The sequence below is a fragment of the Lycorma delicatula genome, chromosome 4 (assembly GCF_047948215.1).
Source record: "Lycorma delicatula isolate Av1 chromosome 4, ASM4794821v1, whole genome shotgun sequence".
Taxonomy (NCBI): domain Eukaryota; kingdom Metazoa; phylum Arthropoda; class Insecta; order Hemiptera; family Fulgoridae; genus Lycorma; species Lycorma delicatula.
Genome location: NC_134458.1, coordinates 149,939,601 through 150,071,558, shown reverse-complemented (window position 1 = coordinate 150,071,558; position 131,958 = coordinate 149,939,601). Strand labels below are relative to the sequence as shown.

Sequence of the window (131,958 nt, the reverse complement as noted above, 5' to 3'; positions counted from 1 at the left end):
CATTTTGGGTGAAGCCCAACTTGTACTTTTACATTTTCAGCAGTGGATTTTTCTATTATTTACATTTCAGGAAGATGCTTGTCAACTGAGTGTTGCAGTTGAAACACTGTTGGTCAATTGATAATCATATGTCCCGTGAGGTTCCTTACACAAAGAATGAGAATCTTCCAAAGGGCAGTTTGCAATTCTATTATCATTTACTTTTCCAGTTGCGAAAAAGCCTTTCTTCTTCAATAAACTTAACAATTTATATGAACTATAAAAAATCTATTAAGTGCTCTGCTTTCCAGGATTGTCTACAATGTGCAATAAATTTTTAACACAACTGAAGCACCTAATCCAAGGTTAGAATCTACTTTTGCTCATTGATTTCCTTACGATTATTGATTGCTGTTGAAGTTGCAAAACACAACATTAATTTTTTTTCTGTCTAGATATAGACATAATGTCAGTTATTTTTACATGGATTTGAATACTATATCGTGGATACTGGTGTTCTTTGGTGGGTGGGTTTCAATTAACCACACATCTCAGGAATGGTCGAACTGAGACTGTACAAGACTACACTTCATTTACATGCATACATATTATCTTTATTATCTTTATTCATCTTCTGAAGTATTACTGAATGATAATTACTGGAGGCTAAACAGGAAAAAGAAAGATATAGACATAATAAATAATTGATAAGATAAGTTTGCATAGAAAAACTATCGCTATTTCTGTGTACATAATAATCAGTTTAATTAATATTGTTCATTGGAGTTTATTCTTATATAAATTATTTGTAGGTCATCTCAGATGAAGCAGAAAATTATTATATTTATTGAACAATAACATAAAATACTTATTACCAACAAAAAGGTTTTTGCTTTTATTTGATAATATGCAAGATTATTATTAAAACAGGCGATTTAAAAACAATAAACAAATATTATTTCATGTAATAATAATAATGCAAGACAAATTATGTTATGTTATCGCAACTTCAGCTATATATGGGTTAATGAGTTCCCTTTTAGCTTTTCTTGCCTCATTTGGATGTGTAGAGTATATGGTATTTGTATTTATAAATTTGCTGCTTAGGATTTATTTTTACTAGTTTAAATGGATGTGCTTAGAAGTAACACTGTCAATAAATGCCCAATTATATATTTTTTCCATGTAATATAAATTATTAATGGTGAGTTTTTGCTCTGTAATTACTGCTTTCTTTAGAGTGATTTCCTCTCCAGTTATTGAACAATGGTGTTTACATACACACACACAGACACACATACGGTTGGTTCAGAAGTCAATTGGTGTAAGTCAGAAAAAACCCAAAATTGGCTTATATATTACATGGTGTTGAAAAATATTTATTTTAGAGGTACATCCTGATCCCCTAGGGGAAGACACCCTCTAATCATCCCTTCTGTACCTAGACCTGATGGACTTTACCAGAGGTAAACAGAGTGACCTCACGCCACACCTGAAGATGGTATGCGATCTTCAGCCTCGCTATCACCAGAGAGAAGATCATCGAGTAGTCTTCTTAAAATTCCGGTGATATCTGAAATCGCCCTGCCAGGTCGAGAGAGTAGACAGAAGAATGTTCTTTCTACATTTATGTCCTAGAACCCTGTACATGACTCCTCGGGGATCCTTGTTAACCTGGTTGTCCACAAAGGAATGCCAAGAGGTCGTCTGGACTTTATGAAAGTAGCTGGATCTCCAATCCCTGTATTCGCCGATAAGAACTGTTCGCCGCTCAGATCACCCTTACATTGAGAGGTCGTCTGTAAACATCAGACAGCATTCTTCATATTAGATAACTCCATATTCCACCAAGAAGCCAACCTGTCTCAACCAGAACTGCGGGGAATCGAGTACTCAGTGACATACATAAAAGTTGCTGTTAACCTTTCCACCAGGTCCTCTAGACCAATTGTGCCCAGACCCTGATCTGAAACAAGTCTGGCTGACAAAAATCTACAAACTTTCCAATCCACATGCCTGTGCAGAATCCGACCCCACTCAACCGGAACGTTATATCAGTAACAATCATGCAAACCGCTAATGTTCTTATGAACAATTAATGAATGATCCCTTGAGCAATCGTCAACCACTCTCCAGTTGCAAACATTGGTAGGAATACACCTACCAATGATAACATCAATATTCGTTCCACCAAACAACCAACGCCCATTCACAAAACCTGCATACCCGTGTAGGTGAGCAATTCACCAGGCTCATTAAAAACCTGCATACCATGTTGGGCTATAAGCCCCCAACTAACTTACCACTAACATCGGTGAAACCACTATGCCACAAATGTGACTTAGCGTTGACTTCCACACTAGTGAGCATTGGAATTGGACTAGAAAATCTGAGGATCCTATTCCAGACCTCAAGATGACCATCAGCAGGGATAGTACTGCAAATAAGAACTGTCAACATAAAGATGCAAGTCCGAAATATCCAAACAAATGACAACATGATGCTCATTAGAGAACTGTTGAAAAAAACAACCTAACTCTCTTCTGCACAAAACAGTGGACATACTATTAGAACCATGAAAAACTTTTAACCAAACAAGATAAAACCGGCAGATCATCAGAAACAATGTAGGGATGTTGCAATAAAACAACATCCAAATTCCTAGGAAGAGCAACCTTACCTGAACAATGTGAGCATCCTGTACGTTCAACTGACCAAAACTAACCATGTAAACCTATCAAATTACAGAATATGTTGACTTTTTTTTTTCTCTTCAGTCATTTGACTGGTTTGATGCAGCTCTCCAAGATTCCCTATCTAGTGCTAGTCGTTTCATTTCAGTATACCCTCTACATCCTACATCCCTAACAATTTGTTTTACATATTCCAAACGTGGCCTGCCTACACAATTTTTCCCTTCTACCTGTCCTTCCAATATTAAAGCGACTATTCCAGGATGCCATAGTATGTGGCCTATGTCTGTCTCTTCTTTTAACTATATTTTTCCAAATGCTTCTTTCTTCATCTATTTGCCGCAATACCTCTTCATTTGTCACTTTATCCACCCATCTGATTTTTAGCATTCTCCTATAACACCACATTTCAGAAGCTTCTAATCTTTTCTTCTCAGATACTCCGATTTTCCAAGTTTCACTTCCGTATAAAGCGACACTCCAAACATACACTTTCAAAAATCTTTTCCTGACATTTAAATTAATTTTTGATGTAAACAATTTATATTTCTTACTGAAGACTCGTTTAGCTTGTGCTATTCGGTATTTTATATCGCTCCTGCTTCGTCCATCTTTAGTAATTCTACTTCCCAAATAACAAAATTCTTCTACCTCCATAATCTTTTCTCCTCCTATTTTCACATTCAGTGGTCCATCTTTGTTATTTCTACTACATTTCATTACTTTTGTTTTGTTCTTGTTTATTTTCATGCGATAGTTCTTGCATAGGACTTCATCTATGCCGTTCATTGTTTCTTCTAAATCCTTTTTACTCTCGGCTAGAATTACTATATCATCAGCAAATCGTAGAATCTTTATCTTTTCACCTTGTACTGTTACTCCGAATCTAAATTGTTCTTTAACATCATTAACTGCTAGTTCCATGTAAAGATTAAAAAGTAACGGAGATAGGGAACATCCTTGTCGGACTCCCTTTCTTATTACGGCTTCTTTCTTATGTTCTTCAATTTTTACTGTTGCTGTTTGGTTCCTGTACATGTTAGCAATTGTTCTTCTATCTCTGTATTTGAACCCTAATTTTTTTTAAATGCTGAACATTTTATTCCAGTGTACGTTATCAAATGCCTTTTCTAGGTCTATAAACGCCAAGTATGTTGGTTTGTTTTTCTTTAATCTTCCTTCTACTATTAATCTGAGGCCTAAAATTGCTTCCCTTGTCCCTATACTTTTCCCGAAACCAAATTGGTCTTCTCCTAACACTTCCTCCACTCTCCTCTCAATTCTTCTGTATAGAATTCTAGTTAAGATTTTTGATGCATGACTAGTTAAACTAATTGTTCTGTATTCATCACATTTATCTGCCGATAGTTCCTTTTACTTTCTTCATCACTAGCATTCTTATATTTTCTACGTTCATCCATCAACTGCAATATATCGTCTGAAACCCAAGGTTTTCTACTAGTTCTCTTTATTCCGCATAAGTTTGCTTCTGCTGATTTAAGAATTTCCTTTTTAACATTCTCCCATTCTTCTTCTACATTTTCTACCTTATCTTTTTTACTCAGACCTCTTGCGATGTCCTCCTCAAAAATCTTCTTTACCTCCTCTTCCTCAAGCTTCTCTAAATTCCACCGATTCATCTGACACCTTTTCTTCAGGTTTTTAAACCACAATCTACATTTCATTATCACCAAATTATGGTCGCTATCAATGTCTGCTCCATGGTAAATTTTGCAGTCAACGAGTTGATTTCTAAATCTTTGCTTAACCATGATATAATCTACCTGATACCTTGCAGTATCGCCTGGCTTTTTCCAAGTGTATATGCTTCTATTATGATTTTTAAATTGGGTGTTGGCAATTACTAAATTATACTTCGTGCAAAATTCTATAAGTCGGTCCCCTCTTTCATTCCTTTTGCCCAGCCCATATTCACCCACTATATTTCCTTCCTTGCCTTTTCCAATGCTTTCATTCCAATCTCCAACTATTATTAAATTTTCATCTCCTTTTACGTGTTTAATTGCTTCACCAATCTCTTCGTATACACACTCTACCTCATCATCATCATGGGTGCTTGTAGGCATATAGACGTTAACAATTGTTGTCGGTTTAGGTTTTGATTTTATCCTTGTTACAATGATTCTATCGCTATGCGTCTTGAAATACTCCACTCTCCTCCCTATCTTTTTGTTCATCACGAAACCTACTCCTGCCTGCCCATTATTTTACGCTGAGTTAATTACTCTAAAATTACCTGACCAAAAATCGCCTTCCTCTTCCCACCGAACCTCACTAATTCCTACTATATCCACATTCACCCTATCCATTTCCCTTTTTAAATTTTCTAGCCTACCAACCTTATTTAAGCTTCTAACATTCCACGCTCCGACTCGTAGAATGTTATTTTTTAGTTTTCTGGTGACCCCTTCCTTAGTAGTCCCCACCCGGAGATCCGAACGGGGGACTATTTTACCTCTGGAATATTTTACCAAGGAAGGTGCCTCCATTTTTGTTAAATGAAAATGCAGAGAGCTACATTTTCTTGGAAAAAAAACAGCTGTAGTTTTCCATTGCTTTGAGTTGCGCAGTACTCAGAGGACTGAGTGATGTTGATATGGCCGTTTAAGTCATTGTGACTCACGCCCCTAACAACTACTGAAAGAGCTGCTGCCCTCTTTCAGGAATCATTCCTTAGTCTGGCTCTCAACAGATACCTTTCCGATATGGTTGCACCTTCGGTCCAGCTACTCTGTATCCCTGAGCACTCAAGCCCCCTCACCAACGGCAAGGTCTCATGATTCATAGAGGAGATTCATTAGATTAACAATAGAAAAATAGAATAACATTAGAAAAAGTAGCAACTCTTTTTTTTTTTAATTATTCACCATAGCTAACCATTAAATACATTGAAAAAATACTTGAAACAATTTATAAAACCTCCTAAATATTCAGAAACATTTTGTACAGTCTCCACAAAGTTGGGGAATATGGAAACTGACTCCCAAGATAACGAGTAAAATATTTCAAGTGATATAAATTTTTTCCATTAAGTTGGTTTTTAATGATATGTGCTGTAAATAATATGGATGTTTATAGAAAGGCTTCAGAACCAATTTAAGAGACTAAGTCATCCAAAAGTAGTCGCACCAAAATTTCTTGGAATATGATACTAATTAACTTGTTACTGACCAGAATATTTAGGAAATGAAACTGTTGGAAAAGCAGTTATACTCCTTTTCCAATCTAAAATCATTTCTTCACCTTGAACATCAAAATAATAATAAAGCTATTAAGTGATAAGTGCTCTGTGGTAATGGTTTAAAAATTTTGTGGCTTACATAAAATTGCTGGTTATTATTAACTTTAGTAAAATGTACATTCATTTCCGTAGACTAATTTTATTTAATGGAGATTTTGTTTTTCAAACTCAAAATTGTGTTTATTATTAATTTCTGATTGAGTTATAATTCTAAAATATTATTTTTTTTATTTCTGTTTATTAATAACAATTATATACAAAGTGTGTATGTATATATATACTTTTTTATCTCTGTTTTAGCTAATTGCTTGTTGGAAAACAGGTGAAAGCTGCTTTTAATTCTCATAATGGTTGTTTTTATAACTGTTGTATCACAACTGTTTATAAATCTAATATATAAATGCAAAGTTTGTGGTGGAGTCTTCCTGTCCGTTTGCAACAGTATCATGCGAGAACCAACCAACTGATTGCTTTAAAATTTTCAGGATATGTTTTGTATTATCTCAAGGAAGGTTTTAAGCCATAGATCAATCCTTGGGAGTGAAGTTGTGAATTTTTTCTCATCAGAAGTGTATATATATCAGTTACTGCTATTATGTCTTTTGTCATTTAGTTTTTTTGTCAGATGTTTGTAAAGTCTGCCTACTTTAACAGTTATGTATAAGTATTATTCTCACAACCATGACAATAACAAACAATAGGGTTCCAGGGGGTCGGAGCCCCCTGGCTAGATGTAAAGGTAAAGTGAAGTAAGCCCTGACTGGCTAGTTTATACATAAATGTGAATGTGTAGTAAACTCATGACTAAATATTTTGAATCATTTTCTAAGTGAATGTTTAAAAAGGAAGTACTTCACTTGTATTCTACAATCCTGCCTGTTTTTGTGTATATTTTTTAATCAGTCTGAAAACAACTTATTCTAATGAGCCTTTTCATAACACATTTTAACAGAAATATGTACCTTTGTTTCACATTAGCTTTTGTCTTATGTAAAAAATAGTTACTTAATTACCAATGATGTATAGCTTATATAAGTATTCAGATTATTGAATTTGCACTATTTTTACTCTATAATATATACTTAATCATATAGCTGCTATTCTCTGTACAATATTTTATTTTTATATATTTATACATTATTTCAGTATTATTTTTTTTTGTCTTAAGTCACTTGACTGTTTTGATGCAGCTCTCCAAGATTCCCTATCTAGTGCCAGTCATTTCATTTCAGTATATCCCCTACATCCCTAACAATTTGTTTTATATATTCCAAACATTGCCTGCCTGCACAATATTTCCCATCTACCTGTCCCCCTAATATCAAAGATTATTCTGGGATGCCTTAAGATGTGGCCTATAAGTTTGCCTTTCAGTATTATAAAAATAGTAATCTTCCAATAAAATATGTGCTTATAGTAATTATGAAAATAAAAATGGAAAAATAGGAAAACAGTGGGATTGTACTTTGCTTGCTAAGTACATGTGTGGCAAGAAACTTATACACGTTTGCATGCATACACTCAGATAGATATATTAGCAATTTTAATGCATTATGACCAGTTAGTTATCTATTGCCTATGATGCATTTCATTATCAAAGTATAATAACCATTTATTGTATGGCTGCTGAGCAGGAGAGTGGTCTTTAAAGAGTAAAATTACATATAGAAGTGCTCATAATTTACTTGCTGTTATAGTTTTTTCAGTAAGGAAGTAAAATTTATTACTGTATGACCTATTAATAGAAAATTATATTTAATAGAGATAAAATATCATTTAAAATGTCATAGATTTGTTAAAAGCTTAAGGTATTTGACAAATTTGGTATTGTTATGGACATGTGTGTATGGCAATCTGAAACAGAAAGTACAGGATTGATTTTAGCAAGTCAACTTGTAGTGGGTGGTGATAGTGTTTATGTATTATTAGGAGGGATTTAGAAGCCTGATTTAAACCAGTAAGCAACACAGCTCCTGCATAGATCCATAGGAAGAGCTGGTTTTATTGAACCATGTTCCTAATGTGCAGGAATCCACAACATTGGATTGCATATATCCAGTGAGTGTTCAGCCAGAACTCAACAATATAACTATAATTAATATAAGAAAGGGAAAATTCAACAATAGAAGATCCATGAAAAAAACCAAGGAGTGCTTTAAGATCTCCTCCAGGTAGTGGGCTCCTAGTAGCTGTCCACAATTGCTCTCAGATTAAGTTATTTTACCGGATTGAGAGCAGCATGTGATTAGTGAATTTGCATTGACCTGTCAAATATATGCTGCAAAAAATTTGTAAATAGTAAAAATCTACACGAGAACAGATTCAGAAAAATGTGCTCTCTCTTCATTATTCTTGGTTATTGATATCTGACTGAATTATAAATTATTCAATTGCTTTTCTTATCGAGAAGAAATTAGGCTGTGTGAGAACTGTTGAAGAGAGAGAATAGAGATTTATGATACTTTAAAAGTAAAAATTGGAAAGTTATAATCAACATATTTAGGCAGGGTATGTATATAGTCATATGCGAATGACTGAACAAAAGGATTAAAAAAGTCTATTGTGCAGTTATACAAGATATGTTTAGCCCATTTATCACATTAATTAGTAGACATTATTAAAACTTTTTTTTTCCAATTTCTATTCTTTTATATACCAATTAATCTGCAAAATTTATTATAAATGTTCTCTTTTTGTTTTAGTTAAAATAATTTTTATAACAAATGCAATAATTTTATGATATGGACTGACTGACATTACAGCTTATGTAAATATTAATTTATTTATATAAATATGTTAGTTTTTTATTGATTTTAACGTATTAGTTGCTATTATAGGTCTAGAATTTAAAAAAAAAATTATTTCTGAAAATTGTGTATTTATGCAAAAATTGAAAAAAAGTTAAAACTTTTGAGATGTAATGGTTAAGATTGTTGATGACTTTTCAGATGTTTAAAATAAAGAGCTTTTGAAAGTAGGTGATGGAAGAATTTTTTTTATAATCGCAGTAGAAAAAAGAAATTGCACACACGTTATGCCATTTGTGCTAATTTACTATTTTGATACAGGGAAATTTTGGAAAGTAAAGAATAAGGGAAGAATATCTTGGATGGCATTAATAAATGAAGTTTGAAATGAAAGAAAATTTGAAGTTTTTTTTTATTTCTTTACCATTAGATTTAACTTAGTCAAGTATGTTACTTGCTGAAACTAATCTGGTAAAGCACTAAATGTAAGTGATATCCAGTTCTACAAAGGAAACTTTCAGTCAATTAACCATATGGGCTTATTATTTAATAAACATTATTCTCAAAGAAACAAAACCCTAATGCCTGTATACTTAAGATACTTTACATGTATGACAATTCGCTAAACCTGTCATGTGTCTTTTTATGACTGGTATTATAAGGAGCAAATAGCACTCCTTTCCATGGGAAACAGCATTGTTTACATCAATTGCACAAAGGTTATCTATAATGAGATATTGAACATTACAGAAAAAACATATTTTGTATATTGTTTACTTAATATTTTAACTAAAATATATTACGGGTTGTTGATTAATGAAGATGTCTAAGTTGTCAGTACAATTTCAGATTCATTAACTGTTTTATAATTTACAGTATCTTTTCAGCAATGTTACTGGTTAAATAGTTACAGAATCTGAACAATAAGAATATGTGGTTGATTTTGCTATTAAAAAAATCCTGATCATAAGGTCAGTTTATTGACTTGTCATTGTTTTCAGTAAAATCAATGCAAGTTTTTCCTTTTCATTGAAGATATAGTTTGTTTTTTTTATTTTAAGTAACCCATATTCCCCTTGTTTATATTTGACAATCCCACTGAAGCAGAAATTAGTTGAAAAAAATCCTCTAACTTCATATCAATTTTTTCAGTGAATATGTTAAGCAAAAGCAGATTTTTATATGATTTTGTACTTATGAAAAAAAAAAAATACAGTGATATTGGTGAACTCAAATTTGTGTTAAATATTTATTTAATCATTATGACATTATTACTTTAAGATTTAAAATTACTTTAAACATAGAATGATTTAACTAGTAAAATATGAAACTCATATTTTAATATAAATTTCAAATCACATATATTATTGTAATAAATTTTACATAATAAGTCTGTATTATTACATAAAACTTTAAAATTGTTGCACATAGATTAGATTATTTTGGGCAGTTTGAAATTTTTTTTAAGATTAGCTGTAAATTACTCGAACAGTAAGAACATAAAACAGATAGGTTGAAAAACGTTATAGGGTTGTTGACATTTTTATTCCCTCCCTGTGCTTTGATAAGATTAAAAACTGTACCCACTCTAATTTTGCCTAATTAGAGTTAAGCTTACTGTTTATTGAACTGCTTTAATTATATTGTTTTATGAAATAAACACTTATCAATGACAATTGTTTACTTGGCATGAATTATCTGTTTATTTATTATTCTAGTGATTATGGCTTTTGGATTTAGAACTGTCTAGTTGTTTACCTCCCCTTTTGATGGCAATCGACTGAACCAAAAGTGTCCAAAAATCTAATTTTTTGGATTTTGGACTTTTTCTTAACTGCAGTAATAAGTTCTCATTAAGAGCTTTTCAACGATATGTCATAAATGGTACTTATTTTCATTGGTTCCATTGTTATAGCCAAATTAAATTAATTAAATGTTTGGATCTTACAAGGGGAAGGCACATCGGTTCGAATAAAACTTCATTTCTCTTCTTTTTACTTTAAATATATTGATTTATTAATAATTATTAACCTCTGATTTTAAAAGTTTTTATGATAAATATCAGAAGTTATTAATGAAATAAAATTTTATGTACTATTCATTTAAAAAAAGTATGTATATGTAATTTAATAGGCGTACAAGGAAGACATATGGTGTCCAGATCAGATTTTTTAACTAGCATGAATAGTACATTTGGCTCAGTGGTCTGTAATAAGCCTGGCATGAGATGTTATTATCTTCTTGGCCAGTCCTCCACAACTGTTAAATTATTTATTAAATTTGGCATCTGCAGGCTGACACCTTTTTTAAATTATTTATAAAAACTAATTTTGTTAAATGTTTCTGGTTGAAAGCAGAAACACTACCATTCTGTCACAGAGGTTGATGAATAACATTCACAGATAAATTTTGCAGCACTGTGAAATCAAATCAGATAATTATTACTAGTCACTTTTAAATCTATTCTTAATTTTTTATTTAAAAGATTGAATCTATTCATGTCCATTGAAAACCAAACTGGCTTGCTTACATATGGACTGGAGTATATGCTTGTATTATTTTGTGGCTGATATGGTTAGACTTATTAAGTATTAACTTCATATATATATATCTGTAAAAATGTAATATTAAAGTAGTAAAATGTTAATATTACAGTATCTTTTTCAACTATCTTCCTTCATGACATTGCTCTCTACTGTCCTACCCATTATTAATTCTATTTGTACCATATTCCTGCAAATTAGATCTTTAAAAAAATAATTAATTTATTAAAATCGTTTAATCTCTAAACAAATTTTTTATTTGTTTTTGTTGACATTTGACAGGTTTGATGTATTTTTCAATCTCGTTCTGGATTGTACTAATTTCCCACTTTCTTGTGAACTGGAACATTTGTTTCCCAACTTCTGTCTTCACTTAACTCACAGAAGGCCACTTCTTACTTTATGCAATGCGAGATAGAATTTTCATACTATCAAAATGATTTACTGAAATATTATAATTATTTAAATAATCTCTTTTCTCTGAAATCACTAAATCTGTCCTGTTTTTTTATATCTTTCCTATTAATTCTATGTAAGACTGAACTGTCCTCATCATTGGCCGCTCTTCTGTATGCTCCTTCAGTCTTCTTACCTTAATTCCTTCGACTTGTGATAAGTATTATGGGAATTTTGTCAGCCAACCCACTTGCATTATTAGTAACACCATCTACGATGTTACTCTTTCTTGTAACCTGCAGAGCAGCCACTTTATTTAGGTTGTTTGAGATGCTAATTTTGCCTGTGGAACTTGCTAGTAATTCTTTACTTTCCCAAGCGGAGATGCACAAAAATCAACTTAACAAGCTGTCAAGGTAAAACCTGATTTTTACTCCAAAACATATCATTTCTATTTACTTTGTTCATGATTCTGTAATTTTACTACCTATATAAAGTCATCATTTCAAATCTTGTCTTAATATTTATTACCTCATTTTGTTTCTATCAAAATTATTATAGACTGAAGTTTTGAATAAACTTCATTTTAGTCTTAAATCCTTTCTGTAATAAAAGTTCCCGTTTGTTATGTACAATTATTATTCAATTTCACTTTTTTTCCTGCCAGTTATTTTTAGATATTTGAAAAAAAAAATTATTTTTTTATTGTTATGGCAATAACAATATCCTCTTACGAATTGTAATCCCCTTATAAATATGTTTATTTTACTCCATTCACCACAAATACTTTTTTTTATTTCAATCAAAATCTCTAGAATTGTTTGAATGTTATTATGCATATGTTATTATACAAAACATAATGCATAATATGCATTATGTTTTGTGTGTGATGATACAAATTTTAAAGAAGAGAGATTTTTTAATAACATTGCTATCCAGAGAATAAAACAATTTTGTTTTATTTGTTTGTGTAACAAATATTTTGTTTCCTTAAAACAAACAAATATGTTTAGTTTCCTTAAAAATTGCTTTATACAAATGTATACATGTAAACTACTAGGTATTTAAAACAATAACAAATCACTGATAAGCATCAAAAGAACATAGTTGAAAATTAATCACAATTCAGAAGTGAATAAGAGTGGAAACAATTTCTCAGTAGGCATATAGATCATATATTACAACAATAGTTTTCACCTGTGAACTAATAAGTAAGTATTCCTTTCTGCTTAGTGTGGCCACTGACAGCCATAAACTAATTGTATTTTAATAACACTGATAATATTTATTGATAACATCTGATAATATTTATTGATAACATCTGATAATATTAATTACATCTCATTTATTGTATGTATAAAAGTGGTTATAGTTTATTTAAACATTAAATACTTATTTAATGGATTAATATATATTTTTTACAAATTTTTTTTCATTTTATTTCTTTATTGAAATAATTTTTATAAAACTTCAACTAGGTAATATAAATAATGAAATTAATTCTTGATCTAATTTAATATATTAGAAACAAAGACTGGTTTTTTTAAAAAAAAACAATGATTATCTTTAAAAATATGATTTCATCATAATTTCATATGTAAATCTAATAAAAACAAAACATTTTGGGATTGAGCGACATAAAAGTACAGTTTCTTCCCCATAAAAAACGATGGTGCATGGGTTTGTTTGTTTTTTATATGCGCTCACATTTTTATTTAGCTACTATTGGCACAGAGCGGACCAATGGTGGCGCACCAGGCAGCTGAGTGCAGCACACAAACGATTTATACTTCTTAACAATTCATTCGTTTGAACGATTTATCTAAAATTATATTTGTGTTTTGGGGATAAAAAGAGGAAAGATTGGGGTTAGAGCTGTGTTAAAAAATCAGAACTTAAGATATAGCTAAAAATGTTCAGGATTTTGAAGCTTTTCATTTACAAGTCTTTGTTGAGTACGCTAAATTAATGCTTACTAACCTCATGTAATGAAACATAAACCATGTAAAAGTTTTGTGGTGGGACATAGGCTTGCCTTTTTCCGAGTCTATATGAACAAAAAGATCACAGATCTGTAAGTCATGAAAATATGGTACTTGCACTCTACACACACTATACCTATACTTATTTATGCATTGCAAGACATCGCACTGCATTCTAAGTACAAGTAAACTGCATGTAATAAGTTATATTTTTGAAGAGTTTATAATTTGTAATACATATGGCAAATCTCAAACTGCTTTAATACCTTATAAGATTACAAACGCTTTCATTAATTTTTTTTACCATATTAACTAACTAGTCTTTTTGCCAATCAAGTTTCTTTGAAATTTTATAAAACCACTGAAAAATTTAGGATAACAATAGGTACTAAATGTTAATGTACTTGATCAGTGCCTGCTCATTAATATATAATGCTTTAAATTTTTAGTATTTCATAACCTGAACATTTTTCAGATCATTTTGTTTACCCTTAACTCTTGACATACTTAATTCTTAACATAAATTCTTTGCAATCACAGCAAAAATCATTAACAGTTTATTGAAGAATTGTATGACTGGTGAATAAAAAAGTATTACCAATTAAAATTTACTTAAGACACAGTTTAAAAATTGTAGAAAGTACATAAAGGATTTTATGTGAAAACTGCATTTTACAAATAATCTTAAACATGATCTTGGTTGTCACACCAGAAGTATAGATCTATAAAGAGAAAAATTATCTTCTTAATCTGAGCTTTGTGCTTTAGCTATAAAACTGGTCATCTGAATTGCTGGTGAAGGTATTGTAGGATGGGATTATGGTTAAATTTTATCAAGATTTGTAGGTTATTCTATATTATATAAAGTATGTTTAAGTAACCCTCCCAAAAAAAAAACATTAATTTCATTTGGGCTCTTGCTGCCTGCAGAGACATATGAGGTCTGTTCAAGAAATATGTAGACTGTTTGAATTGCTCGGGTCCAGCTGGATTCAGTCAAATCCGCTTGGCGTTGCCATATTCATACAGATCAGCTGATTACAACACAGTTTTTTGATTGCAAATATCATCATTGGTTGCTTAGCTATGCAGTTGTTTGTGGTGTTTTTTTTTTGTTTGGCAGATTTTAGAATGAGTGACTTGAACGAGCAAAGAGCTGCTGTGAAATTTTGGGTTAAACTCTGAAAATCTATGAATGAAACTTTTGATATGCTCAAGACGGCTTACGGCGACGTTGATATGAAGCGTGCGACATGTTTTAAGTGGCATGGACGTTTTAAAGATGGTCGTCAGTTGATTGAAGACGATGAGCGTCCTGGATGTCTTCCATGTTTGGTCTGGATGCTGGATGGAAAACTTTTTCCTTCATGTTGATAAACTATGTGTCTCAGTTAAGAGTAATACTGTTTTGCTCTACTGCTAACATAAGATTGCATCAGCAGTAATGAAAATATTAATTTCAACTTGACTTTCAGAGGAAATTTTACCAATAGACTAAGCTCAGCTGGGAAGAAATACCTACATGAAAACATCAGATAATTTATACAGAAATTCTTTATCCAGAACAAATTGTCACAGCAATAAATCTTCTCCAAGGAAAAGTAGATTGAATTAAAATAAAATAAACAGTAAAAATTAAAAAAAATATGTAATACTTAATTTGTAAATAATATATCCTTATTCATTAAATGAATAAGAAATAAGCTTTGATTGCTAATGTAACTTTCTAGTAAAAGTGCTATGGTTTTTCTTTCACAACATACAAACTATAATAAAGATCTTGTTGCTTAATGGCTTCGACGGCACGTGGCACTTAATAACCTTATGGTAGCCCTGAAAAGGACCGTTTTTGTCGTAGATTGGCTTCGACAGCAAGAGCTCATTGTAATTAATAACCTTATGGTAGCCCTGAGAAGGGCTGTTGTCGTCGAATGACTAATGGCTCATAATTCAAAACATTGTGTTGACCTTGAAAAAAGCCGTTTTTTGTGTTAGCTCTGAGAAGAGCTGTTGGGTCCAGAATATGGTCTCCAGCGAAGTCAGGGAGTTGCGGCTTGTCCATTGAAGTCAGACCAGGCTTCCCCTCAGCAGCAGTGGTGGCCCCCAGAGCCCCACAGAACTGCCTTGGCGCGCCGAGGCAGTTCTCCCTGAGAGATCCCACGCTGGGTCGGCTCCTACTGCTGAGTCCACTGACCAGGGCAATGCCCAGTGAGCTGGAGCAGGAATGTAGCGTTCCACATCTAGTGGCTTCCTCAGCGAGCTGGCCAGGCCTGCTGCTCCGACGGGGATGTTGGCATCTGCCAGGAGGTTCCCTTGCTGAGGCGGCCAGGGAACTTCTTCTTGGTCTTCTCCAGGTGTGGTTGATGAATTGAAAATTCACTCCCGTGCACACTCTTTTATTGGAGCCTGAGAGTGGTGGGGCTGCAGCATCACTATGGTGGGAGAATTGTGCAACGGAAGTGATGCTTGTATTAGCGCATATGTATGCTGTATGCCAGCTCATACCTGAGTTGCTACCATGTTGGTCCGCCAATATTAAATTTGGCATATATATGTTAATCTATATGACATCATTGAATATCACAGAAATCTAAACACATTATATGTCTAATCATGTAAGGAATTATTTATACTATACTCATATAATCTAATCACAAACTTGGTTAATTTTTAAACTCAAGTATAATAACTTCAAATTTTCGAATGGAAAATATATCTTTTATGAACCCTACACTAGTCCACTACATACAAAGAATCTTCTACATTTTAAAACATTGCTGTAATTTTCTTCTGATACTTTATTGCTTTCACCTCAAACTGCTACCATATATTATAAATAGGTCCCGTTTAATGCAGACTTGGTCAAAAGTCAAATAGGGCTGGATCAATAAAGTACAGTGGATGTTCCGACATGGAGGTTGTGTATTTATCTTTACAAGACTTCATATTGCAAGGTTCAGATTCTATGAGCTGTTCTTCCAAATTTCACGCTGGCGATTACCTACAATTTGACTTTCAGCAAACAATTAATGTGAATAATCCCTTGGGTATAGATTAAAGATTATCACTGATTTGGATTTGTCCCTTTGTTTTGTCTTTGTAAAGTGGGACTCTACTGAAGCATGGATTGCTGCTATCTGGATTGAATTTTAAAATAAGATTAATCACTAGTTACTGAATTTACTAAAACTGGTAGTTTTCATCGCTTTGAGAATGTCAGAACAAATGCTATTTTCAGTTTTCTTCTACTCAGAAGTGAGGAGAGTGTTAAAATCTATAGTTTTTTTTTTTGGCTACCAGTTTTTAGCATTAGAAGTTTTTGATGTTAAGAGGATGTTCAGGGTGTAGATCATGTCTGATCACATCGTTTTATTCATTCAATTTTTTAAACTGGTTGAAATCATAAACTTCCTAACTAGTGGTTAGATTTCTGAAATGAATTTTCCAAATTTTACAATGGATTCTACAACTGGCTTCACATTATTCGAATCGCTCACATTCAGGTTCACTCAAACAAAGGCTATTGGCATACTGCTGTTTACAATGTGATTGGAAATAGTTTATGAGGATTTTAAGTTATTAAGGAGAGCACTGGTCAATTTCCCACACTATTCTGCTTGCTGTAGCAAATGTCTCACAGAATATTAAAATGTTTTAACTTTACATGGATTTAAAATAATTTTTCTTACTAGAAATATCAATCCACTACTGCTTTTGGCTCATGTGACAAGAAAATAAAATAATATTCTCTTTCTTGACTCTTAATTTAATTCACAATAAGCTTTAGAAAGCTTATCTATATTCTCAAAGTGTTTTTATAACATATTAACTCCAGAACTGGGTCTACTAAATTCAGTCCAATAGAACAGCATCAACCTACTGACGATTTAAACAATAACTTTTTATATAAGATTTAATTAATTAAATAAAAGGTTTACTGATACAGAATAAATAAAAATATAATCTAATTTATACATTCTGTAAATATCATGTTCAAACATTAGTGACTTATACTATGCGTTTCTGTAGCAAGGCTAATATTCATCCTACAAGTATGTATTCCTGTACAAATGCTTAAATGTTACTTAGCTCAATATAAGATTAGGAGGATAGGGATATTTTCAAGAGCTAATATTCAAACTACATTCTTCTAGCTGGTAACTAGAAAATAATGTAATTAAATATATAAACAATAAAAAAATTATTTATATTTAGTCAAAGAATACTAGTTTTATTTTTCTCTCTCTTTACAGGTTCTATAAAATGTTTACAACAAGAAAAAAATAAAATAACAATAATACAAAAATCTTTAAATATACTTGATTGCATTTTAGGACACATTTACTTTACATAATTTAATATAATTGATGTGTTCTAAAATATAATTAACTAATGTAATTTATAAGTTTAAAATATATGACAATTATATGTAAAAAGAGTAAAAACTATTTCAAATACAAATTTCATATACATACCAACAATATGGTAATTAAATAAATTTTTTAAACACAACCCTGGAATATAAAGCGCAGATAAATTTTTATTATAATAATACACATATAAGAAAACAACTTTTTTAAACAATAGTCATTTATTTGTTTTCTAATTTCTTTTACAGTCTTATACATAAAATTAAATAGAATAGTTACCAAAGTTTATTATTACCAAAAAAATCCCTCATTACATTAGGAAATTAACATGAATGAATTAGATATTCTATACATATTTATTACAAATAATTTTTATTAGATTATATTAGATAAAAAATAATACCGTTTAAATTGTAAGTTTGTCTTACAAGAAAAATAATCACATCCCACTGAAGTATTAAATTAATACATTTCAAATATTAGTGATAAACAAAACAAATACATAAGTAGGTTTTATAACATTAATGTATGTATATTTTTTTCTTGGATACAAATTATGTTATTAAACATGAATAATAAATTATTTAAAGTATTTTTAACATAAACTTGCGTAAATATGGGTTTATTGTTTGCAATACAAGAATAAATTATAAATAGCTATAATAACCCATTAATTTTCATCATACAATGGAGTTGCATCTCCCAATGAACTTTCTATCATAGATCTGGGAGAGTTAATAGTACGAGGTGTTGATGGAGCAGGAGAATAGCGAGGTGATTTGCCACCATATCCAAATGGATCATACGCACGATTGTTCGGCACATTATTAATTCTTGGGGAATTCATATCAAAATCTAAAAAAAATAAAAAATAAATTAGAAGTATAACAAAATAGTTGATGACCTTATTGTATAAATGAATTACATTTTAATCACAGACTGCACCAATGATCCAAGACTTAAAGCTTAGCAAACAACCCCCCCCCTGAAAAACTGAAAGTTGGTAATACATATGGCTCCGCTAACAAATAGGCCGTATAATAATATTTTGCCATGTGTAAGATAAAAAGTGAAACTAATAGTAGTTAAATATCCCTTTTTAAACATAATCTGATTTCATTATTTTCCATCTTTCTGACTGATATGTCTTGTCATATCTTTAATTATTCAGATCAGTCTAATATCACTCATTCACTGATGATTAAAAATTTCACTATATATATATATATATATACACACCTGAAAATTCATCTACATACTGGCCACTGTGCCAGTTAAAGTCAACAAACAACAACTTAACCACACCAAACAGTAATAGAAAAACACTATTAGTTGAATTTTGCAGGATCTCGCATCATCAGTCGGTACGTTAATTCTACAATTAAATCAAGTAACAAAAACAAAAAAGAAATAAAAACTTAAAAATTTAGAATACATAAACCCTAACAAATTTGGAACAACACAACTTCACTTCCATACTGGAATGAAGGAAATTTAAAATGTCATACAACTACGTTCGTAAACATTGTTGGTTGATTAACCATTCATTAGACACGCCTCTCTTTCTGTTTCTGTATGCATTGTAATGTTCCATAAATCTTTTTTAAATTATGTGTTATTTTAATTTTACCAATATAGATTTTATATATCCATAAGTTAAAATTTTTTTATCTGTAAGTTCTTTGTACTTATTTTTATACATAATTATTGGTGTATTAGTCTTATCTGATTTTAATAATTATGATTGATGAGATGGTGATGGTGATGGTGGTAGTGGTGGTGATAATAAATATATACATTTATATATATATATTATTAAAATAATTCATTGAAATCAAATTTGACAATTGTACTGAAGATAATGATTTAAAGTGATAAAAGATGTAACAAAGTTACTTAATTATAAAGGATTTAATATCTGAATATAAAGTAATATATTTAATTATGATAATAAATTAGGTTATTGCTCAAAATTGTATTCATAGATACAGACACAATTAAATAGTTTATACTGAAGTTTAAAAAGTAGTTTAGTTTTTGGGGCGATTGTACATACTATCACCCCAAAAACTTATTGGATTACTGAAGTTACATAAAATCAATATTCCTATAAGACTGTTAATAAATTTAAAAACAGCAGCTGTATATTTTGTAGATAAAATTCTTAGAATAAAAATGAATCTTGAATATACACTATGTGTTAAAAATAGTTATCACGTCATAAATAAGATAAATTATATTAAATCTAACAACACTAAAATGGTTAAGTTATAATATTACAAACATTTATCCTAATATGAAAAACAATAGAAATAAAACAAATAATTTAAAGGAAACCCCAGAGCATACAAATGCATTAATCACCATTGTAAGTAATATTTGTCTCCAAAATTATTTTGAATATGAGAACAAATGTTATTCACAAGCAAAAGGTTTACCTATAACTTCAGGTATTTCTGCAATTATGTCGGAAATATTTTTAAACATTTTGAAAGTACTACAGTTCATTGTATATTGGGTACACACCAAATGCTATTATGGATAAGATATGCAGATGATACTTTGTTCATATATATAATCGTTATAAATAATGAACATTTGATTATTTTAAGTGAACTATTTAATAATCAGAAACATCAGTTTATAGAAAACCCACAACGAAATATCATTAAAACATATGTAAATTCTAATTATCCATGGTCACAAAAATTGTGTAAATGTAAAAACCTGATTATTAGAGCTATACATTATAAAAGGTACAATGAAAAAAACTCGAAGGAAATAGATGGTTATAAAATAGCAGTGTTTAATGGTTTTGAGAGTGAAATTATAAAAAAGGTATGCAAAAACCAGAGAAAAAGTACCATGATAATTTTACAAAATTGCAACAAAATAATACAGAGATTATTAATAGTCATTTCTTAGAATACAATTATACAAATAAAATAATACAAAAAATTACTATTGTTTAAGATAAAAATAAATGTAAAAAAGCTTACAAACCAAATAACTATGATATAAAATATTTAAGGAATAATAATGATAGAGAGGATTTAAGAGGAATATACAAAATTAAAATGTAATGAATAAAATTTATAATTGTAAAATAATACATCTTTTAAAAAAAAGATTTATGGAACACTACAACGCATACAGAAACAAAAAGAGAGGTGTATCTAATACAGCCAATCATTTGTTGCAATCTAAGCATAGCATTGCTGTTTAACTAACGACATAGAGGTTTGTAGCAGTTGGCAACTATGTTTACGAACATAGCTGTGTGATGTTTTAAATTTACATCATTTTAGTGATGATGCAGGATCCCGTGAAAGTCGACTATTGGTATTAGTTTTTTTAGGATTTTCTGTTACTGTGTTTGGTGTTTTTTTTTAATATATCAAAGAATATATATAATTACTAGCAGACCCGACAGATGAAAAAATATGTAAAAAAAAAATTATTTTTAAAATACCTGACGCCACCACGCGTACAGTTATCACAACTCGACCTATGAGATCTTTCAGCATTCTATCGAGAGCTTCAAGTGAATGCTTGTGAGCTATAGTGCATTCATCCCAGATAATAATTTTGCATTTTATCAAAATTTCAGCCATGCCTGAATGCTTCTTTATGTTACACATTGCGTCTGGATTTGTTTGAATGTTCAATGGGAACTTGAGTGCTGAATGCGCAGTCCGACCACCATCAAGCAAGGTTGCTGCAATCCCTGATGAAGCAATTGCCAACGCAAAACCGTTTCCAAAGTTGCCACTATTTCTTGTTCCTCCAGCTGCTCGATGTGGTTGTATTGGCAGCGTTTGTTAATTTGTTGCTCCTCATTGTCCATCAAGTAGATTTGCAAAAATGTTGGATCGGCATCAGGCACTGAGAACAAAGAACCAATTTGATGATACACTTGACCCTGAATCTTAAATGTTGATTCAAAATTACGACCATCCTCAGTCTGAACGATTTTTGTCATTTGGAAGCAAGAATTGAATTTACGAATTTTACGCAAAAACAATTTCGATTGAGATGTGGCTCCAGCCAATAGTGTTTTCAATGGTTCTGGCGGCGAATTCAATGGTGGAAGTGAAACTTTTCCTGATGCACAGCAAAGACCGGCCGATTCATCTTTGTATTTAAGTGCATGACAGTGTTGGCATTCTTTGTCCATATTACCGATGAAAATTAATGCATGTGATGAATAGTCTATTTCCAGTTCATATTCGAACGCAAGGCGGTGAAGTGATGCATGTGTCAATGCGCAACGTTCTTGCATGCGCTGTCTACCATGTGCTCTATGTGCGTCGGTGACTCGATGTGCCTCTCTTTGTCTCAATGCATTAGCTCGAAGACATTCATTGTGATGTTCTCGACTTTCATTTGCACATGTGTTTGCAAACGTGTCTCTTAAATTTACATTTTTTTTTATTTAATAATTTTGAAGTTTCATAACCATGTGATAGCTTAATTAATCAATTAATAGAAAAATTAAGCACAATTAAAAAATTAAAATTTTAGTCAGAAATTTTTATCATTTTTTTCATTCTTTATTTTAACATCTATTAAAATTAATCAGCTACAAAAATTATAACTTCAATTTCTTAAATATACTTTAAACTATAATTATTATAAGTAACTTATATTTTAATTTTAAAATGCTTAAAATTTATTTTACAGACCTACATTTTTATTTTCATAGAGCCATTCAATACTTCATAAGTTGCATAAAATCAATTGAGAACTGACAATTTAAATTTGCAGGTTAAGTTGATTGTTATTAAATGCACATGTATACATCATTAAAATTCATGAAAAATCATGTAAAATACTTTAATACTGCACCTTACAAATTTGCACAATGTATATTTTTTAATTACACTTTAAACATTATCTAAATAAATAATAATATAATATTCTCAATAAGTGTGCAATTCTAAACGTGATTGCAGCGCTGCCTATTTGATCCAATTTTGAACCTTAACCATCCCACGATCAAAACAACACAAATAAATAGATTAATTAAAAAAGGAGTTCAGTCACATACACACAGACAGAAGAAATATATATATATACATATACATATACATATATACATATACATATACATATACATATACATATACATATACACATATACATATATATATATACATATACATATACATATACATATACATATATACATATACATATACATATATACATATACATATACATATACATATACATATATACATATACATATACATATATACATATACATATACATATATACATATACATATACATATATATATATATACATACATATATATATATATATATATATATATATATATATATATATATAGTTATATTAAAGAAATTGACTATTTTTTTCCATTCCCTATCCTTATTATAGTTACAGAAGGAGGTTGGTCTTAAATATTTCTTGTAGATTGTCGGTTACTCAAAACGTACAATTTTATTTAAACAAAAATCCACTCTGATGGAAATGTTATACTAGGGTAAAATGAACCTAAACACAAAAAAAATCTATCAAAGAATTTTCATAATAATAGAACAGAAAAAATACATTAAAAAGTTTTTCTATACTATCATATGCAATTATTTTCTAGTTATGCTTTAAACATCACATAGTAGACTAAGTAAAAAAACAAAATGGTTTCTCATCCCCCAAAATCATTCAAATAACACCATCAGATGCAATTTTAAGGTTTTAGATCACTGTAAATAAAACTTAACATAAATCTTTTTATGAATAAAAACTTTTTATTCTACTTAAAGTTTTTTTACACTTACATTCAAACAAAATCACTGTTCTAAACTTAACAAAGTGTTTATGTATACTATATGTATATTTGTATATAATTATCTTAATATTTGTGTGTGCTTAAAATTTAACTCTTCCTCCATTCATGTGGATAAAAATTATTATAACTAATGACAATTCACGTGTTACTTATTTTATTATTAAAAGAAAAAATTATCTAGCCTAATGATTTCTAAAAGCAGTAAAGTTTTAAAAGTAATCACAAATTTTCTTAGTATTAAGATTTTTACACGTTAAGGTATAATATTTTTACATTAAGGTATATATAAAAAAAAATTTCAATTAACTCAAATGATAATAATTTGGGCTAATAAAAAATAATTTTTAAAATGTCCCTATTCACTAGGCCCTGTGGTAATGTCTGAATGCTATTTCTATTTCAATAGTGGAGATTTTAATTTCAAATTATTGTTATTAAAGTAAAATTAAAATTATTTTAAAATTGTATAAAGTTGACAGGTTAAAAGAAGTTAATGTTAAGAAATTATATTAAAAAGTAAACAATTATAGTAATTCAACCTTCCCAGATGCAGCATTTCACTTTTTAAAAAGCATTTTCAGTAGAGAAATTATATATTTACAGAAAAAATAAATGTATAGTTTTTTATCACATCTGTTAGTCATGTTGAATAATCTATGAATTCTTATGTAATGGCATCTTCAGAAAAATGTTTTTTGAAAAAGTGCAGCAGATTGGAGGAAGGTTAAACATATAAAAATGTAATACCTTTTTAAATAAATTATTAAAAAGAATTATACATTAAAAAAATAATAAAATTTGTTGTGTTCATTAGTACATTTTAAACAAATAATAAAAGATGACAAAAATGAATAAAAAAAATTAATATGGCAGACCATCCAATAAACAAGATACATTCTATTTCTGATATTAACACAATCTAATATTAGAAATTAATAAATGACAAAATTAAATATATTAGAAAAATATTACATATAAAAATAAAAACAAACTTTCAATTTGATAAACCAACAGATAATGTTTGAGGGAGACATTAAGTATTATAAAAATTGCAGCAGATAGCACAACATTCATATAATAAATCAAAATGCAATTTTCATTATTTTGTAGTATTTTTAATTTTTATTATGCAGTTTAATTAAAATTTCAAACATGACAGAATGTGGAATGCGGGATCCTGAGAAAGTATTTTCATGGTAAAATTAAGAAGTTGTCTAATCTAAATTCTTTACTAGATGTTTATTTTAATAAAATTTGATATAATTTAACAGTAAAGAGAAATAGTATTAATTTAAAAAAAATTAATTTCAGTAAACACACACACACACACACACACACACACACACACACACACACACACACACACACACACACACACACACACACACACACACAATGAGAGAGTGTGTGGAGGGAGGGAGGAAAACTAAAAACTATTCTCTCATAAGGTTTGGAAAAGAAATGATTTTTCTCTCATTTTGATAGTTCCTCACATAAAGAAAAATAAAAATTTACTAAAAGAATAGTACCAGCAAGGGCTTACAAGAATTTTTTTTTTTTTGAAAAAAATCAGTGATAAGTTTTAAATTGGAAAACGTTAACATGTTTCAGTAATATTTTCATACTTCAACTTAATTTCTCAAACATGGTTACCATATTTAATAAATTATTAAAAATTATAAAAAAATGAAAATCCAACTTACCAGCAAATTAAGTGCGACTCAGATCTTTCAGTTTATTTCAAAACAAACATCAGGAGTAAAATATTATAATTAAAATAATGTAAAAGGTTAAAATACTTATAGTCATGACTTTGCATTCTAACCGTACACTGAAAGAATATAAAGATACTCTGGTGGACTGAAATCTAATAAAAAGGAAAACCATGTTATCAGGAATGATATTTTATTTGATTAAATTATTATTTCGTTATATCTATATTTAAGGTGTGTTAAACAATTTATCATCTTTAAAAAATTTTTGCTCATTAATTAGATTTTTATGATTACTATAAATGTGATATTTTTCTAAATTAGATGTATTATAGTAATTGTAAGAAATATCTAAGATTTTCATAAAAGTATTAGGATTGTATATATGACAATTAATATGTTTAGCAAAATTGGAAGTTTCTGGTTTATTGTTTTTATAAGCTTTTATTTAACTTGTTAATACTCTACATGCGTTCTCTTTTGCACGTATAAAGAATTTACGATTGGTCATACTGACATATCATATCGCAATCTTCACAATCCAGAATATATACACTTTGTTTAACAAACTTATCATTATTATATATGATATTTTATTATAATTATTAATATATTTAATTAATTAATTTATTATTAGTAGTATATGCAGGTGTTATATGTTAATTTTTTATACATTTTTTCAATTTTTTGACTAAAGGGATTGTATTTATTTTTTATGTATATTTTTCCTTTTTATCTGGTAATAACTTTATATTGTTAGTTATATTAATTTTATTATATAATTTATTTATAATCATTAGTAAGAGCAATATTTTTAATTTTTCTATTTCTTTATTTAAAGAAACTTTATCATGTTTGAGGTAATGCATGGCTGGCTCTATGTAAATGCGCATTAAAAACAGCCATCTTTTGGGACCAAGGATGAAATAAATTGTAATTAATTATTGCATCATTATTACAATATTTCTAATTTTATTTTATTGTTATATATTTTTATATCTAAAAAATTGTAAATTTTTATTTTTATGGTAAATTTTATTTGTATCAATTTTATTAAATTTATTTAATATTGTATCAGATTCATTTTGAATATTTTCATTATATAAGATTATGATGTCATCAACATAACGTTTGTATAATATATCATGTTGGGTTAGGATTTTTTTAATATATATCTTCTAAAAAGTCTAAGTATATTTCTGCCATAATTGCTGATAATGGTTCACCCATCGCTAAACCGAATTTTTATGTTTTAATAACCAATGTTATAATCAACAACATTCACAACATAATTTAATCATGTCGATTAATTTGTTTATATAATGTATATTTAAATCTTCGTTTTTTAATGATTGTTAAAGTTTTATTTATGTCTATATTAGAATAAATAATACAAATATCTAAAAATATACATTTTGTATTATTTATGTTAATATTATGTAAAATATCTATAATATTATAACCATTTATTAAAGTGTATATATTGTTTAATTTAATTGTATTTTTTAATAATTAGATAAAAATTTTCTTAAAAAATATGACTGTAAATGGGTAAAACCAATTAATGGTCTTATTGATGTATTATTTTTATGTATTTTAGGTAAAGCTTTCACATATGGTGCATATGTATTATTTTTTTACTTATCATCCGATATAACATATTTAGATTTATTGATTAAAGTTTTATTTTTTTTAGATATATTTATGGTAGTTTTGCTTTTTGTAAAATTATCTTTTATAAATTAATTTTTTCTATATAATGTTATGTTTTATGTACATAATGACAGGTGTACCTGTTTTATCAGCTTTGACTATGTGTGCTTTATTATTGATTTGTTTGCTTTATTATTAATCAAATTTGTTAATTATTTTTTATTTTATCTCTTTTGTCATTATCATGAATCTTTTACATGTTATCTTCTGTGTCGATTGCAGCTTGTTTTATTATATATTTTGAGGTAATAAAAATGGACTATAAAATTACAAACATAATGGAGCAGAAATACAATAAGAATTAAAATAAATAAATTAAAAGATATACTTAATAAAAGTAATAAAACTAATTTTAATAATATATTACAAGATAAAACAAATAATTAAAACTCTTATAAATTTGGAGATAATGTTATTAACATGGCATAAATTAATTTTAATAACAAGGAATTTAATATGAAAGTACAACATTAAACCAGATAAAATAAAATATCTAATGAAATAAACTACAATCGACACAGAAGATAACATGTATAAGATTCATGATAATGACAAAAGAGATAAAATAAGAAATAATAATTTAAAATAAAATAATTTTTAATAATTTACTTCCAACTTATTTGTGATATTCACCCCATCATTCAATCTTTTCAATAATTCCCTCCAATATATAAGCTACTTCATCAGATTTCTTGAAAGTAGATTAAAGCATCAAAAGTCAAATACAACAGACCAACATGTGTGTATCAACAAATTTCATAATGAATATTTAAGGTATAAATGAAGGAAATGTACTAGAATAGAACATTTCAAGAATGAGATTATAAGATCCTGTTTTATAAAATAAAACAAATGAACACTTACTGTTTGAAGTGTGTGGTGATTTATATGAAGGCGTTCTAGGTGATCGGTGATGATTATTGATTAGTTGTCTAGGTGTTCCCCGCATATCAGAATTATCATAACGAGATGTCACCTTACGGCTATCATCATAACGTGGTGTAGTACCACTGAAAAACAAATAAATTTTACTTTAATGCTAAAGAAATTAGCATACAGTCATGTACAACTGTCCTTAATTTTAATCATTCTTTTTTTACGGATTCTTTTATCTAGTGTTACATAGAACACATCACAGCCAGCACATGCGACTTCCTCTGGAAAGGGGAGTGCGCATTGCTTCCTCAAAACACTAGGGCCCCCGGAAGGTGTATTTCTGTTAAGCCAAAAGGACTTCAGGGGATGGATTGAAGGGGAATCATGCCAGGAGAACAAAGCTCTTATGTGCCTCATCTCCCATGCTCAGTCCTGGTCAATTACTTCTTACAAAGTCTAAAGGACCGGAATGCAAATAACTCAGTGTATAAATTAAATTAAAAAAATTTATAACTGCCACTAAATAAATAATGACCCACCCAATAAACAAAAGACATAGCAACAAGAGACATTCGTGCAGGCTCTGCAATTAGTAGGGAGATAATAAACACTCCATTTGCAAAGAAAAAAATGTCTATTTTATTCTATTAATTTATATTAAACTACAAACTTTTGATTAATAAAATGTGCTACAGTAATATTCAACACATTCTGTCCCCATGCCTGTGAAGACAGACATGCACGGTTAAAGTTAAATTAAACCAATTACTTCAAGAAGTTTACTTTTTTAATTTTACTATGAAAAATATGTAGGAAAGTTTTTGAAAAAAAATATTCTAAAAAGCAGTAGGATAAACAACTTATAATAACTTAGGCTTTCCAAGCAATTCATACAAATTTAGTATAAATTTTTACTTTACTTCAGTTACTTTATTACATAAATTTATGATTACACTTAATTCCTCCACCAATTAATAAAATTATTTACTTTATAGTATTATTTATTTTCATATGAATTTGTTACTAATGATTTTGTAAAATAATAAACCATTCAAAAATAAACTTGTTAACTTTCATGATAGTAAAGATAATTTATATTAAAAATTATTACTTACAGCAAGCTTTGCTTAGAACAACTACTGAATGAAATGAATAAATTTTACTAGTTTTAGAAAATCTGTGCTGATGTATGGATCTGCAGATAATTTCTTGTAGGTTGAAATGATTCTGACACAAGCAAAAGTATATATGTATTACAGGAGCAGAGTTTTGAAACAAAACTATAAATAGAAATTGTTCTCAAATCTTAATCTTTCCTCAACAAATTATTTTCAATTTGAATATCCAATAATATAAACTTTGTTTACAAAATTAATGTTCAGTTTCCTTCAAAAATGGTTCATTGTGGCTTAAAATGATAAATCATCTGACTGTATCGATTCAATGTGAATAGAGAAAAAAAGTCATTGAAAGGGTCTAATATAGAGTGGAATTGTTTTTTCAAATATTTATTATCATATTAAAATATCAAAACACATTTTTATCAGAAAATAATTACCAACATGTAATGGAATATAACAGCTCTAAATAACACAGTTGAAGGGCACCATTTTTAAAATGCAAAAGTAATTATGGCTGTAAACAAAACATTAACAATGACAGTTGGCCTCAATTTCAAGCTATAAACAAACCAACACAGAAATTCATGCACCGATTTGTATTGACATCTATAGGCAATATAAACTTAATCTCACATGCTATACCAAATACATGAATGTGGATTAAATTAGAACCACTTTAATAGCATTAGTCAAAAAGGATAAAAATGACTAATCTAGCTATTGGTATAAGTATAAATCTTTTGTAATCTAAATTTTTACAGAGAATATACTATTTTTGGTGGTGTCTTTAACTGAAGTTCAGTCACATTAATAACATCTTTTGTAACTGTGCATATGTTTTAGTTATAAACAAGCATGCAGAATGTAGACAATCAGACAAAAGAATTAAATACTGATTTAACAATAATTTCCTCAACACATACATTAGTTCATAGATAATATCAACTGAATTTCTTAATGAATAATTTATTATAAAATTACAACTAAAATATAAAAAAAACCTAATCCTCTCATAATTAATTCATAAATTCTCAAAATCTAATATCTATTCTTTTTCATTACTCACCTGTTAAATTCTTTAATAACGTGAAAAAGTTATACAAATAATATTTTTTTAAACAGGCATTTTCAATTTCATTAATTTTATCAACAGCACTTCACTTTTAAAATGAGTACCAGTTTTGCTCTTACAGTCATTCAATTCACCAACTACACGTACCATAGACCTTATTAAATTCAGTACACCACTAAACAAAGATATTCAGTTTTATTAACCATACCACCAATTGGCTAGAATTATTAAAAATAAGCAAATTATTCCTTTAGTTTGAAACTGGGTATGTAGATTGTAGAACATGAGAATCATTAAATTTAACATAAATCTATTCAATTGCTCTAAACCTTAGAAAAACCTTTACATTGTTGCTGTTTATTACTACTTGAAAATAAATAAATTACCCTGGTCCCATTCGAGGTGTACTTCGGCCATCTGATCGAGGTGTATTTGATGATGCTTCTCTTTGTTTTTGTCTGGCCCATTCTTCTGCTCGCTTCCTCCAATCATTTGGATCAGTAGTTGTAGTAGTTGCACTAGGTATTACAGTATTTCTATGTGTTGGAGGGGTTTGACGTTGTGGGTGATTCATGGAATGGGATGGTGTGCGATGGGAAGGAGTAACACTACCTGGGTGTAAGAACACAGGTTGTGAAGGAGTCTGTTGTCCATAACGTGGGGTTTGTGTTATTCCGGGATGATGAGGGGTATGATAAGGAGTCATGAATGGTGTCTGACCAGATGGTGTGTAAGGCTGAAACACAACACATAAACAAGTTTAAAGCTTATTTCTTTTTAATTTTAAAAGTTGCAGGTATCTTATTCAAGTTTTGTGCAGTTCAACCACAAATAATAGTAAAGTAAAGCTACCATCATATTATTAACTGCAGTGTAGAATAAAAAATCCTATAAATCCAACTCATTAAATACATATTTCAGTATAGGTTTTCCAGTTTCACGTACTTTTTTTTGAAATGTTGTTAGGCTGACATTTAAGAGTTGTCATCTGGATATGCAATAATACCTTACCTTTTTCTTGACAATATCTTCACATAAGCATACCTTAATCTTTATTTGATGATATATCCACATGAGATATGGAAATTGAATTTTGTAGCATACGAAAAATGCAATGTCACCTCTGGATAAAAGGCTGAGACACTACCGTTCTTCCATGGAGGGGTTTGTAGTTCACCCACTTATAAAAACAATTCTTTAACATTATTTTAATCCTTTTACTGGTTAATAATTTTTGGCTTTTGCTAGCTAGATTATAAACCAAAAACCATTAAATACATTTTTTTTTTAAATTTGTTATAAACATTATGAATTCATTCCTAAAATTATTTTTCCAAAATACTGAATCGTTTTGTAAAAAAAGTTTTTCTTTATTGAAAAATTTCTTTATGGTCCATATAAAGAAAATCTCAGTGCAATGAAATCGTTATAATTTTTACAAATGCCACTTTTAAAATAATGTGACAAAAAATATATCAAAATACGCAACTAATTATTAAAAAACTTTTGTCACAAAGACCTTTCAGTAGACAAATGAAAAGAATAAGGCTACGAAAATTATATTATTTCCTACATATAAAAATTAAATTAAAAGTATCTTTAAACGTACCATATTTAAAATAGAAACTTAATTTTTCACACTGATAACAAAAAAAGAAACATTACTTTGTTTGCAGTATATAAATGTAAACAAACAAAACACTGTGACTATGAGCAGATGAACGTTCAGATAGTCATTAAACTACCACATATGCAGCAAATGTCATACTTACATGTTATTTTTATAAATTAATAACTATAGATGAATATGCCATTTCAAGGGACAAAAAACTAGTGACTGTGGGCTCAAATTTAGTGAAGGAGATTTAACAAATAAACCGGTGAAAGGAATTAATAGCTGAAATATTAAATTTTTAAATTATATTTTTAAATTACTATTTTTAATACAATATTTGAAAAATATTTTTATTGTTAAAGCACAATCACATACTTTTATTCCTTTTCAAAATCAGCAATTAATCAAAATAACCTTGCTTTCCTTTTTTGAAATGCAAAAATTGGAGAAGTCTAAAAATAAAATCTTCAACCAGAAGGATCAATATACCTAATAAGAAAAAACTAAACAGCAAAATTACTCTGGTAAATAATTTTTACTGAAAACATTATGATGCAAGTTTTTATTGACTAGCTGACAGAATTAGTTGTTTTTAATCTTAAGTTAAAATTTTTATCACAATTTTTGTTACTTACAGTGTTTGGATAAGTTGGTATGGTGTAACCGCCAGGAGTTTGTGAATAATGAGGAGTATGAGTAGCTACCTGTGTTAAATTATGCAAAACATGATTTGGCATATTTTGTGCTACTCTTTGAATTGTATCTGGATTCATTCCTGTTAAGCAAACAAATCATTTTAAGACATAAAAATGTGTTTACTTTAGTCTTTCAAGTTTAATTACATGTAAATACGCGACACAGGTTAATTAAACAGACAAATGGCAAAATCAGAAAAATTATTTTATATAATTAACTGTTTAACTATTTTCTGTAGGTATGAAAACAGCTCAAATTTACTCCAGGACGTTAAAACAGTACATTAATATCTGTATTATCTGAGCAAACTTTTATAAATGATTGACAGTTTAAAATGGGCACAAAATGTTCAAAAAATTTTTTTGCAGCAGAAGACTGATAGAAGTTTAGACTATCCCTATGCAAAATCACATTAATGACCTTATTTGCAAGGACTGACATAAAAATTTGGGAAGTGTGAAGTGCAAGTATTAACACTGTCCATTCCATTATCGATGATACGCTGAATTGCTCAAAATGTATTCAAGGTAGTTAGTTCAAAGTCGGTTATTCACAATCACAAAACACCCAAATACTCAGTTTAACTTAAGGATCTGCCAGAAAAGATTCAAAACCATGTATCAATCAGTAAAGTAATGATAAAAGTGTTTTGGGACTATCAAGGCCCAATTTACTGCAATTATTTGGAAGAACAACATACAATCAAAGCGAGTACTTTGTTTGGCCACTTAAGAGATTTTTTATGCGGCTCAGAATTTTATATCAATGAGCAGGTTAAGAATGACTCTGATATCAAGGTGATTCTTTACTACTTTAATAAGAAAGCTCACATGAAGATGGGATAAGTGCTGAAATATAGCTGGAGGTTATGTTGAAAAGTAGCTTTGGTTTCACTTTCATTGAATAAATAATCATTTTTCTATGTCATTTGTCTCTTGTTAAGGATCCTCTCTCTCTCTCTCTCTCTCTCTCTCTCTCATTACAATCCTTGTATTCTCTCTCTCATTACGAACTTTGTAATTTAATTTTAATAAGCTTTCCATATTTGCCAAAAATAAATATTCTCTGCTCCTAAATTTAAATTTAATCACTAATTTTTAATGATAAACAAGCTAATAGTTCTCAAGCCAGTTTAGCTATACCATCTGAAGCCATAGCTATACCACCTGAAGATAAACAAAAATATAAAAACATAAAAATTAGAAAGCTTATATATGTCTCATTACAGTGAAGTAATACATAATCAACTCAATGCTATGGATTGACCAGTGATGCCGTACATACCTAACCACCTATGATATATTAGAAATAAACCTCTCACTGTCCAAATTGGAATTCCAAAATCAATAACTGTTAACATTGATGATCAGTCATTGTCAACAGTTATCAAATACATCTGGATTTTCTTAAGATTGTTGCATTCTAATCTGAAAGAAGATGAATACTTGTAAACCAGTAGTCTCCTATATCAACATATATAGTATAATTGGACACCTGTCCAAATTAAAATATCAGCTGTTTACAGATGTCATGAGATAGAAAAAAGATTTCACAACTGCTACAAAAAATCTTTACAGTTAATAAAAAAAATTTATAGATTGAGATTTTTAACATTGATATCCTACAGATTGATAATAATGTCAAGCATTTTTAAATAACTTTTTAGAATTTGGGTATAAACCTTAGTTTAGCAAAATAACTAGACCAACAGGTGATAATTTGAATGTGGGAGAAACTTGTGTATTAATAATATTTCTATTAAGTTCAATATACATTTGATAATGTAAAATCTTTGGATATACTTGTTGGCTGAATCACTAAATCTTTATTTTTATTTATAAATATCAACTGTAAGCAAACTAATAATGAAAATAGCTCTGAAATGCATAAGTTACAAAGCATTAGTGGTAGAAGCAAGAAAAGTAAATTAGTAAGAATTACATATATAGCACACATCCTGAGCAAGCTACTGATTCATTAATTGGAAAAATTACAAAAATATGAACAAAAATAAAAATAATGTTAAGAAAAAATTGAACCCTTTAGGTGTAATAAAATCTTATTTGACTAACGAAATAGAAAAAAGATTTTCAAAATGGAAATTAAAGAATGTATACAAAAAATATTAGATAAGGTAATTAAGAAAGCTAAATATGAGTATGAATACAAAGAAATCAGTGAAAAAGCTATTAACAACAATATTTTATGAAAATACATTAATGAAAATCTGAAAAGAAAAAATAGATATTAAGCTTTTAAATGATAATGGAAAAAATAATTAAAGAACCATCTGCAATAGCAGAACACATTAATTGCATTTTTAGAGAAGTAGGAGAAAAGTTAGTTAAGAAAATTAAAATACTAAAAAATAAAGAAGCTAAAATTACCAAAGTTTAATAGAAAGAGTACTTTTATAAAGCCAACTAATTACAAGAAAACTATAGATATAAAAATGATGAAAAATATTCAAGTGGTTTAAGGTAGTGTGGATGAGATTAGTGTATACATACCTTAAAAATATTATCAAAAATCTGGAGAAAAATGATATGCTTCTAATTATTATCAGCCTATTTCACTTATATCTAATATAGCAAAAATTCTTGAGAATAGCCCATAAAATATTTTATAGTTTTGTAACAGAATGTAACATAATATCTAATAGGCAATATGAGTTTCTTAAAAACAAAGGAACCAAAAATGCATAAGCACATATCTGTAATTTATAAAAGTTAATTCTAGCGGTAGGAGAATAGCTACCTTTTTATAACTTGCCAAAGCTTTTGACACAGTCGATCATAAAATTCTATTACTAAAGTTATATAGGCTTGGAGTAGTAGATATAGAATTATTTAAAAGTTATTTTTCCAATAGAGAAAAATCATTTATCTTATTTAAATAAACACTGGTATTCAACAAGTGTACAATTCTTGACCCTCTATTCTACATATAAATGATACATCTTACATTTAAGATACTGTTGGTTCTAACTATCAAAAGAACCTGGAAATTAGCACAAAAAAATGAATTTATGTTTGCTTTTCTTTATGACTTTTGGTTAACATGAAGACTACCTTCCTGACCATACTTAAGTTGAAAAAAAATAAACAACCTATAAATAAAGTTGACTCTTGCAAATATTAGGTATAATTTTGGATTATAAAATGAAATTGTGAAAACTTATGGAATTAGTCATAACCAAAGCTAAATACTTATTTTTTTATAAAATATCAAAAATAATGAATGGACTGATTTTACTGGTATTATGCTTCTTTATTCCATAGTATTATTAATTATGGCACAGTTACTTGGGGTAAAGCCTACAACAATGTAATAGAAGTATTATAAAATACTTAAAATCTGAAAAACAAATTAAAAAAAATATAACAGAAAAATAAAACAGAAAAAAATATAAATAAAATAAAATATAAAAATAAAATATAACAGAATGAAGATTACATAAAATCTACTAGCAAAACAAGGAATAAATCTATCTTTGCTGCAAAAAATAATTAAAATGTATTTTTTTTTTTTTTTTTTTTGCAAAAAGAAAGTAGCGAGACCACTGATAGAAGTTGTTTCAGTTGGTTATCAAATAGTTTAAAAAATTGTTAAAGAATAATATATTACTAAAAAGAATAATTGTTGAGGTTAATGTAAAAACAAGTTTATATAGATTTTTTAAAGTTTAAATTTTTATTTTAGTTATGCATGTAGTTTACTCCAATTTATGTTATACATACCATCCTATGTATAGGTAACTTTACTTCTAAAGGTTACTTTACATCAACCTAAAAAGTAACCTGCAAAATTTTTATTTCTTAGGCAAGCACAATAGTAATATGCAAATCTGACAAGAGACCTACTCTTTCTTTTGAGTTTATAAAGGAATAAATTACATGTAAATATCTGAGAGTAAAATAATAGATTTTTAAATATTCAACTTAATATTCTGACTCATGCAATTTTAAAAATTCAACATTCTATATTTTTCAAATTGTATATATTTAAATTCTATTAAATAAACCACCCAATACAGAATATTGGGAGGATAAGACATATTTTGCCTTAATTTTTAATTTAAGTACTTTTGTGAGATACTGCAACCTTAAAAAAAAATCCTCAAAAATTATGATTGAAATAATTCCATTGAGACATAATAAAAATTGCATATTAATTTACCTGAGAGCTGCTATCCATTGCAGTTTTTATAAGATGAAATTTTGTTTGTATTGATAAAAACTATCAAACAACAAAATTTCGTCATTTGAATTTTACAATCCATAAAAATCAAATTACCCTTGGTCTTGTAAAATTAACATATACAAATATGATTAATAGAGCAATCAAATACACACATATAATAACAAAATAAAGTTAAATATTGAAATAAACATCATAAAACACATATAGCAATAAAAAATGGATATGATACTATTTTAATTATTATCTTTTATGACTGCATAGGATCACTTTAGTCAGTCCATTATCCAAGTCTCTTCAATGGGACTGTTTGGGCCTTGTGATCCTCCTAATATTTTTCATATGTTCTGATCTTTGTGCCCTTTTTAGTGTTGAAAATTTTCGTGAAGCGAGTTTTTTCTTGTGAGTGTGGAAGGAGTGTTATTTTCTTGTTTAATTTTATCATATCTGTGGTGTCTTCTGGTGTAAGGCTAATTACTTTCAGATCTTCTCTTATTTCTCTGATCTCTGCATCTGTTTTAAAAGTCTTGAATCTAACATCGTCATGATATGTCCAAGGAATCCTAGTCTCTGCTTACGCAAGATATCGGTAATGGGTTTTGAGCACAATCCCCCACTGCCAGTCTAGTGCTTTTTATTCATGCAGGTTCTTCCAATTCTGATTTTCTGGGCTCTGTCTGATTTTTTGATCAGGTGGAAGAGTGTTTCTGCTGCATAAGTGGCTTTTGGTTTTATAACTGTGTTGTAGTGTCTTATTTTTGTTTTATTGAGAGATTTTTTATTGCATGTTTACCAGGTCAATTTTTGTGCTTTAGCTAGTTTGTTTGTTCTTGTTTGGATTGAGGTTTCTTCATTTAGGTTATCATTTCTATAATATTTACATTTGTTTGTTATTATTTCTCTGAGGTATTTAAATTGGATTACTATTCTGACTTTATAGCTGTTTATGTTTACTTCTTTTAATTGTGTTGGTTTTTGGGGCATAATCTCTGTCTTTTCGAATGATATTTTGAGGCCAAATTCTATTTGCATTGTTTTGAAGTTCTAATATCTGTGATTTAGCTTTGACGATGTTGCTTGCTGGCAGTGCCAAGTTGTTGGCGAAACGAAGACAGTTTGTTTTGATTTTTCAGCTCATTTTTTCTTTTGGGGGGCATTATTTGAGCCAAAATTTCTACAGCATGATCTGGTCTGGACAGCTCCTCCAGGGTCTGAAACCTTCCTGGTATTCTCCTACTTCTTTCTAGAGTTGTAAACCAATCCTGTTGAGGATGATTCTTGAAAGAATTTAGTATGTTATGTCTAGGAATAAGATTCCCCTGCAATTTTTACAGTCTGTTTTATCCCCTTTTTGTCACTGTCATCCAGTGTTCTAGTAGTTTTTCTTTGATCCAGATGTTGATAAGCCGTTGATGAAGAACAATTTATGCTGATCTACCTGCATGTTTCCAGATCTTTACAAAAGTCTGCTCTTCTCCTACTGCTTTGTAATTCTTCATCTCACCTAGTGCTTGGTAGACTTCCATTATTGTGGGAGGGTTGATGCTTTCTGGTTGAGGTGTTTTTGTGTGTTGGTGTTGACGTTTAGGAGTTCTGTCAATTATCAAAATATAATAACAAAATAATTACCTTATAACCAATAGATAACAGGACACAAAAAAAGTGAGAAAAATATACATGTAGTATTTATACACTAATAGTATCATGGAAAACACTATTAAAACTTACAATAAAGAAATATTTAAACCAGTATACAAACCTAATAAACCACAAAAGAAAAAAAAATTAAAAAACAACAATAATAATAAACACTCTGTATAGAATTTATATATAAAATTAAATGTAATAATTGTGATTGTATTTATTTAGGAAAACAAATAGATCCTTTAAAACTACATTTCTTGAAAATCATACAAATTACCAACATAATAAATCTGATTTGTCTTTTTTGGCAACAGATCACCTAATAAACAATAAACACTGTTTCTAAGATGACATATGAGGGTCATTCAGTAATTAAACAAATAGCTGTACAGCAAAAATTGTTTATTAAATAAATACAATTTTTCTGTCTACTTTTCTATGTAATCTCCACCAACTTCTCTGCACTTGTCCCATCTTTTTATGAGTTTTCTTATCCCCTCAATGAAGAACTCTGTATCTTGATCTCGAAGCTTTATATTTTTTCTTTACCTCTCCTTTGCTGAACTTGATGCCATGCAAAGTTTTTTTCACCAGATCAAACAGATAAAAATTCAAAAGGGCAAAGTCAGGGCTGTAAGGAGGATGAGGTAGGAGCTCCCAACCCACTTTGCCAATAGTTTCCACCTCAGTTGTGCCATATCAGGTCGAGTGTTGTCTTGAAGCAGCAGCAGCGTGCCTTTCCTCTACCATCCCAAACATTTCCTCTTCAATGTGGGCTTGACTTTGTTCTCAATCATGGCTAAGTAGTATAGGCTGTTGATAGTGAATTTCTCCTCCAAATAAGCACAGAAAATCAGACTATGGGCATTCCAAAAGATGTTTAACATGACCTTACCAGCCAATGGTTACATTTTTAATTTCTTATGGACAGGCGATTTAGTGCGTTTCCATTGCATGCTTTGACGCTTGGCTATGATAATCTAACGGTGAGGTTAACACTGTTACCAGATGCCTGGAGTGGTGCTTGTCCATGCATTAAAAACTTGCATGGTTCATGCAACTACTGCCATATTGTTTATTCATTCAAGAGAATATTTCAGATTGCTGTTCTTCAAAACTAGTGTCTTCGAGCAGACACGCCATCGTAACTAAGACTTTAGAGGTTATGCTTACGTAAATATTAATAGAACAGTCGACTAACGCTTATGAAAGTTTCAATTGCCTACATTAAGCATTTCCTTCGCTAAATATGTGTGTTTAATTATTGAATGATCCTCGTATATTAGAAAAAATATTACATATATAAATACAAAAAAAAATTCCATTTTAATCTGATGAACTAACAGACAATGTTTGAAGGAGACTTGTCATATAAAAACTGTAACAGATAGCAGCACTTGTGTAGATTACTACACAATTTTCATTATTTTAGTACTTTTATTATGCATTAATGGAATTATTTTAACCATGACTGAGGATGCGGGATCCCACGAAAGTACTTTCATGAAAAATAAAAGTAAGATATGTCTTATCTCAATATTCTGTACTAAATGGTTATCTTAATAGAATTTAAATATAATTTAACAATTCAGAGGAATAATATGAATCTTAAAAAATTAATTTCAGTAAAATAATACATATATATTTATTCAAAAAATAACTCAACTACCAAAACACAGCAACAGATAAAACTAATACAATAGTCGACATTCGCAGTTTTAAAAAATTTAATTAGCACAGTGGTCAATATATTGATGAATTATTTGAATTTACAAAAAAAAAAGTATATTTATATATTTTTTTTTAAATTCAAATAAAATTAACATATTGATCACTGTGTTAATAAAATTTAATATTACGTGAAATATAAACTACCTAAACACAGTAATTAGATAAGTTGATATACACACACAAATATATATTATTTATAAAAAAGTATTTTTATAAAATAATATCCTGGGTATAAATCCTCTATCATCCCCAAATGGGATGGTTGGCAGTACAGACAAAATACATCTTTGGTATGATGATGTTGAATTCTGGCATTTCAACTAATTTAGGGATAGTTTAGGCTGTTCATTGGCTGCACCACAAGTCTAATGGCTGAAATACACATCAATCACTCTAAAAAATATATTCAATATGCAACATCGATACTTGCCCATATTGACACCAGGTGTATGCGGAATAAATGGTGTTGTACGATTTGTCATAATACCGGTACGTGGTGTACTAGGTGTTCCAGGTAATGGATCTCTGAAGTGCTCTTTAAACCATCTAAATAAAATTCCGACTGTATCAAACATTTGGCCTCTAAATCTAAACCCTTCTGGAGTAACAGTTATAAACTCATGTCTACATCTTGTTCGAGGTAAATAGGACAACATAAATTTTCCAGGATAATTCTAAAAGCAAAAATAAAAGAACATAAAAACAAAAATTAGAGTACTTCAAAACTAAGCACAATATAGTAAACTGAATTTAATTGAAGTCAGAATTTTAGCATATAATAAAAATCTCTTTTCCAGTTACTGAAAACAAGGTAATTATTATTCCTAAGTCATTAGTATAACTTATTTGCAAACTTTTTTTTAAATGAATTTATTTCCCAATTTTTAATATTTGAATACATGTTATATGGGCAACACATAATTCTAAACAGCTGCAAGATTTTCAGTAATTAAAAAATAAATCAATTACTTCCATTTAAAGAGGTTAAACTGTATAAGGTAGGCTAAATAGACCTCAAATGGAAAAACACAATGCTCATACACATTATATAATTATTTTTATTACCAATAAAACTGTAAAGTATGTATTTAAAATAGAGTTTTAAATATTTTACAAGAAATAAAAACAACTGATGTTTACAACTACAAGGTATATTATAATAAAAACTATATATAAATTATAAATAACATTATACAAATAATAGTCATAGAAAAATAGAACATTGTAATGTAAATGTAATGAATTAGAATGTTAGTAGCTTTGTATTTTTTGGTAATAAAATCAGTTATGCTTCAGAAACTAACTATTAAATAATCCTGCAGAATGATATAATGAGAATAATTGAGTGAATTTTAAATAGAATTATTAGATGTCATGCCTTAAATGAATTACTCAAGTTTGCCCTTTTTTAACACAGTTCCACAATATCTAGATTTTTTAAGGCTTAAAAAATCCAAGAGAAATTTCGAATTACTAATGAGGTATTATTTTAAAAGCCTATTAGTAATTTTTTTTAGGAAATCTTGCTAAGCATGAGTGAAATGCTTAATTTATAAGTGCAGGCAACTATTTCTGTGATAATTAATGTGTGGATATTAGTTAAGAGGGAAATAAATGATCAAATAATAATAATGATTTCAAATAGAATTCATTTTTGCATTCATCTTAGATACACAAATAAATCTAAAGCCGCAATAAAATTAAAAATGGAATCCAGTAATACTAATGACTAGGTACTTGCAGCGTACGTTGCTGGATAATGTTTATTTATAAAGTAGGTCTTATTTCCCACCATCAACAAACATCACATTAATTAATATCCTAAATTTTATTCTATAGACAAAAATATTAATAAAGCTATATAAATCAGTTATCAGTTTTTGTCATCAAACTCCTCAACTTAACACATTGATACAAAAAATATGAAATCAATATGTAGGATGTAGAAAGTTCTTCAAATTTGCGCAGTGATTTGTCATCATAATTTTATATAGCATTTTAAAAACTTTAAGTAACAATTATACTATATATATTACTGTGATAATGTGTGGATATTAGTTACGAGGGAAATAAATGATCAAATAAAAATAATCATTTCAAATAGAATTCTATTTGTGTATCTAAGATGATTGCAAAAATGATCTAAAGCTGCAATAAAATTAAAAATGGAATCCAGTAATACTAATGACTAGGTACTTGCAGCTTACGTTGCTGGATAATATTTATTTATAAAGTAGGTCTTATTCCCACCATAAACAAACTGATGAAGATAAAATGAAAATCACACTTCTATTTATTTATAACTACATTTACCCTACACATATATAATTAAGTTTATTTTTAAATGGCATGTACTTTTCTCCATTGTTGGTAATTCAAATAAAACTCTTCTAATTTTTACATTTGGACAGGAAGATCCTAAAATTCTATTTAAGCAGTAATTATTCCCCTCTGCTATGCTTTCTTAATTGATATAAGCCTAATTTCAGCTGGCCAAACCTTATCATGGAACAAACATCACATTAATTAATATCCCAAATTTTATTCTATAGACAAAAATATTAATAAAGCTATATAAATCAGTTATCAGTTTTTGTCATCAAACTCCTCATCAACTTAACACATTGATACAAAAAATATGAAACCAACATGTAGGATGTAGAAAGTTCTTCAAATTTGCGCAGTGATTTGTCATCATAATTTTATATAGCATTTTAAAAATTCTACTAAAGTAACAATTCTACTATATATATTACTTCTTGAAACATAATTTCAATACAACACATTTCTTAACCTGAATAATGATGAAACATTATATGGAAATCTTTTATTTATAATGACTCATCTATTATCAATATATAATAAATGATTTTATGCAGCGTTAACTTTTTTAGTAGTTTTTAAAAAAAAAAAAATATGTATCTTTCAAAGCAAGATCTTTAGCAAAAAAAAAAAAACTGGATGTTATTTGTTTTGTAAAAATTTCAACTGCCATTTATTAATGTGAGATTACTTTTTTCACTATTAAAAAACTAAATTGCTTAAAGTACAAAAAAACATATTTGAAAACCACTAAAAGAAAAATATTCATCTTACTTATACATAACTTTTTTAATATAATCTAATATGGTAAATAAAATGTATAAACTCAACATATGAGTTATGAATACAGTCATAATTAAATTATAAAACCTACATTATGCTCAGATGTAGTTCAACCACACAGGTTGACATAATTTCAATTATGAAAAAAGAAGTTAAAAATTATCAAATATAGTTAAATAACTAACAAAATAATATCACATGCTCCTTGAGTGGCTAATTTTTCAGTAAATATGTATGACAATGCTCCTGGCAAGTTAATATAGCACCAACTTATGTAGAGCATGCTACTGAAGAGATTACCTTATGAAAGTGAAACTTTTTCCTTCTCTTGAATTTAAGAACGGTTATTAAAAAAAAATAGATCATTTTCTATAATTTTTTAAAACGGTAAAACAAATATAATTATCTGAATAATATCATTAAAAAATACATAATATTTTCTATGTTTTTTTTTTAAATTAAAAATAAAAAATAAGTCTTTTTTGAAACAAATGTTTTGATTACTGTTACGTTTAGATTACTATACACAAAAATAAAATAATTAAAAATACTGCTTTTTTACCTTTGATACAGAAACAATGTAGTGAATTTTTGAAGGATTTTTCCGCTTTTCTTCTTTTAGATACTCTTCAGCTTTATCTCTAAGACCTCCTTCGGTATCTTTATAATAACGGAATGTTAGTAAATCTCTAGCAGAGGCGGCCATTGGATTAATATGTCTTGCTATTATTTCATCAAGATCTTCAAACTGTTCAGAACCAATCCATAATGATTGCCCTAAAGAAAATACATTCTCTTTCCCTTCTTCTCTGATGTCAATGTGTTGATAAATACCATCAGCTACTTTCCAAGTGACTGTTAAATGATCAGTACCCTGCAAAATTTGATTGAACAACATTTCAAACCATTACTAATATAATTCAAATGATTAGTTTATAAACTTATTGAATTTTAATTTTTTTTAAATCTGTAACAATGTTTAACTTATACCACTGAAATAATTACAAATATAGATAAACTGAACATTTAAAAACAATTTTTTAAGATTTTAAACAATTTAAGACAATCATCATTATTGGTGTTCTACCGCCTTATGCTACCTTGTCCTCTTCCATTTCTGTCGTGAGCCCTCTTTGGCTCCCTGTAGCTACCAATTAAAGAGACAATAAAAACCCAAAAACAATTTATTTCATTATTGTTATGCATTGTTTCCAGTAGAAATATAATCAGATATGTGTAGTCTTGAACAAAGCTGATTTTTTTTTTTTAAATAATAAACAATTAAGTAAGGTAAACATGCTGTTTTTCTTACAAAAAACAGATTTATATTAAAATAGTAAAAATTTACTTAAATGGGAAAAGTCTTATATTACTTAAGTTACATGGCTTAATAAAATCAAAAAATACATTAAAATTAAATTAAAGATTGATTTTATTACTAACAGCAGTATTATCATAAAATCAAGTTCTATTAAAATAATCGATGGTTTCACGGAAATAAAACTTTTCTAAAAGTTGTAGATTTTGTTACTTTAGTGTGATTCACCAAAATTTTTAAGTTAAAAAAAAACTTTCAATGTGCTTTTTCTAAAATTTTATCTTTCTCACAATTTTGGCTCTATACACTTTAAAACTGATTTAGCCATTTTCCTCTTATTGACAAGATATATTAGATCTGTTGGGTCGAAATAGGAGAAAAAGTTTTCCCAAGCATGAGACCAAAGGGAAAGGGTCTCTCTAAAGGTATGTAGCTTAACATATGAAACTTCATAAAAATATCATTACTTTTTTTATTAATATATTGTAAAAAAAATTAATTATTTATTAAAATAGAGAAACACTGCTGGCACCATTGGAAAGCTGATAAAATTCTACATGTTTTGCTGATGAGTACTTTTTACTATGACCAGTAGATTCAGCAGTATTTAATAAACAAAAAGCCACTTACTAAATAGGTGTGCAACTGCTGCAGCAACACATAACAGCTATCACAATTGGCTATCCCATAATGTTAACAAATCAAAAAATTTTTATTTTTTTTTAAAAACAACCACAAATATCGATAACATAAAAATTCTCAATAAAAAAGATAAAGAACCAGAGTGCAAAAATTAAAACAAAAACCCTGCTCTCAGATGCTCAGGTTGATAACCCCAACCAAAAACAAATAAAAATTCAGGACCAATCTTGACTAAAAAAAATTAAAAAAAAAAAAAAATCAACAACAAAATCCAAAATTAAAAAAACCATATACCATGATGTTTCAAGGCTTAGTTTTTGTTTTAAAATTGCTGCGGGGTAGGTTTTATATTGTTTTAGGATCTGTTCAACCTTTAAAATTTTACATGTCAGTTCAAGCCAGCGTGAACCAAGTCAAAAAACAAAGAAAATAAACCTCCTTAAACAAATAAAAATAAATTAAAAAAACTGCATAAAAACATCCAATATGATATTTGGTCATTGTTTTTATGGTTCTATTTTGTAAGTGATACTTACAAGTAGAGTTGCATGTGCCATAAAAAAATGCCCATAACTTTTGATTCATTAAAGATTCGAAAAATTCAAAATATGTATGACTAACACTCAAGACAATTATATTAATCATATTAATATTTTGAAAGTAATATTTTTCAAAGTTTGAATTCCCAGTTTTCTTGTTTAAGTGTGAAATTTTTCAATTTGATTTAAGCCCTGTAATTTAAACAAATTTTGAAAAACTAAAGTCATTAAATTAAAAGTCATGGTAAGTTAATGTAAATTCTGTTCATTCATGTTTGAGTTTGTGTGATGTTCTCTATTTGGGTTGATAAAACTCAAAAATCTTCAGATTTGGCAAGGTGATTTCTATATACAAAACACTAATGTTACTACAGTTGGAGTTGGGGGTCTCAAAGAGGTGGGAGGATGAGGATATATGGGGTTAGGGCTCACATACCAGAAAAGTTTAGCAAAAATGTTGCAGGTTTTTTAAAATTACATCAAATAACATGAACACACCTTGCTTGAAGGTCGAATGATTACTTCTCCTTGTTCCATATTTGCCATTATTTTTTCAGCTTCAGAAAATGAAATATTATGAAAAGCAGGATGTACAATAACACGTTTCATGTATGTCTGACGTTGTTTCACTTTTTTAGCTTCTTCTTCAGACTTAATGTCTCTTGCTTCTGTTTCATGATCATAAAATGGATCTTTAGGAGGTCTAAAAAAGAAAATTAATAAATAAGCAACAATTTAATAAAAAATATATTATTTGAAGTCTCCTTTTAATAATTAAATCTAATTATATTAATAAAAACATAATGCAAATTTTGTTTGTTCAATACCACCAAGTTAAAGATGTGCTTTATCTAACATGACTAGTTTATTTAAAAAATTTGGATTTGTGTTTAGCATTTCATCAAAACTGAGTAAAAAATTCTAATTGTGATTTTTTATCAGAAACATTAAATTTAGGAACAAATTGATTTTAAAAGTATCAAATTTGAGGTATAGTACAGAATACACCAAGTACTTCAGTAAATATCACTTATGTATAGCATTACCAGAATATTACCAGTGTTTATTCTGCTTTTCAACCCACTTCAAAATAGCATTTTGTGAAAAACTCCCTCCATGCCTACTCATGTTGAAATCTTCTTTGCACTCGCTGGTTTGAATTTAATAGATGCACATACTGCAAATAAAGGTTTTTTAACATACAAATAGTCTTTGTTGTTTACCATATAGTACTGAACACTAACTGCATAAGTGGACAGTACTGTCAATAAATATATTTTTCCTCTAATTCATGAAGATCGCTTTCTTGAACCTCCATATTCCACTGCTGCAGCCAATACAGGATGACAGATTCCACATGAGAATTTAAAAAATTAAACCTGAATACAAACTGGCCAAATAAATTTTATAAAAGTAGAGCACACATTAATGAACTGTGAGTAATAGAAGAACTGCATAATAATGGATCATGGCAGAGAAATTTCATGAAACAGGGAATCATCTATAAGATTCTAACAAAATAAATATATACCAGATTAATCTAAAGCTTTCCAGATTATCAAATGACAAACTCAGTCCCAAAATAGTAATTGTACGAGTCTTCATTTACATAAAATGCTTTTATTAAAATTAAAATGAACAATTAATCATTAGGGTCACTAACATTCAAACACCAATAACAAAGAAAACTACAGTATAAATTAAAAAATAGAACATTATAAATACATAAAAGAAACAGCAATAAAATAGAGACAAGAATTTACAAGCAGGAGCATACAAAAGCAAAAAATACACACCTCAGGAAAAGGGGAATTTTATTAAAAAAAAAAAAACAAAACAAAAATATAATACATATCCAAATAAACAAAGTAATTAGGAGGAAGTAAATAGGATTTTAGCTGAATGAAAGATAAATAATGTTAAACTAAGGTTTAGATGTGTCTGAAAGTTTTTAAAAATAAGAAAAAATAACCTTTAAAATAAATTTAAAAGTTTCTTATAACATCACCCAAAATACTGCTAACTCTGATTACTAGTTGAATTTGTTGGTTCTAAGCTGCATAATGTATATATTTAAAAAAATACAATCACAATATTTTAGACATCTAAAATGAAAAAAAGTCATGTGAAAATTAGAATTTACGTCTAAATAAATGAGATAAAAAATTCACGTAGCAAGACTACTAACACATAATGTATCTGACAAAAATAGAAAAATATACTTCAAATTCAGATGTTTTAAAATAGAGTTACATATTACAGAAATTGTTCACCAAGGACCAACAATAAGTAATTAATAAAGCGCAGATAAGAGATTTAAAAAAAAATTTATTTATAAATTACCTCCACTCATGATTTTTATCAGCCAAGTCCGAGCTTTTTGATGTGGCATCAATAGCAAACTTTTCAACATCGATTTTAGTTATCCGACAATAAATGAGTTGACCTCTTTTTACTCTTTCTTTAGGATCCGAGACATGTTCATCTGATAAATTTTTAATATGAATATAACCGCTCACACCATTATCTAATCTTATCCTAACTCCAACTGCTTGTCCAGGACAACCTCCAGCATCAAAATGATTCCACACCTGGAAAGCAAACAAAATAAAGTATTAAAAATTACAAATATGTACTTTAAAAACCTAGTAAATTTTAAATAATAATAAATATATAACATATTGCTGAGTTAACCATCACCCATATACCACACAGAGTAGTGACTACTCCATAATAAAAAATGTTCAACATTTTTTCCTAATTTACTACATTAGCACAATGTAATATTAAAATTACATTAGCCTCAAAAATTAAGATATTGTTTTGAAACCTCTAATGTAATCTTAATACGTTTATAATTATTCATCAATTACACAATAATTATAATACTCTTCTTCTCTGACCAAATAATGACCCCTATAAATTATATCTTATTCTTATATTATGATCTCCACATACACTGTCTATCATATTTCAACATGAAATATCAAATAATGTAAAGCCATAAAAGTAGCTGGCTGTGGCATTTATGTATTTAAATTCCTTTTTATAAATGTTCAATGAATAATATTTAAGAAACTTCAATATTCTTCACATTTACCATTTTCACTTATTAGTTTACCATTATTGTAATTATTTATATTACTAACTTTTTGTAATACATAATTTTTTTTATATTTTGAGTGTTTTGGATGTATGGTCATTGCTTATTTCAGTGTTAATGACTGGGGAAAAATGGGGGACCAAACAAACTCTCATTACGAGAGTTATGCAACATTATTAAACTAATATTTATAAACTATTACAGATTAAAATTACCTCAGACAATTCTGGAAAATCATTTTTTAAGCAAAATGGACATTGCCATAATCCAGTTTCATCATTTCTAACAGGGTTGGCAGCATCTAATTGCTCTCCTTCCGGTTTCTTATGAGAAATTCCTGAAATTATCAATCATGATCATAATTAATTTTTTTTAAAATCAACTAATTTAACATAAAAAACTAATGAAAACGACTTTCTAAAACCTTACTAATTCAAAACCCAAGGAACAATTAAAAATAGACATTTTAAAAATATTATACTGTATATTATAAAAATTAATTTTAATTAACGAAACTATTTTTATTAACACATTTTTTTTTTGTCTTCAGTCATTTGACTGGTTTGATGCAGCTCTCCAAGATTCCCTATCCAGTGCCAGTCGTTTCATTTCCGTATAACCCCTACAGCCTACATCCTACATCCCTAACAATTTGTCTTACATATTCCAAACGTGGCCTGCCTACACAATTTTTTCCTTCTACCTGTCCTTCCAATATTAAAGCGACTATTCCAGGATGCCTTAGTATGTGACCTATAACTCTGTCTCTTCTTTTAACTATATTTTTCCAAATGCTTCTTTCTTCATCTATTTGCCGCAATATCTCTTCATTTGTAACTTTATCCACCCATCTGATTTTTTACATTCTCCTATAGCACCACATTTCAAAAGCTTCTAATCTTTTCTTCTCAGATACTCCGATTGTCCAAGCTTCACATCCATATAAAGCGACACTCCAAACATATACTTTCAAAAATTTTTTCCTGACATTTAAATTAATTTTTGATGTTAACAAATTATATTTCTGACTGAAGGCTCATTTCGCTTGTACTATTCGGCATTTTATATCGCTCCTGCTTCGTCCATCTTTAGTAATTCTACTTCCCAAATAACAAAATTCTTCTACCTCCATAATCTTTCTCCTATTTTCACATTCATTTGGTCCATCTTTGTTATTTCTAATACATTTCATTACTTTTGTTTTGTATTTGTTTATTTTCATCCGATAGTTCTTGCGTAGGACTTCATCTATGCCATTCATTGATTCTTCTAAATCCTTTTTATTCTCGGCTAGAATTTACTATATCATCAGCAAATCGTAGCATCTTTATCTTTTCACCTTGTACTGTTACTCCGAATCTAAATTGTACGGGAATAGGGAACATCCTTGTCGGACTCCCTTTCTTATGTTCTTCAATTATTACTGTTGCTGTTTGGTTCCTGTACATGTTAGCAATTGCTCTTCTATCTCTGTATTTGAACCCTAATTTTTTTTTTTTGCTGAACATTTTATTCCAGTCTACGTTATCGAATGCCTTTTCTAGGTCTATAAACGCCAAGTATGTTGGTTTGTTTTTCTTTAATCTTTCTTCTACTATTAATCTGAGGCGTAAAATTGCTTCCCTTGTCCCTATACTTTTCCTGAAACCAAATTGGTCTTCTCCTAACACTTCTTCCACTCTCCTCTCAATTCTTCTGTATAGAATTCTAGTTAAGATTTTTGATGCATGACTAGTTAAACTAATTGTTCTGTATTCTTCACATTTATCTGCCCCTGCTTTCTTTGGTATCATGACTTATAACATTTTTTTTGAAGTCTGACGGAACTTCCCCTTTTTCATAAATATTACACACCGGCTTGTATAATCTATCAATCGCTTCCTCACCTGCACTGCGCAGTAATTCTACAGGTATTCCGTCTATTCCAGGAGCCTTTCTGACACTTAAATCTTTTAATGCTCTCTTAAATTCAGATCTCAGTATTGTTTCTCCCATTTCATCCTCCTCAACTTCATTTCCTCCGTATAACTTCAAAATATTCCACTCATCTATCGACTTTACCTTTCGTATTACATATTGGTGTACCATCTTTGTTTAACACATTATTAGATTTTAATTTATGTACCCCAAAATTTTCCTTAACTTTCCTGTATGCTCCGTCTATTTTACCAATGTTCATTTCTCTTTCCACTTCTGATCACTTTTCTTTAATCCACTCTTCTTTCGCTAGTTTGCACTTCCTGTTTATAGCATTTCTTAATTGTCAGTAGTTCCTTTTACTTTCTTCATCACTAGCATTCTTATATTTTCCACGTTCATCCATCAGCTGCAATATATCGTCTGAAACCCAAGGTTTTCTACCAGTTCTCTTTATTCTGCCTCAGTTTGCTTCTGCTGATTTAAGAATTTCCTTTTTAACATTCTCCCATTCTTCTTTTACATTTTCTACCTTATCTTTTTTACTCAGACCTCTTGCGATGTCCTCCTCAAAAATCTTCTTTACCTCCTCTTCCTCAAGCTTCTCTAAATTCCACCGATTCATCTGACACCTTTTCTTCAGGTTTTTAAATCCCAATTTACATTTCATTATCACCAAATTATGGTCGCTATCAATGTCTGCTCCAGGGTAAGTTTTGCAGTCAACGGAGTTGATTCCTAAATCTTTGCTTAACCTTATATAATCTACCTGATACCTTGCAGTATCGCCTGGCTTTTTCCAAGTGTATATTCTTCTATTATGATTTTTAAATTGGGTGTTGGCAATTACTAAATTATACTTTGTGCAAAACTCTATAAGTCTGTCCCCTCTTTCATTCCTTTTGCCCAGCTCGTATTCACCTACTATATTTCCTTCCTTGCCCTTTCCAATGCTTTCATTCCAATCTCCAACTATTATTAAATTTTCATCTCCTTTTACGTGTTTAATTGCTTCATCAATCTCTTCGTATACACACTGTACCTCATCATCATCATGGGCGCTTGTAGGCATATAGACGTTAACAATCGTTGTCGGTTTAGGTTTTGATTTTATCCTTATTACAATGATTCTATTGCTATGCGTTTTGAGATATTCTACTCTCTTCCCTATCTTCTTGTTCATTATGAAACCTACTCCTGCCTGGCCATTACTTGAAGCTGAGTTTATTATTCTAAAATCACCTGAACAAAAGTCGCCTTCCTCTTCCCACCGAACCTCACTAATTCCCAATACATCCACATTTATCCTATCCATTTCTCTTTTTAAATTTTCCAGCCTACCAACCTTTTTTAAACTTCTAACATATTCTACTCTCTTCCCTATCTTCTTGTTCATTATGAAACCTACTCCTGCCTGGCCATTACTTGAAGCTGAGTTTATTATTCTAAAATCACCTGAACAAAAGTCGCCTTCCTCTTCCCACCGAACCTCACTAATTCACAATACATCCACATTTATCCTATCCATTTCTCTTTTTAAATTTTCCAGCCTACCAACCTTTTTTAAACTTCTAACATTCCATGCTCCGACTCGTAGAATGTTATTTTTTAATTTACTGTGGTGACCCCCTCCTTAGTATTCCCCACCCGGAGATCCGAACGGGGGACTAGTTTACCTCTGGAATATTTTACCAAGGAAGGCGCCTCCATAATTGCTATATGAAAATGCAGAGAGCCACATTTTCTTGGAAAAAAGCAGCTGTAGTTTTCCATTGCTTTCAGCTGCGCAGTACTCAGAGGACTGAGTGATGTTGATATAGCCGTTTAAGTCATCCTGACTCACGCCCCTAACAACTACTGAAAGAGCTGCTGCCCTCTTTCAGGAATCATTCCATAGTCTGGCTCTCAACAGATACCTCTCCGATATGGTTGCACCTTCGGTCCAGCTACTCTGTATCACTGAGTACTCAAGCCCCCTCACCAACGGCAAGGTCTCATGATTCATAGAGGAGGTTATAACAAATATTACAGCTAATATAGGCTTACTCTTTATGTTGTAGGTGGAAAGAACATTTTGTATACTTTTATACTGATAACAAATTTTTTGTACACTTTTTTCTAAGCTTTTAATACAGAAAAAATTTCTTCAATAATATTTTCTTGAGCTGTGAGTACTAGAGTAAAATTGTAAGTCGCTTATGAATTTTAACAGTTTTGCTGGAGAGCAAAAATTCCTTGTTTTTTTCAGCAATAATCACTGTAATATATATATATATATATAAATAAATATAAAGGTAATTTTGAGGGTCATCAGCATCTGCTTTACTTTCTTCCAAATCTTAAAACAGGGAATGATAATTTAAATGTTAATCATCTAACTCATAGCACATTTGTGTCACTTTATCAATCACTCTCCAAGTCACAAAATGTCTCGGATGCTTCATTAAAACATTACACTAAAAAAAAACTTAATTACATTTAGCCATATTTTAGAAGTTACTGAAATATATTTAGTCATGAACAATAATGTCTACCACAAATGATTTGCTCTAAGTGAAACAGGTCTAAAATGAATACATTTTTCTTTTTGTTTCTACAGATTTTCATGGATATTACTCTAATCAATTTTCTTCTTATCTACAATATAATAAATGAAAATTAAATAAAAAACTGGTCCACACCTTCAATTTTACCAATAACATTCACTTGAATTTAAAGGTATTGATTACTACGGCCTGTTTTATTAGAAATAACTTTGGCCATTAGCATTTAATATTCACTTTACCTTCAAATTTCCAGGATGCTATACCTTGAAACATTTAAAAGCCAACCTCCAAGCTATAACAGGATGTAGATGTACAGGGGTTATTCGCAGTTTTAAAGTTCACTACAGGCAGTTAATGCTTTTAAAAATTATAGAGAACATGGATGAAAAAAAAGAATTCCAAATGATGGTTTTAGACACTATCAGATTTATGAAGTAAGTTAGATTGGTGTAACGATACGTTACACGCTACATCACAAGCTACAATTCGAAACAGTTTTTAAAAATCTGGTCTCATTCCACACCATATTTTGACAGAAGATTACAATGATGAAGACAATATACCACTCTCAGAATGAATTCACTTTTAACTCTACAAAAAAATCAGCCTTTCAAGCATACTCAATTGATAACTAAGCAACAGCTGATGATGACATACATGCTACAGAAATTCCAACTGATGGGACATTATTACTGAGGTAACTCATACGTCGTGCAGGTGATAGTGAAGCTGAAACTGAAAACAAAGATGAATCTACTATTCTCCCAGTTATATCAATGACTGATGCCAAAGAATGTTTTAAAAAATTAATGGAGTTTAGCAAGACTGATAATAAGTGATGAATCTGTAGAGTACTTGAATAAACTACAAAACTGTTTTGATGATTACAGGTATAAGATTATTACACAAACAAAAATAAACGAAACATGTGACATAGAAATTGTTGTGTGGTGTTCATTTGATACTTTCCTCGATGATTTTGGTTAGTTTTACTGCACTTATTACAATTTTTTTTTTCTAATTCATTGAATGCTAACAGTTTTGGTTAAAATCAAATATATTAGTATCTAAAAATTATATTACATCTAAATTTTATTTGTTAGTCTACAGTACAAAACACTCCCTATATGAATCATGAGACCTTGCCGAAGGTGAGGAGACTTGAGTGCTCAGTGAGAGTAGCTGGACTGATGGTGCAACTATATAAGAGAGGTATCTGTTAAGAGCCACCAGACTAAGGAATGAATTCTGAAAGAAGGCAGCAGCTCTTTCAGTAGTTGTTAAGGGCATAGGTCAGGAGGACTTAGCCATACAAACATCACTCAAACTTTTGAGTACTACACAGCTGAAAGCAATGGAAAATTACTAATAGCTGAAGATTGGAATGCAAGCATTGGAAAAGGCAAGGAAGAAAATATTGTGGATGAATACGGGTTGAGCAAAAGGAATTAAGGAGGGTACAGACTTACTGAATTTTACATGAAGTATAATTTAGTAATTGCCAACACCTAATTTAAAAATCATAATAGAAGAGAATTCACATGGAAACGCCTGGTGATAATGCAAGGTACCAGATAGATTATATCATGGTTAAACAAAGATTTAGAAATCAACTCGACTGCAAAGCATATCCTAGAGCAGACACTGATAGCGACCATAGTTTAATGATAATGAAATGTGGGTTGGGGTTTAAAAACCTGAAGAAAAGGTGTCAGATGAATCTGTGGAATTTAAGAGAAGCTTGAGGGAGAGGAGGTAAGAAGATTTTTGAGGAGGACATCACAAGAGGTCTGAGTAAAAAAGATAAGTAGAAAATGTAAAAGAAGAATGTCAGAATGTTAAAAAGGAAATTCTTACATCAGCAGAAGCGAACTTAGGTGAAACAAAGAGAACTGGTAGAAAACCTTGGTTATCAGAGAATATATTGCAGCTCATGGATGAATGTAAAAAGTATAAGAATGCTAGTGATGAGGGTAAAAGGAACTATTGACAATTAAGAAGTACTATAAACAGGAAGTGCAAATTAGTGAAAGAACTGTGGATTAAAGAAAAGTGTTCAGGAGAAATGATGATTGGTAAAAGAGACGGAGCATACAGGATAGTTAAGGAGAATTTTGAAGTACATAAATTAAAATCTAATAATGTATTTAAAGATGGTACACTGATTTATAATACAAAAGAAAAGGTAGGTAGAATATATTGAAGAGTTATACAGAGGAAATGAGTTAGAAATTGGTGTTATGGAGGAAGTTGAAAGGATGAAAAGGGAGAAACAATACTGAGATCTGAATTTAATAAAGCATTAAAAGATTTGAATGGCAGAAAGGCTCCCGGGACAAACAGGGTACCTGCAGAATTACTGCACAGTGCAGGTGAGAAAGCGATGCAGATTATATAAACTGATGTGTAATATTTACGAAAAAGGGGAAGTTCCATCAGACTTCAAAAGGAGTGTTATTGTCATGATACTAAAGAAAGCAGGAGCAGATAAATGTGAAGAACACAGAACAATTATAGGTTAACTACTCATGCATCAAAAATCTTAACTAGAATTCTGTACAGAAGAATTGAGAGGAGAGTGGAAGAAGTGTTAGAAGATTAATTTGGTTTCAGAAGAAGATAGGGACAAGGGAAGCAATTTTAGCACTAAGATTAGCAGTAGAAGGAAAATTAAAGAAAAACAATTCAACATACATGGCATTTATAGACTTAGAAATGTCATTTGATAATGTAGACTGGAATAAAATGTTGAGTATTTTAAAAAATGTGTAGGGTTCATGAAGCCGTAATAAAAAAGCGAGTCAGACAAGGATGTTCCCTATCCCTGTTACTTTTTCATCTTTACATAGAACTAGCAGTTAATGATGTTAAAGAACAATTTAGATCTGGAGTAACAGTGCAAAGTGAAAAGATAAAGATGCTACAATTTGCTGATCATATAGTAATTCTAGCTGAGAGTAAAAAAGATTAAGAAGAAACAATGAAAGGCATGGATGAAATCCTATTCAAGAACTACCACATGAAAATCAACAAGAACAAAATGAAAATAATGAAATGTAGTAGAAATTATGTAGATGGATCACTGAATGTACAAAATAGGAAGAGAAAAGATTATGGAAGTAGAAGAATTTTGTTATTTGCGAAGTAGAATTACTAAAGATGGATGTAACAGGAGTGATATAAAATGCTGAATAGCACAGGCGAGATGAGCTTTCAGTCAGAAATATAATTTGCTTACATCAAAAATGAGTTGAAACATCAGGAAAACATTTTTGAAAGTATATGTTTGGAGGGCACCTTTATAGGAAGTGAAACTTGGACGTTCAGAGTACCTGAGAAGAAAAGATTAGAAGCTTTAGAGATGTGGTACTATAGGAGAATGTTAAAAATGAGATGGGTGGATAAAGTGACAAATGAAGAGGTGTTGCGGCAAATTGATGAAGAGAGAAGCATTTGGAAAAATATATTTAAAAGAAGAAACAGACTTATAGGCCAGATATTAAGGCATCCTGGAATAGTTGCTTTGATATTGGAGGGACAGGTAGATGGGAAAAATTGTATAGGCAGGCAACATTTGGAATATGTAAAACAAATTGTTAGTGATGTAGGATGTAGGGAGTATACCGAAGTGAAACAACCAGCACTAGATAAGGAATCTTGGAGAGCTGCATAAAACCAGTCAAATGACTGAAGACTAAAAAAAAAAAAAACACGAAAAACATCAATATTTTATTTTACAACAGCTTCTTCTTAGATATATAGTATATATTTTTTGTATTATAATAGATGACAGTATAAAAATTTATACTTATGAGGTGGTAACTCGGAAGTACCGAGCGCTCTGCTAAAACGAGCATATTTGATTGGCCCCTTGAATCTTGTTATAACCAAGTTTTACTGTAATGATAAAAATCCTAATAAAGATTTTTTTATCAGGAAGATTTTACAGTGTAATAAAAAAACAGAAATATACCAAATAAATAACATTAAACAATAATTACCTACAACAGACGCTGTTATCAATTTACCAATGTAGAATGTTTCTGGATTCTCTTTTGTTAATACGTCAAATAACTCCTCAGGATTTAATGACTGATAAGAGGCTCTCATATCTTTATAACGATGATTTAATTCTGCTCTTATGTCATATAACGTGATACTTTTATTACCAAAGCCCTAAAAAAAAGAATCTGTCATAAATAAATAACACACTAGATTGAAAACTAAGTATTAGCTTTATAATTTTAAACAAAAATTACTAACCTGTCTTTCTAATTCTTCTGCAAAAGCATCTAAATCTAAATCCTTTAATCTTTCAGGTGACTCTAGAATTTCTTCAAGAGCACCAGCAGGATTTGCATCTTCATCATCATATTCAAGAGCATCAACTGCCATTTTTCTTGCCCATTCATAAGTTTCTGGATGCACACGAGAACCATCAAGGACCTCCACATATGCATCTGTGCTGAATAATGTTAAAAAAAAACTATTAATTCATAATAAGGAATTTGTTTTAATATAAAATCTCTTTTTCTTAAAAAATATTATTTGTGAAATTATTCATTTTCTAAACATTAACAAAAATAATTTAAACATATTCTTAACCTAAATTCATTTTATTAGATATTATACACAACTCTTAAAGAATGAATGATATGGTTCCCACTTGCTGTAGCTGCAATTTGCAAAAGATTATTCATCGACTGTAAAGGGTTAGAACCAAGTCATGAATGCTTTTGTTACCATGAGCAATCAGAAAAGGATCAATTTTGTAATAATTAAAGAGTTAATGGGAGTTTTTGTTAACATTTAATTACAATAAGAAAAGTTTTTATTACACCTGATACATAAAATAAAGCAGGTCCCAGAACTGTATCTCCCGTAGTTTTCATGATATCCAGTGTAAAACAGAAAAATTTAGTAACAAAAAATGCGTTTTTAGGTTTGAAGTATAACTTTGTTAATTATAAAAACTTTTAGAGAACCTAATTCTGATCAAAACACTGTTTTGATGAGTTTAAGTTTCATTTAATATTGAGCTTAATTTAACACATTGGTCGATATGTTGATGAATTATTGAATTTTCAAAAAAAAATTATATCTGTGTGTGTATGTATACTTGCACTACAGTTCTAATTTAAAAAAAAGCAATCAACTCAGGAAAAAAGGATAAATATATTAATAATAGTGAAAAATAAATGTGTTAATGTGAAATAACATTATGTATAAAACAGTACACAAGAATTCTTATTAATTTAAATTCTGTTGACTGAAGAATGTACTGAAGATTCAGATGTGCAATTTTAAATAAGACTATCATTAAGCTCACTAAATCATCTAACAATTTTACATGAATGAAGTAGTTTAACTTTTGGAATTGGCCTGGCCAGTCAGTAATGTTTAAGTTATGGTTAAAATTGTTAGATAAAAGGTTAACAATAACAGGTTTTTATTCTATTATTTTCATTGTCTTGCCCCTGTTAGTTATCTCAACTGATTAAATAATAAATTTAACCAAATGATATTCTTTAATTTTGATGAAAAAGTGAACAACCTAAACTAATGAACTGAATAAATGCTACCCAATGCAAATGTTATTTGGTATCTTTATATATTTTTATTGGTGGATTATTTTTATATACACCGTTATGTTAAATGATATCTTTATAATATAACTGCAGTACATCTGAGTCTTTTTGATAAATACATGGTATGGACTAATATATATTCTGAGTGTTTATAAACACCTGTACTCATCAATTATTTATCTAGTGGATGTGCATGCATGAAAGTATGTGTGCAATCTTGCAGAATGCACACAGACTTGTGTCTCTACATCATCATTGATATGTTGAATTGTGAATAGTTTTAAGAGTTATGGTTCTAAAAAGCTCCCTCCACACTAGTGTACAATTTTTCATTTGTTGCATATTGACATTGATATATATGCCTTGATTATTTTCCACAATAAGTTGTCTGATGTGCTCAGGACTTATTAATATGTCAACATTGTGATAATTGCGACATTGTGATAATTGCAATGTGGCTGGTGGTGGGTGGCCTGGAAACTGTTCATTTATGGAATTATACACTTTAAACAGCAAAATAAGCTGCATTTTGCTATATCCAGACATGTTCCATAATACCCTTGTATTGGAGTAGAGGTAAATATCTTTATGACATTTTGCAAATAAGAATATTGGTTTATTCATTGCCGAGATATTTTAATTTGAGATATTTTAAGATTCTTCATGCAACTGTAATTATTTTGGCTTTTAAGAACTTTTTCCATTACCAGTGCTGCAGTGCAATCTATTCTTCAAGACTTGTACTTTGAAAAGTTTTAGACCAAAAATTAATGTAAAATTTGTTTAAACTTCTTCAAAAAAATGAGTGAAAAATAATGTGAGCAACTACCATTGCTTGCATGGTAGTCTAGGAGGGGGAAGCAATTTGTGCAGTTACATGTGAATAAAGCTGAATTCATAACTTGCAAATAAATTGCTCTTTCTCTGCAAATTTTGGACAGATTGAGACCATTTTTTATAATTGGGGTAGCTTGAAAAAATAATAACTATTGCACTATCACTTTTTACATATTATTTCAGACAAGAGTCAGCTTTTATGCACTTTTATACACATTCTTGTAGATGAAAAAATTTGTAAATTTAAATAATAATCATTGTAATATATTTACATAATTATAATTCTGTCAGTATAAAATCGCTCTGTGTAAACACAAACATAATATTTTTATACACTGTTGTGTTTATGTAATATCCGGTTCAATTAATTTATCTTGGTTGGTTCCAATTAATATTACTGTTATATATGTTTATAAATTTATGTACATAATAAAATATTATAATGTTCATAAATTTTGCTTCAAAAATGTACTTAAATTTAAAGTAATTTTTTTTTTTAATTTTCACAAAAATGGTCTCGATCCATTCAAAATTCAAGGAGACAAAAGTGAATTTTTTCGCACTCCACCGACCTGAAGTTACAAATTTAGCTTTATTCGCACACGACTGCCTCAAACCGCTTCCCCCTCCGCAACTGCCGTGTGAGCACGCTCTATGGTTTGAGGAAGTTTAAATAAATTTTCCATTAATTTCTGGTCTAAAACTTTTCACCATTTGAAAATACAAGTCTTGAAGAACAGATTGCACTCTGTGGTTAAAACAATAGCAACATATTAACTGAAGGAAGGGGTCTCTCATACTTCTCATATATGTAATTCCTGATGAAGTTGTACACAATAATATAAACAAAAAAATGTAAACAACAACTTTACTTTAATTGGTAATTACTTTTTTACTTATTATGTTTTTATATGTTATACTTAAAACTGAGTTAGTATTTTTAATTATTATTGATACTCAAGGTATTAATTTTAAGTAATGGAAATTACAGAGTAAAAAATGAACTTACCTGTCTCCTAATGAATTCGTATCAATTTTAATAAAACCAGCACAATTGATAAAAACTTTCGGTCCCATATGGCAAGAAGTAACAAGTTGAGTACGATTCTCAAGACGTTGATTTGTTTGTTTTAATAATTTTACAAGAGCTGCACCTTTTCTAGGACCAAGACCACAGACAAATTGAATTAGGTTACCACTATGCATATTTGCTACTACTGAATTAACATCTACACCAACTTCATTTGTACGATTAACAAATTCTAGATGTAATGCTTCTAATAGTTCTTCCTTTGGTAACTGGTCCTAAAATGTACATTAAAAAAATAATAAATAAAAATATATAAATTAAAAATAATAAATTTATACTGTAAGTTATTTTAATGATTAGATAATTACAAAAGACTAAGAGCTCAATCTTTCTCCTTAAACAACTTAAGTTTAATAACACAAGAAAATCAAATATACAAGTGGTAAAGGTACATGAAGACAAAAATGATAAATTTAATATTGTAATCACAGACTTATATGTCGGCACTTTACATATAATGTTTTTCACTTTGGCAAAACTATTTATTTTTTAATACGTGATAGCTAAACAATCCATTTCATTAATATTTAGGTATGAAAATGAATTAAGAACAAAGAAAAATACAAATGTGGAGCCAGAAAATCAAACCTGGCATTTTCAATTTAATTAACATAAATAATGCCCATCTACCTTTTCATGAGGGAATTGACAGGTACCAACTACTATTTGTAATTTAATTCTAATTTGAAAACACATCCTGGTCTGACAAACCTTTAGTCTCAACAACTAAAGTCATTTTATGAATAGGAAGACAGCAACCTATAGGTCCTGACTAATTAAAGTAGTACCAGATACCATTGAGACTTCTGTGTTCCTTACAACTCATTCACCAATAGTCTATTTTACTCTTCCCTATCCTTAAAATAAGGAAAGTTACCCTCTATATTTATTTATATATATATATATATATATATATATAAACAGCCCATATATAATTTTATAGACAATTTAATTGATTTCAATAACTATCCTGAATATTAATTTGGGAGGGAAAATAAATGATAACTCCACCTAGAAAGTACAGATTACTAATGGTGGAAAGCGCTATGTGCTTTGTTGCTCCTGAGAGCTACGCCAGCAACAGCTAACTACTGGTAGGATGTTTCAAGTCAGACAAGTTTTGAAAGTTATAACTCAAGAGTAAATAGTACCTCACTGAAGTTAAATGCTAGGTGTGATCTATAAACAGAAGGCAACAGATTACTAGCACTAATTGATCCCTCAAGTTTTAGCCTCTGTTAAATTCTAGCAATAATTTCCCATCTGGAAATAATTTTTTTTTGGGGGGGGGGGGGGGTTAAAAATGATTTTACATTATTGTCGTCCAGAAAACAAGATATAAAATATAATATAAAAAAATTAATACAAAATAAAACCTAAAACTTGAATATTAAACTAATTTATTAAACACAAAACCATACAACTACTATCACAGCTGACATACTAAAAAACAGCTAAATATATATTATATATATATATAATTATATATATAACTAAAATAAAAAACAAAATAAATTTAACAAACTCCAAGAGGAGTGTAAAGGACTCCCTCTATGAGAACAGAAAGAATAAAAATTGAAATGCTATTCATAACAATAAAAAAAGATAAAACAACACTATTAAAAAGTATGTAAAACAGTTAAGGATGTGGTGCACAGTCAAGAGGCAGTTGTATCATTTGGATATTAGTGCATTTACTTTTGACATCAAATACTTGTGAGTGACTCTGGTATGGCCTAACTGCAATAAATAAAAGACCACTTCCTCTCAATGGAGTTTTCTGAATGACAAGCCCCATGGCAACACAGTATTTTTAATGTACTGGAGTTTATTATCCACTGTGGTAATCCAGCCACCTTGCCTCTTTGCTCGAGGATAGTGTTTTACACAATTAATAAGATCGCATGTAATAACATGAGAGAGGTGAAGGGAAGTTGACTACATGCATCTTTACCAGTGGAATCTGCATGTTTATTGCCCGCAATCACTACATGGCTAGGGATCCAGCAGAAACTCACTTGTGTGTTGTGATAGTTCAACTCAGTGATTGCATTATAGATTTCAGTGACCAAAGGATGTCTAGAATAAAAATCTTCTGAAGCTTAGAGTGCATTACATGAGTTGCTACAAATAAGGATGACAGTATTTTGAGTTAATGATATTCAAAGCTTTATTGAGAGCGTACAGTTCAGCAGTAAATACATTTTTAATATTAGGTAGACCAAACATACAAATTCTGCTATTATGAATAAATGCACATCCAACAGATTATTTTGGACAGAATATGATGAAACATTTTCTGAAACAGAATACGTGGTGTTGATTGTTTCTATATATGGTAAGATCAAAAATAAAATTTATAAGGTTGATTCTCCATGGAGGATATTAACAGAGATATGTTGGAAAAATAAAATGTATGTCAATGTTTAAAAGGTGTAGTAGTAACTGCCAGATACAAACATCCATAGGTGCAGTGTAACATGGATGGTCTTCATACCTTTGTAAATTAGAATTCGCAAGAAATGTAGTATAGGCCGGGTGTTTCAGCTGCCCTTTAAGATGGACAAAGTAAGATGCTAGAAGTTGGTCATATCTATCCCAAAGTGATGGTTCACTGCACTCAACAAATATGCTAGTGAAAGGGTTTGATCTAAAACCACCTGTAGCAAGACGAGCATCTAACATCTTCAGCACAATATGATAAGCTGAAGAGTATGCAACACAACCATAATTTAAACAGGAACGAACTAAGGAATAATAAAATCACAACATATATGACCTATTGGCTCCCCAATTGGTACTGCTAAGAACTTGCAGCATACCTAGCAGTTTGAAACTTTGTTTTTGTTTGATGCGATTGACCCACGTAAGACAGCTGCCAAAAAATAAACCTAAAAACTTAATATCATGACAGATAACAATTAGCTCTTCATTTAGAAAGATTTGTGGTATAAAGGGGTCCTGCAGGCAAGAAAAGACTACACATCTTTTCTCAGGTGAAAGTGTGAAGCCGGCAACACTGGACTAAGCTTCGAGGTGAGGTATAGTGTTCTGTAGTAGTCTCTCTGGTGTGGCTATTGAACGGGATGTAATATATATAGCAAATTCATCAACAAATAAAGAACATGAAACAGGTGGCTGTACAAATTCCTTGAGGCACTCCATTCTCCAAGGTGATGCTACCCAATAAAGAGAAGATTATGGAAGATTGTGGGTGAAGATTATTGAAGGTTAATGATAACAGCTTGAAAAGCTGTGGCAGGGGAAAGATGATAGGAAGAGGAAAGTATGGAGTAAGCATATGGAATAAAAGGAGAAGAAAGACTTAACTCTCGATTTAAATTATTAAGGAAGGTTCTACACAAGAAACTCACCAGTAGATAAAGCAAATAAAAACTGACTGCATGATTGGAGAAGGATTCAGAAATGTAATAAAAAAAAAGCTCACGTAATAAAAAAACACTCCCAATAGTTGAATAATCATTTACTTCTGATAGCAGATATAAAATTAGTATTGTAAAAAGCTGAAAGGCAAGGCAAAGAAAATATCAGAAAGAATAACAAATGGAAAAGAGAATTACAAAAAACGAATAACTTAAGTATTAAAGAGAAAAAATGCTAAAGATAACAGTGCAAATGAATTTTGACCAACTATGAAAGATCCCATAACAGTAACAGAACAAACAATTGGCTTCATTAAGATAAGAATAATAAAGAACTCATGAGTTACCATGAGATTATTGAAAAAAATTAACGACCCAATAAAATGCAAGAATGGAAAAGTATGAACTATGGTTATAATAGGTATTTCTTCTATAAAAAAATTTAATAATGAGTTAAGATGACTAATACAAAAAACAAACATGCCTTGCAAACAAACGATATTATGTACAAAATTTATTCACTATAAAAAGTGAAGAACAAGCACAAACACTCAAGAAATTTCAGTCATTCAAGTGTTATACAAAGAGGAAGAAATACCTAAAAGGTGAAAGGAATAAAAGTAGAGTAAACTATACCATCAAAAGGAAGGCAAAATGATTTTCTCATAGATTTAAAGGAAGAGAATGAAGTAGCAGCAATCCTAAAATTGGAAGTAATAAAAGATTTGAGGAATGGAAAATTATGAATCATCAATATAAATAGTTAAACAGTTTAAAGTTTAAGAAAGAAAGAAAATTTATCAGAAAAAAACGAAAAGATAATGGGTGAAAATTATACATCATCTTAAGAAACTGGGACCATACTGAACCATCAATTACTCAAAGGTTTAGCTGAAAATACAGGAGGAATTTTGATTGATTTGGTGCAAGAGACTTATCTCAAGAGTACATAATAATAAGCAATGATAAAAAGTTATATATTATAGCTAATTAAATGAAATGAATATGATATACACATTTTATTAATAAGACAATCTTATCCTTGAACATCAGTATTAAAGAATGTTTTTTTAACTCTCTTATCATATATGTTGGTGTGTTGATACCAAAATCTTCTTTATTTTTCCATAAGTTTTTAAAACACTGAATAGCAGCCTGGAATTTTTTATATTTTCATTTTTATAGATCATTCACTCTGAATTAAAATTTAATTTTTCTACACTGCAATGTGAAAGTTAAGAGAGACTTGATTAATGATTAAAACACATATTTCTAAACTATATAAAAAATTATCCAGAAATATTATCGTAATGTTTGTACTAATGTAATTAAGTACTCTTGTGATTCCTACCACCTTACAAAAAAGTCATGTGTATTAATGTATAAGACAGATACTCATGTATACTACACTATAAAGATGGTGAATGTTTTGTATAAGCATACACAACAAACGGCATATGGATAAAAAATAAAATAAAATGTCAAGTAAAGTTGGTTTGGTCTGTCATAATTAATAGTATAATGTAAAATAAGATAGATAAGATGAGGAGGTATTGCGGCAAATAGATGAAGAAAGAAGCATTTGGAAAAATATAGTTAAAAGAAGAGACAGACTTATAGGCCACATACTAAGGCATCCTGGAATAGTCGCTTTAATTTTGGAAGGACAGGTAGAAGGGAAAAATTGTGTAGGCAGGCCACGTTTGGAATATGTAAAACAAATTGTTAGGGATGTAGGATGTAGAGGGTATACTGAAATGAAACGACTAGCACTAGATAGGGAATCTTGGAGAGCTGCATCAAACCAGTCAAATGACTGAAGACAAAAAAAAAAAAAAAAAAAAAAAAAAATAAGATAAACCATGCAATTAACGATTATTATATGTGCAGCCTAACAAAGGGAAGACAATTATGAAAACTAAACTAAGATGTGACTGAACTTCCTTCCTTATGCCTATCTAATTTATTTTTCTTCCTCTATATCCTTCATACAAATACTTATACTTTATAAAAATAAAAACTTACTTGAAGAGGATGATATCTCAAACATATAATGTCATCATCAGAGGTACACAATTGTGAGAATTCCACAAGAGGATCTCTAATTCTTCGAGCAAGAGATATTGCCTGACGCAACAACAATGGAAAATCTCTGAAGTCAACCTAAAACAATACATAATTATGATCTAATTAAAAAATATGTTTACTTAAAAACTTAATAATCCTATAAATTCAAGATAATCCTGACAATTTACAGAATAAGCCTCTAAATTAGTCGAGAAGATATAAAAACAATAAAAAGGGTTTAGAAATGTTTAATTACATAATAAACTAAATAATAAAAATATCAACTGCAAAAAAATATGATATATGTACACTTAAATTTATGAAAAAATAAAGTAGTTTTTCAAAGTAGAAATTATACACAGCAACGTACCTCTCCTTTGGAATTTGCATAAACTTTAGAGAGCTCATTATCTATTACTTCAACAGGAATTTGAGGAAATTGTTCATCTTCTACCAAATTTGATACAATTTCCTTAAGATCTCCTGATACCATTAAAGCCTCTCTTGATTCTCCACCAACTACTATCACATGAGGTTTTTTTGTCAAAATAAAATTCTTCAAGGCTTGAAGATCGGCTTCCTAGAAAAAAAAAAACAATTACTTAATGCTGAATATTATTAAAAGAGAAAAACATCAATTCTTAAAAAAAAAAACCCTAAATAAATTAACTAGGATGCATAATGCCAAATATTATTAAAATTATTGTACCAGAAATCAATTCTTTAAAAGAACATCAAATAAAATTACTAGGATAGAAATTCCTTCAATATTCAGTTCTTACCATTCCAAAATAAAAATAAGTTCTTTAACCAGCCTTAACATTGCAAATATTGATAATAGTGTTAAACCTATAGTTTTAACTACTACAAAAATATTAGTCTATTATTTAAAAAAATTATTTAAAATATTGTCAACAGAAAAAATTAAATCAATGTTACTGAGAAGTTTTATATATTGTGATTTATTTAGAGGTGAATTTTCAGAGGTTATTGATTGAATCATCTTTGTGGGTTCATATGGATTACTTTTTTAAGTGTGTAAATTCTAATATTCAACAGCTATATATTATTAGCAACTCTCTCTATAGATATATTTTTTTGTATTTTTCGTTATGGTCTCTTTGGACCGTGTTGAACTTTTTGCACAACAGATGTCTTCCGTCTGTTTTCCCAGTACAATTTTATTTCGTCTCGTTTAACTTGTTTTTATTCATCAGTCCACTGCCTCCCAGTTCTTTTCTTATCTGTAAGTTTCCGGAAAATGTGTTTATTAATTTTATCTCTAAACTCAGTTCTGTTACACTCATCGTCTTCGTTCAGTTGTAGTTCGCTGAGATCCTTCTTAACTTCGACGACCCAATCCGTAGTCGCTTTCATATTTGTTAAAAAACTAAAGATGCGCTTCGTTAACCTATCAGCCGTCATCCTGAGTATATGACCATAGAACTTCACCCTTCATTTTCTCATCATCGACGTCAGCAGTTCGTTGTTCCCTTTATAAAGTTCTTCATTACTTCTTAATCTGTAAGATCCGTCTTCTAGTTTTCTTGGTCCCAATATTTTCCCCAAGATTCTTCTTTCACGTATTTCCATTTCCTTCAGTTCATTCTTTTTCCTGAGTATCAAACATTCTGATGCGTAGAGTGCCTCTGGTTTGAGCACGGTAGTGTAGTGTTATTTTTTATCCATATGATATACTCTTTTTGTTGTAGATATTCTATGTTATCCCGTATGCTCTTTCTAATTTCCTGGTCCTTTCCATGTTAGCTGCCTCATCAAGTCCATTAGCTTGAATAATTTCTCCAAGATATTTGAAACGATTGACTCTCCTGATATTCCCTCCTTTTGTTTTTATTTCTTTGTCCTTGTGATGTCGGTATTCCATGTATTCAGTCTTCTCATAAGACGGAATATATATAACTTTATGAACTTAAACTTTAAGAACTTTATCAACCTAAGTACAGAATAATAAATAAAGTAGGATGACACTTACATTATTTTATCATATATACAAAAACTTTTTCGTGAATTTCTCACATCCTCTGTTATAATTCATTTTTTGAAATTGTTCACATCAAATTACATATTACACATAAACATTATCAAGAATAATAAAAATTTCTCTTTTTTATACAATATAATAAAAACTGAAATTAAAATCAAATATATTTTAACATTTAAAATAAAAAATAAAAAATTACATATATAGAAATATGGACTCAATTGATATAATAACACTCAAATTAAAAATTAATTAATAAATAAATAGGTTAAAATAAAATATATGTTGGCAAGCCGGACCATATATTCTATTTTAACCTATTTATTTACTATTTAATTAATTTTTATATTTTTATTAATTGACATCACATATCTCTATATATATATATGTAATTTTTAATTTTTATAATTTATATTTTTTTAAATTTTAATTTATTGTATTTTATAAAAAAGAGAAAAATTTTTATTATTCTTGATAATGTTTATGTGTAATATGTAATTTGATGTGAACAATTTAAAAAAATGGATTACAACTGAGGATGTGAGAAATTCACGAAAGCGTCATCCTACTTTATTTATTATTCTGTACGTAGGTTGAACAAGTTCTTTAAATTGATATACTAGTACAGAGAAATATGATTCTTAAAAGAATGGACTTTAATGGATTTACACATACTTTTTTTTATGGTTCCTTTTTTTAATGGATATACACATACTTGTTTTAATCAGCTTATTTGCTTCCATTCATAGTTCATTAAGTTTAGTGTGGGGGTATATCTGTCAGTTGTTTTTGGGACATACAGGAATGTTATTCAAGTTAGAGGATCTATCAACTGTGTACGTAGATTCTTAGAATAACTCTCATTGACCTTTCTGCTAACATTCTTTAGATGAGTTTTATTATATATAGAAATGAAGATTGATATGACAAAAATCATAATATTCACTATTATCTCCAGAAAATGTAACAATTTCCATATAAATTAATTATTAGGAGAGATAAAAACAGCACAGTTTTAAGATCAAATCAGATGTTAACAGTTACAAAATCTATTAATTACTGGGCAGTAAAATTCTAAAAAAGACTGTATCCATACGTAATACCAATTAAATATCACTAAGGTAATACATTATTTTATTAATATACTACATATTAAATAAGGTTATGTCAAATCAAACCTTGATTTGGCTTGATGGAATGTATAACTTACCCTATGGATTTCATTTAGTAATTTTATATACTCCTGTTTATTGTGTTTTTTTAATTCTGTACTTTATGTTTATTGTAAATTACTCTTGAAGCAAGATTAATACTTACACAAAATAATATTTAAAATACTACACAAAAGCTTGTAAATTATGTTACTTGCCTTTTACTGATAACTGCTAAAGGCATCATTAAAAGTAGTTTTAATTTGTGTAGCTGTTTAGATATAACAATTTTGAAAATTCAGGTAAAACCTATACAGGGTGGCACTTTACCTCAGTTACTAATAATAAGAAATGGTTAGCAAGTAAAAAGCTTTTTATTTGAGGTTAAAAATACAGAGGAAGTGTTCAACGTTATCCATCTACTCTCATACATTTATGAAGGATTTAACCAATGAATTATGCATCTTTAGTAATATTGTCCTGATTTACCATCTACTGAATTTTCAATTGGCAGATTGAGGTGATTCAGGTCACTTGGATACGAAAAAATAACATATCTTGGACAAAGCTAAGAATAACAAATCGCAAAGGACAAAATTACATGCACATGAAGGCTATTCAATTATTCCTTAGCATTCTATTAATTTAGGAAAAATTTGAGTAAGTAGAATCTAACTTGATGAGCCTGATGAAAAGGTGCCCCATGTCTTGCTGCCAAACATACAGATAACCAATGTCAAATACAAGGTAGTTTAATAGTTTAGGAATAACATCTTCTAATATCTGAAGAAATAAACTGCCTGTTGGCAAGCAGGCAGTCTGAAGATATAATGTCCCAACATTCAATTTTTACGATTCTACCAAACATGAATTGTAGATTTATGAAGTTCCTTAACTGTAATTATGAGAGGATTTTCATCAGATTAATAATGACTGTTTACTATGGCATTCAATTTGAAGCACATTCCATCAGACCATACCAGTGGGATAAACAAGAATCTGCTTCACAATGATTAATACATTCCTTAAAGTTTCAGCCTTCTGTCAAAACCATCGTCATATAGTAATACTGATTAACAATAATTAAACTTCAATTTACTTTAAGAATCTTTTATAAATCTATTCTGAGTATTTTCTGCCTACTAAAAGCCTTTTTAGTTTGAAGTTTGAAGACTCTAGTCTTGTCTCCACAACTTTGTTTTTTTAAATGAAACTAGCTTTAAGTAATCAGATTGTGGAGCAATCCCTCTAATTTTCAAAATTTATGCAAATTTTGAAGGATCAGTAGCAGAGAATTAGGATATCTCACAAGGAATTCTTCATGGATGATAGTAAGTAGCCTTGTAGATTCTTTTGAAATACACCATATTATTCTAAATATGAACTCAAAAATAAAACTGAATAACAAATTGAACATTAATTGTATTAGCTGATTACTTCTAATTGCAAATCCAAAATTTTTCACTCCTTACCAAAATCATATACAGCAAGCTGAAATATACATATAATATACTGGTGTCCCAAAAATCACTACCACGAAATACAATATTTCAAAAGCTGAAGACAATACTTGTGTTATTAAATTAACAATAAATTTTTTTATACATAGTAAAATTTATTATATATTTTTTTAAATCTTACATGAGTTGCTCAAAATGCTGCCCATGCACTTAATACATTTTTCACACTGGTTTTTTATACTCATTACAAAACTTTGTTTTCATTTAATGCTTCAAATTCATCTTTGATTATTTGTCTCAACTGTTCTAAATCTCTAGGCTTATGAGAAAAAATTATTTTTCAAAATTCCACAAACTGAAAAGTCTAACGGTGTAAGATCACATGATCTTGGTGGCCAGTCAATTGTATCACATCTTCAAATCCAATTGTCAAAGTTGCTATTAATACATTCTATTACCAATAAACTGTAATGTGTTGGAACACCATCTTGTTGCCAAATTAAATTAATATTTTCAAACAAAGGATATTTTGTAGCTCAGGTAGAACTACTTCTGTAACAATTCAAGGTAAGAATAATCACTCTTACAGTGCCATTGAAAAAGTATAGACCAACAATGCCACCAATCCATACACCAACCCGCATATTGATGCATGGAACATTTAGTTCTTGCTAAAGTACTTTGTGCAAATTTGTATCATTCCAGTATATACAGTTATAATGATTGATGCAACTGTTTAGTTTAAAGGAAGCTTCACCTACCCACAAAATGCGAATTGAAAGTTTGTCTCAGATTTGAGGCTCTGTCTCACAGCGTATTACAAAACATTTAAAGAACTTGAGATGCCTGTCTAAGACATCTTCTATTAGACTTTCATACATTTGTGCACGATAAGATTTTAGTATCAATGCTTTCAAAATATGATGCACACTACTGCAAGCAATATCTAACTCAGCAGATCTTTTACGAATAGATTTCTCGGTCAAATGACTTTTGGGACACTTGGTGTGTATGTGTGTGTGTTTTTTTTTCTTCTAAAGTCAATACTTATAAGACCCATATTCCTCTGCACCAATATATTGTATTTTTTATAACCAAAAACCAACATAAATGAAATGACACTTACCTTATTTTTTATTACAAAAGCAATTTCGTGGGATCCCGCATCATCAGTGGTATGTAATATTTATACAAAATTATACATCAAACATAACTTCTCTCTTTTTTTTTTTTAAATTAAAATTAAAAGATTGAAATATATGTAAAAACATATAAGTCAATAAAATATAATAACTACATATATATATATAAATATGATGTCATAATTAAAAATTAAATTTTAAATAAAATAAAATAGTTAGAAAATTTATACTATGTAACCTGGTCAGCCAATGTTATATTATTATATTATATAACTAAGAGTAATGTAATATTGGATGGCCAGGTGACATACATTTTTTATCTTTTATTTTATTTTAAATTTAATTAAAATTTTTTAAATGTTTAATTATGATGTCACATTTATATATATGTAGTTACTATATTTAATTGACTTTATATGTTTTTGTGTATATTTTAATCTTTTAAAAAAAAGTTATGATTGATATGTAATATTGTATAAATATATCTTTTATATACAACTCGTGCAGGATCCCGCGAAAGTGCTTTTGTATTAAAAAAATAAGTTGTGTCATTTCATTTATTTCTGTACTGTTCAGGTTGGTTTTTGATTATAAAATATACAATATATATATATATATATATATATATACAGACCAGATATGTACAGTAGTGAACAAATTAATCCAAACAAAGGGAATTTTTATTCTGTTGTAGGGAATTTTCATTCCGTGGCTGCTTGCTGTTTGGCGTTTCAGATTATGTTGTTAATTCATATACAAACAGAATTAGTGGTGGTTTTTGTGCTTTTATAATTCACTGTCAATTAGTTTTTGATGACCTTTTGAGTTTCTGTTTGTTATTTGTTTGTAGTTAATACAATACAATATTCGTTTTCATGGGATATAACCCCACGAAAGCAGTCAAAAATTGTTGCTCTGCCCCAACACACACAAATGACTCAAAGACAGATTGCCAGTGAGTGTAATATAGGGTTAGGTACTGTAAATGAAATTGTGAAAAGGTTTAGTTGTAGACAGGTTCCATCTCTCCAAAGAGAAAAGGAAAATGTGGATGAAAAAGGAAAACCACACCTACACTAGATCGATAACTTATAAGAAAAAGTAAAATTACTCCATGATTGTCAGCAATTGACCTTAATGATGATTAATGATGACCTTAATGAGAGCCAGTGGGACTAATGTTTGTGATATGACAGTTCGTGGAATATTGTTAGCAGTTTGACTAATGTTAATATGACAGTTCATAGAGATTGTTGGCAGTAGGCACTGGGATTGTTGGCATTGCTTGGAAACCTAGAAAGAAGCAGTTAGTGACACAGGTTATAAAGAAGCGGTTAGTGACACAGGAAGACAAAAAGACTTCACTGGGCAAAGGCACATAAAGAGTGGATTGATGAGACTCGTTTCTTTGTCCAAGGGGAGAGAGTAGCCTACATTTATAAGTCAGCAAATGAGAAGACTACTACGTCAGCACACCTGCAACAAGCTCCCAAATACCCAGCCAAAAATATGTTTTGGGGATATTTTATACATGAAGGGCCAGGAGCACTTATGCCTGTGCATGGGATGATGAAATCAGACCAATTCATTAACATATGCCAAAGAAAAATAGTCCCACTTATGTAGAACCCAGAATTCATTTTCCAACAGAACCTTGTACCATGTCGCATGTCAAAGAAAGCAAGAGTTCTTCAAAAAACCAACAAAAAAAATAGGGTGCTCTTGTGGCCAGGGAACTCCCCTGACCTAAATCCCATTGAAAATTTATGGGCTATACTAAAAAGAAGACTTGGGAAAATGAATTGTAGCACAAAACTGACTTATTAGTTCAGTGATACAGGTTTGGTTTCGAGATTAAGAAATGTGTATATATGTATACAATAAAGCTACATTAACTACTACTAGCTCTGTAGTTACAATAAAGGGCATTCAGAATACACTGAAATCAAATCTGTCAATGTAAGTAAGCATTATTTTACTAGACCCGGTCATATATAGCCAGATATAATTGCTAGTTTTTCACACAATTGCTAGTTTTTGTCACAATTTGGTTCACATAAGTGTACAAGACATAAAAGTCTTGAGACATGAGACAAAGTCTGATCATGAGACATGATCTGTTGCATCTTAGAAAGTAGCAGACAAAAAAAGACATTTTTTCTTAATAGAAAAGTCAGTTGCAAAAAAAAATGCAGGAAACAAAAGTTTTAAGCGCATAAAATTTTAATACTTTTGATTCCTAACTGTTTTATATTCCCTTTGTTTTATTTACAGGATTAAAAACAAATCACCATTTTTTATTACTTCATCCTAGCTTTAATGTTTATTAAATCTGGACTTGCAAATTACAATCCATTACACCATTTAATAATTATTAATATTAACACATTTACCATGTGTACTGTTCAGAAACTTTTTAAATTGTTTCAGTGTATTTAGAAATGCATAAATAAATACATGTTTCTGACAATGTTTGAGTTTACATTCTGTATTAGACTGTAGGTTACTATTAAATAGAACTAACTTATTTTATTTCCAATAAATCATAAACTCAAAAAGAATATGATAAATCTACTGATTTACTACATATTAAAAACCTGCATAACTACCCTTTTTAAATACAGGAAGAAATAAAATGAAAAGCAGTACTTTTTCCTTATGACAGGCATCATAATTCAAAATATGTTAAGTATTACATAAGCTACAAACAACTTAAAAATTACTTTACACCAATGGACTGAATGATAAGACCATGTTCTGTCTGAGTTTTTATTCTGAGACTTATTATGAGAAGTTTGTAACATCCAGAACAAGAATAAGGTCTCGCAATGACTTCACATTGCAAATATGCAGTTGTTTTACATTAAAAACCTTTATATATTTGATATTTAGCAGCTGGTAATGTATACAATCAATAATTAAAATATACAGTCATAGACCACAAAAAGGAATATTTTATAATATTACAATATAATTACAATACCTTCTGTAACTTTTCTTCTTCTCTAAACGAATTTTTTCGTTTAAGAAGATGTGGCAACCGGACAAATTCAGAACATTCTCCATCCGGATAAACTAGGCAAGCAAATGAAGCTTGAGAATAATCAGGAACATAAGCCACAGCCATCACACGTAAACCTTTACTTGTATCCCATTCATCATCTTCCTCATCTCCAAATTCAACTGTTATAGGAGCAACCTTCAAAACAATTATAAAAGAAATTTTATAAATAAAAAAATTAAATAGATATAAAATGCTGTAAGTGAAAAATCAGATATAAAACTTTGTAAAAAAACCTAAAAAAAATTTGAAACAATTTCCTTTTTAATAAAATATGAGACAATTTATTTTGTAATGAAAACAAACTTTTCTTGTGATGAACATAAATCAAATAATTTACCCTATTTAAAATTGAATTTTGGGTAAGACAAACTCCATCATTTACAAATTGATGGCAATGCAACATGATTAACAAATGAGACATATCAGGGTTAGCACCCTGGAAAGTGAAGGATGTGAAGCAAGATAAAATGGCAAAACTATATTTATTAAAGCAAACTGTAAGATTAATCTCAACAGGGTTCGGGCGTTCACAGTTTGCTGCTGGCATTTATTAATGGCAAATGATAACCATTACAAAAAAAATTTAACAAAATAAAAAAGTTAAAAGAAAATTACAAACCTTTAACCAGTTATATAGCTTTCGACAACAGCTTTTAAGAACACAATCTTTTGCTTCCGTTAATAGGTGTCCTCGAAGTTCTTTAACAAGGTCTGGAAGTAACATTCTTGTCATAGCCAACTCAACACATTCAGCTCTTAAAGCATTCCAGTCTTGAACATGTTTACTAAATTCATCCTGTAACAGAAAAAAAATGTTAACATTTGTAATATTTCATTAAAAACTTCACAAATGTAAGCAACTATATAATAGAATATAATTACATAAGTTAAACAAGTAAAAAAATAACTTCAAAAGAATAAATTGTTACATATTGTTAAAAAAGGAATGATTAAACCAACAATACAATCTGCTTTTAAATTTCATAAGTAGGATGTAAGGATTGTTATAGCTACAAAGGCAGGAAAATATTTCAAAGTTTACAAAATTTTATCTGATATATTACAGGTTATATTATCAATCAATAAATATCATTTAATTGTGTGAATAGATATCTATGAAACATTGGATTAGAAAATCAAAAGATCCATGACAATGTTTGATCTAGTTAAATTATTTAATAATGTTATTGCTATCACTTGATTGTTTATTAAACCCTTATTGTTTCAATCTACAAGGCATACTTGATTAACTCGCCACATAAATTCTAATCTTGTGTATAGGAATGTGGAATGGAAATTATGCAGTTTATGAAAAACCATACCTAACAAAGATTTCAACCCAGGACCTTCTGGATTAAAAGCTGAGATATTACCACTCTGCTCCAGAGATTGGTAGACCTCTGGAGGATGGCTTTTACATCCATTATTGGTTAAACATTTTAAAGAAATTCATTCTGCATGTGATTAAAACACAGATCAGTCCATCAATGAACATATGTATAACAAATTAATTCACCAAAGTAACTAATTTAATAAATTTATATTATAAACATACCCTATAATACAGCTGCTTTATTTCTTCTAAGTATGAAGTAGTTGTTATGCCGTCAATTTGTTCATTAATTGAAATTGTTACTAATTTGTCTTCTTCAGCAATATGCAGCTTTAAAAATTGTTCTCCTATTAAATCACGAACTGGTTTACCTTTAATATACTTCATACTGAAAAAAGGAATGTAATATCACATTAACAGGGGAGAAAAAATAAAAATTTAACATAATTACTTACTAGTAGAGCTAAACAGACTATTTGAAACAAAAACAAAAAAGAAAAAATTAAGCATTACTGTGTTTTGTTAATAATACCTTAAAATACCAATATTAATAAATAAACCACCTAACAGACTACTTTTATACTAAATTAAGAAGAAAAAAATGCACATAACACATGTAATTGAGGAAAAATTAAGAGTAGTTTGTAACATAAAAATACTAAAAACCAAGAGGAGAAAAAAGTAAATAAATTAAAAAGAACTTATTTAACTATGTACAAAACTATTTTTATTGCATTAGTTTATGTTATAAAATCAAAATGTTGTGTAATGTGATGTATATAGGTTATTGAAAATGAAAACAGAGATTCTGAGGAATCTTTATTCATAAACTTTATAAAGGATAGAAAATAAGGCCTATTTAGCATTCTTTTTCCTTTTTTTTCTAACTTTTTTTTAAAAAAAAGTTGCCCACCAAATTGTGCACAAATCACACACAATTGCTAATGAAACAAGGAATGTAATAGAGAAAATTGACTATTTTGGAGGGTGAATTATATTTTCTTGCTGTTTTATCAATAATTTGTCTCTTACTACTGACATGACTTCAATTACTGTGTTCACCTGTTTACAATTTTTCTAGTTAATTTTCAAGTAAATTCTTCTGCTATGCAGTCAAAGTCTGGCTGAACGGAAGTTCATAGTTATCAATATATAAATAATATTATGTATGCATCACAAAAAAAAATATATCAAACTTTAGATGGATGATAAAAACATTCAATAAGGAAGCTAGTAAAATTAAAATATCTATTTTCACAAAAAAATTAGAGGATCTCAAAGCAAGATTTAAGTCCAGAACACCAAAAGAAAATCCTTCAAGTAATGAAGAAGCAAACACTTAGAAAAAACAACGTAAAACATTTTTCAGCATAGAATAGATTGTTATTATAAGGTTCTTTTAGAGTTTACTACAGAAAACAAATAAAACTAGATAATATTAATAAATAATTTACCTGTAACAACAATGATTTTCATCAATTTCTTTAATACCCTTCTTTGTTGGCTTTATATCTAATTTGGCCCTTTCAAAAAAGGTTTCTCTCACACAACTTCTGACAAGTGGTTCTCTTGCTAGCTGCATTGAAACCATATACTTCGCAGCTGTAAGCACTTCTTCAGGGGTTTTAAATTTGCTGATAACATAAGTAAAATATTAACACATTTTTGTAAAATTGTTCACACATATAATACTGGGTGTACAAAAAAATAATATTGGGATTTTAAATTGTTATATTTCTTGGATGAAGTGTAGAGTGCTAATTTAAGGGTAGAAACAAAGTGTAAGAAGGGCAGTTTTAGTTGTGCAAATTGCCATAGATTGATTTCCTATATTTCCGCCTAACAGTACCACTAGCAAACATGATGACTCCTCAACAGAAAGTCTTTTGCTTTGGAATTTGCTAAGTTAGAATTTGTAGTTATAGTTCAACATTCATCACGTAGAAAGTTAAGTCACATAATCAGTAAAATTTGAGGTCTTTTGTAATGGGAAGAGTAAAGGTCGACCAAGTGTATCTGAAGAAAATGTTAAAGTGCCACAAACTAGCAATGACAATTATAAAGGAAACATTTATATATGTGACTGTACTGTTTACAGCTGTTATGGCTTTGAAGCATACCAACTATACTATGAGTGCTGACTTCACTATTGAAATGTTGTATGAAGATGACTACTACTTTCTTGATCATTCTGTGTTTAGTGATGAATCAACATGTGATCTTAGTGGAAATCATTAACATACACATAGTGTCATTTTCAGGCTGTTCTTTTTCACTGAAACAAGTGTAACAAGAGTTGCTTATTTTGATATGCTGGGTAACACAGCTCTTTCCTCAACTGCAAGATGGACCAGAGAATATCATTTGGCTACAACATAACCCACTGGATTGGTCTAGTGGTGAACTTGTCATCGCAAATCAACTGATTTTAAAGTCGAGAGTTCTAAGGTTCAAATCCTAGTAAAGAAACTTTTATATGGATCTGAATACTAGATCATGGATACCAGTGTTTTTTGGTGGTTGGGTTTCAATTAATCACACATCTCTGGAATGGTTGACCTGAGACTGTACAAGACTACACTTCATTTACATTTATGCATATCATCCTATTAAGTAATACCTTACGGTGGTTCTGTAGGCTATACAGAAAAAGAAAAATAGTGTACCTCCTCACCAGCTTAATTCTGCACAGAATCAGTTGAATGACATCCCTGACCGCTGGATCAATTGGCATGGACTTGATGACACTGCTGGTTTGCAACACCCTCCAGGTCATATAACCTCTATGTGATTGATTTTTTTCCTTTGGAGTTTTATAAAGATCTGGTGTACATCCCTTCTTATCTATTGACCTACCCAATTTGAAAACAGGATTGAACCAGCTGAAACTTCCATTAATACAGACATGCTAGTTTAAGCATGGGACAAACTCACCTATCGGTTGGATGTGTGCTATTTGATGATAAATGCTAACATTGAACACTAGTAGAGAAAACTATAAGAATTACTCTTTCACTTTATTTTTGATTCATCAGTATGCCAAAGTTAAGGGTTATTAAATAGCTTTAAAACCCTAATATTCTTTTTTGAACATCTGCATCTATGAATTGCACAAACAAAACGAATCACACAAAACAACAAATATTACACAACCAGTAAAAACTAAATACAGTGAAACTTCCCTTAACAAACACTTCCCAATAACGAACTTCTCTTAACACCATCCATTTTTAGATTCCCTGGCAATTTTATAGTAGAATTAATAGATAAAATACTTCTCAATAACAGATGTGGACAATGAATTTACCTATACAAATTGTACAATCAGTTCTGAAAAATGGACAGCAGGAATAAAAATTGTAATTTTTCTTGCTTCATTTTATAACGAGACTAATTTGTTTGTTGTGAATTGCATCTCTTCCCACCTAGACGCTGATGTTATGATTTCAATCAATTCATCATCCAGTGTGATTAATCATCAGTTGCTGTGCAAGTGTAGACTGCACTTTAAACACATGTAATATTTTTTTTACAGTATAGTACTGTATTTTTTATTATAGTAAATTTTCCTATACATATGTTTACTGTATAGGAAATTTTATTAATTTTATAAAAATCATTACAACCATTGTTGCTGCTACTTAAAATATCTCAAAAACGTAAATGCTTAACATTAAAAGAAAAAGTTAGCAGTTATAAATGTTTATGAAAAAGAAAAACTCATGTGCATGATATGACAAAACATTTTAATGTCAGGGAAATTCAGATAAGTGATATCTTAAAAAAAGAAAACTTGATATTCTATTCATGGACAGAAAATGACATCAGTTAAGCAAACGTGAATTTCCTAAAACGGTAGCAGTTGACAAGTGGTTTTGCAGGGCTCGTGCAAATAAATAAATAAATTCCAAATTAGACAAAATGTTTCATTTAAAAAGTTTGTGATGAAGTTGGCACTATAGACGAGAATGTGGTGTCCGAGTGGAAGGAAAAGTTCAATAAAATAAACATTTTTAATTGAATGAAACTGGTCTTTTTTTCCAGACTTTGCTCAATAAAACAATTTGAAAGAGAAAAATGTACAGGGGGAAGAAATCAAAAGAAAGACTAACTGTTAAGTTGGCTATGAATATATCAGGTGAATTTGAAAAACCATTAATAATCGGCAAAGCTGCAAAGCCATGATGTTTTAAGGGTGTAAACATAAATTCATTAGAAATTGAATATTATTCAAATAAAAAAAAATCTTGGATGACATGGGACATAATGTTGAACAGGTTGTAAGTTTTGATCGTAGAATGGGAAGGCAAAATAGGAAAGTCATTTTTGGACAAGGCAAAAGCCCACCCTAAATTTGGCTTAAAAAATGTAAAATCTCTTCTCCCAATACTAATGCAGTATGTCAACTGCTTGATAGGGGATCATTCAGAACTTTGAAATTCAATATAGGAAAAATATTACAGTACTTACTGTGAACGATGAATAAAGTTATGGAGCTTTTTAAAAGCATTAAGTTTGTTGGATGCAGTTTTATAGATTTGTATGGCAATAAATCAGGTTACTATTAAGGCAGTGAGAAATTGTAAAAGCCGGTGTTGTAAGACCCTCCACAAACTAACTTCAATTCCGACCCTGAAAATCTTACTAAACCAAATGAAAATTCTGTGGAACAGAGCAAATTACAAGAACTTATTGAACCATTTGGAAATTACAAAGACACCTGAATATTGATGACACGCTCGACACAGAGGACATATTGACTGGTATCCATGATCTTGTTACTGCCTAGACTTGACTACCTCCAAAATGGTTGACAATGACTCTCATGATGAACCCACTTTTACAATCATAGGTAAGGAAGCGATAGAAGAGGTTAGAAAATTAAAGCAATATTTCTTACAAAAAGGATTACTAGAAGGCATTATTTTAATATCAGAAGTGGTCACTTATTGAAAAAAAATATGTACCAGGACTTAGTTCAAACTAAAACAGACAGCTATTTTAAACCATCTATGTATAAGTAAATTGTATACATCTGTACTTCGAGTTTTTTCATTATTTTTTTTTAATATATGTTTTGATTAATATTATTGTATATTGTAACTTCTTTGATTTTAATCCCTTATTTTGTTGATCGATTATAGTAGTACAGTATTTTTTTTTTTTTTTTTTTAAATTTTAATTTACACGAAATACATATGCAATTCTGTTGTTCTATTCAGTGTTTTGTTTCTGTACAATAACTGTTAATACAGTACTGTTTTTGCCTTTTTCTGAATAGTGGATGCCTCTAAATAACAGACAGATTTTTGTTCCCAAGCTGTGTCCGATATTGGGAAATTTTACTGTACATCTGTATCTGACTTTTTATTACAGTTAAATGCACGTAAAACAAATGTTTTACGTGCTGAAAAGAAAAATGTTTATGGCCGCACACTAAGCATTTCTAAAATATAAGAGAAACACAAAAGAATTTTCATAGGTAGCAGGTGAAAATTTTACATAACTTCCTTTCACATACCACATTTTCAATAAACTTATATTTACTTCTAGATTAAAATTCTTTTCCAGTTGGGAAATCCCTTCTGTAATTCACAAAAACTTCTGTAATTTTAACAAATAAGAAATTAAAAACAATTTTTTTGTTGATTTTCACAAAATTTATTAAGAAAATGACAGCTGTTTCAATACACAGTATTGAAAAGATGATAAGTACAGAATACAATTGTGTATTCTGTATATAACATAACATATTGTTATAATGGATTTTCACCAAGGGACTTCATCCATAGATTCTAAAATTTTAGTTTTTAGTAAGTGCTAAATTTAGTTTTTACCAACTTCATGCCTTCAAACAGAAAATAAATGGAATTGTAAAGAAAGAACTTTGTTTAATTCAATGTTTAATTATTGAAATTAATTTAAATAAAAATGCATTTTTATAAAAGAGAAATATGAAAAATGTTTTCATATTAATATCTAATGTTACTTTCACAGTCATAAAAATGGGCTTTAACCAACCCCTCCCCCAAAAAAACCAAAACCAGTAGTAGCCGCCACTAGCATTTTAAGTGATATTTAAGTCAATTATGATTATTTATAGTAAAAAAGAAATACTTTTTTTTTAATTTTCAAGAAAATGAAAATTACTTTCCTAAAAAGTAATTTTCATTTTAGGAACATTAAAAAAGTAATAAGTACAGTTCATATCAACAGAGAAAAAGGATGTTTATACCTAGATATGTATTCTTTAGCAACCTCTAAGGGTAAAGCAGTTTCTTGATCAACTTCATGTCTCTGGTAATTGTCTCTAAGATTTTCAGCAAACTGATCTGGAGTTAATCCAAACCTTTTAGCAAAACCGTCTGAAAAATTAGAAAAAAATTATTGATTACACAACTGATATCAATAATTTTAATAATATTCAAACTAATTATTTTCTGTTGCAAATCAATGAGCTTGTTTATAAAAAATAAAATTTTACATTTAGAAATATATCAAAATACATTCACTTACCAATGCCAGCTTTTCTGCACATAGAATACGGACCCGATCTTACGGCTTGTTTGACTGCCTCTTGAGGTGGAGGTGGATCTTCCTCCTCCTCCTCCTCCTCCTCCTCATTTTCACCTTCTTGCGTACTAACTCCTTCATCTTCCTCCTCTTCTTCTTCCCCATCTTCATTTATCTTTTTTAATTTGGCTGCTTTTTTAGCAGCTTTTGCCTGCTCCCTCTCTTTGATACGTACTGCTTCTTGCATAGCACTGACTTCATGTGCATAATATAAGAGGAAGTGAGAATGTATATCTTTGAGTTCTTCTGTAGTCTGTACAGCTTTTAACCTGTAAAAAAGCACAGTTATCGGTAATACATCAAAAAATTATTTTCAACACAAAGAAACAATTTTTTATTATAGAAATTAATGTATATGCAATCAAGCATAATCATGCAGTAGGCTGAGTCATCATATCAATACTCCTTGCAATTTTTTTGTATCATCTAACATAGTTTCGTCAAGATCTTGTATAAACATCAATATTCACATATCTCCTTAAGGAAGAAAATGAATACAAAGTAGTTCATTCTTGTCTCTGAAAATGGTTGCCATGATTTTCCATGTCAAGATAGATGTTTTAAGTTATTTGACCGAGGTTAAATGTGCAAGGCAGAACTGTCAGCATTCTACCTATTTCTAACATCTTCCCCCTTAAATGGGAACAATGTTGGAGATTAATTTCAGAAACAGTTCTTATGTTCATACAAAGGAATCATGCAACTCAAGACACAAGGACTATTTCAGCATCAATTTCCAACTGATATTAAAAGTAAATTAGTTCTCATACAATAAACACACATGTAGTAGCAATCAATGAATTAAAATTTTATTACCGGTTGGTCAGCCATTCCATTTAGTGTCGGTAGGTATTGAAGAAGTTAAACCTCTTGCTGTTACAAAATACAAAGTGCATAGTATTACCAATTTTGGTAAGCATATAGATACAGAGCTCAGTGAGATCTATTAATGATTTTGACAGGCTAATACTGTTATGAATAAGATTTGAAAGACTGATGTTGGTAATTCAAATTAGTGTTCAGATACACACAAGAGGAAGGATGAAATTCAATTATGGCCATACAAAGATCATGAATACTTCGTTTCAGCAGTAGGTTATTTTCAACCTTCCTTACATCCTGACATTGGCATCGAGTGATTATCATCTATTCACCAAGAAGAAAGTTTGACTGGCTACCCATCTGGAACTAACTGCCTAACACTTGGAAATTAATGAAAAAGTTTTAGTTAGAGGTTAATAACAAGGTTACACACTGACAAGAATTTTTTGATCAGGAGATGAAAAAATTGGTTTTATTTTCAATAAAAAGAATGAATTTTTCATTACAGAAATTAATTTATGTGTAATCATTATCATCCAGTACGCTGAATCCTCATATCAACACTTCTTGCCATTATTTTTCAGGCACAAAAAGTGCCTGCAAAATGTGTTTAGCAATGTAGAAAAGTAATGTACATATATTAGTTAACTTATGTATAAATTAAATTTTTTCAAATTGAAATTTGATTTTGGAGAAGTCCTTGCAATACATAATTCATTGTCAGCCAACACTGATTCACTGGTATAGACAATATTTTAATGCTCTTATATAACAAACTACTTCAATCTATCAATAGTACAGGGTAACATGAATTTATAGAGTCAAGAATAATAAATTAAAAGTTACAAAAAAAAAGAAGAGAAAGTAACATACCTTTCAATATCTTCATCTTTTATTACTCGAACGCTATCTGGTATTGGTTGATCAACATCTTTCATTAACTGTTCAGCCTGATAATCTCGCATTTTTTCAAATAGTGATATTAGTGTCATCTTTCTGTTACGTAACTGACACCACTGAAAACATTCAAAAATTATAATCTGATAGATTAATAAATATAGATAAATATATAATTTTTTTAATAATCAAAGTGAATGTTACTCAATACTCTTCATGCATCTTATTTTTCTTTATATACTCCTTTTTTAGTAATTATTTTACTGATTTGTAAATAAAATTAAATTAAATTTGTAAAATAAATTAAATTAAATTTATTATATAAATTTGTAAATAAAATTAATTATGTACTAAATAGTGATAATAAAAAACATCTGTTTTATTCAAAAGAAGCTAATGTGCAGATATTTTTATTGGATTTAATGAATTAATACAATTAAGATGTAATAAAATCAATAAAAAAAAATAATAGTCAAACCAAACTAGACTAGGATATAATTTATTTCCTACATAACACATGATTAAAAACTTTTAACCAGCTAACATTGAAACAATAAATACAAAATAAATTCTGAGTAAGCAATACACCCCAAATAACACAAACTGAAGAAATCATTCAGTTATAAAAAGAAGGAATCTACTTAAAATATCTAATTACTTTAACATACAACTGAATTAGTAACAATGTTATAATTATCAGTATCAAGATTCTACTTGTTAATCCAAATTCTATTGAACTAAGGTCTAGTCAAGGTTGATGGTATGAAATCTTTAATAATAACTTTGTTGAGCAAAATATAAAATAACTCTTGCTTGGGAGCTGCAATCTAATTTAATCATTAAAAACCAATATTCTGATCTGTTAATATTATCAGAGAAAGGATAACGGATAATGCATTTTCTGAAAATGACTTTACTGTCCACTGCTAAATTCTCATTCAGACTATACAGGCATCTTTGCTAACAAAAAAGAAGGGGCTGTTTTTACATATACACTGAAACTGAGACTCAAAAAAACATATTACAATATCTAGTGACATAATTTTGAATTAAGGTTACAGTAATCATAAGTTAAAATATTTTCATTCTTGAAATTTATTTTTAAAATAGAGGTTAATTGTTTATACTGCTAGAAAAAATAAGTTGAGATTTAAGAATGTGATCTTATGTCACTGAAGCACAAAAATAAAAATTCCTGCATTAAAAAAAAAATGTACAATTCTAACATTACAGAGAACAATAAGAGGAAATTCATCAAATATAGAAACAAAAATAGGCCCCATATTAAATTTGAATAATTAAAAGCAGGGAACCTAGTTCTATAGAAGGTATCTAAAGTCGCTAGTTTGACTTTTGTGCAACCTCTGGGTAGAACACAGCATCTGGACAATATCACAACCAATGTAAACATCTCACAAAGCCTCAAAGAGCTCTCATGGCTAGATTTAAAAATAATCTAATTTCTTATACAACAATATTTAAATGTTTTAAAAATCTAAGTTATATTTGATTTTTACCTACTAGTGAATATTTAACAGCATGTAGTGAACTGCAAACTTTGTTTAACCACAGATGGAGCAGTTGTTACACCACGTACTCAAGAAGGTTTTAAGCACAAGAAAAGGGAAAGAGTAAACAACGGACAAGGGAATCTACAGTGATTCCGTTGACTGGGATAGCTTGTCACAGAACCAGAGCTGCACTTAAGGGAGGCCACTTGTAAGTTGTTTTGAAATTCCTGATCTATAGCAGGGAGCAGTAAACATTTTTTTTTGTCAAAATAATACAGGTCCAAATAATTCATTTTAGTTTTTGTGGAGCAAGAGGCAAACTCAAAAGATATTTTTTTGTGAAAGGCCTTCTTAAATGATGAGCAAAAAAACAAGATTTTAGAAATTTATTAAACATAATATACAGTTGTAATAAAAATAATTAAGCAGATAATAAATAATAATAAAAAATTCAGTTCTACTAAGGAAGAATGGAATTGCATCTTTTTTTGTATAAGATTCCATCAAACGGGTTCATAGTTAGTTCTATCATCAAAATTCATTGCAAATGTTCATATGCTAATGCTGCTGATATGTATTGACAATTAACAATTTTCATTCTTACATTTCATTTTTGAATTACTTAATTATAATTAAATTTATTTACTATTTAATTTCATTTTTCTACATGTGCCAATATGCATATGATCTCTGGGCACATGACCTTAATTGACATATTCATTACTTTGAAGACATTTACAGAATTCAGTTAAAAGTTTTCTCTTGAAATCTGCTTTTTTAAGAGTGTCATCACGTTGCAGATTAATCACTTCCTATTGAATAATAGGTAGATGTGCTTTGATTATAGAGTTAAATGAATTTTGAAATATAATGTGTTCTGGACTTGCATCACGATCTAATAAACGCTACAGGAACTGTACTTTGACTCAGAAAATGTCATGTTGTCTAAAATGTATTGGGGCTTTGGAGGCCAAAATTGAGAATACATTTACTGTTATTGGAAAATAACATTATAAGACCACATATGCACCATTTTTTTTATTTCCTGGCAACACAATAATCCTGTCGCTATAGAATTTCTGTGGTTTGGTTTCTGGTCAAAGAATTGTTACATGGTTTTGGTAGGCCTCTTTTGAAACTAACTTAACACTATTCAGGGAGTTCTGCAGACTGAAACAACTGAATCTGGTGGTGCCATGTCTGGGCTAAATGATGCATTAAAACCTCCAGTCAAGTTTACTCAATTTCTGATGGGCTGTTAAAGAAGTAAGCAGCTCACATTGCCAGCGTCTTTATATCCTTTCTGTTAACCAGTTCAGATCATTTCTTTTGAACTGCTAGATGCAATCACACTAACTGTCGACAGTACATGTCTGAGTCTATCGATCTAGTCTGAGTCTATTGATGCACGATGCCTTTCCAAACACACAGCACAACCTTCCTGGGTATCAGTGTGAGTTTTGCCACAGACTGTGGAGCTCCTCCTCAATTTGACCACAATCTTTTTCGCATACTGTTGTTGTAGGTTATCAGTTTTTCATCACTTGAGATCAACCACTTCAAATATGGCTTGATTCCATTAAGTTTCAGTAGAGATTCGCAGATAGAAATTCAATCCCAGAGTAAATTTTTCTGAGTCAGATCATGTGGTACCCATATGTCAAGCTTTTTTTAGCCAGCTTTCTCCAAATGGTTTAATACTACTGTTTGGTGATGATGTTTAGGTAACTGGAGATGTTATGACTGTTTAAATGCTAGTCTTCCCCAACTTTGCCAGAATATCATTCACTTTTTCTGTCATTGGTCGCCCAATGCAAGGAGCATCTTGAACATCAAAATTTCCACAACAAAAGCAACTGAACCATCTTTTGGCTGTTGCTTTTGATAACATATCTTGTTCATAAACAGTAAAAATGTCTTCACAGGCCTGTGCAGCATTTATGCCTTTAACCAAATAAAACTGTAGTTTTCTGCAGTTTTGCAGAAAGTTCACTCATCTTCACGGCACAATACCTTATGTTTGAGTATAAAAATTCCAACACTTTTTGCATATCTACTATCTTCAACTGCCAGCTGTCAAGTGACTGACAGCTGTCTATCATGTGTCTGACACATGCTATCTTGTGCACAACAGGCTCACTACTTTGCCTTTACAGCACAATATTCAAAATCTATTTTTTCCTTATTCTCTGGCTTTGACAGTGAGATGTTACTAATGGATATGCATGGTCATAAAACAAAAATGATACAAGATACAGAGAATGATTACAGATTCACAATAAACAGCATGAGCACAATAGCTAAATTCATGGTACTATAAATGCTGCTAAATTGTATCAAACTATGTAGCATCACAGCAGAGACCACCAAAGCAGCATGTGAATGAGTAACTACTACATGCTTTCTTTCTTGTAACTAGAATTTGGTTATTTAAATTCTATTCTTAGTTTGAAAACAATCTAACAAACTCTAGCAGCTGAAAATTGAAGTAGATCTTAGAATATATAAAACCACACAAAGCAAATTGCAAATTTTTTATGTTACTCTAAACAACAAAGGATTGTAAGTCACCATTACATTTTTTCACAATATCAATGGAAATCTTTTATTCAATATTCAAAGCACTTGATGGTAACTGATTTTCATTATTCTGATTTAGAAAAAAAATTATTACAAAACCACTTTAAATTCATTTAGTGAGAATAAAAGTAAATTATTGTACTTACTTTAGCATCAAATTTATAAACTTTCCAAAGATCATTAATAGATAATTCTGGCTGTACATATTCTTTTCTATAAAATGCAATAAAAGGAACCTCAAAGTGTTGATTTCGCATAAAATCTAATGCTTTCTTTATTTTACCAATAGTTTGTGGACCTTTTCTTTGTTGCCGATCCAGTGCATCCTACATAAACAAATATAAAAGAAACAGGGTTTAATCATTTTTTAACAAAGGAGAAGGGTAGTCTCAAAAAGTACCTGCCAAATATATTGTTTGTATCTGCTATTGTGTAATTACAATTATTTGAGCTGTTTTCATAAAAAAAAAAAAGAAGTATTATTACAAATGTATACACTTATCCTGAATTTAAAATATTATGTATGCTTTTCAACTAGAAAGTAGCAATTCCGTCTAAAAATTCTGATAATTAAGCTTATTAATACCATTACCTATAAATGGAAACAGATACCACTTTTTAGAATTCAGGTAATGCTAAAATTTTTTTGTAAAAATTCAGCAAGTTTTTACATAATCTTTGTACTTTCTTTTTTATAAGTTCCACCAAAAGAAAAAAAAACTTAATTGGATATGATTTAGACAAACTGAAAATGTCATCATGATATGCTGAAGACATTCAACTCCACACTAATTATAAACAGCTTTTACTCCAGTTAAATGTATTAAGATTTAATTATATGGCTAAATTCATAAATCTACTCTAACAGAAATTTAAAGGCAATATGGACTTGCCATATGGACTTGCAACCAACTCCCACTGAAAAATAAATTTCTTAATTAAAAATAAAACAAATATTATTTCAAATATTGTACAAGGTCTTAATTCATCATGCTTGTGATCACAGGAAAAACCTACTACCAGAAGATGAACACTAACAACCACACTAAGAATCTGCAATTTCAGCATGACATCTGCTTAGGTTGAGCAGCAATGATCAGCTTGCATTCAAGAAAAATACACTAATAACAGCTGGCATATGCTTAATTATATTTAATCTACATCAATTACTGATCATTTATTTTGATAAATGAAACTTAATATAAAAAAAAAGCCAGTAAATTAAAACTCTAAATGGGAATGGCATATAAATTATTAAATGATGAAGAAGGCTATTTTGTGGAAAAATTCATTTCAATGCAAATTCATCATAAGCACAACAACTTACCTGTTGGGATATAAATGGTTTCTGGAAAGCATGTTTGTAAATCCACTTAGCTTCTTCATCTAATTCATCAGACCCTTCTGGTACAGCTGTTACAGGTATATCACGTAGCTGCATTCTTTCTGGTATGTCAGTATTCCTTATCTATAATTTAATATATAATAAAAATTTTAATAATTATATACTTCAGACTGATTTTAACCTAACATAATCTAACAGCTAAATGAAGAAGAAACTAATAAAATGAACCAAGAAAATTCTGATAGAATATTTTCCTACCAAACGTTTCAATTGGTTGCAATAAGTAAACTATCTTGCCATTCATAGTTAACACGTTTTTCAAATCTTTGCAACGCGCAAGATCATGACAATAAAATATTAGATAAATCTACAATATACTGTACACTACATTTAAATGGGAAAAAAGTTTATCTTAGAGAACAAATATGCTAAATTTAACAACTAAATGTAAAAATAAACAGATTGAAAGTAAGGGGGTACTTATTTTGACAATCTATGGACTTTCTAAACCCTCTAAAAAATGCAGATTCTTCTGCAAAACTTATTAATACTACATATGTACAACATGCAACTAATATTTTAATACTTTTTTAAATGAGAATAAAAGACATAATAAAAAATTTAGTGAACAAGATTTTTCTATGCCAAGTTGAAGCAGCATATATAATGCATTATTTCACAATTAAAAGGAGTATTAGTAATCTGTTGTTTTATACTATCTTTCCATTTTTAAGGCTGTGACAAATGTAAAGCATCAGAGGCATTAACCAGAGTTGCTTACTCTGAGAATAGTAATATTCAGTTTAAATCAATTCTTGTGATAAACAGAATGAAACTAAATATTTTCTGTGTTTGGGCAGGCTTGGTTGCTGATATTTGACCATACATTTGAATCAATGGAGAAGAGATTGGAAAAGCACTTCACTCCTTACATTTCCTGTCTGGCATGGAGTGTTTGTTATTCTTAAAGGATTTATCGTTGTCATTATTGATTCATGCCAGATCACCAAAAACCGTTATGGTTATGACACTTAACATACACACAGTGAAATGATGCAGAACTATTAACGTGATTGTAAAAAAAATGTATAACCTAAAGAAAAAACAAAATGTATGTATTCTATTATAACTATTCATTTACACAAGAAGTGAGTTTGCCTACATTGGAAATAAACACTTTATTTTTATTTTTATTGTTTAAAACTGTGCATATAAATTTTGTAGGGTCTTAGTACACGATATTAATCATTTGTTTATACATGTTTTTACAGTTCTACTTTGCAGCTTTTTTACACTGTATATGAACAGGACACCACAAATTGCAGTAGACTATTATATTTTCTAAATTTAATTTGAATACATTATTAAATCTGCATGCAGTTGAAATGTACTAACTCAACACAAACTATTAATAAAATAAGCAACTACAACTAAATCAATGTTTCTTGGAGATTATTTATTTTGTTTGTTTAAAGTTTCAGGTGATTGTATTTTCAGAATACTCTTATGATACATATCTTTTTCATCTCTTTTTTTACAATGTTACGGGAAATATCTTTTTTTAATTTAACAAATGATATTTATTCCTCCTACATTAAAACCCCCTACTGATTTTTTTTATACAATCTGTAATAACACTTATCTAAAAATTTAATATATAAAGGCTAATTTGCATAAAACACTGAATTTCAATAAATATTTATAACAAATTACAAAAAAATTTAACAGTAATCATAATTTACCTCATTATCTAAATCTGTGAAGTGTCCACGTTTTAATTCACTAGGTTCATATATTTCAAATATTGATTTCCTTGTAGGTTTTTTTCTCACAGTCTTTTTAGGTTTATGACTGAAAACATTATTTAGTTAGATTACGAAATACCATACTAAGTAACATAAAACAAAACATTTTCACAATAAATTGTACATTTTCAATAATAAAAAAATTTCACAAGCATACACTTCACTTTAAGTACACACAGTGTACAAAGTCTGAATCACAAGTCCCATTGTAACAAAAATTTTATTTTATAGTGTAAACTTTAATCTATGTTAAATGGGATTAATTTCAATTAAGATAAACCTCATTACAAATTCTCTGTTCTTAGACACAATGGTGTTCAGGACATAATATGATCTATTGGTACATACTATCATATCTAAGTAATATATGTTGCACATACAAAAAGAATAATGGTTAGGAATCACTGAACTTTCTACACATTACTCCATCAGCTGGCTCACACAAATTTTAGACTAGATAATTGTAGGTGGATGATTACAATCATATGCTAAAGTAATCACTATTTTTATACTAATACATAAAATACTAATTTTATTTAGTAATATATTCATATATTAATATTAATTAATTTTATCTAATTATGTATTTGATTAATAAATATTAATTTTTTATAAAATAATAATTTATTAATATTATGTTTAATATTTGTTATGCATATTAATAATAAAAATTCAAACACCACTTACTCAAAAAATTATACTACTTTTAGCATTGATCAAACATAACTTTAATATTGTTTTTTAGTCAGAATAAAGCAAGCCATCATTCATTACAAAGAAAAAACATATTTCAGAGTATATTATTTACACCAAAAACCAATAACACTAATCTGAAGCATTTCTTATTTAAATGAATTAATAATTTTTTATTATTTATATTTATTTATTTATAACTTCGGCTACCACACAAAATGTTACATTTAATAACAAATGATATTATAAAAAATAACAAATACAAAAAAAAAGAAAGAAATATCCCTACCAAATATAATGTAGAAGCAATAATTTACCTTAATGAAAAAGTTGTTATAACTATTAAATTGGATAAATCATTCCACAATTAATGAAACAAAAAAGCTAGCTGATTAACAACTTTCAAGTGATTGTGATTTCCAATGGTTTAAAAATCTTTTGATAATAAATTTTTTAAATGTTTATGATGAAAGTTATATTTGTTATGAAATTGTTTATAAAAAGAACAAAAAATTTTTTATCCTTTCTTACTAAAATTTATGTTATTCCAATCACAAACACCATGCTATATATTCAATGACAATAATAAACATAGATTTAAAAATAACTTTCAAGTTTTACTGATTTTTAAACTCTGATCTGGCAACAGATCCCAGTTAACTTTTTATTGACTATAAATCATGAGTATTTATCATGGCATATCACATGATTGTTTTAAAAGTTTAATAAAAACAATAGACAATAACAATAGTATTCTTCAATAAGTTTTTTTTTCAATGTACATGAATGTGAGTGGAATGTACAGCAGCATTCTGATCGACTATAAAGATATACGGCAGTTAAAAATGAAAAAGGTAACAATGATTACACTAATGCTCTGATGAATTTTTTTTACAGTATATCCACTATAAAAACAAATGCTGACTTCCTTGTCCACAATGCAGAATAACTGTACTGCATTTTTATCATTGATACAAGAAGGAAAAGTCTATAATATTGGCATAACATTCCTTTTTTAATAATCTAAAAGGAAAAACTATAAAATAAAGTGTAACTATACTCAAACTCCAACAAAATCCTGAAAAATAAGCATTTATTAAACTTTTCTATAGATAAAACATTTTAAATTTAAAGGTAAATTTTTTTTTACAAAACATTAGGAAACACCAATTTTAACAGTGAATTGCATTTTTTCAATGTAAAATGGAATATTTTAAATGAAAAACATCACAAAACACTGACTCCAGCCAAAATATCAGATGCAATGAAAAATTTAAATTGAGAATTACTCAGACTTAAAGAGTAGTTGATTTAACATTTGGAGTCTTCAGATTTCTGAAACAAATACATATAAAATAAACATACCGTCTTTCTCCCTCTTCTTCTTCATCTTCCATGTACTCATCTTCTTCATCCTCTTCATCATATTCATCACCATACTTATCAAATTCATCATAATCAAAATCAACACCAAAAATATCTTGAGCTTCTTGTAATGCTCTGTAAAATAATTAAAAATATAAAGTTCTTATTTACTTTTAATGTTGTAATAATAATAATAATAATAAAAAGACAGCAACATTAAAGAAACTTTTTTTTTTACAAAAACAGAAAAAATTGCTTATATTTCATAAAATGAATCTTCATAAGATTTTATAAACAAACCGCAACTATAGGATGGAAACTTTAAAAAAAATGTATGTTACGATTAAATTGAAGGGAAGGGACAACATCAGTAGAATGACGATTTGTGATAAAGACAGCATCAGAATTTATGAGAAAAGTGAATCATGTTCAATATTGTGTTAAAACAACATACATTATTTTTATATAAATCTCTTGAAAGAATGGCAATTTCTTGAGATTCTTTTCAAAATTGGGAAATTTACTAATTCCTATTCAGATATCAAAAAAGTTATAAAAAAAAGCTTTTAAAGTAATAAAAACAAAATATACTGAAAAAGATTAGATTAAAAAGTACTTAGTTAAATTTGAGCCATATTTGAAAAAGTAAAAAATGTAACTGGAAACAGATACAAAAAATTCTATATAAATTCATTCTATATAAAAAAATATGACAATCTAGTTCATTAAAACCTAATAATACTAGTGATAATTTTTAATGGTTATCACACAGGTCTTGAAAAAGAAAATTTTCTATTTATAAAAGTGGTATTGAACACTCATTACATTATAACTGCAATGTATATTATTTATTTGTTCCTTTCTGCAGCTTCACAGATTCAACTAATCTTTTGGTAGTAACAGATCTTCAGTCTGGAAGTAACACAGGCTACCTTAAACTGTCTGATCTAGAAGGCAATTAAAACATTTATGTCTTAAATCACAATGTATACACATGATTTAAAATATATATTCAATAGTAACATTAGTGAAGAAATACACAAATTTTACCTTCCATAAAAATTGTTGTAGAATAGTATAGTAAAGTATACTTTATAGTAAATCATCTTTACTTTAATAATATCATAATCATACTTTTAATCAGTATTGGATAAACTGTCCTGTAAAACAAGTCTTCAGTGTATCTTTCAAGTTGATTTTTGATTCAGTGTTGTAAGATACACTGAAAAAAAGGTTAATAGTCCATAAATTAAATGATAAAAACGTAATAAAAATACGTACGCATCTGAAAATATAGGTTTCTTCTTTTTTTTTCCTTTGACAGGTCTATTTTCATCATCCACAATAAAATCATCATATTCATCACTGTATTCCCCTTCCTCATCTTCTTCAGCAAAATTATCAGTTTCTACACGGCCACGATCTGAACTTTCTTCATCCTTAAAAAATTCCCATAGAATTAAACATTTTTTATTATTATTAAAAGGTAAAATAAATTTTAAAATCTCCTTTAATATTTTTAAATAAATTTATCAATAGATCAAAATAATGATTATTTATAATTTAAACATTATTTATTTTAATTAAATATTTTAACACTTCTCCTATAATCAGCATGCAAACACATTGAATGTTTTTATTTGAATCATACAATGTACAGCTAAATTTGTTGAGAATATTAGTATCAGATAATTTTACAAAATTAAATGTAGTGACAAAGAAAATATGAAATAAGCTAAATAATGTAAGGCACGTGAAAGACAAGAAATCTTGTTTATGTTACTTTTTTATTTTTAAAGTGAATATACAACTAATCAGGGAAAGTAGCTGTTTTTATTCCTTATTAAAAAAAAATACTTCTAAGTCATAATGGCGACTGGTTTTGCAAGTCATGTAAATTTTTAATACCACATCACAAAACACACAGAAGCTGAAATATTATAAAGGGAAAGTATATAACAATGAGGTTTTGTGGAGAAAGAGATGCATACAAAAAGTAGACCAAGACCCTAAATGCAATGAAGCAGATAGTGTTAGGTAGATAATAAGTAAATTATTCAATGAAAAAAATTATACAAGAATACGTCATAACCTGACATTTTAAGAATGAAATAGAATTAAAATGTACAATTAAAAAATTTTATTCAAAATTTTTTTAATTGTCCGTGATCGTGTTTAGTGACATACCTTATTAGGACCTTTACGAAATTGAATTTTATAAAACTAAAACTAGAACTAACTAAAAAAGCATTAAAATTTGAAGCTAAGTAAGAAGATATCAAATAAAGACAATTATTAAGAAAGTACCTCGACTTTCTACAAGAAATTAGATAAAACATTTGTAAAGCTAGAATTGTGTATTTTTGCATCCAGCAAGTTCATAGTCTCCTATAAATGCAATATGTGTTCAATAAATAAATTTCAGTTATTGAATAGTGCTCTTATTAGCTAGATTGCCTCTCCATGACTTTAACCTAGACCCCAAAAGTGAAAGGCATGCTGAAGAGAATAGATCATGAATCTACAGAGACGAAAATGGAACAGTCAAATGTTAATGTAACATTAAACAGTGGAAAACTGTATCCCACACACATATGGAAGCATATATTGAGACACACAAATAAATTGTAACATTTTTTAATGTATAAAAATTTATCACATCCATCCTACCTTAAGCCTTAAAATAAAACAAACATATTGATATAAAAACAAAGTATTTTTTTTAACAGGAAATGTATAATGTTTGTTAGACAATCAATGCTCGGTTTAACTAATTGGGGGATGCTGATGTCTGTTGTGAAATTACGTAGAGTTGAACATTTCTACTGCTTAAGAAATTGTTTGATCAGATTATAGCCTTTTACAACTTTTAACGTACAGTAGTACAGTAACTTAAAAAATTAAAAAAATTAAAAAAAGTAATAAAAAGAAATTAAAACACAGTAACCTAAAAAATAAAACCACTTAGTAGAACTCACTTCGTCTGTCTTTTAGTACAATGTAAATCCATATCAAAATTGTAGGGTGATGGAACTGGCGGCAGAAATCAAAATAACTGTACAATTTCTTTTAATCACATGAACATACATAAACACAACCAAATCTTACTAATACTATAATTGTCGCTAATACACAAAAATTATAATTCTCAAATTATACCATAAAAAAATTTTTTAGGAGAAAACCAAAAACAAACCCAGAAAGTAAAACAAAAATTTGCAGCGATACCAACATGAAATATGTTAAATTATCATATGTATATATGTGTCACTTTATCTAAAATTAATCTTTTTTTCTGAATTGTAAGTAAAACGAAAACTTGTTTTATATGAGAAGTAAATTCCAAATACCTGACAGAATTTTCAAGTTGTTTACTTATATAAATTGTAATTTTATATTTTATTCAATTTATATAAATATTTTATTTTATATAAAGCTAGACCGTTAAATCAAGCATTGACTATAATTGTATCATCTACACACTAGTTCAATTTATACAATGAGCTTATCTGATTGCATGCATTATCAAAGGTACTAAAACAAAAAACCAACTACTATATAGATAAAGCAGTGTCATATCAAAAAGTTTAAAGCAAATGAAGACAAATAAGTGAGCTTTCACAATATGTTTCAAACTAATTACCATTACAAACTAATCACTGTCCATGATTCTAGTTCCAAGATTTAGTCATACCAGGGTTATTCATTTGTTTATAATTAACCCTGTGAACAGATTTTCTTTTTTCTAAAGTAACTATTAATTCATCAAACAACCTTAAACCTTGTATGTAGAATACAACATTGAATCTTCACAATAAAATAAAAATGCCAATCCTGACTAGGATTTAAATCCAAAACTGAACACAGAATCATCATATCCTAAACACTGCAGTCAGCTGTTTTGAGCATATAAATTAAACAAGTTGCACTAACATTAAACACACCCTTTTGAAAAGCTATATCTGCATCATATCATGCATAAATAGTAATATTGTAGGTCAGAGCAATCCATGAAAAATATTTATTAATTAATAGAAAAGATGTCCAATAATTAACAAAACAAATTGATGTAGAGAAAAAACGCTTCATTCAATGACAATGAAACTTTTTGAGGAACACATTTAATCAGCTGTTCAACCATAATTAATCTAAACATAACCTCTTTGATTGATTTCAGAATGTCAGCTCTGCTTGAAACATGTAAGCCAGAAGAGTAACGTTCAGTGATAAAAGTTTTGCTATCAGAAGGTGTGAAACTGGTGGAAATTTACTTAATATTAAAACAGTATGGTGAAAAGTGTTTAAATTGCAGTAATGAGTATAAGTGGGTGGAACAGTTTAATTTGGGCAGAACAAGTGTTATTAATCACCAGTGCTCTCAAAGACCAGTTAAAGTTTTGATTACTGTGCTGCAAAATCGCATAAATGATCTTATTTGCAAAGGCAGGAGAGTCAAATTTTCTGAAATTGCTAGTTTGTGAAATATTAGTGTTGAAACCACGCATTCAATCATTCATGATGTGTTGAATTACTGCAAAACGTGTTCGAGATGAGTTCAAAGACAGTTGACTTAAATCCATAAAGGCACCTGGATTGCATTTGTTCTGTGCTCAAAGAATGGTTTTAAGTGGAAGGTTCAAAATAACGTTCTGTGTGAGGAACATGGATACACTTTCTGAGCCCGAATCCAAATGGCAAAGTCTCGAATTGGTAACAACTGGATTCGCCTACCACTAAAAAATTCAAAACTCATGCGTTAGCCGGTAAAGTTGATGTTGACACTCTTTTGGGACTCACAAAGCCCAAGTTTTAGTGACAATTTAGAAGAACAATGTATCATGAATAGTAAATACTATTCTAACAAGCTCTAACAGAAAGTGGGACCCATGATAAGGCGAGAACATTAGGAAGCTCTCTCAAAAGGTGTGATTCTCTTGCATGATAATGCAAACCCCAACTCGCTCAGAGAACACTCAAGAAGTTGAGTTAGAAGGTGTGGCCACATTCTCCTTACAGCACAGGACCTTGCCCCGTCCGATTTTCATTTGTTTGACCCGCTCATAGACTTTTTACGTGGCAATAAGTTTAACGACAACAAAGCAATTAAAAAACCAAAGTAAAAAACAAAAAATTAAATTAAATTAAAAACAAAGTAAAGACTTCTAGACTGCAGGAATGAGAAACCTCACAGAACAGTGGAACAAGTGGCTAAATGTTGCTGGAGACTATGTTGAAAAGCAGTACAAATTTCATTATCCTTGAATAAATCATCTTTTCTCTACATCAATTTATCTCAATTATTGTCTCAATTATTGTTATCCCTTGTAATACAGATACAACATAATTAATATTGTATTTAATTACAATTTTATTTTACAATCTACCTAACAATTAACATATCAATTAAGATACATAAAAATGATTAATAAATTATAAACTAACTGAAACCAACTTGCTACAAAATACAAGTAAATGATTATGATCAATAAAACAAAACCAATAGTCCTATATCATATAAAATCTGTTTTTAACAGAGTAACAAAATTAAAAGTAAAAAAAAAATAATAATCAAAAGATAAAAGCAAAACCTACCCTTTCATCTACTTCCTAATGCAGCATCAGGTGTATGAGAACAGGAACAAAACAAAAAGCATTAATGAATATGTTTAAACATAAACCAGATGAAAATTATTATTAAATAATACAACAATTATACATAAATAATAAATAAGTCAATCTGATTCATGAATAATATTTTATAACATTCATAAAAAAAGGGACTATGTAAAAACGAAAATTAATGGAGTTAGCAACGCAACACAACACAACACAAAAAACCAAAACAAAACTGAAGCAAGGATAAAAAAACAGCTGTAACAAAAACAAAAAGCATAAAATACTACAAAATTAAAAAAATAACATGTAATACATAAAATATAAAAAATGCTGATTAGAGTAAAATAAAAATAAAATCAATAATAAAAAAAAAACGTTTTGTCAAAACTTCTTAACAATTGAACAATACTGGATTTATTATAAATTAGTTACCATAAAGTAACATGAAATATATAAATAAATCAGATTTTCATAATTTATTTTCAGTAATTGAGTTCAAGATCACATTTTGTTTTACAAATGATTAATTCAGCTTCTTCTGCCTCTTGACAGATATTCCAACTATAAGAAATGTAATTCCAAACAACATGTAAGCAGACATGCATAATATATTTTTTTTTAAATGTAAACTCATTTTTGAGACATTACAAGATAAAAATCAAACAAATAAGATTTCAACCATTAGCCAATCCACTAAGCAGAAACTGAAGAAAATAAATCATTATAGTTATAAGTTGTATCCTGGATTTTTACTAAGTACAATCAAAATGTACATTTTCAGTTCCATTTCAATTTGTACACTTTCAAGAAAAATTAATAAATAAATCTTGAGAAACACATGGATTACCAAAAAAAAAACTGGGTAACAAATAATGATTATGAAGTACTGTTTAAGAAAATCTGAAGTGGTGTTTAAATACAAGAACATACATTGACTGTTCTCAGAAATAATTTTATTTTCAGTCCTCTTAAGAATTTGCATTATTGTTTTTCCGTAATTACCGGATAATATCATAATATCACAATGTTCATAATCAGGTGAATTTCTTCTTTAGCAGTAATGATATAAAGTACATTTTTTAAAATGTAAACAAGATATCAGGAATAATGTTAATAATAAGAAATTAATATGTTTTATATCAATCCTATAAGCTGATATGATGTATACACCACCTCATAATTCACTTAAAGGAAATAATTCACTTCAAAGGAATTATCTTATTTTAAAAGGGTTTATCTATAAAAATAAATTTTTGACTTGAATTTAATATTATTTTTGACTTGAAAATTTATTACATACATGAATAATTTAACTCTAGTAAAGTATCAGTAACAACAACAATAGGTCTATGTACCAGTGTTGTTCATTTCTCTACTATTCACATACTTTATATTTCTGTTCAACTACAAATATACAGCTTATTTTAGTTGGCCATGCTTTTCCAAATTTTTTTAAAATGTTCTACTTTATTTACAAGACATCTTACATGTTAAGGTTGAAAATTATAAGACTCTTAATTCTTAGATTAGTTTTATTCAATCTTGGATACCAGTTTCTTTTTCAACATGCAGTTTCTTTTTCAAAGAATATTAATTAATGATAATAGTATTGAAATTACAATTGTAGGAGATGTTTTACAATGATAACATTTATTGTCTGTACCACAAATCATCCCCCTGATGATCTTTCCTAGAAGCATGAAATAATTTCTGAATGTACAACTCTCAATAAACCTCCATTTTTCAAATCAGAAGTTAAAAAAAAAATACAATAAATGAATGATAAGGGTAATAATAAATGCCACAAACAATTGTATAATACACTTTTATAACTCAATAGCATTCTCACAGCCCTTAACCTTATGTTTCCAATATTTTGAAATGGTTAAAGGAGTAGCAATCTGGAAACTGAATGGTGAAAAGTGATGTGTAATATGCCAATGGCCAAACCCATTTTTACTAAACCGTTCCCATAGAAACCCAAAATTAATTGATGCTGGGTGTAATTCATTATATGATGTTGGCATTTATTAGAGGCTAATGATTGTAGCAATAAACGAACTGAAAATCTTATTTTAGAACCATTTTAGTTACTTAGTACAGATAAAAATAATTAGAGTACACCTGATGGTGTTATCAATAAAATATGTTCTCCCTCAAATAATATAAAAATTCTGATAAATTATCTGAAAGATAAACTTTGGGACTTACATAAAATATACCAAAACACAACACTAAGTCTTTAACTTGAAAGAAATCTTATTATTAACCAATAATTTGGTAACTTTTATTAATTCTCAATAATTGAATATTGATAAATATGCAAAAATATTCCTCTGCTGACAGTTTTAATTTATTCAATTATGTGCACATTCTGTAGATAACACTATAAATTCATGTATTACTATAATCAAATATATCAATAGAGATTTAAGATATTTTAATAAAATATAAAATCGTACATTACGTATTAAAAATTTGTCAGACTTTCTACATCAAGAGCATATTTGCATGCATTTTTATGTACCAGAGTTATGTTCATAACAATTTTGTACACTGACTTGACAAATTATTTAACCCCATTGCAACATATGATCTGCAATACCTACAGACCCCAATTCATTCATCACAGACATTCTCCACAGCCCAACGTTAAATTTTATGATTATATCATTCAGAAATAAATGATGAATGTGAACGCAATCCCATCTTAACATTCAATGATACCAAATTTCCATACTCATTTGTTTACTAAAATTGAAAAATGGTTTCAGAATATTACTTGATGAAATTACAACAATTAGAAAAAAATTATGCAAATTTAGTTACTGATCGACTTCTTCCCTTTAAAATGTTTGTTACCATCATACTATCTGTATCTTCACGGCAAAAACAAACAGAGCAATGGCTTCTTTAATGAAGTTCAAATGAGGATTCCTACTTCAAGGATTCCAAAAGTAGTCAAATTACCGGTCAATCACTAGGCCTGCCTTATTACCACCTAGCACAACCAGATATCTGCTTCTCTAATCTAATCTTACATAAACAAGATTTCATTTCATGCATAATATTTATGCTTGTTTGGTATTTGTGATTCTACCAATCAAGAATATTTTTTTATTTTTTCAAAAAGTGTTCACTAGCAATATTGGACTACTTCAGTCAGAGCTATATGGTAAATAATGAAATTGTTACAGACTATATAATACTAGCATTTAAATTTTTCAGGGCTATTTTTAAATGAATACATGTAAAAAAAAATTAAATGCACTTTAAAAAATATAAATTTAAATGTACATAAATAATATATTATTACAGAAATTAATCTATTATGTAAAACAAGTGTGATGAGATAGAATAGTTGGAAAGAGAAGGAAAGTTTGACATGAAGTACAGAAAAGCCAAACAGATATGTTTTCAAGGAAAAGGAAGTGCATTAAGAATGATAAGTGAAAATAAAGATGGGACAATAACCAGAGATTTTCAAGAAGTTCTGCAAAGACTGAAAGAATACATAGGCTTGAATGACCTAGGACACCAACCAAATGAAGTTAGTTTAAAGGAAGAAGCAACAGTGAGTGAAGAAAATAAAGGCTATCATATTCAAGAGGTGGAGGTGGAAGTGGAAAAAGCTTTGAAAGAAATGAACAGATAAGCCTGTGGACTTAGAATAAGTCCACAGACAGAAATTCTATCTAAGTTAGAAATTCCATACAGACAGAAAAAAATAAAATCTGTAGAAAAATTTCTACTAATAGAAATTCTAAAAGTTTGGGAAGTAAATGAAGAAAGGAAGTTGTATATTTACATAAATGATATTTATGAGGAAGGAGAATGGCCAAGAGACTTTTTATTAACTATAATACCAACTGAGAAGAAAAAATGCAATCAAGGCAAGAAGTTCAGACCTATAAGTTGGTTGTCCCACAAAGTTAAAGTGCTACTGAGAATTATGAACACAAGGTCTATCTAGCAGACTTTCCAAATCAATTACTTAAGAACAGTTGATTTTCAGAAGGAATGGGATTGAGATGCTGTTGGATTACTGAAAACTATTGGTGAAAGGTACATTGAGAAAGGAAGAGATGTGTATACAGTTTCTGTTAATCTTTCTAAAAGTCTTGAAAAGACTTTTGTTGCCTGAGCACAATGGGATAAACTAATGACCATCTAAAAAGTAAAGGTTTGGTTGGAAGGAAAGAAGACTAATAAGTAGTATGTAATTTGAACAAGAAGTGAAAGTTTGAATAGGAAATGACTTAATGGAGAAAGACAAGATTGGATGGTGTTAGACAGGGACGCACCTATCCTGTTTAACATTTACTTTGAGGAGAGGAAAGTGTATGAAAGGAAAGGAAGGCATGTGTTGTGCTGGGAAGAGGGTATTGTATAATGCATCAGAGGCACAGGTATTGTTAATAGAAAATATCAAAACATTTACAGGAATGCTGGAGAACTTGAGTGTTTACGAATGGTATGAAAATCAAAAGTAAGAAAACTAAATGTATGATGATTGGCAAGGATAAGAAAGGAATGTTAGTTAACGTAGAAGGAGAGGTAATTGAACAGGTGAAATTCTTTAAATGTCTTGGGAGCATTTATCTGTGATGATATGAGATGCACAAAGGAAATAAAAACTAGAATTAGATAGCAAAAGAAGCTTTCAGTAAGAAGAGAAGCTTGCTGTGTAGTAAGCTTGATAAACATCAAAGGAAAAGACTTGCCAAATGCTTTGTATAGTCTTGTAAAAAAATTACAAGCTTTCGAAATGTGGAAGTAGAGGAGATGGAAAAGATAAAATGGACAGACAGATTTAGTAATGATGAGGAGTTAAAAGAGTGTGGGAGAGGGTATATCACTACTGCAGAAAGAGATAAAAAAAGAAACTGAATTGCACGTGTGTTATGGAAGGACTGTTTGCTAAATAAGTTCACAACCCACAATCCTTGGCATGAATACAAAAAGAAAAAAAAACAAAAACTATAAACTACATTATCTGATTAATTTAAAGTGGTTTTTATATAATAAATTTAACTTAAGCTGGGCTAATTCAAATAGTAGTACCATATAAATAATTGTACAGTGATTAATTAATTTTTTTAAATATTTTTACATAAACCAGTAATAAAATTAAATTAAACTTCAACCATTCAAAAAACAAATATATTAATTGCAAAGAAATAACTAAAAATTATATTCAAATTAAAACACCACTTACATGATCAGAACCCCCATGATCAAACAGCTCATTAGCAATAGCATCTCTCTCTTCCCCCTCATCCTGTTCAGCACCTTCATTGTCCGACTCTTCATCCTCTATTCGCCTCAACCTTTTAAACCTTTTCTGTAAACATACATATACAAACATATTATATATATATATATATATATATAAACAAAAGAAAAATTAAGGACTGATTTCACTAAATTTCAGAAAAAAGGTATTTTAAGAATTTATTTTAGGAAATATAGATCCATTTTAAGAATTCATCACATTTTTTTGTTTACTGTCCCTTGAGAACAAAAAGAATGAGTACTATTTGTGGCATTTCTTTATAACGTGGGGAAAATCCGTTTTATTCTTAACAATTTGATATGTTAAATGGGAAAGATTGATGGAACCACATTCATATTACATGGGACTGAAATTTAAATGATACTGTGTTGTCTTTATGTCCATGACAAGTCTGATATATTCATCAATGCACATTATTAAGCCATCTGAGGTTGTGAATGGATTAATAATACTCTTGCAAATAAATTAAAATTCAATTCCACAAAATATTAATAATTTCCTCACACAATAACCTCATAAAAAGAACCTGAAGAGATATTTACTTGTAAATCATAATTTAAATAAAACAAACACTTTCTTGGTAATATTTTCTAACTTTTATTCATTTTTCTTAATTAACCGAATTAGTGCAATTCTCAGAAAAACAGAAGGGCTTCTGTTGGTTTAAAATGCAAGATCTCTTAAAACGCAAAGTGTTCATGTAGGTAACATCCACTAGCAATGCTAAGTTAATTCCATATTGCATTAGCTCAGTTTGAGACAGGCTTTTCACTATATGTACCAGTAATGGTTTTCCTTAGTATTTAAAATTTGTGAAAAAGAAAGTCTTTTCAAATGTGATCAGGTTTTTAAATGCAAGAGAAGCTCAACTTGTAGAAATTTACAGACAAAAGAATTAAATGTTGGCAAAGTTATGAACTAATAAATTTAATGTTCATGACTTAAAACAATCCTCTTGTAACTGAAGAAAACAATTAAAATATCAATAATGAAATCCATATTATGATAAGATGATTCATTTTCGAAGGATTATAAAACTATTTCCTCAGAATAAAAGATCTGATGCAAAATTCTCAGTCTTCGATACAAAAAATTTATACTTTTCCTCAACTACGTCTGCAGACTTGAAATTTCTGAATCAACATAAGCAAACAAATGATAAATTACTTACACTGTCAATGGTGTTGAAAGATGAGCCTCTTATATTAACTACTGAAAATAAATTTCATTCAATGGAATGCCATCATCATTCAGACACCTCTTCAAAACTAAATAAGTTAGGCAAACCCTAGAGAAATAAAAAGTGTTTTCTATGATTACTGAAGGCTCTTGCTCATAGATTCACTCTATATCAAAACATAAATAAATTCACATCCTTATTACAAAACCCTTAACAATTACATAATTTAAAAACAAACTATGTAGCCTATTGTCAAATGGAATTGTTTCACTTCATAAAATGCATTTATGCAATTACCTGCAGAAATAACAAGTTTTACAAAATCTGGCAGGCAAGAATTCAAGACCTACAACACCAACCTGCCATGGCCTCGAGCGATTTTAATTTCTCTGAAACTAAAAAAAAAAACTGAAGCAACTATTATTTTAGAAGTTAAAGATGAGGGTCAAAAAAACTTTAAATGAGCGACTGACGAAACTAAAGAGACATTTTTTTATATTATGATGGAATAGAAAAACTAGTGACAAAATATAAATGCTTAAAATGATACAGAAAATTTTTCCATTTAAGCCAAACACAAAATATCATTGCAATTGCATGTAGCATCACTTCAAGTAAAATCTAGAAAGACAGCTCAAGGAAGTAAGCTACACAGACAGACCCATAGTTTTGGTTTTTTGAAATCAGCCAAATACCTTTTCACAAACAGCCATTAACACTTTGAAGTTACACTGACATTATCATTTCCTAATACAAATCTAAAATATAGACATATGAAATGGTTCAACAAATCTTTACGACGTCAATTTTGACCTACTAGGGCGAGGGCAGACCTAAACCATACAAGTTTTTAATATAAAAGAAAAAAGTATGGAAGATATACATGATATGAAAGTAAAAATATGGAAGAAAAGTTAAAAGACAAAGAAAGTGATGGAAAAAAGTTCTTATTTATTTTACAAAAACAACACAAAACAATTTCACCTGAAGGCCCTTTCCAATCAGTGTGCTCATTGTCCTTTCAATACTTTGGAAAGATCAGGGAGTTTTAACCAGTTTAGAAGCAGTCATTACTGATTAATTGTTTTTGCACTAATATAAATAATATAAATTAATAATATTTAATTAATATAAACTTCAATGAAAAGTTTTTTTCCTCCAAAAATTGAAGAACTGCTCAAGGACAGGTAAGAGATTCCTAATGCAACTATCTAACTCCACTATAAAAAAATTCAGCCAGACTTCCCACTAAAAGTAAAATTTAGTCTGTAAAGAAAGAAGACAATTTTTAAAATTAATTACTTATACTTACTTCAAATTCTGTTACTTTCCCCTAAGTGCTTTAGTGGAGATTTCTTTTTCAGAACAAACTTAACATTTTAAATGTAAAACTACACATGGTGTATTATAACAGTCATTAAGAGAATTGAAATATTCCATAGATAATAATATTATCTACAAATGTATTATTTATGTTTTCATGACTTTTTTTACGAGTAATTTTTAAGGGGAAGGAAAACGAAGGTATAATAATTCCTAATATTTACATGTTTTTTTTTTTGTATTTTAAAATATGCTTTATTTTTTCTCTGTTATAAATTTAGTTACGATTTTTGTTTATTTACATGTTAGTAAAGTTTTTCTTGAGTTGTATGCAACTTGTACTTTTTTTCTTTGAAACTTATACTTTTTTATGGACACCTGCTTCATAGTAAATATAAAATTTAGATTTTATTAATTATTTTATTTTTTATCTGTTTTAAAAACAGCATATAAAAATGTATGATCTGCAAAAAAACTATTACACATAAAAAATTAAAAATTTATTTTAAATAATAAACATGTTCACGAAATGTGCAAATTGATGGTAATGACATCTTAACAGTTTTTGAAAGTAAAGATGTTAAGGCATTATAGTAGTCTGTAACTGATGAATCCATCGATTTTAAAAGTTTTTAATATAAAGTTTTTAATGATAAATTCAGCACAGTAAAAAAAAAACTTCAGGCAACATTTTAATAATAGAATTAATAATAACAAGTAAAGATATGAAAAGAAGTTAAATCACAACAAATACATTGTGTAAAAACATTCAGTTTTCTTTTGGTACTAAAAGATTTTTCATAAATTTTTTTTACTTTAATGTAAAATAATTGTTTTCTATCTATTATTATAATAATATTAAAAACAAATACATTAAAATTATTTTAAAACATAAAATGTAGCAGCAGAAGAGATAGACTTGAAAAATTGTTTTGAAAAAGATGCATTCAATGCTGCAGCTATAATATAGATGAAATATAAAATTTTTATAATGAAGAAATTAAAAGTATACATTGTCAAATGATTTAAGGGAGCCAGACAAGGAAGTAACTGACAGTATTAATACAGATGATCTGAGTAAATGATTTGACCTTATAATGGGTTATAACAAAATGACTATGATAAAATTATTGCTCTGAAAAATTAATTATTACTATTATAATTATAATAACTAATATTTAATATAGTTATTATTAATACTGGCAACGACTTTCCTCTCTGAAAAGTTTTTATTCCTAAATATCACATGAAGTTTAAACCTAAATACCACATTAAGAGAGCAAACTCTAAGTGAACTAAACTGAAAAATCTAGTTAAGAACTTTAGCATTATTACAAAGAGCTTTCGCAAATTAAAATAAAATCTTTAATAAGATGTAGCAAGATGAAATCTTAAAAAAATTTTTTTAAATGGCAAGAATTCACCATACTGAAAGTACACAACAATCAACTTGAATTTTGCAGGTCTGGATTTGAAAAAGAGGAATTTGTGGAGTCCAAGTAACTAGATTAATGGACCAAGTTTTACACAAAAAAATGTCAAAATTTTAAAAAGAAAACCACAGAAGGAAAATAGGAGAGAAACATCTACTAATGTTCATAAAAGCATTTTAGGTTGAAAAATCATGTGAGAATAACATTACTTCAACATTCCAACTGAATTTCTATTTTAACAAATGCAAAATAAGTACTACGATTTAATAAACTACCATGTACACATCAATATTAATAATTTAAAAGAAAAAAAGAAAAGTTGAAATATTTTGGCACCTTAATGAAACAGAACTTACAAAGCTGAACCAGAAACAAATAAAAATTTTATTGAGACAAATGGCCAAATCAAAAAATAAAAAGAGAACTTGGAAATTAAGGAAACTATGGACCCTAAGAAAACCAATCAAAACAGGAAATAATTAATCAACATGTGTAAAACATTCTAATTAAAATGAAAGACAATTTGATTCAGAAAACATCCCAGAAAAATCAAGACATGGAAATCATTGAATCCACTTTTAAGTGAATTTCACATTGATTATGTCGCAATCTCAATAAAAAACATTTTGAAAATTATGAACAAAAAAGATTTCAAATTTGGATTACTATTTACAAATAAAATTCAAGCAAACACCAAAAGCCAGAATCTAAAAACAGAAAAATAATAAGTATAAAATAGAATACTAGATATTTATAAAGAAATCAGGGTAAAATTTCAGATAGAATTTCCACTGTAAAAAGAAAATGATTAGGAAAATTAAAATAATAAAATAGCAGAAACGGTGGATGAAACCTTATTCAAAAGTAAATAGAAAACACAAGTGGTAGAGTGAGATCTGTAAAGAAGTACTAACAAAAAGATAACATTTTGAAAAAAATATAACATAAAATCTAAGAAAATACAGAAAATGGAATATGATTAGCAAAGAAAAGTACAAAAAAATTCAAGAAAAAAAAGTGACTAAAAACGGAAATTTTCAGAAAATAACTCACAAGATTTCAAGATTTTGGAAATAATTAAATTGTTAGAGCGAGAAACAAGCGTGGTAAGGTAGGTCTGAATATAATATAGTGAAGATTTTTAAATTTTCCCTGGAAAATTTAAGCAAAACATTAGAAATTTAATGAAAAATATATTTTGAAAACGAAACTAATCCCTTATTAAAATGTGCACATATAGAGCCTTTACATAAAAAAAAGGAGACATGGGCAAATCTAAGCAATTTCTGGGGAATTTCACTTTTATCAGTACTGTACAAAATTTTATTAAACAGAATTTAATCACATTTTGAAAAAGAAATGAAGATGAATATCAAGTTGGCTTGTGACCAGGAAAAAAATTCATGAACATTTTCATTTTATAAACAACATTACAATATCACAAAATCAAATATAATGAAGAAAGCAGCACAAAACCAAACAAAGCATATGAATCGATTCACTGAGTATTTCAAGATTTTGGGAATAATTGAAAGAATTAAATTGGTAGAAGAAAAAGGTGTGGAAAAAATAGGCCCTACAACAGATATGATATGGAATAACAGAAATAGCTCTTGAACAACAAAGAACCAATCAGAAAAATTGTAACCTCAGAAGGAAGAAAGATCAAAAGAGTAGCAAAGTTCAAATTCCTTGGAAAATTCATCAGCTCCAGAAGAAAGGGATGAAAATAAGATTAATAATATAAAAGCTGCATATTATGCAATAGTACAGATCTACAAACAAAAAAATTGATCTTAAGAAATGTGTAATTTCCACACTACAATACAGTAATTCTACCAGGGGCCTTATAAGGTTCAGAATGTGTGAAATAATCCTTCTCTAAAACAATGTCAACAAAGAAGAAAAAGAATTTATTAACTGAAACTGGAAGGCAGGATTTACAAATTGAGACCAACAAAAGAAATTTACCAAATTTGGAAAGATTGAATTTAAAATGAAGAGAAAATTAAGTTTTGCAAACACCTCTTCTGAATGGATATAATAGACTAACAAAAAACTTTTCAATATTTTTAAAAACAGGAACATAAAAATGATTTCAAGAGGCAAAAACGACCTTAAAATCTTTAAAAAACTTGATCAATTTTGAACAAAGATGAATTCAGGAAAACATTAATTAAAATGAAATAAATTAAAGAGGCTCAGACTCAGGAGAGAAAGCAACTCAGTAAAAATGAAAGAATTTTGGAAGAGAAAAAAGTAATATTTCATATTACAATAATAATTACTAGTTCTATAACAAATGAATGACAGAAAAATGAAAAAGATGATAGAGAGTGTGAAGAATCAGTTATGGAAACTGAAGTATAATAACATTTTAATGATTAAACAGATTTTTAACATGAGAATTTTTTCATGAAACAGCATAATTGAATGGACAAAGACGGTCTCAACATAAACCATAGAGAAAGTACAAGGGTAAATCAAATATAAATGGGATTTTTGTCGAGCGTCTACAGTTGGTAGAACTGGGCCCACGTTTCTAGTATGCTTGGGTGGGGTCATAAGGAGTGGGAAAAGCCGGCATTTCACACTCCCAACCAATTTGTCAGTAACGTTCACGATGTCAGAGCAACATGTGCACCCCTCCACTGCGCAACACAATTTTAAAATTTCATTTTAAAAGCAATGGAAATTTTCTGGAGATTGACTGCACAGTTAGGGACCAAACATTATCAAAGACTCGTGTGTTTGCCTGGCATTAAGAGTTCAAGGAAGGACGAGTGAAAAATCAGGAACACGATCGCCATCCTCAGACCAGCATTAGATGAAAACATATGCGTGATTCGAGACATTCTTGAAGACGATCAACAGGTGAGAGTATCCAAAATTGCAGAACAGGTTAGAATAAGTTATGGGAGCTGTCAAGTGATCATCATAAACGACCTACAGTTCCGTAAAGTGTGTGCCAGATGGGTCCCTCACCTTTTGACCACAGATCAGAAGTTGAGATGTTTGAAGGTCTGTCAGAGGCTTATAGCAAGGTTTGCAAAAGAAGGTGATACATTTTTGAGTTGGACTGTCACCTTCGATGAAACATTGGTCCACTACTACACTCCCCAGTCGAAATGGAGTGGCAGAGGAAAGGGGGAACACCAGTGAAAACCAGACTTTACTGTCAGCTGGGAAGGTTCTTTAAACAGTTTTTTTTGACCGGCGAGGGAGGCACTTCGCTCATTCATCAGCTGTTGAATGAGGTGAGGGTTGCATATTGCCACAAAAGACGAGACCAAACGATTCGAGAGGTCATCCTCCTCCACGACAATGCAGGCCCCATACTGCAGCTCTAATGGTCTCAAAACTAGAAGAAATACACTGGACTCAACTTGATCAACCTCCCTACAGCTCGGACCTATCAACCTGCAATTTTCATTTGTTTGGGCCGCTTAAAGAAGCTCTAGGCGGGCAACAATTTAAAGATGACGAGGACATAGAGGGATTCGTGTGCAATTGGCTCCTGATACAACCAGCTTCATTCTACGATGCTGATATAAAACCTTCCTTCTTGCTGGGAAAAAAATTATATTTGCCTTTTATTTTACAATAAATAATTTAAAAAAAAAAAATAAAATCCTGTCTATATCTGATTTACCCTCTTAGTTAATCAACTAGCATTTCATCAGAAAAAAAAATGATTATCACTATGTTTTATTACTGTAAACATGAAGGTCTCAAGAGCAAACAATAATACTTGTATGTATCATTCAAATTTTTTTTTTAATCTTATTACACTTTTATCTGAAGCAAGTAAAAAAAAACTACGATTCTTTAATATTAAATTAATCCTACTGATTTTGGTAAATTCCCCATGAATATTTACTTTTAAAAATTTGTGAAATTTTTTTATTTCATGTTTTTTTTTTTAAAAGATTTTCATGTTAAAAGATTTTTTTAATAATTTTATGTCATACTTTAGCAACCACCTTTGCTTTTTCAAAATCTTTACAATCTTCATTCTCATTTATCAGACATGTGATTGTCACAGCTTAAATAATTTCATCACTGTCCATAATGTAATTTTCTAATAGCTGATTATTTATCAGATATTCATTTACTTGCATTATTCATATTTAATAATGTAGTGCCTCCTCAGCCTAGTTCCCTTAAATCATTTAGCAAATTTATATTCCAAATTGCATCATTATGAAAATTCTATATTTCAACCATAATACCCCTACAACATTCTGGTTGAATAAAATATATAACTTTTAAAATTGGATTTCATCTCTTGCTATTGCTACATTATGTATACAATATTTTAACACAAAAAATGTTAAATGAACAACAAAACAAAAACATTAATTTGAATCTTAAACATTACACAATTCTCAATTTAGATTTTAAATTAGCTTAATTTAAAATAATTTTTTATTTTTAATTACAATTATTGATATATAAAAGAAATAAATAAGAATATAAAAACAATTTAAACCTCATCACTTAAATACATTCTGGATTATTTCTATTATTATCACTACATAAAAATGTATACAGATACTTGCTTGAAAGTCTAAAATAAGTATCACCAACATAACACAGCAAAAAATTTCGCTTGTTATTGTACTAACTTAAAAAACGTTTTGTTTAAAAAACTTTAATTTTTTTTGACGAATGAACATCAAATAATTTATGAAGTTGTAAATAAAACATTTCTCTAATCGGTTATATATATTTTATGTTTAGAAAAACACAATCTACACACCTTTATTTTTTTAAATTAATTAATATTTTTACTATATATAAATATTTTAATTATCATATTATTAAGTACCTATGTATCTTAATTTGTTACTTTACACTTGTTAAAAACCACATGTTCTGCTTACTAATTTTGAGCTTAGATAATTCTAAATAGAGAAACAGAAGACATAATTATAAAATAAAAATTATAACAGATAAAAAATTATAAAAGGAAATTTAAAAAAATTAGTTTACAACTTTATATTCACATATTTTTTAAACCAACAAAATAGTTTATGAAGGGAATAATTTAATTTTGTGCAAGTGTTATGTTGACAACACTAATTTTACACTTTCAAGCAAAGATCTGTAAACACAAAATTTCATACTAAAGTTTGTGATGAGATGACAGAAATGATTAGGTGCAAGTTTAGTTTAGTTTAGTTTAGGTGCAACTACTACTACTAATACATTAATAAATTAAAAATCAGGAATGAAAATTACCTAAGGAACAAAAACTCAAATGGTGTGTTCAGTTTCATTATTTTGTTAGATATTCATTAAATAATATTGGTAATAAAAAAGTGTATATTATGACTGGAATCCTTAAAAAAGTGATATATTTTTAAACAAATATTACTTATTGATAAAATACAACAGGTTGATAAAATGTTACAATACTACAATAAATATATTTATACACAAATATTTCCACCAGATGCAGAAAAATAAGTAAGCACTTCCAAATAACACTTTATCTTCATCAAAATTGTACTTTTAATTATGCATATTTAAAATGCTTTTAATCATATTTCTGAGTCTTTTAATATTGCTCCTATAATTTTTACTATTTCAATTTTTTATTAATTTTTATTTTTCAATGTTATGAAGATTATTATAAACAGTATTTTTTAAAAGTTTTTTAAAAGTCCAGAAAAATAATCTGGAGATGTAAGATCTGGAGACGAGGACACAATATTTAGATAATCAAAAAATTCTTTCAAAAAATATAGTTTTAGCAATTGTCTTGTAATAAACTAACCAGCTTCAGCCTCTAAAAGAGCAATAAATTTAGTTATAATGTCTTGGAAAACATATTTGCAATAAAAACATCATTCCAACAACTTTCTATAAAATAGTATACAACTTTCACTACATAAAGCCAATTCCTGAAATACTTGTTAATTATTCTGTGCAATAAAAGTGAAACTTGGAATGGTGCTTTATCACTGAAATAAACTTCTAATAATGTACACCTACTTTAAATAAACCAAGAGGACCACTTTCAGTAATTATTCATTACAGCTTTATATGTTTTTTTATATTCTTGTAATGTACCAATTTAAGCATCATATTGGTCTTAAAACTTATTTGAGAAATCTTACTTGAGAAGATATCTTTTACAGCAATTCTCAACACGGTAAGGTTTTTAATGTTACTAAAGAATGCTACTTACAACATATATTATCTCCAAACCTATCCAATAAGAAAAGCAATTGAACAAATATTTTATAATATTCTATTTACTCAAAACATGGATTTGAGGAAACATAATAAAAAATAATTCATTTGTGTAAAATAAAAATTCTAGAATACAAACTCGTTCTAGTGAAAATTTCATTTCACATCAGTACAATATGTACTTTGCAAAATAACTTTTTATTTAATTAAAAGTACAAATGAATATTAAGAAACAAAATTCAGTAGTAGTACAATTATTTCCCTATATATCCCCAGTCAGCAGTAGAAATATGGACTGTCAGCATAGGTAATTTTCTAATTCTCATTAGTGTAACTTTTGGATCACCTGTTATATACATTAATTAAATGCAATGAATTTTATGTACAAAGTAAACAATAAGAGTACTCTTCTTTTTTTCTTTAATTAGGAGGGGGAAGAGAATATATATATTTTTTTAAAGTTTTATTCCACCTTCAATATCCTATTCTTTACAATATGTTAATGTTTCTTTTAATTACAACTGCAAAAAATTTCAATGTTTAATAGTATACACTTAGTAATATTATTTAAAACTATATTTGTGCAGTTTATAATTAAAATAAAATGACAAACGTATATTGTTTAAGGGTTTTTCATAATCTGATATACCAAAAAATATACAATTTTCATCTAGATAAAGAAAATGAATGCACTCCTCCAAAAGTGCAATACTTTCTGAAAAATAAAGAACATGTTATTGGGTACTTTTCAAGAAGATGCCTGCAACTGATCTGTAATTAGTCAGTTGTTGTAGTTAGCTGTTAAATGCCACCACTGAAAGGAGAAAATAAATAAATTAAAATTATAATCTAACTTTATATAATAAATAAATATAATTATAAATATAGTCTAACCAAACTTAATCTTTCTCATTAATCTTGACTAGTGAACATAGGTTAAGTTTTGGTTCAATTATTTATACTTTTGGATTTATTTATTATATATATATATATATATTTATAATATAAATCTATTACACAGTGCTCCTTCAATTTACGCGGGTGTTATGTTCCGGAAAATTTCCGCGTATAATGAAATTATGTAAATTGAGACTCACATTTGATGCAGGTATATAAGGTTAGGTTCTTGTTAAGTTATACAGTAAATGATATACATAAATTACTGTACTCAAAAAATACTGTTCTTTATTTTACTATTTTATTATTACAGTATTATATTATTTTAATGCAGAAATGCAGGTTAAGTTCTTGTTAAGTTATACAGTAAATTACTGTATCAAGAAATACTGTACTTTATTTTATTATTTTATTATTACAGTATCATTGTTATTATTTTAATGATATTACAGTGTAAAAAGAAAAAATATGAACTATTTACTTATTTTCTCCTTTCAGTGGCGCCATCTAACAACTAACTAACTTCAACTGACTAACTACAGATCAGGTACAGGCATTTTCTTGAAAAGTACCATTTATTATTTACTGCTTATATGGAATTCATATTTTTAATAACAAATTAATTAGATAAAACACACACACAGACACACATACACAAAATATTTTTTGATAGTAGATTATTGATGTAATAATTAAATCATACCCGTCTTTCTACTTTAACACCAAGATTTTCTTCAATCAAATCATAATCTTCATCTTCTAACCTATCATCAAATTCATCATCACTTTTTTTACGTTTTTTCGACCCTCCTGATCCATCTGAATCTTCCCCATCACTTTCATCCTCTTCAATAGGGTTGTCATCAATAAGGTCTTGTAACTCTTCCCTTAATTTTTCCTCATCATCTACAAAAAATTATTCAAAATTTATTTTACAGATATCCATTTGTAGTACATCAACAATTTTAAAAGCGTTTCTAAACTTAAATGCATAAAGTGAAAAAAAAAAATTAATGAGATAAAATTTCATGAAAAGATTTGTGCAGCAAACCTTGAAAAAATTCTTGTAAAATATATTGTAATAAAGTTTGAACCATAATATAAATAGTATTTTTTTTCAAGTTTCAATAAGAGATTAATGTGTTTGCAATTCCACAACAGTAATATTTAATTGAGAGCAACAAACTACCTAACTTCAGTATTGAGTACTGTTAAGGAATGATACTGGAATATTTGCTGAGTAGACATTATCTCCACTTTTGCACTATAAACAACCATTCCTCTTCTCAAAACAGATTTATCAAATTTTCCTCATTTGGAATTTTATCAAGAAGGTTAACAGTAAAAATGGAACACCTCTGTTAACTGGGATACTTGAGTCAATTGGAACAAACATTGAGAATAATTTAACAAAGAGACTGTAAAAAATGCAGTTTCAGAACAATAAAAATGAAACTGATGGAAAAAAGCAATTGGTGAAGAATCTACAAGATTTGAAAATCATCTTTAAAAACGAACAAAAATTGATATAGGGATATTTAGAAATTTTAAGAACTTGTAGAATGATATAAAACTTTATCCAAAATCAATTAAAATTTTTAACAAAGATCACAGCTAACAAATAGATTCTTCAAGAAGTGAACTTCAAACACCTGTATTTCAAAATTAAAAACTGATAAACATAACAATAAAATAAACCCTTACAATTAAAGTCGCTTTGAATAATTTACAATATTAATACATGTAAAATCTTGAGAATAAATTATGAAGTAAATAAAATAAACTTATTTATGATGAAAAAATGGAATATCGGTCATTTAAATCATTTGATGGAAATGCCTACATCTTTGTAATATAAGAAATATAAAAAAGTTTACCTTCTTCCTCCTCTTCATCGTCACTTTCCATTTTTTTCATCCGTTTTAATTTTTTTTTTTCATTCTGATCCAATTCCTCCTCATCCTGTAAAAAAACACAAAAAATAAAATTAGAGTAAGTAATCTCTTAATAAAGATAATAAATAGAAATCATACCTAACCTTCGGCAGTAACATTTTACAGGCATATTAATAATGGTAATATTATACAGGTAATATTAAAATAGTCATGTACCATTATAATATTACTAACATGAATACAAATTTTATTGTACTATGATATAATAATAATAGGAATTACTTTTTTTATGAAAAGTAGAAATGGTAAATAAATAACACTATTCAACAATTAAACAAAATTTTAATGAGAAATTATTCTGATAATTTATTTATTAGAAACTACTTTATCAATATTTGTGTGAATATATATTTCCATACAGAAATAAAGCTATCTTGAAAATAGTAACATAACCTAAGCTATTATACATAATTTTAAAAACGGCTTACCAAAATTTCATTTGACTTCAAGTGCTTTCAGCTATTCTGCCATTTTCAGGAGAAATTTATAATTAAAATAAAAATGTTTTATAGTATCACAACTGTTATAGATAAAAATTGTGATACTCTTATAAAACAGATGTAGTTACTTTAACTTATGATTTTAAAATTACAAAATGACAATCAATTGTTATGTATTTAATTTTATTATGCGAATTTTACATTTTTACATATTTTAATTATACATTCCTTCTGAGAATGACAGAATAGCTGAAAACGCTTGAAAAAGTCAAATAAAATTCTGGTAAGCTGTTCTTAAAATTATGTATAAAAGTTATTTTGCCTATGGTCCCATGTTCAAAAATCATAACCTAAGCTGTAGATACTGAGAGAAACTAGTTAAAGTAGTATAAATAAATTTCTGTCGTTCATAAAAAGTAATGAAAATTTTAACTGCCAGCTTGTTGTAACCCAGATTCAACAAAATCAGTTACGGAATTTTATATTCATTATTAATTAATTAACATTGTAAAAACAATTCTGGTTTACATTACCAACACTATTTTCAGTATTTAATTTTTTTCTGAATAAATCGGTCTAACAAACAAACAAAAAATTGATAAAAATTACTCTTAAGACAGTTAAACTCAAGCTGAAGATTAATGTAATGTTTGGTACACAGGGTACCAGTGTAATGTTTGGTACCAGTTCCTGTTGATTACATTTTCAATTTTGAGATTTCACAGTTTTAAAAATCTATTAAAACCCCCACCAATAATACCCAACACAGAAATCTGTTCAAGTAATTTTTTTCCTTTACTTATAAATAAAATCCAGATGGCCAAACAAATAAAATATGCACTTCAAAGCCTTCTTATATGGCCTAAAAGATACATTATTATTTTCTTTATTAAATAAAATTCATCAAGTTATAGTTTTATAAAGCAGTTAAATATTGGATACAAATTTAAACACAATAACTACTATTTATTACTTTAATTTCTAACATTCTAGTTAATACATTTCATACTAAATTATGTCTAAAAGTTCTCACATAAAAAAAATATATATATGATTACATACCTCGCTCTCTTCAGCCTCTGAATCTAAGAAATCTGCCATTTTTAATGCAAAAGTTTATAAACAGGTATTATTGCTTGACAACAGTTACCTTTTCTGTACAGTCCTTTTTTAAGCTATGTTAAACACACAAGAAAGAAATTAACAAACATGATAAAAAAGAGAACATTATCCTACTTAACTTTACTACAGAAAAAGATTTTATCAAAGTCTCAGAACATCTTAAAAATCTAATACAACTAAAACAATTCAAACATTTCATTTACATTTTTTAAAAAGTATTATGTACAAAGCTTATGAATAAATTTTCTTTGGCAAAAACAACTGCTAGTGTAACAAATAAAATATATAAGCTTACTGATATTTAAAACTGGTTTCCAATAATTCTAATTACACCTTAGAAGTAGGTCAATGTCTCTAGCCAACGGAACACAACAGGTAATGCAAAAAGCAAGTCTAATGACCCAAATTAAAAGAGAAAATTTGAAATTATTTGAATAGCAATTTAAATAAAAAAGAAAAAGTGCACTATCTACGACAGTCAATTCCGTCATTTATGACACACCATTAATTCACGAACCTATACGAACAGCCAAATAAAATCCCTTAACCATGTTTTTAAGGGGAAACAAATGAAAATTTAATACTAAACGACAATAACATATAGACCTGATGGTACATTGATTAATAACTGCACAGATATTTTAATTTAAAAGTAAAAATTAGTAAATTTTTAAATTCAAATTAAAGTTATAATATATATCTTTGCCTAACATTTTAAAATAATGTAAATTACATTTTAGCAAAGTTACAGTTAAGCTAAAACAAACCTGAAAACGTAAGCTACATAATATTACGCTTATTTTTTTCAATTCCACGGAAAATTCAATTCAATCAATTTTTTGACAAAAATACAAAGATCCTTGTTACTAGTGTGAAGCACTAAATGAAAATTATAACATTTATAAACACAATTTATTACTCACGCAGCACGACAAACAAGGCAACAGGCCCTCGATAAAAATGCTGCAACAAGTAAAGGGTCAAAAATTTCAACCGAAAGAAGTAAATATTAGACTTAATTTCCATTCATAAATTCTGTTTATATAGAAAGAAAATTCTTATTATTTTTATTTAAATTAATAACAATACCTTTTGGGAACTAATTAATCGTATTGGCATTCAACAAAATGACGAACGCAATGCGATCTAGATCTCAATGTCACCTGTATAAATAACATATAAAATCGTTTTATTTAACAATTATATATGTATAATAAAATATTACTAGAGTTTATCGCTGCTCATTATGAAATATCGTACTAAATTATATTATAGTTATTATAGTATAAATTATTTATAGTTTTTAAATCCAGTCGGTGTAAATGGTATACTATTTACTATCGAATAATTATTATATGGAAGACTGGAATAAAACATTTAAATTGTAAATTTAATATATAATAATCGTTTTTTTTATAATCATTAATTTTTATGAGATGAGAATCGGTAAGATCTTGCATCAGAAAAATGAATCGGAATTTAAAAAATTATGAAATAGGTTTTGCGGGAAAGTTAAATAATTTCCATATTAAAACTGATCTTAAATACCTACCATAAACTAGGTTTGGGGTGATCATGGTATGAATTAAATTTCTTTTCTTCATTTTTGTCTATGATGGTTGGTGATTAAAATTATTTAACTATAAAAACTTTTTAAATGACAAACCAAAAAATATTTATTAAATACAGCATTTTTAAAACTTATGCCATGATCCTTTCAGTCGCAAATATCATAAGTGACTAATGTTACTGTTCTCATTCTGGAGTGAGATGATGTTATCACTGACAGTTTTTGTGAATCGGGTAGAAATGGAGTAAGAATGTAGTTAAATTTTGCAGACAAATATAAGCATAATAAAAAAATTAATTTTCTTGATATCACTCAACAAAAAGTAATCAACAAAAACACATTTTCGAAATACACAGAAAGTCAATAATTATAGACATTCTCATTCACAACATCTAAAATCATTGTACCTCATACTTTTAATGCTTTTGTAAATGTAATAAAAAACCTAAAGTACCCAATGAACAGTAAGCAGAACAGAACAAATCATAACACAGAATAAATTGACAAACACAGTGCTCTTGGAATATATAAACTAAACTGTTCCAACTGTACAATAGTCTACATTGGTCAAACAGGATACTACCAAAAAAATGCAATGAACACTTAAAATCCATACACAGCAATACAGTAGCAAATGTCTACCATAATCAGCCACAAAATTCCACCAATACTAACAATAACCTTGATATTCTACAATTATGCAATAAACTACTATATCTTAAACATTAATACACCAACAAATAAAAACATATAACAAAGGTACATACTTGAATGAATATAATTCAAATCCAGCACACTTTTTGTACTTTTAATAATGTGTGTCAATTTAAAAAACCATCAGCAGTAAAAAATATTTGTATTGTCATCATATGATTAGAGTAATAACTTTATCTACTTGAACGTTTACCACTTGGTTATCATAATTCCTAGTTCTTTTTCTACAGTAGTAAACTACTATAATTTAAAAAAAAAAAAATAGTATTAATAATTAAAAAACCTCCAGAACTACCAACAGTAACGATTGTTGGTAAGTGGGTTTTCTAATTATTAATTATATAATCATACCAACGGGCCATATTTAACAAAATTATTATAAAAAAAATAGTAAATTAAATGTTCTTAGTAATAAAAAAATGAGATAAAAATAAAATATACAAAACACAGAACTCAATTTCACAAAGTAAACCCAGAAAATTTAGTTGTAAAAACAAGCTGTGGCTAATTATGATGTTGATTAGCAGCATGATGTAATTTATGAATTAATAAATTCCTTTCCAAAATTAATTAGTAACTAATTTATTAGTTAGACAAGAATACAGAAAAATTGTAAGTTTAAAAATTAACACACAAATGTGTATACTTAACCAAATACATTTACAAGGGTCTGGATCAGTCATTAGACCCAGAAGTTTTGTACTTAATTGAGATCTTATGCCATTTTAAATGAAAATTCAATACCAAATCACTCATTTTATTAATAAATTTTAAAATTATGATTTTATTTAGATCAAATGCTAGACCATTCACAGAAAACCAGTATAATGTAATAGCTTATGGGATATTTACTATAAACTAAATAGTATATTAAATTACTATAAAGTAATACATATAAAGTGTACATATAGTAAATAGTATAATTTACTATAGTAAGTAAATAGTATAGTATAGTGAAGTATTAGAGGATTTCATCCTCTAATACTTCAAGCTCTGCTCTACTAATTACAATAGTACAATCATCCACAAACTAAGTGAGGGAAAAATTTGGATTTTTGGTGAACAAATCATTATACATAAGCTAAAGAAAGTAGGCTCCTAAACAGAATTGGATTACTCCATCCTTATCTTCCATATTCGAATAATAGATCTTGCTTTTTACTTGACTTTCTATCTTACACTGTTCAACTGTTGATTCATATCCATATTAGTAGTGAATTATTCACAAAATAATATTTATTTTCTAATCATAAAAATGACTGGAATTATGCATCATTACTCAATTTATTAGTATTTTATTTTTATTTTACAAAATTTGCATTATTTCTTGCCTGTTTTTTATAATGGTATTTTGTTATACTATGTTCATTACTTTTTGACACAGTACTCCTCTGAATTCTATTCTACAAATATTCCAATTACCAATTCCTGCTTTACTGGAATTTAACAGATTGGATGGCTAATGGGCATACAATAAAATTATACTGGTGGCTGCTGTTCATTTGACATTTATTAAAAAAAAAACAGTTTAATTTCAGCAATTAATTGGAAGAAATTTCTTGAATAGCCCAGATCTTACAAATGTTTTTTTAATTTACTTGTAGAAAATACAAATGAATTTTTAAAAAAATTCTATTTTGTTTGATTTAGATAATGATTTGTCTAGTCACTTGGTAATCAGTAATTTAATAACAGTAAATAAAATAACATTTAGTTTTGTTGATTACACACAAGAACTTAAAAAATTATGACTGTGTTATATGAAAAGAAATACTTGAATTAGTAATGACAAAATAAAGCAATGTTGACATATTTTGTATGTAGTCTTATATACAGGTCATGAATCCATTTAAGCAATTAAAATCATTTCAAATAACTTAAACATTGTCTCTACTGCCTGAGATATTAATAATAACAAAATTCTAAAATTTGAGTCTCTAGAGAAAGAGAGAGAGGTGTGTCACAGAAACCCCACATACTCAAAATTATATGAGATAATGATTTCTAAAAATAAAAAAATTGTAAAGGTAGAGTCATCATTCATACCTATCCCTCCATATCCATAATTATCTTTACATATTGTAAGACCAGTCTTCAGGAGCGTAATCCTCTGCACACTGTAACAGTTTTGCACTTCTGTATTATATCCATAGATCTTCAACTGAAAAAAGTAAAAAGAACATTTTGATCCAGAACTGGTTGAATAAACCTATAATATTTTAAAAAAAATATTTTTTTTACTTACCAAATATCAGTCAATCAGAATGATTGCAGGTTTCTTTCATCTTGTAAAAGTAATACTTTTTATCAAAAGAAGTAAACATTTGTAAATTTTGGAAATAATCTCATATTTTCTGTCCATGTTGAAAAATTATTCAACATTTCAAAATTTAAAAAAAAGTTGTTAATATTTATTATTTTAAAACAGTTAAATATGCAAAGAACAGAGAACTTTCCAAAACAGCAAAAGTTAAGTTATTGTAAAAAGTTTTTCAAGAACCTAATCATGTTAGACAATGATTTTCTGAACCTAATGGTGCTCATTTCAAATTATGTGAAAACTGTTCTTCTAAAGGACATTTTGGAGTCAATTATGGAACTCTTTTCCCAGTAGAGTTATTGGTGGGATTGTTGATAACGCTGCCTATCTTATAAAGATTGGTAAATATATTCCAACCCTTTAGAATGTATTCAAATAATATTCAGTCTTTGGCCTGTTTGTCTGTTTTTTGACCAAATTTAGTGTTTGTATATTTCATATAGTCTTTTTGTTTTGGGATCTTGATGTTCTGTATACAAAATTTGCATGTTGTAGTAAATATCATTTTATATTTCTTCTGTTTCTATGAGATGATTTTCAATGGATTATTGTGTTATTGTGTGCAACACCTAAATGCTTTTATCTGTAAGTGAATGTGCACCCAGTTTGTCTAATGTAGGAATGCAATCATTGTAGTTTAATTAGCATTCTTAATTTTAATGCCATAATATCCTCTTGCTTGCAGGAGTGACACTTTTTGATACTAGTGCCCTGTTTGGTAGGTAACATTACATTCTTTTGTCCATGGAAAAAACAAAATGAAATACATGAAAAGAAAAATCTTATAAATATCAAATGTGAGAACATATAAATTCAATGATAGAATTGTGAAGGTCAGGTAAAATGGTGAAAATCAGATAAAAAAAAAACAAAAACATAAAAGCCCTGTTTTTTTTGGGGGGGGGGGGGAGAAAGATAGATTGTTGGTTAGGAAATTCTCTTTCTTCTATGGAAAAGATCCTTGATTTATTTTTATAAATCATCTCATTTTTAATTTTAGCGTAACACAATGAAAAATATTGATTATGACATGTTAGGAAGTTATCTAGTTTCTCCGATACTTTTTAGGAAAAATGGAAAAATTAATTACAAAGTGATAACCATAAGTTTAACAGGATTTGAATCAGACTTCTGAAGCATCTCAATAGCTGTTATAAAAGCTGATTGACAATGATGCAAATCTGTTTGTTAAGAAAGCAATGCTTATTGGAAATGATAAATTGGTAATTATCAATAGTAAAGTTAATTTAAACTTAGTAATCTATCTTTAAAGAACAAAAAATATTAATTTCATTCAAAGTGGATATTAATATAAGCAAGATTATGACAATGGTATTTTTTAAAATGTTGATTTACATTAGTGAAAATGCAAAACTTTTATATGAATTATTTTTGTTGTAGGTGTGTGCACAATTTGTGCATGCATTGTGTAGGTCCATAAAGTCTAAAATTAACAGGGATTTTTTCTAGAGATTTCTTTGAAAATCTATTTCATACTTCAAATCCTACAGATACACAACTAGTTACTTTTGATTTAAATAAAAAATAATTATATTTGGGCAACAAAAGTTGAGTATTTGGTTGTAGAGAGAGCCAATTTATACAAGAGAAGGTGATTTTTATTTAATATAAATTTATACTTAATTGAAATAAATGACTGATTTATTTATTATAATTTAATTTAATATGTTATTTATTATTTTCTAGTAGAGCTGCACATTTATACAGCACTAAGAAAGCAAACCAATTAAAAATAAATAACCAAGTTAATTTCAATAAACAATTAAAAATAAGTACTCATTACAACTAACTTACTGCTACAATATTGATTTACTATTAATTATAATGTTTTAGTATTAAAATATAAATCTACTGTATTTATTTAATTATAAGTACAACCAAACATTCTCTTAGAATAAAAAAGACAATAATAAAATGTAATTTAATCCAATTCATTATGTGAGTATAAACATTTCTCCAATAACTTCCTTCAGTTTGATATTAATGTCTAGGATTTATTTAGGTTGATTCTTCTTCAGTTATTCACTAACAATCTGTTTTTTGATGACCTCTAAAATGGTTCAAGGGAAAATTACCCCTGGATAAAGACCATCAACATAATCTTGGTAAGAACAAGTGAGAGAAGAATAGAAAAAGTAAAAAAATTACAGATAGCTGGGGATTATGGTAACAGAGGACTGGAAAAGCAATATGGAAACAAAAGGAAGGTTAGCAATAGCAAAGTAAGCCTTCAGTAAGAAAAGTAAATTAATACGTAGTAAACATCTGGACTTAGAATTGAGGTAGTTATTAGTTGAATGCTATGAATGGAGTAATACCATTTTGTTTGGAAGTGAAGCTGGATGATGAGGAAGAGGGACAGGAATGGATTGAGGCTTTTGAGATGTGGATATGAAGAAAGTAAGATGAGTGGATAAAGTGAGGAATGAAGACGTGACAAACAGGATTTAGGTTTCAAAAAGGATTGAAGAAGAAAGAGGACTTTTGCGGAAAGTATAAAAAAATGAAAATTGGTTAAGACATGTAGTTAGAGGGAGTGGAATCATGGTAACAGCATTGTAAAGATAAGAAGAAGAAGAAGGAGGAGGAGGAGGAGGCAGAGGAAGTGGAGGAGTAGGAGGAGGAGGAGGAGGAGGAGGAGGAGAAGAAGAAGAATGAAGTTAATAGATGAGGAAACTAGAAGAGAAACTATAATAACTGAGAAACTAGAGTGGTTATTTATAAGCATTAAGAAGAGAATAAATTTCTTATTTAACTAGGGTAGTGAAAGTATTTACAATAAGATTATGAAATCAATGTTATGGAGAAAGAGAGAGAGAGAGAGAGAGAGAGCAGACTTTAGAAAAACACTCGTAAAATGTGGTAAAGTAATAGGAGTAAATAAGAAAGTGATCTGCTATATATTAATTCAATTTGTGTTCACACTGTACAGTAAGTAAATTTATAATTAAAAAAAAAAATTATCCACAGTGAATACATGCAATTTTATTTAAAACTTTTATTAAATAAATGCTCCTTCATCTTTCTTACCACTCCATTTAATAACAGATTTAATAACAACTCATTTGTTATTAAAGGTAGCACACTGCTGAGGCATTTTACTGCCTCAGCAGTGTGCTACCCAAACAAAAATACTATTCTTTTCTCTAATCCAGATTCCTACATAGATTAATGTGAATTATGAAAAGTTACTAAGATAAATTAAGATAGGTTTTGTTTTTGTTTTTCATTTGTGTATTGTATATATACAATATCGTTTGTTTATTTGTATGTTGTGTACCAGTGTTTTTCTTAGTTCAACATATTACATTACAACTATTATTTATTAAACAATGAGCTGAACTGAATCTTTTCATCAGTTAAGTTTTTACATTTATTGTTACAGAATACTAACAAAATTATTTTTTTGTGATATTATTATTAGCTTATATTATAAGCTATGAGTACATGTATATATATAATATATATTATTAGTGTAACTGATTTAAGCATTATGAGAGTAGCTCTTTCAGTTAAGATAAAACTTAATGGTTGGTGACTAACACAGTCAGTGGGAATGATGTAATGCTGATACAGTGAATTAATCTGCAGTGGATTTTGAACAGTTCAAACTCTCCATTTAACAGTTTAATTTGGTGTTAGTTATGTGAAATGCATTACAATAATAATTAAAAAATTTGATTGTTATAATTTTCTTTTTGTATTAGTATGCAATATCGTGGTCTTGAAGAGACCTTTATTACCTGATGTGCAAATCCACTCAGATTTTTATTTGTGTCATGTAGACATATTTCAGAAATCTTCAACTCTGACTAAATTTGTTTTTTCTAAATGACACTTTCCTACTCATTATGGCATCTTTCCAAACCCAGCACCTAAGACGGCCACACCAATGTTCAAACTTTGCCACATATTAGATGACAAATGTCTGAAACTTTGAAATGTTTCAAAGGTAAAGATTTAAAGACTTAATTAAAAGAATCTTTTGAACTAAATAAGAGCTCTAAACTAAAATAACATGATATTTTATGGCATGCTTTTTTTATTTATTTTTTTTATAAAACAAATGTACAAGTTATTGTAAATTCTAATGGAAGTAATGTTTATATGTTAAGTATTCAGTTATATTTTATTCTATTAATGTGAATTAAGTTTCACTGACATGTAATTTATTAATTAGTGCTTATCTTTGTTAATCACATCACCATATATAATACAGGTCTAAATTTAATTCTTTTTAATTTTAATTTAATTTTTTATTGTAGGTTTAACAGATTGCATGTAACATAAAATTATCTCATACAGTGCTGTATTACTTTTACAGTTAGTGTAGTATATTATGATTGCCATAGATTAAGGTGTGTCATTTTAAAAATATTGTATTTTTAAAATATTAAAAATATATAAAAGTATATATTTGATTTAGACTGACTGGTGTTCGTTGAGGTATTTAGATGACATACTTATTTTACTTGAAGTAACTGTTATTTTAGGAACATCTGTTTTTAGTATATCATTTTACTGTGTTGTTTGTAATTCACTAATTCACACATTCATTCCTTCAATATTCATTAGTATCCTTTATTTGCATACATTCTTTGTGTTGATCTGTCATTTCATATTAGTTTCATCTTTCCAATTAAAATATATGTACAAATGCATATCCAAGGTCAAGTAATAAATAAATTAAACCTGTAAAAAGTGTTAAAAATATGCATAAATTCAACCAAGTGTTAAAAACATCTGTTTTCAAATGTAGTTAAGAATTCCAAATAACTATGTTTAAGCAAACAACTTTAATATATTTTTAACATATTTGGGCAAACAATTTTTAAAAAGATTTGAAAATTACTCTTTCACTGGTAAAAAGGCTAAGAAATATTCTACTACCCTGATTACACTAATTTAGAAAAAAATAATAAAAATATTATCAAATCAATAGGTTGGAATAGTAATAATTTTTCTGCTTACATAAACCCTGTTTTTAAGAGTAAGGTCTTTTTTAAGTATTCAGGCGATGCAGTTATTTTAACTGAAGTAACTGATATTTTAGGAATTTAAAGCGATCAGTTACAGATAAATTTCTACTTAGAATAAAATTTCAATTGTCAATGGAAATTTTGGTGCATATACCAATGAAAATTAGAACTCGTATACCAAGAAAGTTTTCTTCTATGGAGAACAGTAAAGAAAGAATTTATTGTGTATTTATGTTACTACCTACTGTGAAGTTGGATAAAATTTTACATTTTACAATTCATGTAAAAACTTCTCTTACTAAATAGAAGTAAGGGAAATTACCAGTCACACCAGTCAACAATATTAAGAATGTGCAAAATAATAAAAAGCAAAAAAATAATACTTTTCCATTCTTTACCCTGAATACTATAGAGCTTCATTTTCTGAACTTTATTCATTAATTATGAAATTTCATAACTTTAATGTTGAAATGTTATAATAATAAAAATATAAAGGTTCTATTAAGCAACTTAATAAAATACTAAGCTTTTCATTGTTATTAAATATTTACTGTACTTATGTATATTCCAGAAAAAATAAAAATAAAGTCAGAACGAGTTTTTAAGATACAAAAATAGGCTATCAGATCATTGTTTGGCAAACTACAGAAGTTTGAATCATGTAGACTGATATTTATAAAATTAAAAATTATAATTTATCCATGTGTTTATATTTATGAATGTCCAATCTTTGGTAAAAAGAATAATCAATTATTATTAAAAAATAACAATATCCACCTCTACCAAACCATGCAACAGAACTGGTTTCTATATAACTCTCACGCAATACTTTTGTTTATAAGAAAGGGGTCTATTATGCTACCACTGGCATTTTTAATAAATTATTGAACAATAACATTTTTTGCATCCTGTTCAACGTGTACATAATCTTTTTCCTATTCCTAATATGTGCATTGTAGTCTGTTCAACTTGAAACAATAGGCAACACCCTTGATCCAATGAGATGAGGATGATATATATGACACATGAATGAGGTGTAGTCTGATACAGATTTAAGCCTACCATTTCTGAAATATGTAGTTAATTGAGCCCCAATCGCCAAAGTATCAGGTATGTACTAGTCTAGAAATCTGTATAAAAGTAACATACCTTTACTATTTGAATCTTTTGGATTTGAATCTTGGACCCTTTGACTTCAAAAATTAGTTGTTAAACAGCTGAAAAGTTAGAGAATCTCAAGAGGGAAATGAAAATAAATTAAATGGATATATTAGGACTAAGTGAAGTAATTTGGGAGGGACAGGGTGAAATGAAGAGTGCAAAACTTACCATTCTATTTTGTAAGAAAGAAAGGAAAATCAGATGCAATAATTATGATGAATGAAGTAGCAAAACAGGTACAGAATGTATGTTATAAAGATGATGAATTAATGTCATTAAGTACTGGATTGTTACCAAAAGATTTAGTTACAATGCAAGTCCCAACATTGAATTATGGAGAAGACAGATGTATGAGAATAGTGACGTAATAGAATCAGAGAAGTACTGCTGAAAGGGAGACTTCATTGCTGTAGTCGGAGAAGGTGAAGAAGGGAGTGTGGTAGGAAAAAATTTGGTTTAGAGGTAAGGAATGGAAGGGGGAACAGATAAATAAAATTTTTCCAAGAGAAAAAATTATTTATAAACAATACTATGTTCAAAAATCATAAAAGGATGGATAATCTTGGGTATCTCCTGCGGACAAAGCTTGCTATCAAGTACAACATATCTCACTAGATGGTGTAGAAATGCTGTTAAGAAAGCTGCCAGTGGGTTACTAGGTGCAGATGTCAGTAGTGATTATGTGTTACTTATGATGGAGATGAGAATAACTGTAAAGAAAATAGAGAAAGTGAAAGCATTTAAGAAATGGAAAAGTCGTAAAAGTTGTATGAGGAAACAACGGGAGAAAAAACTAGCAAACGTAATTTAAAAAAAACAAAGGAGAATGAGAAAAGTGTGAATACCTGAATAAGAGTGCCATAGAAAGAAAAAAATGCCATAGTAAGAACAGCAGAGGAAGAAGTAGCCTACTATGAAGGAAATAGAGCCAAGATACCATGCATAACAACAAAAATGCTAAAGAGAGTCGAAGAAAGAAGGTGGTATAAGAATAAGACAGGAGAAAATGAAAGAGCATTATATCTAAATGAAGGAGGAAACACAGAAAGCTAGAGAAAGGTGGGTGAAGGAAGAATGCACTATTATTGAGGATCTAGAAAGAAAGGGTAGTAAAACATGATGTACAGGAAATGAAGAGTATTACATGTGATAAATGGAAAGGAAATGGTAAATTGAGAGAAATTGAGAATAAGGAAGGTAAAATTCTACATAAGGAAAAAAAATGAGGAAAGGATGGAAGGAATATGTGGAGGACTTTTATATGACAAGAGAGAAGCAAACACAGAAGAGGAATGGGAGATAGCTGAAGAGGATAAGGACTATCGATATTAAAATATGAAGTACAGTTAGTAATTAAAGAAATGAAGAATGAAAAATTGACTGGAGTAGATGAACTTCCCATAGAATTTTATAAATGCTTAAAGGAGGAAGGAGTAGAAGAAATAGTTGAACTGTGTAATAGGGTATATAAAATGAGAGAATGGCCTACAGACTTCGTGATAATAGTAATTCTACTTAGTGAAAACAATAAGTTTTCAAAGAAAAGTGGTAACAGAAAATTGTTTTAAGTCCAAATCCAGAGATTGATAAGAATAAAGAGAATGCAGAAGAGGAACATTTTGGCTTTAGAAAAGGGAAAGAAACCAGAGATGCTATTGTGTTACTAAAGATGGTTAGAGAG

At 28.8% G+C, this 131,958-nt stretch overlaps 1 protein-coding gene across 3 annotated transcripts; it reads right to left on the bottom strand.

The window, feature by feature from the left end:
* Positions 1–17,803: 17,803 nt before the first annotated feature.
* On the bottom strand, positions 17,804–120,739 carry Spt6 (transcription elongation factor Spt6). Of its 3 annotated transcripts, none has more exons than XM_075364351.1 (31): positions 120,602–120,739; positions 119,453–119,565; positions 117,873–117,957; positions 116,699–116,901; positions 104,884–105,009; positions 95,331–95,488; positions 94,050–94,184; positions 91,929–92,037; positions 90,169–90,309; positions 88,988–89,167; positions 84,727–84,869; positions 82,975–83,300; positions 82,694–82,823; positions 77,913–78,092; positions 76,681–76,846; positions 75,745–75,921; positions 75,045–75,260; positions 66,677–66,886; positions 66,265–66,402; positions 60,776–61,071; positions 57,605–57,806; positions 57,343–57,517; positions 49,094–49,215; positions 48,119–48,366; positions 46,274–46,478; positions 43,839–44,150; positions 40,602–40,845; positions 32,536–32,675; positions 30,672–31,021; positions 28,081–28,226; positions 17,804–18,827 (listed from the first exon to the last, which is right to left on the bottom strand). In XM_075364351.1, the coding sequence occupies exons 2-31, from the start codon at positions 119,489–119,491 to the stop codon at positions 18,643–18,645; spliced, it is 5,487 nt and encodes a 1,828-aa protein (XP_075220466.1). In that variant the 5' UTR covers positions 119,492–119,565; positions 120,602–120,739; the 3' UTR covers positions 17,804–18,642. The 3 variants fall into 3 exon arrangements, with proteins under 3 accessions (XP_075220466.1, XP_075220468.1, XP_075220467.1); XM_075364353.1 differs by lacking the exon at positions 120,602–120,739 and adding an exon at positions 120,436–120,565; XM_075364352.1 differs by lacking the exon at positions 120,602–120,739 and adding an exon at positions 120,280–120,424.
* Positions 120,740–131,958: the final 11,219 nt, after the last annotated feature.

Coding starts and splice junctions, on each gene's coding strand:
- Spt6 (XM_075364351.1), bottom strand. CDS start 119,491: ATGGCAGATTTCTTAGATTCAGAGGCTGAAGAGAGCGAG. Junction 89,168..90,168: donor AACCATTTATATCCCAACAG/GTAAGTTGTTGT, acceptor TTGTTTATGTAG/GATGCACTGGATCGGCAACA. Junction 57,807..60,775: donor ACGAATTCATTAGGAGACAG/GTAAGTTCATTT, acceptor AACATTATTCAG/CACAGATGCATATGTGGAGG.